Genomic DNA, 144,179 nt, shown 5'->3' with positions numbered 1-144,179 from the left:
TCTTTGTGCGACGCAGAAAAAGTGAACGGATGGACTCTACATGCCTGGTTCCCACCGGGAAGCATGGAGGAGGAGGAGTGATGGTGTGGGGCTGCTTTGCTGGTGACACGTTAGGGGAATTATTCAAAATTGAAGGCATACTGGACCAGCATGGCTACCACAGCATCTTGCAGCGGCATGCTATTCCATCCGGTTTGCGTTTAGTTGGACCATCATTTATTTTTCAACAGGACAATGACCCCAAACACACCTATAGGCTGTGTAAGGGTTATTTGACCAAGAAGGAGAGTGATGGGGTGCTATGCCAGAAGATCTGGCCTCCACAGTCACCAGACCTGAACCCAATCGAGATGGTTTGGGGTGAGCTGGACCGCAGAGTGAAGGCAAAAGGGCCAACAAGTGCTAAGCATCTCTGGGAACTCCTTCAAGATTGTTGGAAGACCATTCCCAGTGACTACCTCTTGAAGCTCATCAAGAGAATGCCAAGAGTGTGCAAAGCAGTCATCAAAGCAAAAGGTGGCTACTTTGAAGAACCTAGAATATAAGACATATTTTCAGTTGTTTCACACTTTTTTGTTAAGTATATAATTCCAATGTGTTAATTCATAGTTTTGATGCCTTCAGTGTGAATATACAATTTTCATAGTCATGAAAACACAGAAAAATCTTTAAATGAATGAGATGGTGTGTCCAAAATTTTGGTCTGTACTATATATAGTGGGTAAAATGAGTATTTGATACACTGCCGATTTTGCAAGTTTTCCAACCTACAAAGAATGGAGAGGTCTGTAATTTTTATCGTATTTACACTTCAACTGTGAGAGAGAGAATCTAAAAATATAAACCAGAAAATCACATTGCATGATATTTAAATAATTAAATTGCATTTTATTGCATGAAATAAGTACTTGATCACCAACCAACCAGCAAGAATTACTGATATGTGAGTATATATTTACGTTTGTGTCTGTGGGTGTGTGTGTGTGCATGTGTCTGTTCACTTGGTGTTGATGCCATTGTTGCTGTAGTGCACTATACAGTGGGGAAAAAAAGTATTTAGTCAGCAACCAATTGTGCATGTTCTCCCGCTTAAAAAGATGAGAGAGGCCTGTAATTGACATCATAGGTTGACCACAACTATGAGAGTCAAAATTGAGAAAATAATTCCAGAAAATCACCTTGTCTGATTTGGCAAGATTTATTTTTCAAATTATGGTAGAAAATAAGTATTTGGTCATTAACAAAAGTTAATCTCAATATTTTGTTACATATCATTTGTTGGCAATGACAGAGGTCAAACTTTTTCTGTAAGTCTTCACAAGGTTGGCACTATGTTGGCTCATTCCTCCATGCAGATCTCCTCTAGAGCAGTGATGTTTTGGGCCTGTCGCTGGGCAACCCGGACTTTCAAGCTCCCTCCAAAGGTTTTCTATGGGGTTGAGATCTGGAGAATGGCTAGGCCACTCCAGGACCTTCATGTGCTTCTTACAAAGTCACTCCTTCATTGCCCTGGCGGTGTGCTTGGGATCATTATCATGCTGAAAGACCCATCCGCATTTCATCTTCAATGCCCTTGCTGATGGAAAGAGGTTTGCACTCAAAATCTCACGATACATGGCCCCATTTATTCTTTCATGTACACGTATCGGATCTCCTGGTTCCTTTGCAGAGAAACAGCCCCAAAGCATGATGTTGCCACCCCCATGCTTCACAGTAGGTATGGTGTTCTTTGGATGCAACTCAGCATTCTGTCTCCTCCAAACACGACAAATTTTGTTTCTACCAAACAGTTCTACTTTGGTTTCATCAGATCATATGACATTCTCACAATACTCTTCTAGATAATCCAAATACTCTCTAGCAAACTTCAGACAGGCCCGGACATGTACTGGCTTAAGCAGTGGGACACATCTGGCACTGCTGGATCTGAGTCCCTGGCGGCGTAGTGTGTTACTGATGGTAGCCTTTGTTATGATGCTCTCAGCTCTATGCAGGTCATTCACTAGGTTCCCCCGTGTGGTTCTGGGATTTTTGCTCGTCGTTCTTGTGATCATTTTGACCCCGCGGGATGAGATCTTGCATGGAGCCCCAGATCAAGGGAGATTATCAGTGGTCTTGTATGTCTTCTATTTTCTTATTACTGCTCACTCAGTTGATTTCATCACACCAAGCTGCTTGCCTATTACAGATTCAGTCTTCCCAGCTTGGTGCAGGGCTACAATTTTGTTTCTGGTGTCCTTCGACAGCTCTTTGGTCTTCACCATAGTGGAGTTTGGAGTGTGACTGTTTGAGGTTGTGGACAGGTGTCTTTTATACTGATAACAAGTTCAAACAGGCGCCATTACTACAGGTAATGAGTGGAGGACAGAGGAGCCTCTTAAAGAAGAAGTTACAGGTCTGTGAGAGCCAGAAATCTTGCATATTTTTAGGTGACCAAATACTTACATTCCAGCATAATTTGCAGAATAAATCTTGCCAAATCAGACAAGGTGATTTTCTGGATTTATTTTCTCAATTTTGACTCCTAGTTGTGGTCTACCTATGATGTCAATTACAGGCCTCTCTCATCTTTTTAAGTGGGAGAGCTTGCACAATTGGTGGCTGACTAAGTACTTTTTTTCCCCACTGTATCTCTCAACCAGGCCAACCAAGTCATCTGCATTCCGGGGGTCGCCCTGGGCAAGCCAGGTCTGTATTGGCCTGAGGAGGGAGTGGACAAACCTGTCCATCACCAAACGCTCAACCATTTTGGCAGGAGTGTAAGTCTCTGGATGCAGCCACTTTTGAACCAGGTGCAACAGATCAAACATCTGGGAGCGTGGGGTTTGGTCGCCAGCATACGCCCAGCGGTGGACTCGCTGAATCCTTACAGACATTGTCACTCCCAGGCATGCCAGAATTTCAGTTTTTAATTTCTCACACTCTTTGGCATCTTGGAGGGCTAAGTCGTAATATGCTTTTTGGGGTTCACCAGTCAAATAGGGGGCCATCACCACTGCCCACTGATCTGGTGGTAACCTCTCATGCTCCACTACCCGCTCAAACACAGTCAAAAAGGCTTCAACATCATCCCCTGGGGTCATTTTCTTTATGGCTCGCCTTACTGTTTTCTGGACATATGCATCACCTGGAGACGAGGAGGAGACCGCCTGCCTTACACGAAAGGAGCTCCATTTGTTGTGTTAGCGCCTCCTGGTGCTGTCACTGCTGCTGCAATTGGTGTTGAAGCCGCTGTGCTAACAACTTATTCATCTCCTGCCACGCCACTCGCTGCTGTTCACTTGTGAGCTGTAGTTGCTGCAGTATCTGGACAAGATGCTTCACAAGATCCTCCATGCTGCCGCACGTCTAACTTTGAATGGCGGATTTCACCCTGGACATGCAGTTGTCCTCAGTCTCTATGCATGTTCCTGGAACGCTGCCCGCATCTGAAACACCATGTGTAAGGGGTTGACATGCTTAGCTGCTTTTTCAGGTAGACACAGGAACACTTTGATAGTGAAACACCTGCTGGTTTATTAAAGTCAGCATAGACCATGCAGAGTTCAGAAAAACAAAAGCAGAGCCTTTCTGGCTTAATGGAAAACAAATCAAACAAAGTGTAACAGAGTCCTTTCTCTGCAGGTTCCACCTGCAGACACCTGGCAATGTTCCTGGAGCCGCTGCTCCTGGAGCTACGTGGGAGTGTGTGCTCTCCCAACACACCACCCAGACTGTCTCTCATGTCCAGTTATTTAACCGGGACATGTGATGATCACATGATCGTGACATCACTGCTGGTCCTGCTAGTACACATGCCGATGTCGACTGTGCAAGAGGGGATATGGTGAGCACCCTCCCTCCCACTCTACAGGTGCTCACATAAAACAAGCTCACTGTAACTTTAACATTAACCCTCTCAGCACTTAGCGTGCTGGAGGCAAAAACAATCTGCTTCTATATCACTGACCGCAGTATACGCAGTGACACGTATCTCCCTTCACACACCCTGCCAGTGACTCTGTCACAGTCTGTATAACAGCCACAAATCATGCAACAACGGGGCCTCAGAAATAATATACCAACACTTCAGAGATACTCTGATAACACCCAAGCAAGATAACACGTTATCCGAGCACATTCACTCATCACTAGCAGTCATGTCTTTTTCTACAGTTGTGTGTGTCTGCCTGTCATACCTGTCCATCAGCCATCTCCAAATGAAAATCAGCTTTACTTTATGTGCATTGCTTTTCATCTGGAAGTGGTTGGTAGACAGATATATTACATGATCCTCCATCAGCAGCTATTTTATGGACAGCAGAGTTGTGTAGTCTGTGAAAAAGACTGTACTTACATGTGCAGAAGGAGAACCTGTATTAATTATATATTAGTAAGGGTCACAAAATCATGTCCCCAACACACTTGTTAAAATCAAGATAAAGAAGATCATTCATTTAAACATTTTCTGTTGACAGATTTTGTCAAATTGTTGAACATAGCCTAACTTTTTTTACATTTTTGCATGTATCCCCTGCATGCGGATCATGTGCGGTTGGTACCCAGGGTGGAGGAGACGAGACTCTCCTCCAGGCCCTGGGAACCATATAATTGTTAAAAAAAATAATAAAAATAATAAATCGTGATATTTTCACCTTCCGGCATCCCCGGCAGTCTTCCCGCTCCTTGCGATACTCCTGTTCCCAATAATGCCTTGCGTCAATGACCTGTGATGACGTAGCGGTCTCGCGAGATGCTACATCATCTGGGGTCATTGCCGCGAGGCATTACTGGGAACGGGAGCATCGCGGGAAGCCTGCGGGGGACGCCGGAAGGTGAAAATATCATTTTTTATTTTTTTTATTATTTTTAACATTATATCTTTTTACTATTGATGCTGCATAGGCAGCATCAATAGTAAAAAGTTGGTCACACTTGTCAAACACTATGTTTGACAAGTGTGACCAACCTGTCAATCAGTTTTCCAAGTGATGCTACAGATCGCTTGGAAAACGCTAGCATTCTGCAAGCTAATTACACTTGCAAAACACTAGTGTTTAGCGGGAATACGCATGCCAATTCCGCATGCGTTATACCCATGGCAGGGAGTTGCGGAATTGCAGCAGAAATTTCCACTGCAATTCTGCAAAGTGTGCACTTAGCCTTATTTGTATGATAAAATTATGTTCATTTGTTACAGATTTTGTTATTTTTCTAGTAGAATGATGGATATTGATGGACTCTCGCTAGATGATATTACAGGCAGTAAATGAGGAACATTGACAGCTGTTTTTGTCCATCATGTGAAAGATCCGCCCACTGCATTAAGTCTATTTTCTTCTCCTATAAAATATCACTGAAATGATGTAAGCAGGTCTGTTGTTTCGGGGATAAAATTCAGTGGAAATGAAGATTTTGTTATTAAGTTAATTCTCATCATAAGGAATGACTGTAATTTTTTGTAATTCATCTGATCATTATTCATAACAATCAAGAGTTAATGCAAATTGCCACTATAAAATCTGAAGCAGCAAACTGTGCCGAGTCCAAAACTGTTTTCAGTCTCAAACTTTTGTCCAGGACTGTAAACATCACACCACCCCCCTAGTGGAAGCCACAGGCAGTAAACGTTTTATTATTTATATCAATGTCTAAAGATCAAAAAAAAAATCTAGTGCGGATATCTATAAAGATATGACTCTTATCAAAACAGAAATATCTAAACTTATACATAGATGTGTAATAAAACGGTAATGTGTCAGATCTACACTATATTACAGCATGAAATCTGTCATATTCTCTCTGTGATAGAAGCGTCTGGTATAAAGTTCAATTGTGAAATTTTCTTCTAAAGATTCTACATTTTCTTTTTGTGTTCTCTAATGTTTATGTACCAATTATAACCACATTGATTCTGATTTTCTTGCAAAAATGCTGCATTTAATTTTTTTCGACAGTCTAATTTCTCGCATTATCTCTGATCCCAAAAAAAGAAACATGGCAAAAGAAATCCAAGGGTTGTATTAAGTAGAGGGTATAACAAAACACTCTTTTCTCTTTAGTTCTTTGGTAATTAGGTTTTCTTGAAAAGGACTGGAGCGAAGAAAGACAGACAGAATCTAATAAAGGGGCTTTACAGTCCCGGCTGAATAGAGCCTCTGTGCCCAATTCTTCTATTGATTCTCAAATATATAGAAAACACATATTGTCAAGGAAAAAAAGAGTATAATTCTGTCTGCTCCAATATCCTGAGGCTGCTGGACCACTGCAGTTACATATATGGTGCAATCACTGCATTGTGTGCGCACAGTGGACGCCAATATAGGCTCTTCTGGGATTGAGCAAGAGTCCATAGGCATCACGGTTGGCATACCCACGTATTAGAGATGTCCCCAGTTTAACCTAAACTTGTAAATGATCCATTTTATTAGTTTTTCATCTCATGTTAAGTTCTTCATTAAACAAGTTTAAAGATAAACTCATGGAAAGAAACAATATGACATCTGTCCCAACCAACAACTTTCTGAGAAGCAGCGACTGTAAGCCTCATCCACCTCCAACCCTTGTCTTCTATGAGAATGAGGATAGCCACACACTTACAGGGGTTTTCCATCCCAAAAAATTGTGGTTAAAAATTAGTAAACTATGCATCTTAATGTGTTCCTGTTAGAAAGGTGCCCCAATTTTCAGCTACAAGCTCCAGTCCCAGGTACAACAAAGGAAAGTAATTCATGTGCTGACACAAGATCAAAGCATTATGTGATTGGGGCTGCCGGCTACTCAATTCAATAGCTAAACAGTCCCCTTTTCTAAGCTAGTAGTCAGCCAGCGCACTTCTGCTCTTGTCTTGTTCCTCCAGATCTGTCCACTGGTACTTATGTTCCCTCTCTTTGTTTTGACCTGTTTGGCTGATTTTTTGACTTTTGCATTGCCTTACTTCTGAGGCTTGTTCCATCCTGAATGCTCTCCTGGTGATGAAATTTGCTCCATCCTGTCCATACTTCTTGAGCAGCTTGTCCAATGCCAATCTCTCATTATGTGGATTGGGCTCTATAGATCTGACTTGGAAAGTCTGTAGGATTATAAGGGTTATAAAATAAAAATTTGCCCAGGAAATTAGATATGTAAAATATAACAAATTCAGTAACACTCACCTCCTACAGATACCACTTTTCTACATATACAGTGGGTGAGGTTATATTATGGCCAGACATCCTATTTGAGATTTTGAGGTTGTGTGCACAATACTTTTTTTTCTTTTTACAGTGTCTTCTGCTCCAAAAACCGCCTGATAAAGCTCTTACTAATTGCTGAAAAGAATGAACTTTCACATTTCTTGGTGTTCATTCATTTAGTCTTTTGAGTGTCATGTAAGTGCTTCAAGTTTCCAAACTAGTATGGAGGATAAAAGAAGAAAACTGACCATTCTTCGGGCATTTTCTGCTCTGAAGACACTCTATACTTTATAATAGAAGTCAATGGGAAGGCTCAAAAGATGGCCAGAACTCCAGCACTCAAAAACAGTGAAAAAGCGCTCATGAAATGAGCAAGAGAAAAGTGTCTCAGTTGCCTTGCTGGTCTAAGCTGTCCCCTCTCCTGGGCTGATAGAAGGCCAACTTGCCAATCCAGTATCGGAGAAGAACAGGGGGGCTTAGGCTGGTCAGATCCAGTGATGCGACCAACTTTCGACCAATCTGTAAAGCATAGCGCCTGCTCGAGTCACACGCTTCTTACCTAGGTATCCGGTCACTCTGAGCAGCCGGTAAGTAAGGCAATGAGCTGTACACAACAAAATTACAAATCTCTCCGTTCATGAGAATTGAGAGGATTTTTAATAAGGGGTGAATTGGAAAGTTGCTTCTTTTTGCAAGCACTTTTCAGTTTTACCCATTTATGAACTTGAGACAACACCGTTAATGTACATGTATATGTACTATAAGCCCGAAGTGGGTAGTACTTTTCTGTTAATATGCTGTGGAAAAAAACCCACTAATAAATCTATATTCTCACTCACATCTATTACTTCTTTACATGCCCTAAAATGAATTATATGCAAAGACTGTATGAAAAGCCGGCGGTTATCTACCATTCAGCTGTAAACTGCTATTAGAACATCAATTAGCGCACGCACCAGGAGAGCCGAGACTGACAGACGGCTGCAGATTAACCCACTAGTTTCATGTGACAGATACCAGAGCAAACCTGACAAATCATTTGGTTTTATTTTCTAGGAAATAGAACAGATGAGAAGCCGGTTAGAACTGAGCTGATCCAGGGACAGGAATAAAAGTTGCATAAAAGAGCAGACCATGAGTTTATATCATGCGGTGATCGTCAAGCTTTCCACATCTACCCATTGCACTCGTATCTGTACATTTGGTGTGTGTCCATTGCATGTGATTGTGTTTTTACTTGATATTATGACACATAGTAATGAAAACTTAAGGAAGTTGCCCACTACTTTTCCACTGATGACTTATCTTTAGGATAGGTCATCAATGTCTGATCGGTCGGAGTTCGACATCCGGCACCCCCACCGATCAGTTGTTATCGGTGGCTGCCAGCCGTAAATGCTCATTTGGGGAGCTGGCCATCTTCTGATAGTGGCTGCGGCCGGGTACTACATATCTGCCTCTTATTCAAATCAATATAAGGCAGATGTGCAGTGCCCTACTGCGGTCACTACAAGATGGCTAGCTCCGCAAGTGAGCATTTTCATCCAACGGCTGCCAGTGGCACCAGAAACAGCTGGACTGTGGGGGTGCCGGGTGTCAGACCCTTACCGATCAGACATTGATAACCTATCCTAAGATTAGGTCATCAATGAAAAAGTAGTGGACAACCTCTTTAATCACTCAAGGATGTACATTAGTTCTGTAATGTACTATACAATTTTTTTTTATATAAAGTGGGCAACGAAAACCAGTCCTCCATGTCCCTTGTGTGGTTTGTGATGTCCAAAATGTGGTATCATGATAGCGGAGGCCTTTGTACAATCAGACTCATTCATATCAACACAGGACTGTTTTTTTCTAGATCTCCCCATTCCAGCGAAAAGCAGTATATACAGTTTACTGAAGAGGAGGCCGAAGCTAAGGAAATACAACCATCATGAGTATAGACACCTGCCATTGTTGCAGACATCCAGGAGTGGAATATGAGAAGCCCCAGGAAGATTACACAAAAACTATCCAAGAGGGTGCACATTAGAAAGAACAAAGTTCTGAGTTTCAGCTGTGCAATAGTTAAAGGGACAGAACAAACCAAAGTGTTTGGTCTATTCCAATTGGCCACTGTATATGATCGTAGATGGTCATGTGAAGTTCCAGCATCTCCATGATTCTGAATCAAGCAAACAAAGAAGACAAGGTTCTCTTTTCATGGCCCTTCTGATATATTGTACCAGAGCCACGAAGTTTAGGGTCACAGCCTTTTGGCAATCTCAACAGTTCCCTTCTGCTTCTTAGAAGCTATAGAAACATAGTGACAAGTGCCCCAGCAAATATTGCACAAACCTAGCCGAGCCTAGCCTATTGTCCTAGCGACACCCCCAAACTACCCTGGTTGTTATCTCAATACATTTTTTTGAGGGCAGAAGGTGGCATTTAACCATCTCTTCCTGTCATTACCACCAAAGGTTCAATTGGTGCAACAGTAATCTGTGATTGATTCTTTCTATGAGGACAGATGTGTGGTTTCATAGAATACAACCCGGTCCCTAGGGGAAATCAAGACATTTTTGTGATGGAGTCAATATAAAAAAAGGGTGCAGGAGATATCTAAGTACCTGTAGATTGTAAAAGATCTTTAAATAGGCATCAATAGGACCTAACTAAGATGCTGGATCATGAAATATTTCTGGATTATTGTACAGTGATAGAACAGTATAGGAAGGTAATTAAAAGGGTATTCTCAAGTTTTGAAGTTATCCCCTATCTAAAGGATAGAGGATTATCATTATTATTATTTATTATTATTTATTATTATAGCGCCATTTATTCCATGGCACTTTACATGTGAGGAGGGGTATATATAATAAAAACAAGTCCAATAATCTTGAACAATACAAGTCACAACTGGTACAGGAGGAGAGAGGACCCTGCCTGCGAGGGCTTACAATCTACTAGGGATGGGTGAGGATACAGTAGGTGAGGACAGAGCTGGTCGTGCAGTGGTTTGGTCGATCGGTGGTTACTGCAGGTTGTAGGCTTATCGGAAGAGATGGGTCTTCAGGTTCTTTTTGAAGGTTTCGATGGTAGGTGAGAGTCTGATATGTTGTGGTAGAGAGTTCCAGAGTAGGGGGGATGCGCGAGGGAAATCTTGCATGCGATTGTTGGAAGAGGAGATAAGAGGGGAGTAGAGAAGGAGATCTTGTGAGGATCGGAGGTTGCGTGCAGGAAAGTATCGGGAGACGAGGTCACAGATATATGGAGGAGACAGGTTGTGGATGGCTTTGTATGTCATTGTTAGGCTTTTGTACTGGAGACTCTGGGTAATGGGGAGCCAGTGAAGGGATTGACAGAGGGGAGAGGCCGGGGAATAGCGGGGGGACAGGTGGATTAGTCGGGCAGCTGAGTTTAGAAAAGATTGGAGGGGTGCGAGAGTGTTAGAGGGAAGGCCACAGAGCAGGAGGTTACAGTAGTCGAGGCGGGAGATGATGAGGGCATGGACTAGGGTTTTTGCAGACTCTTGGTTTAGGAATGAACGGATCCGTGAAACATTTTTGAGTTGAAGGCGGCAGGAAGTGGAAAGGGCTTGAGTATGTGGTTTGAAGGAGAGATCAGTGTCAAGGATTACCCCGAGACAGCGAGCTTGTGGGACTGGGGAGAGTGGGCAGCCGTTTACTGTAATTGATAGGTTCATTGGGGGGGGGTCGCGTGAGATGGGGGAAAGACGATGAATTCTGTTTTGTCCATGTTAAGTTCTAGTGGAGAAGAAGGATGAAATAGCTGACAGACATTGAGGGATTCTGGTTAGTAGGGTGGTGATATCTGGTCCAGAGATGTAGATCTGTGTGTCGTCAGCATAGAGTTGATACTGAAAACCGTGAGATTCTATGAGCTGTTCCAGGCCAAAAGTGTAAGTGGAGAAGAGCAGGGGCCCTAGAACTGAACCTTGTGGGACTCGGACAGATAGGGGGTGAGGTGAGGAGGTGGTGTGTGAGTGGGAGACGCTGAATGTCCGGTCTCTTAGGTATGACGAGATCCAGGATAGGGCCAAGTCTGTGATGCCAAGGGATGAGAGGGTCCGCAGCAACAGGGAATGGTCCACTGTGTCAAAGGCAGAGGACAGGCCCAGGAGGAGGAAGATAGAGTAGTGTCGCTTGCTCTTGGCGGTTAATAGGTCATCGGTGACCTTAGTTAGGGCAGTTTCAGTGGAGTGGTGTGACCAGAAGCCTGATTGTAAGCGGTCGAAGAGGGAGCAGAAAGAGAGATGGGAGGACAGTTCAAGATGAACGTGTTGTTCCAGTAGTTTTGAAGCATAGGGGAGAAGTGATATAGGGCGATAGCTAGATACAGAGGATGGGTCAAGAGAGGGCTTTTTCAGGATAGGTGTGATTGAGGCATGTTTAAAGCTTGAGGGGAAAACACCAGTTGTTAGTGATAGGTTGAAGAGATGGGTTAGGGTTGGGATGAAGACTGTGGCGTGGTTTGGGATGAAGTGGGAAGGGATCGGGTCAAGTGCACAGGTGGTGAGATGCAATCTTGAGAGTAGAGTGGAGAGTCGATCTGTAATGGTGGAGAAGTTGGTTTTGGAGGTGGAGGGCTGGGTAGGTTGAAGGAAGGGTTCTGGGGTTGTCGACTAAAACTGTCTCTGATTTTCTCAATCTTCTGCTTGAAAAATGAGGCAAAGTCTTCAGCTGAGATGAGTGGGGAGGGAGGGGGTGCTGGGTAACGGAGGAGAGAATTGAAGGTGTTGAATAACTCTTTAGGGTTTTGAGACAGGGAGGATATGAGAGATGAGAAGTAGGTTTGTTTTGCTGTGGCGAGTGTGATCTTGAAAGTAGTGAGGGACTGTTTGAATGCAATGAAGTGCTCGTTGGAGTGAGATCTTCTCCATCTCCGCTCAGCAGCCCTGGAAGCTCGCCTCAGTTCTTTGGTCAGGCTGGTGTGCAAGGGCTGTCTGTTGATTTTGCGAGCTTTGGTATGTGGGAGAGGGGCAAGAGATTCCAAAGCTACAGCTATCGTGGTGTTATATAGAGCAGCAGCGTCATCCGCATTGTGTAGGGAACTTATGTCTGTGAGAGGGAGGAGGGATTCAGAAAGTGAGTGTAGGTGTTTAAGATTTCTGCGAGGGTGTGCAAGTTTGTGGGGTGGGGATTGCAGAAAAAGAGTGGAGAGGGAGGAGAATGTGAGTAGATTGTGGTCAGAAAGAGGAAGAGGCAAGTTAGAGAGGTTAGATAGGGAGCAGAGGAGGGTGAAGATGAGGTCCAGTGTGTGACCATCTTTGTGAGTGGCTGCAGAAGACCATTGAGTGAGGCCAAAGGAGGAAGTGAGAGATAGAAGTTTAGTGGCAGCTGAGAGGGAAGTGTCAATATGTATGTTGAAGTCGCCCATGATGATAGTGGGGATGTCCCCAGAAAATAAATGAAGTAGCCAGGTGGTGAAGTGGTCAAAGAAGGTCGTGGCTTGGCCCAGGGGGGCGGTAAGTGACAGCCAGCTCGAGGTTGGAGGGGGAGTAGATGCGCACAGAGTGTACCTCAAAGGAAGGGAGGGTTACAGAGGGTCGCAGTGGGATGTGGGTGAAGGAGCAGTTATCTGACAGGAGAAAACCAACTCCTCTGCCATGCTTGCTGCTGGGGTGGGGTGTGTGAGAAAGGTGGAAGCCACCATACGAAAGTGCAGCAGGAGAGGCTGTGTCAGAAGGGGTGAGCCAGGTTTCGGTGATGGCGAGGATGGAAAGATTGTTAGTAATAAAAAGATCATGGATGTAGGAAGCTTGTTGCAGACAGAGCGAGCGTTCCATAGAGCTCCTGTTAGTGGGACTGGGGAAGTGGGGGTCGGGCGAATGGGTTTAAGGTTAGAGAGGTTACGGAAATTTGTGATAGAGCATGGATGGGAGGTAGAACTGACTGTGGGGATGTGGTGAGGAGGACCAGGATTTGGAGAGATATCACCAGCAGTGAGAAGGAGCAGAGAAAGTGTTAGCAGGTGGGAGCAGGAGAGGGCATGAGGTGGCTGTCTGTGCTTGGAGACAGAGGATTGTATGTTGAGGAACAGTTCAGATGAGGAGGTGAGATGGATGGGGAGGATTGAAGAAGAGATGAACAGTTCCTTACTTGCTGTAGGGATTAGGGGAGTTAGCAGAAAGTGAAGGATTATAGGGGTGAGAGTGAAAATAAACAGAAACTCTGTTTACAGTGACTGGCCAGTTACCTTCAGTTCCCTTCTAGTTCAATTCTGGTTTTAATTCTACATTAATCTTCACACTTCTAGGACACACTTATAGGAATCACACTGCACACTAAAGTCATTGCAGACTTGTGCTATGCAATATATCTGCTACAAAGTGCATTCAGGTGTGAAGCAGAGAGGAGTGGTCTCTGTTTATCTTGGTCAGAGAATTAAGAGTGGACCAGATGCATACAATTTAATTCAATTCAAATGAGCTTTATTGGAAGGACTAAGTACACGTTAGCATTGCTAAAGCATATGGTAAAAATACGGGGGTGGGGAGGGAGGCATATAGAGGTCCAGGATATATCAGACTCCTTTTAGAGGATCGGTGATGTTTCCAGGGTGGGGTATAGGAGTCCATGAAATATCAGGCTCTTTAGTCGGGGGATAGGGATATGTCCAGTGTTGGGGTACAGGAGTCCATGACATATCAGGCTCCTCTTAGTCTGTGGCAGGCACTTACATATTCCGCTTCTACGGCCACTGCACTTTCCTCTTCCCTCAGTATTATCGGCAGTTTCTCTTCCTCTTCCATGGAGGTGAAGTCTGGGAGGAGATCAGACAGTCTCTTGAAGTGAGTGTCTGTTGTGAACTCTATTTTTGGGCTCCCTCTAGTGGTCACAAGCGGTACTGTGTAGTGTTGTCTTTCTGCAGGTTGGCTTCATCACCTGGTTCGTTATCCTTGGTTGGTTTCCTATTTAGCTCACCTGGATACTCAGTTCCTTGCCTGCTATCAATGTATTCAGTGCTCTTCAGATTCCTGGTGACTACCTTGCTCCCAGTCTCTCCAAGACAAGCTAAGTTTTTGTTTGTTCAGTTTCTGATTATCAGCGTTCATCATGTTTTTTGTCCAGCTTGTTAAAATGTGATTTCTTACTTGCTGGTTGCTCTAGGGGACTGAGTTTCTCCCCTCACACCGTTAGTTGGTGTGGGGGTTCTTGAAATCTCAGTGTGGATATTTTGTAAGGTTTTTTTACTGACCGCATAGACCCCTTTTCTATTTTCTGCTATCTAGAATTAGTGGGCCTCTTTTGCTGAATCTGCTTTCACCCCTGTGTATGTGCCTTCCTCTTACCTCACCGTTATCTGTTGGGGGCTTCTATATCTTTTGGGAATTATTTCTCTGGAGGCAAGAGAGGTCTTTCTTTCTCTCTAGGGGTAGTTAGTTCCTCAGGCTGGCTCGAGACGTCTAGGATTTTAAACACGTTCACCGGCTGCCTCTAGTGTGGTTGGATAGGTTCAGTTTTGCGGTCAGTCCAGTTTTCCACCTCCCTAGAGCTTGTCCTATGTTTAGTCACCTTGCTGGAGTAATTTGTGATCCTCAACCACTAAGGATCATAACAGTATAGCAGGCCAAAAAGTGTTTTATGCATCGCAGAAGTGGGATTAAAAGAAGACCTGAGTACATTTTTTTTTTTTTTTGTGCTGCAGTCTGTCTAGCTTCTTTCATCCCCTTGAACTCTGAGTGGTTTTGAGCTCAGCTGCAGACATGGATGTTCAGACTCTGACTTCTAGTGTGGATCGTCTTGCTGCACGGGTGCAAAATATTCAGGATTTTGTTATTCATAGCCCTATGTCAGAACCAAAGATACCCATTCCTGAGTTGTTTTCTGGAGATAGATCTAGGTTTCAGAATTTTAAGAATAATTGTAAGTTATTTCTATCTCTGAGACCTCGTTCCTCTGGTGATTCCGCTCAGCAAGTAAAAATTGTTATCTCCTTGTTGCGTGGCGACCCGCAGGATTGGGCTTTCTCTCTGGCGCCAGGAGATCCTGCATTGCTTAATGTGGATGCGTTTTTTCTGGCTCTTGGATTGCTTTATGAGGAGCCTAATCTTGAGAATCAGGCAGAAAAAGCGTTGCTGGCCCTCTCTCAAGGGCAGGATGAAGCAGAGGTGTATTGTCAAAAATTTCGGAAATGGTCAGTGCTTACTCAATGGAATGAGTGTGCCCTGGCTGCAAATTTCAGAGAAGGTCTTTCTGAAGCCATTAAGGATGTTATGGTGGGGTTCCCCACCCCTACAAGTCTGAGTGATTCTATGGCTTTAGCCATTCAGGTTGATCGGCGTTTGCGGGAGCGCAAATCTGCTCATCCTTTGGCGGTGTTTTCTGAACAGGGACCTGAGTCTATGCAATGTGATCGAACTCTGACCAGAATTGAGCGACAAAGTCATAGACGTCAAAATGGGTTGTGCTTTTACTGTGGTGATTCTGCTCATGTTATCTCAGCATGCTCTAAACGCTTAAAAAAGGTTGCTAAACCTGTCACCATTGGTACTATACAGCCTAAATTTATTTTGTCTGTTACTTTGATTTGTTCTTTGTCGTCCTACTCGGTTATGGCCTTTGTGGATTCGGGTGATGCCCTGAATCTGATGGATTTGTCATTTGCCAGGCGCTGTGGTTTTGTCCTGGAGCCTTTGGAATTTCCTATTCCTCTGAGGGGAATTGATGCTACGCCATTGGCTGAGAATAAACCTCAGTATTGGACGCAAATGACCATGTGCATGACTCCCGTTCATCAGGAGGTGATTCGCTTTCTTGTTCTGCATAATTTACATGATGTTGTCGTTTTGGGTCTGCCATGGCTGCAGGCTCATAATCCAGTTTTAGATTGGAAAGCTATGTCTGTGTCTAGTTGGGGTTGTCAGGGAATTCATGGCGATACTCCATTGGTGTCTATTGCTTCTTCCACTCCTTCTGTGGTCCCTGAATTTTTGTCTGACTACCAGGATGTATTTGATGAGCCCAGGTCCAGTGTCCTGCCCCCTCATAGGGATTGTGACTGTGCTATAAATTTAATTCCTGGTAGTAAATTCCCTAAGGGACGACTTTTTAATTTGTCTATACCAGAGCATGCCGCGATGCGGAGTTATATAAAGGAGTCTTTGGAGAAGGGACATATTCGCCCATCCTCTTCCCCTCTTGGTGCAGGATTCTTTTTTGTGGCCAAGAAGGACGGTTCTTTGAGACCGTTGTTGTGAATTTGCTTTTTGGCTCCCTCTAGTGGTTACTAGTGATTTGACTCTGGGTTTGTCAGTCATCCCTTGTATGCTCACCTGGGCCGTTAGTTCAGGGGTGTTGCTATATAAGCTCCCTGGACCTTCAGTTCAATGCCTGGCAACGTTGTAATCAGAGCTAATCTGTTGTGCTCTTGTCTACTGATCCTGGTTCCTGCTAGATTAAGCTAAGTCTGCTTTCTTGCTTTTTGCTATTTGTTTTTGTTTGCATTTTTGTCCAGCTTGTACATAATCTGTATCCTAACCTTGCTGGAAGCTCTAGGGAGGCTGGAGTTCTCCCCCCGGGCCGTTAGACGGTTCGGGGGTTCTTGAATTTCCAGTGTGGAATTTTGATAGGGTTTTTGTTGACCATATAAGTTATCTTACTACATTCTGCTATTAGTAAGTGGGCCTCTCTTTGCTAAATCTAGTTCATCTCTGTGTTTGTCATTTCCTCTTACCTCACCGTTATTATTTGTGGGGGGCTTGTATCCAACTTTTGGGGTCTATTATCTGGAGGCAAGAGAGGTCTTTGTTTTCCTCTTCTAGGGGTAGTTAGTCCTCCGGCTGGCGCGAGACATCTAGCGACCAACGTAGGCATGTTCCCCGGCTACTTCTAGTGTTGGCGTTAGGAGTAGATATATGGTCAACCCAGTTACCACTGCCCTATGAGCTGGATTTTTGTACTTAGCAGACTTACTTGTTCCTCTGAGACCCTCGCCATTGGGGTCATAATAGTTTGCCAGGCCAGTATTAAATGTTAAATGCATTGCAGAAGCGGGATTATAAGAAAGAAAATTCTGAGTTTTTTTTTCTTTTTCTCATTTTTTTTTTTCTTTTCCCCTTTACCTCTGAGTGGCTTGTGTTTGCTGCAGACATGAATGTCCAGACCTTGATTACAGGTGTGGACCAGCTTACTGCTCGTGTGCAGGGCATACAAGATTATGTTATCAGAAATCCTATGTCAGAACCTAAGATACCGATTCCTGAACTGTTTTCCGGAGACCGATTTAAATTTAGAAATTTCAGGAATAATTGTAAATTGTTTTTGTCCCTGAGACCCTGTTCATCTGGAGACTCCGCTCAGCAAGTGAAAATTGTTATTTCTTTTTTACGGGGCGACCCTCAGGATTGGGCCTTCTCGCTGGCGCCAGGAGATCCGGCATTGGCTGATATTGATGCGTTTTTTCTGGCGCTCGGTTTGCTTTATGAGGAACCCAATCTTGAGATTCAGGCAGAAAAAGCCTTGCTGGCTATGTCTCAGGGCCAGGACGAGGCTGAAGTGTATTGCCAAAAATTTCGGAAATGGTCCGTGCTGATCCAGTGGAACGAGTGTGCATTGGCTGCAAATTTCAGAAATGGCCTTTCTGAAGCCATTAAGAATGTGATGGTGGGTTTTCCCATTCCCACAGGTCTGAATGATTCCATGGCCCTGGCAATTCAAATCGACCGGCGGTTGCGGGAGCGCAAAACCGCAAATTCCCTCATGGTGTTGTCTGAACAGGCACCTGATTTAATGCAATGTGATAGAATCCTGACTAGAAATGAGCGGAAAATTCATAGACGCCAGAATGGCTTGTGTTACTACTGTGGTGATTCTACACATGTTATCTCAGCATGCTCTAAACGTCTTACTAGGGTTGTTAGTCCTGTCGCCATTGGTAATTTGCAACCTAAATTTATTCTATCTGTAACTTTGATTTGCTCACTGTCATCGTATCCTGTCATGGCGTTTGTAGACTCAGGTGCTGCCCTGAGTCTGATGGATCTGTCATTTGCCAAGCGCTGCGGTTTTGTTCTGGAGCCATTAGAAAATCCTATCCCTCTTAGGGGTATTGATGCTACGCCTTTGGCAAAAAATAAACCGCAGTTTTGGACACAGGTTACCATGTGCATGACTCCCGAACATCGGGAGGTGATACGTTTTCTTGTTCTGCATAAGATGCATGATTTGGTTGTTTTGGGTTTGCCATGGTTACAGACCCATAATCCAGTCTTGGACTGGAAGGCAATGTCGGTGTCAAGTTGGGGCTGCCATGGAATTCATGGAGATTCCCTGCCCTTGTCTATTGCTTCTTCTACGCCTTCGGAAGTTCCGGCGTATTTGTCTGATTATCAGGATGTCTTCAGCGAGTCTAAGTCCAGTGCACTGCCTCCTCATAGGGAATGTGACTGTGCAATAGATTTGATTCCTGGCAGTAAGTTTCCTAAGGGGAGACTGTTTAATTTGTCGGTACCTGAACATACCGCGATGCGTTCATATATCAAGGAGTCTCTTGAGAAGGGGCATATCCGTCCTTCTTCTTCCCCTCTTGGTGCGGGATTCTTTTTTGTGGCCAAAAAGGACGGATCTTTGAGGCCTTGTATTGACTATCGGCTTTTAAACAAGATCACTGTCAAATTTCAGTATCCTTTGCCGCTGTTGTCAGACTTGTTTGCCCGGATTAAAGGTGCCAAGTGGTTCACCAAGATAGACCTTCGTGGTGCGTACAACCTTGTGCGCATTAAGCAAGGCAATGAATGGAAAACCGCATTCAATACGCCCGAAGGTCATTTTGAGTACTTGGTGATGCCATTTGGGCTCTCTAATGCACCTTCAGTTTTTCAGTCCTTCATGCATGACATTTTCCGGAAGTATCTGGATAAATTTTTGATTGTTTATCTGGATGATATTCTGGTTTTTTCTGATGATTGGGACTCGCATGTGGAGCAGGTCAGGATGGTTTTTAAGATTTTGCGTGAAAATTCTTTGTTTGTTAAAGGCTCAAAGTGTCTCTTTGGTGTACAGAGGGTTCCCTTTTTGGGGTTCATTTTTTCCCCTTCTGCTGTGGAGATGGACCCAGTCAAGGTCCGAGCTATTCATGATTGGACTCAACCCTCGTCAGTTAAGAGTCTTCAGAAGTTCTTGGGTTTTGCTAACTTCTACCGTCGTTTTATCGCAAATTTTTCTAGCGTTGTTAAACCATTGACGGATATGACCAAGAAAGGCTCTGATGTAGCTAACTGGGCTCCTGCTGCCGTGGAGGCTTTCCAGGAGTTGAAACGCCGGTTTACTTCGGCGCCTGTTTTGTGCCAACCTGACACCTCACTTCCCTTTCAGGTGGAGGTGGATGCTTCGGAGATTGGGGCAGGGGCCGTTTTGTCGCAGAGAGGCCCTGGTTGCTCTACTATGAGACCTTGTGCCTTTTTCTCCAGGAAGTTTTCGCCGGCAGAGTGAAATTATGATGTGGGCAATCGGGAGTTGTTGGCCATGAAGTGGGCATTTGAGGAGTGGCGTCATTGGCTCGAGGGTGCTAAGCATCGTGTGGTGGTCTTGACTGATCACAAAAATCTGATGTATCTCGAGTCTGCTAAACGCCTGAATCCTAGACAGGCCCGCTGGTCATTGTTTTTCTCCCGTTTTGACTTTGTGGTCTCGTATTTACCAGGTTCTAAGAATGTGAAGGCTGATGCTCTGTCTAGGAGCTTTGTGCCTGATGCTCCTGGAGTCGCTGAACCTGTGGGTATTCTTAAGGAAGGAGTTATCTTGTCAGCTATTTCTCCTGATCTGCGGCGTGTGTTGCAGAGATTTCAGGCTGGTAGGCCTGACTCTTGTCCATCTGACAGATTGTTTGTGCCTGCTAAATGGACCAGCAGAGTCATTTCCGAGGTTCATTCCTCAGTGTTGGCAGGGCACCCGGGAATTTTTGGCACCAGAGATCTGGTGGCCAGGTCCTTTTGGTGGCCTTCCTTGTCAAGGGATGTGCGGTCATTTGTGCAGTCCTGTGGAACTTGTGCTCGAGCTAAGCCTTGCTGTTCTCGTGCCAGCGGGTTGCTCTTGCCCTTGCCTGTCCCGAAGAGACCTTGGACACACATCTCTATGGATTTCATTTCTGATCTTCCGGTGTCTCAGGGCATGTCTGTCATCTGGGTGATATGTGATCGTTTCTCCAAGATGGTCCATTTGGTTCCTTTGCCTAAGCTGCCCTCCTCTTCTGATCTGGTTCCTGTGTTCTTCCAGAACGTGGTTCGTTTGCACGGCATTCCTGAGAATATTGTGTCGGACAGAGGATCTCAGTTTGTTTCCAGGTTCTGGCGATCCTTTTGTGGTAGGATGGGCATTGATTTGTCGTTTTCGTCAGCTTTTCATCCCCAGACTAACGGACAAACGGAGCGAACTAATCAGACTCTGGAGGCTTATTTGAGGTGTTTTGTCTCTTCTGATCAGGATGATTGGGTGACCTTCTTGCCGTTGGCTGAATTTGCCCTTAATAATCGGGCTAGTTCCGCCACCTTGGTTTCGCCATTTTTCTGCAACTCTGGTTTCCATCCTCGTTTTTCCTCGGGACATGTGGAGCCTTCTGACTGTCCTGGGGTGGATTCTGTGGTGGATAGGTTGCAGCGGATCTGGAGTCATGTGGTGGACAACTTGAAGTTGTCACAGGAGAAGGCTCAGCGTTTTGCCAACCGCCGCCGCGGTGTGGGTCCCCGACTTCGCGTTGGGGATTTGGTATGGCTGTCTTCTCGATTTGTTCCTATGAAGGTCTCCTCTCCCAAATTTAAGCCTCGCTTCATTGGTCCTTACAAGATATTGGAAATCCTTAATCCTGTATCCTTTCGCCTGGATCTTCCGGTGTCGTTTGCCATTCACAACGTATTTCATAGGTCCTTGTTGCGGCGGTACGTTGTGCCTGTGGTCCCTTCTGCGGAGCCTCCTGCTCCGGTGTTGGTTGAGGGCGAGTTGGAGTACGTGGTGGAGAAGATCTTAGATTCTCGTCTCTCCAGGCGGAGGCTTCAGTACCTGGTCAAGTGGAAGGGCTATGGTCAGGAGGATAATTCCTGGGTGGTCACCTCTGATGTGCATGCGGCCGATTTGGTTCGTGCCTTTCACGCCGCTCATCCTGATCGCCCTGGTGGTCTTGGTGAGGGTTCGGTGACCCCTCACTAAGGGGGGGGTACTGTTGTGAATTTGCTTTTTGGCTCCCTCTAGTGGTTACTAGTGATTTGACTCTGGGTATGTCAGTCATCCCTTGTATGCTCACCTGGGCCGTTAGTTCAGGGGTGTTGCTATATAAGCTCCCTGGACCTTCAGTTCAATGCCTGGCAACGTTGTAATCAGAGCTAATCTGTTGTGCTCTTGTCTACTGATCCTGGTTCCTGCTAGATTAAGCTAAGTCTGCTTTCTTGCTTTTTGCTATTTGTTTTTGTTTGCATTTTTGTCCAGCTTGTACATAATCTGTATCCTAACCTTGCTGGAAGCTCTAGGGAGGCTGGAGTTCTCCCCCCGGGCCGTTAGACGGTTCGGGGGTTCTTGAATTTCCAGTGTGGAATTTTGATAGGGTTTTTGTTGACCATATAAGTTATCTTACTACATTCTGCTATTAGTAAGTGGGCCTCTCTTTGCTAAACCTAGTTCATCTCTGTGTTTGTCATTTCCTCTTACCTCACCGTTATTATTTGTGGGGGGCTTGTATCCAACTTTTGGGGTCTATTATCTGGAGGCAAGAGAGGTCTTTGTTTTCCTCTTCTAGGGGTAGTTAGTCCTCCGGCTGGCGCGAGACATCTAGCGACCAACGTAGGCATGTTCCCCGGCTACTTCTAGTGTTGGCGTTAGGAGTAGATATATTGTCAACCCAGTTACCACTGCCCTATGAGCTGGATTTTTGTACTTCGCAGACTTACTTGTTCCTCTGAGACCCTCGCCATTGGGGTCATAACAGACCGTGTATAGATTATCGCCTTCTGAATAAAATCACAGTCAAATTTCAGTATCCTTTGCCACTATTGTCTGATTTGTTTGCTCGGATTAAGGGTGCCAGTTGGTTCACCAAGATAGATCTCCGTGGTGCGTATAATCTTGTGCGCATTAAGCAGGGAGATGAATGGAAAACAGCATTTAATACACCCGAAGGCCATTTTGAGTACTTGGTGATGCCTTTTGGACTCTCTAATGCTCCTTCTCTGTTTCAGTCCTTCATGCATGACATTTTCCGAGAATATCTGGATAAATTTATGATTGTTTATCTGGATGACATTTTGTTTTTTTCTGATGATTGGGAGTCCCATGTGAAGCAGGTCAGGATGGTGTTTCAGGTCCTGCGTGCTAATGCTTTATTTGTGAAGGGCTCAAAATGCCTCTTCGGAGTACAGAAGGTCTCCTTTTTGAGTTTTATTTTTTCTCCTTCTACTGTGGAGATGGGACCCAGTCAAGGTCCAGGCTATTCATGACTGGACTCAGCCCACGTCTGTTAAGAGTCTTCAGAAGTTCTTGGGTTTTGCTAATTTTTACCGTCGTTTCATCACTAATTTTTCTAGTGTGGTTAAACCTTTGACAGATTTGACCAAGAAGGGCTCTGATGTGACTAATTGGTCTCCTGCGGCCGTGGAGGCCTTTCGGGAGTTTAAGCACCGGTTTTCTTCAGCTCCAGTCTTATGTCAGCCAGATGTCTCTCTCCCCTTCCAAGTCGAGGTTGATGCTTCCGAGATTGGAGCAGGGGCTGTTTTGTCGCAGAGAAGCTCTGAGGGCTCTGTGATGAAGCCGTGTGCTTTCTTTTCAAGAACGTTTTCGCCTGCCGAGCGAAATTATGATGTTGGTAATCGGGAGTTGTTGGCTATGAAGTGGGCATTTGAGGAGTGGTGACATTGGCTCGAAGGAGCTAAACATCGTGTGGTGGTCCTGACTGATCACAAAAATCTGATTTACCTCGAGTCTGCCAAGCGCCTGAATCCTAGACAGGCTCGTTGGTCGTTGTTTTTCTCCCGTTTCAACTTCGTGGTCTCGTACCTGCCTGGTTCGAAGAACGTGAAAGCTGATGCACTTTCTAGGAGATTTGTGCCTGACTCTCCGGGAGTTTCTGAGCCGGCTGGTATTCTCAGAGAGGGAGTGATTTTGTCTGCCATTTCTCCAGATTTGCGACGAGTGCTGCAGAAATTTCAGGCGGATAGACCTGACCGTTGTCCACCAGAGAGACTGTTTGTCCCGGATAGATGGACCAGCAGAGTTATTTCCGAGGTTCATTCTTCGGTGTTGGCGGGTCATCCTGGGATTTTTGGTACCAGAGATTTGGTGGCTAGGTCCTTCTGGTGGCCTTCCTTGTCGCGGGATGTGCGTTACTTTGTGCAGTCTTGTGGGATTTGTGCTCGGGCTAAGCCTTGCTGTTCTCGTGCCAGCGGTTTGCTTTTGCCTTTGCCTGTCCCGAAAAGGCCTTGGACGCACATTTCCATGGATTTTATTTCGGATCTGCCAGTATCTCAGAAAATGTCTGTCATCTGGGTGGTGTGTGATCGTTTTTCCAAGATGGTCCATTTGGTGCCCTTGCCTAAGCTGCCTTCCTCCTCCGATTTGGTTCCTCTATTTTTTCAGAATGTGGTTCGTTTGCACGGCATTCCTGAAAATATTGTGTCTGATAGAGGATCCCAGTTTGTGTCCAGGTTTTGGCGAACTTTTTGTGCTAAGATGGGCATTGATTTGTCTTTTTCGTCGGCCTTCCATCCTCAGACTAATGGCCAAACCGAGCGAACTAATCAGACGTTGGAGACTTATTTGAGATGTTTTGTTTCTGCTGATCAGGATGATTGGGTGACTTTTTTGCCATTGGCCGAGTTTGCCCTTAATAATCGGGCTAGTTCTGCTACCTTGGTTTCGCCTTTTTTCTGCAATTCTGGTTTCCATCCTCATTTTTCCTCGGGTCAGGTTGAGTCTTCTGACTGTCCTGGGGTGGATTCTGTGGTGGATAGGTTGCAGCAGATTTGGAGCCATGTGGTGGACAATCTGAAATTGTCACAGGAGAGAGCTCAGCGCTTTGCCAACCGCCGCCGCGGTGTGGGTCCCCGACTTCGTGTTGGGGATTTGGTGTGGCTGTCTTCTCGGTATGTTCCTATGAAGGTTTCATCTCCTAAGTTTAAGCCTCACTTCATCGGTCCTTATAAGATCTTGGAAATCCTTAACCCGGTGTCTTTTCGTTTGGATCTCCCGGCATCGTTTGCCATCCATAATGTGTTCCATAGGTCTTTGTTGCGGAGGTATGTGGTACCTGTGGTTCCTTCTGTTGAGCCTCCTGCTCCGGTGCTGGTCGAGGGCGAATTGGAGTACGTGGTGGAGAAGATTTTGGATTCTCGTATCTCTAGACGGAGACTTCAGTATCTGGTTAAGTGGAAGGGCTATGGTCAGGAGGATAATTCCTGGGTTGTCGCCTCTGATGTTCATGCGGCCGATTTGGTTCGTGCCTTCCACGCAGCTCGTCCTGATCGCCCTGGGGGTCTTGATGAGGGTTCGGTGACCCCTCCTCAAGGGGGGGGTACTGTTGTGAACTCTATTTTTGGGCTCCCTCTAGTGGTCACAAGCGGTACTGTGTAGTGTTGTCTTTCTGCAGGTTGGCTTCATCACCTTGTTCGTTATCCTTGGTTGGTTTCCTATTTAGCTCACCTGGATACTCAGTTTCTTGCCTGTTATCAATGTATTCAGTGCTCTTCAGATTCCTGGTGACTACCTTGCTCCCAGTCTCTCCAAGACAAGCTAAGTTTTTGTTTGTTCAGTTTCTGATTATCAGCGTTCATCATGTTTTTTGTCCAGCTTGTTAAAATGTGATTTCTTACTTGCTGGTTGCTCTAGGGGACTGAGTTTCTCCCCTCACACCGTTAGTTGGTGTGGGGGTTCTTGAAATCTCAGTGTGGATATTTTGTAAGGGTTTTTTACTGACCACATAGACCCCTTTTCTATTTTCTGCTATCTAGATTTAGTGGGCCTCTTTTGCTGAATCTGCTTTCACCCCTGTGTATGTGCCTTCCTCTTACCTCACCGTTATTATCTGTTGGGGGCTTCTATATCTTTTGGGAATTATTTTTCTGGAGGCAAGAGAGGTCTTTCTTTCTCTCTAGGGGTAGTTAGTTCCTCAGGCTGGCTCGAGACATCTAGGATTTTAGACACGTTCACCGGCTGCCTCTAGTGTGGTTGGATAGGTTCAGTTTTACGGTCAGTCCAGTTTTCCACCTCCCTAGAGCTTGTCCTATGTTTAGTCACCTTGCTGGAGTAATTTGTGATCCTCAACCACTAAGGATCATAACAAGTGTCCCTCACTGCGGAGTATTTGGGGCACCTCAGCAGGAAGTGGGCCTCATCCTCCACGGCCTCCTGGGGGCACTGCTGGCAGAGTCTGCTCTCTCGGGGGTTGTAGTTCTGTCGGTGCCACCCGGATTCGATGAGTAGGCTGTGGGCGCTCAGTCTGTACCGGCTCAGGATCTGTCGATCTTTGGGGTTTTCTAGTTTCTCTAGATATGGGGCCAGTTTGTATATTGTACATACAATCAAGCCAGAGTAAACAAGGTCATAAATAACACGGGTGAGGGGGTAAAGATGGGGTTAGTTGAAAGACATGCCAAGTGGAAGCTAGGAGCAGAGGTAAGTCTGTGTGTGGAAAGTTGGATGATATATACTATATGCACTTCATAGACAGACAAGGCAGGAGAGCAGGCTGGAGAGCTGGGTGCATGAACATACCAAGTGGAAGCTAGGAGCAGAGGTAAGTCTGTGTGGAAAGTTGGGTGATGTACTATATGCACTTCATAGACAGACAAGGCAGGAGAGCAGGCTAGAGAGCTGGGTGCATGAACATACCTGTAGGAAGAATAGACATGCTGGTTAGAGTGCGATGGTAGCAGATAGCAAGGCACAGTCTGTATACATCCTTCTGGTTTTAATTCTACATTAATCTTCACACTTCTAGGACATACTTATAGGAATCACACTGCAGACTTCTTACCTCTTCTTATTTCTGGGATCCAACCATTGGGATCTCCATGGATCCTTAGAACTTAGGCTCCGATGAACCCTGTATGAATGGAGCGGTGGTCGATCATGTGCACTGCTGCTACACTCATCCCTAATGGAACTGGCAGAGATAACCGAGTGCTGCAATCAACTGGTCTGCTGCACTCCCATAAGAATGAATGCAGCAGCAGTTCTCATGATCGATCTTCAGTCCAGACTATTCATATGGGGCTAGTTCTCATAATCGGTGGGGGTCCCAACTGTCAGACCGCCAACGATCAGTAAATAATCTCCTATCCCTTTGATAGGGAACAAGTTCCAATTTGAGAATACACCTGTAAAGGTATAGCAGAGCACTGCAATCAACTGGTCTTCGGCACTCCCATAAGAATGAATGGAGTGGCACTGCTCATGATCAACCACCGCTCCACATGGGAGTGGTTCTCATAATTGGTGGGTTTCCCAGCAGTTGAACCCCCAGCGATTGGTAAGTAACCCCTATCCTGTCGATAGGGAATAACTTCCAAACTTGGAAGGTATAAAATCTTTAGAACAAATGGTGACATTGATGACTTATGTTAAGAATAGGTCTTCAATATTTTGTAGGGGTCCATTTCCAGACATCCACAGCCACTACGTCACTATTTATAAGTCAGTACTCCAAAAATGTTTGCAGGTATTACAGCTCACATGCGATCACTTAATTGGGAATGAACAGGAGTAGCACGCCACTGCAAAATGTTGGCGTTGGCCACAGATCTTGCCCAAAAGCTGCTGCTCCATCAATCAACTTATCGGTGAGGGTAAAAGGAATCTGAATTCCACCAATATGATATTCTAGATCGATCCTAAGCATACTCTAGGACATCAATATGGACATTCTTAAAAATCCCCTGCAATAAAATATTAACAAAGTCTGCTTTTTTAATTATATATTTTTTTAAATTGGTGAATTTACTAATTGTTTTAATTTGCTCGGTCTTCTACAACTGGATCAGTGAAACGCTGCGATAATGTCAATTCTGAGCTGGAAGAAACGTTAAATCATTGAAGAACTTAATGCATGGAATACCCAATTTTGCCATTTTAAGCTAAAATATAGAGTATATGGGCCTACTGGAGAAAGGATATAAAGGGAATAAAACTTTGAAGTTATTTGATACTTAAAAGCCAGATGCTGATAAAATAAAACGTTTTATGATTGGAGATTGTTTTATTCTACTCTCCTGCACATGATACAGACAAACATCTAGCCAAAAATACAAATACAGGTGAAAATCTTTCAATTACAGCTTTTATCCCTGTGGTTTCAACTTCTGATTCTGGCTTACACATATTGTTACAAAATGCTGACCAAATACCAATATGTGATTAAAGCCTCATGGCTGCCTCATGGATCATAAATGGCAATTGTCAGGTTGCGACTCATGGATGTTCATAGTAGAGTGCTGTGGGCATGCTCTGTGTTCTGTGCAGAGGTCACTACGCAGAGAGCTATAGAAGGAGAGCTGTAATTTTTAAATAATGTGAATAGTGGATCATGTGCAATCTATATATGGGTGATACGTGTTTATCCTATGTCTCCTATGATGTACAATGATATCCTATTTCCTGTGATGATAAGGAGACTGCTGAAAACACTTCCGTCGGGAGCAGGAAGTTGGAAATTAGCATTAGGATTAATGGCAAGTGTGAAAATTACAAGATTTCAAGATATTTATCAATATTTAAAATGGTAAATATTTTTCACGTAATAAAATAATACTGGAGATTCTCACATACTGGTCCAGATTTAATATATCTTACATCAATATGTGATCAGTTTTAAAAATGACTAAATGGCAATGAACAGACAATGGAAGCCATTATTTATCCCTTGACCATTTTATAGAGATACTATAAATGCTTAAAAAAACCTAAACTAATGAAGTTCAGTGGTCCATAACTGCAATGTGTGCCCTGTACTGTGAGATTGAACCTTTGGATGATCAGTCATGTGATGACAATTTGAATGGACAATGGCGATATTGCCAAGTCACTCAACTTGTACTTAGATGCAAATGTGGGTCATGATAGTACTAAAATAATGGTGTCCTTGAGTGAATGAATAAACACAGGGGCATGTGGTGCTTGGAGGGAATTAAACCTAGTAATAAAGTTTCAGTGACGTACACATAAGCAATGTGATAAAAGTTATATAATACCGCTCAAAGTGTGGACAGATAGTGTACGGTCTAACATTAGGGTCACATTTTAGCACCTCGTGTTTGCAGAAGAGATTTAGAGGTGAGTGGAACTTTTGAAGTTTGAATTTGCAGACTTTGACAGTGAGAATGAGAGAGAAAGAACAACACTGATCTTAAGAGCTTACACTCTACAGAAGAGAGAGGACCCTGCTGACCATAAGAACTTACACTCTACAGGAGAGAGGACCCCACTGACCATAAGAGCTTACACTCTACAGGAGAGAGAGGACCTCACTGTCCATAAGAGCTTAAAGGGCCACTGTCACCCCCTCCAGCCGTTATAAACTAAAAGAGCCACCTTGTGCAGCAGTAATGCTGCATTCTAACAAGGTGGCTCTTTTAGTTTTAGGTTCAAGTATACCCCAAAAAACGTGATTTGATACTTAGCCATAATTGGTGTCTCTAGCCACGTAGGCTGGTCCTCCCTCCCCAGCTCGAAACGCTCCTCTGCCGTCACTCACATCTTCTTGGTCTTTCTGCGCCGCCCCCTCAGCGCTGTTTACATTTTCAAACCGGCGCCTGCGCTGTGTAGTACTGTTCTGCGCAGACGCAGTAAGCTCTGGCCGTCTGCCGTCCAAGCCAGGCTTTCACACTGCGCCTGCGTGGGCAGTGCGGCCCCCACCTTTGGAATCCCCGCACTGTGTTATGCATTATGCACAGTGTTGGGCTGGTATTCCTGGGCATGCGCACAGCGTGTTGCATCCTGTCAGTCCGGTCCCCCGCCTTACTACGTCTGGATACAATATACAGATCGTGCCTCCTCCTCCTCTAGCAATCGCCGGGCAAGAAGCAACTTTGGAAACTCCGGCAAAAAGTGTGGATCCAGCAGCCGGACAAAATGGACAGATGAACGTTTTTTTCCTATAATGGAAGCCTATAGTGCCGGAATCTGTCAATGACGGATTCTGGCAACGGATACCGTTTTTTTCGACTGCACATGCCCAGAAATGGTATTTTTCCATTCTGGGGTCTCTCTCTCTCTTGCTACCCCTCTCTCTCTCTGGAACAGGAAGCCTAAACTCTATCCCCGGGTTTAAAATAAAAAAATGGATCCAGCAAAAAAAAAAAACAGATCAGTCACATCAGTTTTTCACAATTTGCAACAGATCCGTTTTTTCAAAAATTCGCCGGATCCTGCCTGACGGCAAAAAATTGATATGTGAAAGTAGCCTTACCCAGTGACTCTGGAAATGGAAAATGACTCAGCCGTACAGGCGGCGCTCCGCTGGTAATCGCTGATCTGTGATGGCTCATGTACTGACCACCACTGTACAAGGTCAGAAATGCAAATACAATAGTGGTAAGACAAAAGACATAAGCAGTTGATGTTCAAGTATGTCTGCACTGGGCCGTAGAGGGCATGGGCTGAAAACTGGTTCCTAGGTCCTTCACAGCCCATTACTCAACATAACCCCACCTTTTGAAGTGGACTGCATGCATAACAGAGAGAGACAACATTGCCTTACCCTAGCCTTTATCCCCTTTTAGTCACTCCCCTCCTGCCCTCTGGGCTGAACCCATATCCACACCCCAGGTAACCGGTTGTTACAGTGGCATTGCTTTCCTCACAGGGAGAGTGATGTCACGCTTGTAAGAGAGAAAGGATCCCTCTGACAGGTATTCAGCACATACAACACTGTTCTGACTCCAGGCCAGAAGGGGGAGCTCTACACCCGACTTCAGGGGAGCTGCTTTCTCTGGTCGGGAGGAGGAGTCAGTTGCTAGGCAGTTGCTAGGCAGTTGGAGTTAGACAGTTGGCAAGAGGAGAGTGAAGAGAGAGGAAGGAAACCCGGGACCGTGGAGACTGGTGATTCTGCGGATCCTGGGAAGGAAAAAGAAAGCAGAGCAGTCTGTAGGAGACTGAGAGGGAAAAGAAGCGAAGGAGAGTAAAGAGCTGGAGAGAGTAGCTGCGACTGGGCTTTCTCCATGCTGAGTGCAGATACCGGTAGCCAGAAGACCGAGGTTGTGGGGGTAACTTCATGCCAGACAGCAGAAACTGGCGGACAGCTGATTGCAAGTTACCTGTCCACCATTAACACCCGAGGACACAATAGCAGATAGAGCCTGGGTTGTGATAGAGATCCTGTAAAAAGGCTCGAGTTGACCAATCTCACTCCTTACGGTGGATATAAAGATTTTGGCGAAGGCCTTGGCCAATAGACTAACCCACGTGATTGATAAAGTAATCCACCCAGATCAATCTGGATTTATGCCCAATAAATCTACAGCAATCAATTTAAGGAGACTATATTTAAATATGCAAATCCCAGCTGAAAATGCTGGCAGTAGTAGTGCAGCACCCCAGAGTCCTGGTCGTTGCAGTACTGATGCTCCGCCACTAAGGGGAGTGATGGTACATCTGATGGCACTTAAGTAGTTCACCTGACCAGGTATCACAGTCACACATTACACGTCACACTCTGGCCACCAGGGGGAGCAAAGGGTTCTATGTATTAGGCCACTCCTCACAATCTGGTAAAACTGGGGGCCGGATAGGAAGTTAGTCAGAAGCTGACTGGGTTGGATCCAGGCAACATCCTGTGGCAGAGGGTGTTGCGGGAGAAGATTCAGGGGGGTCTCTGTCAGAGGTGGGATCCTGACAGTGGCCTAGCGAACAGAACAGAACGTTACGGAGCCGCGCCTGCACCCGTTGCGGTGGCATCCTAAGAAAGGAAACAAAGCGAGGTTTATTGTGGAGAAGTGAGAAACGAGATCGCAGCAAAAAGGAGATAAAGCCAGTAGGAGTCGTGCCTTAAGAACGTGGCAACATCCTACTGAGGCGCGTAGCCGGTGGCCGGAACGCCGAGGGAGTATTGGGCTCCAAGCATTACTTCAAACAGCGGCAGGACAGTTAATTATAGGTTGGCTGTCTCACCTATATCACCTAAGCAGACATAGGGGGCAATTGTGGGAGAGGGGCGACGCTAGGGTCCCGGAAGAACTCCAGGCCTACCCGTCATACGGGTGCGTCCTATCCATATCATCTGGGGGATGGAGAAGAACATCAGAACAGATACGAGTTGTGAGAAAGAACATGAGAAACAGACACAACAGTTGTGAGGACTATCCCGTGGTGCTCAGCAGGGAGGTACTACAACACACAGGCGCTAGAAGGTAGGCACTGATTTCCACCTGCAAAGGAAACTCTGGATGTGCCTTCGGACCGGCCGGTCTCAGCCAGCCCTGTTAGCAGTACTCTGGATTGCGGATCCTGAAGCCTTCAGTAAAGAGGTAAAGAGACTGCAACCCTGTGTCCTCGTTATTCATCGCGCCTTGCACCACGCACCACCATCACACCTTTCATTGGACGCCCCTTAGCAGGGTCACGGACTGGGTCTAGCCACCGTGACAACCCCAGGACCGAGACTGAGAGGCCCGGTACCGAGTACCCCGCGGCCCTGCGTCTGGGGGCGCTCAAACTTGGCGTCACGAACAGGATCTACTTAAGCCTGAAGAATCAGGTCATGTGTGCCTTGGAACTGTGTCTGAATTGTGCTTGAACTGTGATTTATTGCAAAGACTGTGTGTTGCTATTTGCCGCAAAAAAAAAAAATGCCCGCCAAAACCGCCGCCATTACAGCGCTACGAGGAGCGCAGGAGAAGAAGAGGGGCATGAAGTGGGCGTACATGAGCTGGAGAGTGCGAAAGACAGTGGTCGCCCAGTCTGAATATTTCTGTATCCTGAGGACGTGTCCGTCAGCAGCTGAGACCCGCCTCCTGATCTTCTATGGCGGGCGGAGACCGAAGAAACAAAACTATGACTCAGATGAGGTGGGACTGGAGACCAGAGAAGGCCTACGGAAGAGAATGGCCCCGCACCGACCCCCGTCAACGGAGGATTACTCCGACATGCCCTCGTTAGAGGATTTCGACCCGCGGGAGCTGTCGATGGGGCATCCCATGCCTGAATGATCCCCAGCCCGTACGCCTCCCTCAGGAGAGTGGAGTGGCGCTGAAGGAGTTACCTCAACCGAGGGTACACAGTGCTGCGACTCCCGGGGAGGGCGCCTCACCTCCGCACCTGACCCAGTCACCACCGCGACCACTGGCGCCCCGGTGGCCCCGCCGCCGGTCCCCAAATTACCGGGGGGCACGACCTCGGGCCCTTCCCTTGGGGAGAGTATCGGAACCACCTAATCGCGGAGTTCCAGCGAGAAGTGGAGCGGGAAGCGCGAGGTGAGCTGCTGGATGGCTCCTTGCCGAAATGGGGCGTTGTGATAGTCTACCAGCCTCAGGAAGGGAAGGGCTTCGTCCAAGAAATTGGAGCGGCCCTGAGAGTTCGCATCACCCGGGACGAGGTGGAGCCCTGCCTGTGTGGAGACGGCGCCCAGTCCCTCCTGAATCCGGGAGATGTGGTGAGTGACGTACCGCCGACATCTCAAGGGCAGAAGTTGGTGGGCCCGGGACATGCAGCGCTGTACAGCCGTCCTGGCGGTATCCAGAACCGAGGGGGAGGAGCTTGCCGCCGAAGCCGCTGCAGCAGCCTCTGCCGCCGCCAGCATCATCCACCGGCCCACGCAGACACTCATCGCGGCGCACGACCTGGTCGTGCAGAAGACCCAAACCCATGGAGTGTACCTGGCACCGGGAGTAGACTTGGAGTCAAGCCTGCCTGGGCCACAGAGGGCCACCTGTCAGGTAAAGCCCCGGTGGAGGCCGCCAGAATCAGAGTAAGCTCCGATACTCTGCAATTGTAAATAGTTACTTGTTTGTCTTCCTGATGTTTTGCTGCTTTAAACCCGTTTAGGGTTATTCTTAAAGGGATCCCTTTGTTTACCCGAGATCCCTATTGCTTTTTATTTTTGCTCTTGTTTTTATTTTTGCTTTTGTTCATCCATGTTACAAAGACTGCCGAATCATGGACGGTGAATGGTTCACAAACTGTATTGTAAATAGTTCACACCTTCTTAAAGGTGCCCCTTACTGGTTTTACAAAAGAGAGAGCTTTTCGAAGAAACTGTTCCTGAGTACAGCATGGAAGCTCTTGCCTTAACTGGACTTGCAGATAGAGAGAGTCTGCATTACCTCCAAGAGACTTGGTTCCCTCTTAAAGGGAACGTTCACCAGTTGCACTTAAAGTATAATGTTGCCTTAGAGACAGTAGATGGTAATAATGTTTTGCATAGAAGTAATATGTAGTTAGCTAGATAGATATAGAGAATATTTAATAATGTTACTAGAGAATGAGGACAGGAAAGTAAACCTGTAGGGGTTAGATAGTGAGTCCTCCAGAGAGCCATAGAGAGATGGTTAATTGATCCTGTACTAAGAAGAGAGGCAGTAGGCCTGGGCAGATAGACAGGCAGTCCTGCATATGAAAAATCACAGAGTAAAAAGAAGAGTGTTGCACTTAGAAGAGAGAAATAAAGAAAAAGTTAATTTATATTTTAGAGTTTTATAGTAAGCCTTTAGTGGGTTCAGCCTATACGCCCTTAAAGGAAAAGTTAAATTATTGTTCAGAATTTGCACCTAATAGAATACCCGGCTGGGTAATAGAAGTTATTTATAGTATGTTATTTAAAATATTTAACCATGTTTTGTTTGTAATGTTCAAGAGTCCTCTGTTATGACCCCAATGGCAGAGGGTCTCAGGAATAATGCTAAGTCTGTAAATACAGAAAACCAGCTCATAGGGCAGTGGTAACTGGGCTGACCATATAACTAATCCTAGCACCACAAATACCAGCAGCCGGGGAACGTTCCTACGTTGATCCTAGACGTCTCGCGCCAGCCGGAGAGCTAACTACCCCTAGAAGGGAAAAGAAAGACCTTTCTTGCCTCCAGAGGAAATACCCCGAAAGTTGGATAGAAGCCCCCCACAAATAATAACGGTGAGGTAAGAGGAAAAGACAAACATAAGAATGAGCTAGGTATTTAGCAAAGAGAGGCCCACTAGCTAATAGCAGAATATAGAAAGATAACTTATATGGTCAGCAAAAAATCCTATCAAAAATATCCACACTGGAAATTCAAGAACCCCCGAACCATCTAACGGCCCGGGGGGAGAACACCAGCCCCCTAGAGCTTCCAGCAAGGTCAGGAATCACATTTAGTACAAGCTGGACAAAAATGACAGCAAACAAATAACCCAAAAAACAAAGAAGCAAGACTTAGCTTAATTTTGCACGAACCAGGACCAGCAAACAGGAGCAAACAGAATGTGTCTGATAACACCGATGCCAGGCACTGGACTAAGGTTCCAGGAGGTTTATATAGCAACACCCCTGAAGTAACGACCCAGCTGGGTGCAAACTGAGGGACGGAAATCCCAGAGTAATATCACTAGTAACCACAAGAGGGAGCCAAAAAAGTCTAATTCACAACAGTACCCCCCTCTTAAGGAGGGGTCACCGAACCCTCACCAAGACCACCAGGGCGATCAGGATGAGCAGCGTGAAAGGCACGAACTAAATCGGCCGCATGCACATCAGAGGCAACCACCCAGGAATTATCCTCCTGACCATAACCCTTCCACTTGACCAAATACTGAAGCCTCCACCTGGAGAGACGAGAATCCAAGATCTTCTCCACCACGTACTCCAACTAGCCCTCAACCAACACCGGAGCAGGAGGCTCAGCAGAAGGAACCACAGGCACAACGTAGCGTCTTAACAAAGACCTATGGAACACGTTGTGAATGGCAAACGAAGCCGTCAGATCCAAGCGAAAGGACACTGGATTAAGGATTTCCAATATCTTGTAAGGACCGATGAAGCGAGGCTTAAATTTAGGAGAGGAGACCTTCATAGGAACAAATCGAGAAGACAGCCACACCAAATCCCCAACACGAAGTCGGGGACCCTCACCGCGGCGGCGGTTGGCAAAACGCTGAGCCTTCTCCTGTGACAATTTTAAATTGTCCACCACATGATTCCAGATCTGCTGCAACCTATCCACCACAGAATCTACCCCAGGACAGTCAGAAGGCTCCACATGTCCCGAGGAAAAACGAGGATGGAAACCAGAGTTGCAGAAAAATGGCGAAACCAAAGTAGCGGAACTAGCCCGATTATTAAGGGCAAACTCAGCCAACGGCAAGAAGGTCACCCAATCATCCTGATCTGCCGAAACAAAACACCTCAAGTAAGCCTCCAGAGTCTGATTAGTTCGCTCCATTTGTCCATTAGTCTGGGGATGAAAGGCAGACGAGAACGACAAATCAATGCCCATCCTAGCACAAAAGGATCGCCAGAACCTGGAAACAAACTGGGATCCTCTGTCAGACACAATATTCTCAGGAATGCCGTGTAAACGAACCACATTCTGAAGGAACACAGGAACCAGATCGGAAGAGGAAGGCAGCTTAGGCAAAGGCACCAAATGGACCATTTTTGAAAAGCGATCACATACCACCCAGATGACAGACATACCCCGAGACACCGGGAGATCAGAAATGAAATCCATGGAAATATGTGTCCAAGGCCTCTTCGGGACAGGCAAGGGCAAGAGCAACCCGCTGGCACGGGAACAGCAAGGCTTAGCTCGAGCACAAGTCCCACAGGACTGCACAAATGACCGTACATCCCGTGACAAGGAAGGCCACCAAAATGACCTAGCCACCAGATCTCTGGTGCCAAAAATTCCCGGATGACCTGCCAACACCGAGGAATGAACCTCGGAAATGACTCTGCTGGTCCACTTATCAGGAACAAACAGTCTGTCAGGTGGACAAGAGTCAGGTCTACCAGCTTGAAATCTCTGCAACACACGTCGCAAATCAGGAGAAATGGCTGACAAAATAACTCCTTCTTTAAGAATACCAACAGGTTCTGTGACTCCAGGAGAGTCAGGCACAAAGCTCCTTGAAAGAGCATCAGCTTTCACATTCTTTGAACCTGGTAAATACGAGACCACAAAGTCAAAACGGGAGAAAAACAATGACCAGCGGGCCTGTCTAGGATTCAAGCGTTTAGCAGACTCGAGATACATCAAATTTTTGTGATCAGTCAAGACCACCACACGATGCTTAGCACCCTCGAGCCAATGACGCCACTCCTCAAATGCCCACTTCATGGCCAGTAATTCCCGATTGCCAACATCATAATTCCGCTCAGCAGGCGAAAACTTCCTAGAGAAGAAAGCACATGGTCTCATTACCGAGCAACCAGGGCCTCTCTGTGACAAAACGGCCCCTGCCCCAATCTCAGAAGCATCCACCTCGACCTGAAAGGGAAGTGAGACATCAGGCTGGCACAAAACAGGCGCCGAAGTAAACCGGCGCTTCAACTCCTGGAACGCCTCCACGGCTGCAGGAGCCCAGTTAGCAACATCAGAACCTTTCTTGGTCATATCCGTCAAAGGTTTAACAAGGCTAGAAAAATTAGCGATAAAACGACGGTAGAAGTTAGCAAAACCCAAGAACTTCTGAAGACTCTTAACTGACGTGGGTTGAGTCCACTCATGAATAGCTCGGACCTTGACTGGGTCCATCTCCACAGCAGAAGGGGAAAAAATAAACCCCAAAAAGGGAACTTTCTGAACTCCAAAGAGACACTTTGAGCCTTTAACAAACAAGGCATTCTCACGCAAAACCTGAAACACCATCCTGACCTGCTCCACATGTGAGTCCCAATCTTCAGAGAAAACCAGAATATCGTCCAGATAAACAATCATAAATTTATCCAGATACTTCCGGAAAATATCATGCATAAAGGACTGAAATACTGAGGGAGCATTAGAAAGCCCAAAAGGCATCACCAAGTACTCAAAATGACCTTCGGGCGTATTAAATGCAGTCTTCCATTCATCACCTTGCTTAATGCGCACAAGGTTGTATGCACCACGAAGATCTATCTTGGTGAACCACTTGGCACCCTTAATCCGGGCAAACAAGTCCGACAAGAGAGGCAAAGGATACTGAAATTTTACAGTGATTTTATTCAGAAGCCGATAGTCAATACAAGGTCTCAAAGATCCGTCCTTCTTGGCCACAAAAAAGAATCCCGCACCAAGAGGGGAAGAGGATGGACGGATATGCCCCTTCTCCAGAGACTCCTTGATATATGAACGCATTGCCGCATGCTCAGGTACTGACAGATTAAATAATCTTCCCTTAGGAAATTTACTACCTGGAATCAAATCTATGGCGCAGTCACAGTCCCTATGAGGAGGCAGAGCACTGGATCTGGACTCACTGAATACATCCTGATAATCAGACAAATACTCAGGAACTTCTGAAGGAGTAGAGGAAGCAATAGACACCGGCGGGGAATCAGCATGAATTCCCTGACAGCCCCAACTTGACACAGACATTGCCTTCCAATCCAAGACTGGATTGTGGGTCTGTAACCATGGCAGACCCAAAACGACCAAATCATGCATTTTATGCAGAACAAGAAAACGAATCACCTCCCGATGTTCAGGAGTCATGCACATGGTCACCTGTGTCCAAAACTGCGGTTTATTTTCCGCCAATGGCGTAGCATCAATACCTCTAAGAGGAATAGGATTTACTAACGGTTCAAGAACAAAACCACAGCGCTTGGCAAATGACAGATCCATAAGACTCAGGGCAGCACCTGAATCCACAAACGCCATAACAGGGTAAGAAGACAAAGAGCAAATTAAAGTCACAGACAAAATAAATTTAGGTTGCAAATTACCAATGGCGACAGGACTAACAACCCTTGTTAGGCGTTTAGAGCATGCTGATATAACAAGTGTAGAATCACCACAGTAAAAACACAACCCATTCTGGCGTCTGTGATTTTTCTGTTCATTTCTAGACTGAATTCTATCACATTGCATTAAATCAGGTGTTTGTTCAGACAACACCACCAGAGGATTAGCGGTTTTGCGCTCCCGCAAACGCCGGTCAATTTGAATAGCAAGCGCCATAGAATCATTCAGACTTGTAGGAATGGGGAAACCCACCATCACATTCTTAATGGCTTCAGAAAGGCCATTTCTGAAATTTGCGGCCAGAGCACACTCATTCCACTGAGTAAGCACGGACCATTTCCGAAATTTTTGGCAATACACTTCAGCTTCATCCTGACCCTGAGAAATAGCCAGCAAGGCTTTTTCTGCCTGAATTTCAAGATTGGGTTCCTCGTAAAGCAATCCGAGCGCCAGAAAAAACGCATCAATATTCGCCAATGCCGGATCTCCTGGCGCTAGCGAGAAAGCCCAATCCTGAGGGTCGCCCCGCAAAAAAGAAATAACAATTTTAACTTGCTGAGCTGAATCTCCAGACGAACGGGGTCTCAGAGAAAGAAACAATTTACAATTATTCTTAAAATTCCTAAACCTAAATCGGTCTCCAGAAAACAATTCCGGAATAGGTATTTTAGGTTCAGACATAGGACTACTGGTAACAAAATCTTGTATACCCTGCAAACGAGCTGCCAGCTGGTCTACACTTGTAATCAAGGTCTGGACATTCATGTCTGCAGCAAGCACAAGCCACTCAAAGGTAAAGGGGAGGAAGAGAAGGAAAAAAAAAAAACTCAGAATTTCCTTTCTTATTATCCCACTTCTGCAATGCTTTAAACATTCAATGTCGGCCTGGCATACTGTTATGACCCCCAATGGCAGAGGGTCTCAGGAATAATGCTAAGTCTGTAAATACAGAAAACCAGCTCATAGGGCAGTGGTAACTGGGCTGACCATATAACTAATCCTAGCACCACAAATACCAGCAGCCGGGGAACGTTCCTACGTTGATCCTAGACGTCTCGCGCCAGCCGGAGAGCTAACTACCCCTAGAAGGGAAAAGAAAGACCTTTCTTGCCTCCAGAGGAAATACCCCGAAAGTTGGATAGAAGCCCCCCACAAATAATAACGGTGAGGTAAGAGGAAAAGACAAACATAAGAATGAGCTAGGTATTTAGCAAAGAAAGGCCCACTAGCTAATAGCAGAATATAGAAAGATAACTTATATGGTCAGCAAAAAATCCTATCAAAAATATCCACACTGGAAATTCAAGAACCCCCGAACCGTCTAACGGCCCGGGGGGGTGAACACCAGCCCCCTAGAGCTTCCAGCAAGGTCAGGAATCACATTTAGTACAAGCTGGACAAAAATGACAGCAAACAAATAACCCAAAAAACAAAGAAGCAAGACTTAGCTTAATTTTGCACGAACCAGGACCAGCAAACAGGAGCAAACAGAATGTGTCTGATAACACCGATGCCAGGCACTGGACTAAGGTTCCAGGAGGTTTATATAGCAACACCCCTGAAGTAACGACCCAGCTGGGTGCAAACTGAGGGAAGGAAATCCCAGAGTAATATCACTAGTAACCACAAGAGGGAGCCAAAAAAGTCTATTTCACAACAGTCCTCACCTCCCATAAAGGGAAGCACTGTTATATTTACTTGTTCATTGCATTTAAAAATTTTGTATGTCTTTTACTGACGTGTATTGTTGTTTTCTTCCCAGTCTGGGAGTACTGGATTTAGCCAGGGGGGAGTGCAGCACCCCAGAGTCCTGGTCGTTGCAGTACTGACGCTCCGCCACTAAGGGGAGTGATGGTACATCTGATGGCACTTAAGTAGTTCACCTGACCAGGTATCACAGTCACACATTACACGTCACACTCTGGCCACCAGGGGGAGCAAAGGGTTCTATGTATTAGGCCACTCCTCACAATCTGGTAAAACTGGGGGCTGGATAGGAAGTTAGTCAGAAGCTGACTGGGTTGGATCCAGGCAACATCCTGTGGCAGAGGGTGTTGCGGGGGAAGATTCAGGGGGGTCTCTGTCAGGGGTGGGATCCTGACAGTGGCCTAGCGAACAGAACAGAACGTTATGGAGCCGCGCCTGCACCCGTTGCGGTGGCATCCTAAGAAAGGAAACGAAGCGAGGTTTATTGTGGAGAAGTGAGAAACTAGATCGCAGCAAAAAGGAGATAAAGCCAGTAGGAGTCGTGCCTTAAGAACATGGCAACATCCTACTGAGGCGCGTAGCCGGTGGCCAGAACGCCGAGGAAGTATTGGGCGCCAAGCATTACTTCAAACAGCAGCAGGACAGTTAATTATAGGTTGGCTGTCTCACCTAAATCACCTAAGCAGACATAGGGGGCAATTGTGGGAGAGGGGCGACGCTAGGGTCCCGGAAGAACTCCAGGCCTACCCATCATACGGGTGCATCCTATCCATATCATCTGGGGGACGGAGAAGAACATCAGAACAGATACGAGTTGTGAGAAAGAACATCAGAAACAGACACAACAGTTGTGAGGACTATCCCGTGGTGCTCAGCAGGGAGGTACTACAACACACAGGCGCTAGAAGGTAGGCACTGATTTCCACCTGCAAAGGAAACTCTGGATGTGCCTTCGGACCGGCCGGTCTCAGCCAGCCCTGTTAGCAGTACTCTGGATTGTGGATCCTGAAGCCTTCATTAAAGAGGTAAAGAGACTGCAACCCTGTGTCCTCGTTATTCATCGCGCCTTGCACCACGCACCACCATCACACCTTTCATTGGACGCCCCTTAGCAGGGTCACGGACTGGGTCTAGCCACCGTGACAACCCCAGGACCGAGACTGAGAGGCCCGGTACCGAGTACCCCGCCGCCCTGCGTCTGGGGGCGCTCAAACTTGGCGTCACGAACAGGATCTACTTAAGCCTGAAGAATCAGGTCATGTGTGCCTTGGAACTGTGTCTGAATTATGCTTGAACTGTGATTTATTGCAAAGACTGTGTGTTGCTATTTGCCGCAAAAAAAAAAAAATGCCCGCCAAAACCGCCGCCATTACAGCGCTACGAGGAGCGCAGGAGAAGAAGAGGGGCGTGAAGTGGGCGTACACGAGCTGGAGAGCGCGAAAGACAATGGTCGCCCAGTCTGAATATTTCTGTATCCTGAGGACGTGTCCGTCAGCAGCTGAGACCCGCCTCCTGATCTTCTATGGCGAGCGGAGACCGAAGAAACAAAACTATGACTCAGATGAGGTGGGACTGGAGACCAGAGAAGGCCTACGGAAGAGAATGGCCCCGCACCGACCCCCGTCACCGGAGGATTACTCCGACATGCCCTCGTTAGAGGATTTCGACTCTGTCGATGGGGCATCCCATGCCTGAATGATCCCCAGCCCGTACGCCTCCCTCAGGAGAGTGGAGTGGCGCCGAAGGAGTTACCTCAACCGAGGGTACACAGTGCTGCGACTCCCGGGGAGGGCACCTCACCTCCGCACCTGACCCAGTCAGCACCGCGACCACTGGCGCCCCGGTGGCCCCGCCGCCGGTCCCCAAATTACCGGGGGGGGCACGACCTCGGGCCCTTCCCTTGGGGAGAGTATCGGAACCACCTAATCGCGGAGTTCCAGCGAGAAGTGGAGCGGGAAGCACGAGGTGAGCTGCTGGATGGCTCCTTGCCGAAATGGGGCGTTGTGATACTCTACCAGCCTCAGGAAGGGAAGGGCTTCGTCCAAGAAATTGGAGCAGCCCTGAGAGTTCGCATCACCCAGGACGAGGTGGAGCCCTGCCTGTGTGGAGACGGCGCCCAGTCCCTCCTGAATCCGGGAGATGTGGTGACGTACCGCCGACATCTCAAGGGCAGAAGTTGGTGGGCCCGGAACATGCAGCGCTGTACAGCCGTCCTGGCGGTATCCAGAACCGAGGGGGAGGAGCTTGCCGCCGAAGCCGCTGCAGCAGCCTCTGCCGCCGCCAGCATCATCCACCGGCCCACGCAGACACTCATCGCGGCGCACGACCTGGTCGTGCAGAAGACCCAAACTCATGGAGTGTACCTGGCACCGGGAGTAGACTTGGAGCCAAGCCTGCCTGGGCCACAGAGGGCCACCTGTCAGTTAAAGCCCCGGTGGAGGCCGCCAGAATCAGAGTAAGCTCCGATACTCTGCAACTGTAAATAGTTACTTGTTTGTCTTCCTGATGTTTTGCTGCTTTAAACCCGTTTAGGGTTATTCTTAAAGGGATCCCTTTGTTTAACCGGGATCCCTATTGCTTTTTATTTTTGCTCTTGTTTTTATTTTTGCTTTTGTTCATCAATGTTACAAAGACTGCCGAATCATGGACGGTGAATGGTTCACAAACTGTATTGTAAATCGTTCGCACCTTCTTAAAGGTGCCCCCTACTGGTTTTACAAAAGAGAGAGCTTTTCAAAGAAACTGTTCCTGAGTACAGCATGGAAGCTCTTGCCTTAACTGGACTTGCAGATAGAGAGATTCTGCATTACCTCCAAGAGACTTGGTTCCCTCTTAAAGGGAACGTTCACCAGTTGCACTTAAAGTATAATGTTGCCTTAGAGACAGTAGATGGTAGTAATGTTTTGCATAGAAGTAATATGTAGTTAGCTAGATAGTTATAGAGAATGTTTAATAATGTTACTAGAGAATGAGGACAGGAAAGTAAACCCGTAGGGGTTAGATAGTGAGTCCTCCTGAGAGCCATAGAGAAATGGTTAATTGATCCTGTACTAAGAAGAGAGGCAGTAGGCCTGGGCAGATAGACAGGCAGTCCTGCATATGAAAAATCAGAGAGTAAAAAGAAGAGTGTTGCACTTAGAAGAGAGAAATAAAGAAAAAGTTAATTTATATTTTATAGTTTTATAGTAAGCCTTTAGTGGGTTCAGCCTATACGCCCTTAAAGGAAAAGTTAAATTATTGTTCAGAATTTGCACCTAGTAGAATACCCGGCTGGGTAATAGAAGTTATTTATAGTATGTTATTTAAAATATTTAACCATGTTTTGTTTGTAATGTTCAAGAGTCCTCACCTCCCATAAAGGGAAGCACTGTTATATTTACTTGTTCATTGCATTTCAAAATTTTGTATGTCTTTTGCTGACGTGTATTGTTGTTTTCTTCCCAGTCTGGGAGTACTGGATTTAGCCAGGGGGGAGTGCAGCGCCCCAGAGTCCTGGTCGTTGCAGTACTGATGCTCCGCCACTAAGGGGAGTGATGGTACATCTGATGGCACTTAAGGAGTTCACCTGACCAGGTATCACAGTCACACATTACACGTCACACTCTGGCCACCAGGGGGAGCAAAGGGTTCTATGTATTAGGCCACTCCTCACAATCTGGTAAAACTGGGGGCCGGATAGGAAGTTAGTCAGAAGCTGACTGGGTTGGATCCAGGCAACATCCTGTGGCAGAGGGTGTTGCGGGGGAAGATTCAGGGGGGTCTCTGTCAGGGGTGGGATCCTGACAGTGGCCTAGCGAACAGAACAGAACGTTATGGAGCCGCGCCTGCACCCGTTGCAGTGGCATCCTAAGAAAGGAAACAAAGCGAGGTTTATTGTGGAGAAGTGAGAAACAAGATCGCAGCAAAAAGGAGATAAAGCCAGTAGGAGTCGTGCCTTAAGAACGTGGCAACATCCTACTGAGGCGCGTAGCCGGTGGCCAGAACGCCGAGGAAGTATTGGGCTCCAAGCATTACTTCAAACAGCAGCAGGACAGTTAATTATAGGTTGGCTGTCTCACCTAAATCACCTAAGCAGACATAGGGGGCAATTGTGGGAGAGGGGCGACTCTAGGGTACCGGAAGAACTCCAGGCCTACCCGTCATACGGGTGCGTCCTATCCATATCATCTGGGGGACGGAGAAGAACATCAGAACAGATACGAGTTGTGAGAAAGAACATCAGAAACAGACACAACAGTTGTGAGGACTATCCCGTGGTGCTCAGCAGGGAGGTACTACAACACACAGGCGCTAGAAGGTAGGCACTGATTTCCACCTGCAAAGGAAACTCTGGATGTGCCTTCGGACCGGCCGGTCTCAGCCAGCCCTGTTAGCAGTACTCTGGATTGCGGATCCTGAAGCCTTCAGTAAAGAGGTAAAGAGACTGCAAACCTATGTCCTCGTTATTCATCGCGCCTTGCACCACGCACCACCATCACACCTTTCATTGGACGCCCCTTAGCAGGGTCACGGACTGGGTCTAGCCACCGTGACAACCCCAGGACCGAGACTGAGAGGCCCGGTACCGAGTACCCGGCGGCCCTGCGTCTGGGGGCACTAAAACTTGGCGTCACGAACAGGATCTACTTAAGCCTGAAGAATCAGGTCATGTGTGCCTTGGAACTGTGTCTGAATTGTGCTTGAACTGTGATTTATTGCAAAGACTGTGTGTTGCTATTTGCCGCAAAAAAAAAAAATGCCCGCCAAAACCGCCGCCATTACAGCGCTACGAGGAGCGCAGGAGAAGAAGAGGGGCGTGAAGTGGGCGTACACGAGCTGGAGAGCGCGAAAGACAATGGTCGCCCAGTCTGAATATTTCTGTATCCTGAGGACGTGTCCGTCAGCAGCTGAGACCCGCCTCCTGATCTTCTATGGCGGGCGGAGACCGAAGAAACAAAACTATGACTCAGATGAGGTGGGACTGGAGACCAGAGAAGGCCTACGGAAGAGAATGGCCTCGCACCGACCCCCATCACCGGAGGATTACTCCGACATGCCCTCGTTAGAGGATTTCGACCCGCGGGAGCTGTTGATGGGGCATCCCATGCCTGAATGATCCCCAGCCCGTACGCCTCCCTCAGGAGAGTGGAGTGGCGCCGAAGGAGTTACCTCAAGCGAGGGTACACAGTGCTGCGACTCCCGGGGAGGGCGCCTCACCTCCGCACCTGACCTAGTCACCACCGCGACCACTGGCGCCCTGGTGGCCCCGCCGCCGGTCCCCAAATTACCGGGGGGGCACGACCTCGGGCCCTTCCCTTGGGGAGAGTATCGGAACCACCTAATCGCGGAGTTCCAGCGAGAAGTGGAGCGGGAAGCGCGAGGTGAGCTGCTGGATGGCTCCTTGCCGAAATGGGGCGTTGTGATAGTCTACCAGCCTCAGGAAGGGAAGGGCTTCATCCAAGAAATTGGAGCGGCCCTGAGAGTTCGCATCACCCGGGACGAGGTGGAGCCCTGCCTGTGTGGAGACGGCGCCCAGTCCCTCCTGAATCCGGGAGATGTGGTGACGTACCGCCGACATCTCAAGGGCAGATGTTGGTGGGCCCGGGACATGCAGCGCTGTACAGCCGTCCTGGCGGTATCCAGAACCGGGTGGGAGGAGCTTGCCACCGAAGCCGCTGCAGCAGCCTCTGCCGCCGCCAGCATCATCCACCGGCCCACGCAGACACTCATCGCGGCGCACGACCTGGTCATGCAGAAGACCCAAACCCATGGAGTGTACCTGGCACCGGGAGTAGACTTGGAGTCAAGCCTGCCTGGGCCACAGAGGGCCACCTGTCAGGTAAAGCCCCGGTGGAGGCCGCCAGAATCAGAGTAAGCTCCGATACTCTGCAACTGTAAATAGTTACTTGTTTGTCTTCCTGATGTTTTGCTGCTTTAAACCCGTTTAGGGTTATTCTTAAAGGGATCCCTTTGTTTACCCGGGATCCCTATTGCTTTTTATTTTTGCTCTTGTTTTTATTTTTGCTTTTGTTCATCAATGTTACAAAGACTGCCGAATCATGGATGGTGAATGGTTCACAAACTGTATTGTAAATAGTTCACACCTTCTTAAAGGTGCCCCTTACTGGTTTTACAAAAGAGAGAGCTTTTCGAAGAAACTGTTCCTGAGTACAGCATGGAAGCTCTTGCCTTAACTGGACTTGCAGATAGAGAGAGTCTGCATTACCTCCAAGAGACTTGGTTCCCTCTTAAAGGGAACGTTCACCAGTTGCACTTAAAGTATAATGTTGCCTTAGAGACAGTAGATGGTAGTAATGTTTTGCATAGAAGTAATATGTAGTTAGCTAGATAGTTATAGAGAATGTTTAATTATGTTACTAGAGAATGAGGACAGGAAAGTAAACCTGTAGGGGTTAGATAGTGAGTCCTCCTGAGAGCCATAGAGAGATGGTTAATTGATCCTGTACTAAGAAGAGAGGCAGTAGGCCTGGGCAGATAGACAGGCAGTCCTGCATATGAAAAATCAGAGAGTAAAAAGAAGAGTGTTGCACTTAGAAGAGAGAAATAAAGAAAAAGTTAATTTATATTTTAGAGTTTTATAGTAAGCCTTTAGTGGGTTCAGCCTATACGCCCTTAAAGGAAAAGTTAAATTATTGTTCAGAATTTGCACCTAGTAGAATACCCGGCTGGGTAATAGAAGTTATTTATAGTATGTTATTTAAAATATTTAACCATGTTTTGTTTGTAATGTTCAAGAGTCCTCACCTCCCATAAAGGGAAGCACTGTTATATTTACTTGTTCATTGCATTTCAAAATTTTGTATGTCTTTTGCTGACGTGTATTGTTGTTTTCTTCCCAGTCTGGGAGTACTGGATTTAGCCAGGGGGGAGTGCAGCGCCCCAGAGTCCTGGTCGTTGCAGTACTGACGCTCCGCCACTAAGGGGAGTGATGGTACATCTGATGGCACTTAAGGAGTTCACCTGACCAGGTATCACAGTCACACATTACACGTCACACTCTGGCCACCAGGGGGAGCAAAGGGTTCTATGTATTAGGCCACTCCTCACAATCTGGTAAAACTGGGGGCCGGATAGGAAGTTAGTCAGAAGCTGACTGGGTTGGATCCAGGCAACATCCTGTGGCAGAGGGTGTTGCGGGGGAAGATTCAGGGGGGTCTCTGTCAGGGGTGGGATCCTGACAGTGGCCTAGCGAACAGAACAGAACGTTATGGAGCCGCGCCTGCACCCGTTGCAGTGGCATCCTAAGAAAGGAAACAAAGCGAGGTTTATTGTGGAGAAGTGAGAAACGAGATCGCAGCAAAAAGGAGATAAAGCCAGTAGGAGTCGTGCCTTAAGAACGTGGCAACATCCTACTGAGGCGCGTAGCCGGTGGCCAGAACGCCGAGGAAGTATTGGGCTCCAAGCATTACTTCAAACAGCAGCAGGACAGTTAATTATAGGTTGGCTGTCTCACCTAAATCACCTAAGCAGACATAGGGGGCAATTGTGGGAGAGGGGCGACTCTAGGGTACCGGAAGAACTCCAGGCCTACCCGTCATACGGGTGCGTCCTATCCATATCATCTGGGGGACGGAGAAGAACATCAGAACAGATACGAGTTGTGAGAAAGAACATCAGAAACAGACACAACAGTTGTGAGGACTATCCCGTGGTGCTCAGCAGGGAGGTACTACAACACACAGGCGCTAGAAGGTAGGCACTGATTTCCACCTGCAAAGGAAACTCTGGATGTGCCTTCGGACCGGCCGGTCTCAGCCAGCCCTGTTAGCAGTACTCTGGATTGCGGATCCTGAAGCCTTCAGTAAAGAGGTAAAGAGACTGCAAACCTATGTCCTCGTTATTCATCGCGCCTTGCACCACGCACCACCATCACACCTTTCATTGGACGCCCCTTAGCAGGGTCACGGACTGGGTCTAGCCACCGTGACAACCCCAGGACCGAGACTGAGAGGCCCGGTACCGAGTACCCGGCGGCCCTGCGTCTGGGGGCACTAAAACTTGGCGTCACGAACAGGATCTACTTAAGCCTGAAGAATCAGGTCATGTGTGCCTTGGAACTGTGTCTGAATTGTGCTTGAACTGTGATTTATTGCAAAGACTGTGTGTTGCTATTTGCCGCAAAAAAAAAAAATGCCCGCCAAAACCGCCGCCATTACAGCGCTACGAGGAGCGCAGGAGAAGAAGAGGGGCGTGAAGTGGGCGTACACGAGCTGGAGAGCGCGAAAGACAATGGTCGCCCAGTCTGAATATTTCTGTATCCTGAGGACGTGTCCGTCAGCAGCTGAGACCCGCCTCCTGATCTTCTATGGCGGGCGGAGACCGAAGAAACAAAACTATGACTCAGATGAGGTGGGACTGGAGACCAGAGAAGGCCTACGGAAGAGAATGGCCTCGCACCGACCCCCATCACCGGAGGATTACTCCGACATGCCCTCGTTAGAGGATTTCGACCCGCGGGAGCTGTCGATGGGGCATCCCATGCCTGAATGATCCCCAGCCCATACGCCTCCCTCAGGAGAGTGGAGTGGCGCCGAAGGAGTTACCTCAAGCGAGGGTACACAGTGCTGCGACTCCCGGGGAGGGCGCCTCACCTCCGCACCTGACCTAGTCACCACCGCGACCACTGGCGCCCTGGTGGCCCCGCCGCCGGTCCCCAAATTACCGGGGGGGCACGACCTCGGGCCCTTCCCTTGGGGAGAGTATCGGAACCACCTAATCGCGGAGTTCCAGCGAGAAGTGGAGCGGGAAGCGCGAGGTGAGCTGCTGGATGGCTCCTTGCCGAAATGGGGCGTTGTGATAGTCTACCAGCCTCAGGAAGGGAAGGGCTTCATCCAAGAAATTGGAGCGGCCCTGAGAGTTCGCATCACCCGGGACGAGGTGGAGCCCTGCCTGTGTGGAGACGGCGCCCAGTCCCTCCTGAATCCGGGAGATGTGGTGACGTACCGCCGACATCTCAAGGGCAGATGTTGGTGGGCCCGGGACATGCAGCGCTGTACAGCCGTCCTGGCGGTATCCAGAACCGGGTGGGAGGAGCTTGCCACCGAAGCCGCTGCAGCAGCCTCTGCCGCCGCCAGCATCATCCACCGGCCCACGCAGACACTCATCGCGGCGCACGACCTGGTCATGCAGAAGACCCAAACCCATGGAGTGTACCTGGCACCGGGAGTAGACTTGGAGTCAAGCCTGCCTGGGCCACAGAGGGCCACCTGTCAGTTAAAGCCCCGGTGGAGGCCGCCAGAATCAGAGTAAGCTCCGATACTCTGCAACTGTAAATAGTTACTTGTTTGTCTTCCTGATGTTTTGCTGCTTTAAACCCGTTTAGGGTTATTCTTAAAGGGATCTCTTTGTTTACCCGGGATCCCTATTGGTTTTTATTTTTGCTCTTGTTTTTATTTTTGCTTTTGTTCATCAATGTTACAAAGACTGCCGAATCATGGATGGTGAATGGTTCACAAACTGTATTGTAAATAGTTCACACCTTCTTAAAGGTGCCCCTTACTGGTTTTACAAAAGAGAGAGCTTTTCGAAGAAACTGTTCCTGAGTACAGCATGGAAGCTCTTGCCTTAACTGGACTTGCAGATAGAGAGAGTCTGCATTACCTCCAAGAGACTTGGTTCCCTCTTAAAGGGAACGTTCACCAGTTGCACTTAAAGTATAATGTTGCCTTAGAGACAGTAGATGGTAGTAATGTTTTGCATAGAAGTAATATGTAGTTAGCTAGATAGTTATAGAGAATGTTTAATTATGTTACTAGAGAATGAGGACAGGAAAGTAAACCTGTAGGGGTTAGATAGTGAGTCCTCCTGAGAGCCATAGAGAGATGGTTAATTGATCCTGTACTAAGAAGAGAGGCAGTAGGCCTGGGCAGATAGACAGGCAGTCCTGCATATGAAAAGTCAGAGAGTAAAAAGAAGAGTGTTGCACTTAGAAGAGAGAAATAAAGAAAAAGTTAATTTATATTTTAGAGTTTTATAGTAAGCCTTTAGTGGGTTCAGCCTATACGCCCTTAAAGGAAAAGTTAAATTATTGTTCAGAATTTGCACCTAGTAGAATACCCGGCTGGGTAATAGAAGTTATTTATAGTATGTTATTTAAAATATTTAACCATGTTTTGTTTGTAATGTTCAAGAGTCCTCACCTCCCATAAAGGGAAGCACTGTTATATTTACTTGTTCATTGCATTTCAAAATTTTGTATGTCTTTTGCTGACGTGTATTGTTGTTTTCTTCCCAGTCTGGGAGTACTGGATTTAGCCAGGGGGGAGTGCAGCGCCCCAGAGTCCTGGTCGTTGCAGTACTGACGCTCCGCCACTAAGGGGAGTGATGGTACATTTGATGGCACTTAAGGAGTTCACCTGACCAGGTATCACAGTCACACATTACACGTCACACTCTGGCCACCAGGGGGAGCAAAGGGTTCTATGTATTAGGCCACTCCTCACAATCTGGTAAAACTGGGGGCCGGATAGGAAGTTAGTCAGAAGCTGACTGGGTTGGATCCAGGCAACATCCTGTGGCAGAGGGTGTTGCGGGGGAAGATTCAGGGGGGTCTCTGTCAGGGGTGGGATCCTGACAGTGGCCTAGCAAACAGAACAGAACGTTATGGGGCCGCGCCTGCACCCGTTGCGGTGGCATCCTAAGAATGGAAACGAAGCGAGGTTTATTGTGGAGAAGTGAAAAACGAGATCGCAGCAAAAAGGAGATAAAGCCAGTAGGAGTCGTGCCTTAAGAACGTGGCAACATCCTACTGAGGCGCGTAGCCGGTGGCCAGAACGCCGAGGAAGTATTGGGCTCCAAGCATTACTTCAAATAGCAGGACAGTTAATTATAGGTTGGCTGTCTCACCTAAATCACCTAAGCAGACATAGGGGGCAATTGTGGGAGAGGGGCGACGCTAGGGTCCCGGAAGAACTCCAGGCCTACCCGTCATACGGGTGCATCCTATCCCTATCATCTGGGGGACGGAGAAGAACATCAGAACAGATACGAGTTGTGAGAAAGAACATCAGAAACAGACACAACAGTTGTGAGTAGGGTTGAGCGACTTTCATTTTTTTAAGATCGAGTAGGGTTTTGGGAAACCCGATTTTGTCCAGAGTCGAGTCGAGTGCAGTCGGCCGATTATCGCTAAAAGTCGGGGATCGACCGAAACACGAAACCCAATGCAAGTCAATGGGGAAGCATAGTCGGCAGTGAGTGGAGGCCAGGAAAACACCTACAGTGCCCATTTTAATGCCAAAAACATCCATTCTTGTTTCTGAAGCTTGCCAATCTTAATTAACTGTATAATAATAGTTGGGCATAGGGAATTGGGGGAAAGTTGTGGGGGGAGTAGGGCTGGCTCAAGTTTTTCGTGGGCCCAGGAAATGCGGACTACGTCACGGCGGTGTTGCAGGGAAAGGTAAGTATTTAAAAGTTGCAAGTGCTGTGATCCTGAGCAAGCAGGGGGGGGCCCACTCGTTCGCATTGCCACTGGCACAGGGCCCCTCAAAGTACGGCGGTGTGTTTGCATGGCGGGGGCGCCTCCCACCAGCAGCGACACTTTTGCGTACTCTGAGGGGCCCTGTGCCAGTGACGTCGCCAACGAGTATGCCCCCCCACCTGATGAAGGAACCTGCACTTTCATCTGCACCTTCCTCTTTGTCCCTGTGTAAGGTGGTATAACATGCGGGAAGGGGAACCTTACTTTCAGCAGGGACAGATTCTGGCTGTGTAGAGTACAAGGGGAATGTAGTGGTCTAGGTCAATGTACCAGCAGATTCATTTAGCAGTGGCTGGGCAATGGGCAGGATGAGGAGGAAACAGATATAGGGCCAAAGAATAAAGTAGGCTACATGCAGTTCAAAATTGGTAACAGGACTAAACAGGCGGCATTGCTTTGTTCAGTGGAGTAGCAAACCCAAGAGCAGCAGACACTGTTTCAAGGGCCTAACCACACTAGTAGGCCAAATGCAGTTTAATATCTGATAGTATAGGGCGAAAGCCAGAATGTGGAAGCTCAGCTTTGTTCAGTTGAGGACAACACCAGGGAGGGGCAGACACCTTTAGTAGGCCGGAAAAGCCTATTGCATTTTTTAAAATGGTAATTTGGAGCAGAAGGTTGAAGCTCAGCTTTATTTAGTTGAGGGCAACACCAGGGAGGGGCAGAAGCCGTTAGTAGGCCCTAACCACCATTTTTTTTTTTAAAACCACTTAATGAGAGCCGGAAGGTTGAAGCTCAGCTTTATTTAGTTGAGGACAACACCAGGCAGGGGCACACAGACAGACACCTTTAGTAGGCCGGAAAAGCCTATTGCATTTTTAAAAATGGTAATTTGGAGCAGAAGGTTGAAGCTCAGCTTTATTTAGTTGAGGGCAACACCAGGCAGGGGCACACAGACAGACACCTTTAGTAGGCCGGAAAAGCCTATTGCATTTTTTAAAATGGTAATTTGGAGCAGAAGGTTGAAGCTCAGCTTTATTTAGTTGAGGACAACACCAGGCAGGGGCACACAGACAGACACCTTTAGTAGGCCGGAAAAGCCTATTGCATTTTTCAAAATGGTAATTTGGAGCAGAAGGTTGAAGCTCAGCTTTATTTAGTTGAGGGCAACACCAGGCAGGGGCACACAGACAGACACCTTTAGTAGGCCGGAAAAGCCTATTGCATTTTTCAAAATGGTAATTTGGAGCAGAAGGTTGAAGCTCAGCTTTATTTAGTTGAGGGCAACACCAGGGAGGGGCAGAAGCCGTTAGTAGGCCCTAACCACCATTTTTTTTTTTTAAAACCACTTAATGAGAGCCGGAAGGTTGAAGCTCAGCTTTATTTAGTTGAGGACAACACCAGGGAGGGGCAGAAGCCGTTAGTAGGCCCTAACCACCATTTTTTTTTTTTAAACCACTTAATGAGAGCCGGAAGGTTGAAGCTCAGCTTTATTTAGTTGAGGACAACACCAGGCAGGGGCACACAGACAGACACCTTTAGTAGGCCGGAAAAGCCTATTGCATTTTTCAAAATGGTAATTTGGAGCAGAAGGTTGAAGCTCAGCTTTATTTAGTTGAGGGCAACACCAGGCAGGGGCACACAGACAGACACCTTTAGTAGGCCGGAAAAGCCTATTGCATTTTTCAAAATGGCAATTTGGAGCAGAAGGTTGAAGCTCAGCTTTATTTAGTTGAGGGCAACACCAGGGAGGGGCAGAAGCCGTTAGTAGGCCCTAACCAAAGTTGAAGGCCAAATGCAGTTTAATTTCTGATACTATAGGCCGAAAGCCAGAAGGTGGAAGCTCCGATTTAGACAGTGGAGGACAATTTGAATTAGGGACTGCAGACAGACTTAGTAGGCTGTCCCCTGTGGACCATGCATCCACCACATTAACCCATTGCGCCGTAATGGACACGTAATCTTCCGTGGCCATGCCTACAGGTCCATGCGTCTGTTGTCAGGTGCACCTTTGTACTCACAGATTGCCAGAGTGCATGGACAATGCGGTCTTCTACATGCTGGTGGAGGGTTGGGATGGCTTTTCTCGCAAAAGAAGTGTCGACTGGTTAGCTTGTAGCGTGGTACAGCGTAGTCCATCATGGCCTTATTAATAGTAAATAAAATATATAACTAGGCTCTATGAACTTTTAAATAGGTTCCAGGGGTACACGGGCAGCATTGGTGTGGTCAGTGGAGGAGTATTGCAAGTAGGGGCTGCAGACAGGCTATCAAAGGCCTAAAATAACAAACAGTAGGCAGTCATGGCAGTTTTACATCGGTTACATGGATACACAGGCAGGCACTCCAGGCAGCATTGTGGTCAGTGGAGGAGTATTGCAAGTAGGGGCCGCAGACAGGCTATCAAAGGCCTAAAATAACAAACAATAGGCTCATTGCAGTTTTACAGCGGTTACATGGATAGACGGGCAGGCAGCTTGGTGGTGAGTGGAGGAGTATTTAAAGTAGGGACCGCAGACAGGCTATCAAAGGCCTAACATAACAAACAATAGGCTCATGGCAGTTTTACAGCGGTTACATGGATACACGGGCAGGCAGCTTGGTGGTCAGTGGAGGAGTATTTAAAGTAGGGACCGCAGACAGGCTTCAAAGGCCTAACATAAGAAAATGGGCTGGCTGTAGGCACTTAATAATTGGTTCCAGGGGTACACGGGCAGCAGTGGTCTGGTCAGTGGAGGACTAGTGGAAGGAGGGACCGCAGACAGGCTTCAAAGGCCTAAAATAACAAACAATAGGCTCATGGCAGTTTTACAGCGGTTACATGGATACACGGGCAGGCAGCTTGGTGGTGGTGAGTGGAGGAGTATTTAAAGTAGGGACCGCAGACAGGCTATCAAAGGCCTAAAATAACAAACAATAGGCTTATGGCAGTTTTACAGCGGTTACATGGATACACGGGCAGGCAGCTTGGTGGTCAGTGGAGGAGTATTTAAAGTAGGGACCGCAGACAGGCTATCAAAGGCCTAAAATAACAAACAAAAGGCTTATGGCAGTTTTACAGCGGTTACATGGATACACGGGCAGGCAGCTTGGTGGTCAGTGGAGGAGTATTTAAAGTAGGGACCGCAGACAGGCTATCAAAGGCCTAACATAACAAACAATAGGCTCATGGCAGTTTTACAGCGGTTACATGGATAGACGGGCAGGCAGCTTGGTGGTGGTGAGTGGAGGAGTATTTAAAGTAGGGACCGCAGACAGGCTATCAAAGGCCTAACATAACAAACAATAGGCTCATGGCAGTTTTACAGCGGTTACATGGATACATGGGCAGGCAGCTTGGTGGTCAGTGGAGGAGTATTTAAAGTAGGGACCGCAGACAGGCTTCAAAGGCCTAACATAAGAAAATGGGCTGGCTGTAGGCACTTAATAATTGGTTCCAGGGGTACACGGGCAGCAGTGGTCTGGTCAGTGGAGGACTAGTGGAAGGAGGGACCGCAGACAGGCTTCAAAGGCCTAAAATAACAAACAATAGGCTCATGGCAGTTTTACAGCGGTTACATGGATACACGGGCAGGCAGCTTGGTGGTGGTGAGTGGAGGAGTATTTAAAGTAGGGACCGCAGACAGGCTATCAAAGGCCTAAAATAACAAACAATAGGCTTATGGCAGTTTTACAGCGGTTACATGGATACACGGGCAGGCAGCTTGGTGGTGAGTGGAGGAGTATTTAAAGTAGGGACCGCAGACAGGCTATCAAAGGCCTAACATAACAAACAATAGGCTCATGGCAGCTTTACAGCGGTTACATGGATACACAGGCAGCTTGGTGGTGAGTGGAGGAGTAGTGCAAGGAGTGTCTGTCCCAGTACTCCCAAAATATAAATAGATGTTAATGTCTCGCAAAACAACCACAACAAAAAAAAAGGTGGCATACTTAGGTACAGGGGTGGGCTCATCTACTGAGTTTCTGACATGGTAATTTGGCAGTAACTATTTAATGGTGCCAATATAGGACACAGACACAGACTACTTTAAGTTGCATCATAGATGTCTACAAATTTGTATTGTCAGTGCCAGACATTGAATGATGTCAGCGAATAGACTAAAGATTGGTGGAGCTGTGCGACATAATTTTGGACGTGGTAGAGCACATTTTGAGCTGGGGTAGGGGGGAACTCTCTTGAGGCCGGCGGGACCGCCCCAGGGCCCCTCATGTTACATCGGTGTGTCTGACGTTGGGTGCGCACCACCACCGCCAGAGACACTACATTGTACTATGAGGGACCCAGTAGCAATGCCGTCAACCAAAAGCGAGCACACCCACCTCTTCAGACAAACAGCAGTCTCACGGGTGCTTGCGCCAAGTCGCGATACCACGGCCCCGTGTGGGGAGTTTTGCCATTTAGGGAGGTGTAAACATGTCGTATGCTGTACAATCAGCTGCAGCAAATTAGACATTAGAAAAGTAATTCACAGGCAAGAGCTTTTCATAGGAAAGCTAGGTGTCGGCCGGGCAAGGTGGGGCAAAAGATTTCGAAATCCAGTTGTGGTTCATTTTAATGAATGTTAGATCGTCAACATTTTGGGTAGCCAGACGAGTCCTTTTTTCGGTTAATATTGAACCTGCAGCACTGAATACTCTTTCTGATAGGACACTTGCTGCCGGGCAAGCAAGCTCCTGCAATGCATATTCTGCCAATTCTGGCCAGGTGTCTAATTTGGAGGCCCAGTAATCAAATGGGAATGACGGTTGAGGGAGAACATCGATAAGGGATGAAAAATAGTTAGTAACCATACTGGACAAATGTTGTCTCCTGTCACTTTCAATTGATGCAGCAGTACCTGTCCTGTCTGCGGTCATAGCAAAATCACTCCACAACCTGGTCAGAAAACCCCTCTGTCCAACGCCACTTCTGATGTGTGCACCCCTAACACTCCTAGTCTGCTGCCCCCTGGAGCTCGTGTGAGAACGATCACGTGCGCTGTGTGCTGGGAATGCCTGAAGCAAACGGTCAACAAGAGTTGATTGTTTGGTTGCTAATATTAGTTCCAAGTTCTCATGTGGCATAATATTTTGCAATTTGCCTTTATAGCGTGGATCAAGGAGGCAGGCCAACCAGTAATCGTCATCGTTCATCATTTTCGTAATGCGTGTGTCCCTTTTTAGGATACGTAAGGCATAATCCGCCATGTGGGCCAAAGTTCCAGTTGTCAAATCTCCGGTTGTGATTGGTTGAGGGGCAGTTGCAGGCAAATCTACGTCACTTGTGTCCCTCAAAAAAGCAGAACCCGGCCGTGACACGCAACCAATTTCCTGTGCCCCCGGGAAAGGTTCGGCATTAAAAATATACTCATCCCCATCATCCTCCTCGTCCTCCACCTCCTCTTCGCCCGCTACCTCGTCCTGTACACTGCCCTGACCAGACAATGGCTGACTGTCATCAAGGCTTTCCTCTTCCTCTGGTGCAGACGCCTGCTCCTTTATGTGCGTCAAACTTTGCATCAGCAGACGCATTAGGGGGATGCTCATGCTTATTACGGCGTTGTCTGCACTAACCAGCCGTGTGCCTTCCTCAAAACACTGAAGGACTTGACACATGTCTTGTATCTTAGACCACTGCACACCTGACAACTCCATGTCTGCCATCCTACTGCCTGCCCGTGTATCCTCCCACAAATAAATAACAGCACGCCTCTGTTCGCACAGTCTCTGAAGCATGTGCAGTGTTGAGTTCCACCTTGTTGCAACGTCTATGATTAGGCGATGCTGGGGAAGGTTCAAAGACCGCTGATAGGTCTGCATACGGCTGGCGTGTACAGGCGAACGTCGGATATGTGAGCAAAGTGCACGCACTTTGAGGAGCAGGTCGGAGAACCCAGGATAAGTTTTCAATAAGCACTGCACCACCAGGTTTAAGGTGTGAGCCAGGCAAGGAATGTGTTTCAGTTGGGAAAGGGAGATGGCAGCCATGAAATTCCTTCCGTTATCACTCACTACCTTGCCTGCCTCAAGATCTACTGTGCCCAGCCACGACTGTGTTTCTTGTTGCAAGAACTCGGACAGAACTTCCGCGGTGTGTCTGTTGTCGCCCAAGCACTTCATAGCCAATACAGCCTGCTGACGCTTGGCAGTAGCTGGCCCATAATGGGACAACTGGTGTGCAACAGTGTCATCTGCCGATGGAGTGGTTGGCAGACTGCGTTCTGTGGAAGAGCTGTAGCTTCTGCAGGAGGACGAGGAGGAGGAGGAGGAGGGGGTGCGAACGCCTACAGCCAACTGTTTCCTAGACCGTGGGCTAGGCACAACTGTCCCTAAATTGATGTCGCCTGTGGACCCTGCATCCACCACATTCACCCAGTGTGCCGTGATGGACACATAACGTCCCTGGCCATGCCTACTGGTCCATGCATCTGTAGTCAGGTGCACCTTTGTACTCACAGATTGCCTGAGTGCATGGACGATGCGCTGTTTAACATGCTGGTGCAGGGCTGGGATGGCTTTTCTGGAAAAAAAGTGTCGACTGGGTAGCTCGTATCGTGGTTCAGCGTACTCCATCAGGGCTTTGAAAGCTTCGCTTTCAACTAACCGGTAGGGCATCATCTCTAACGAGATTAGTCTAGCTATGTGGGCGTTAAAACCCTGTGTACGCGGATGCGAGGATAAGTACTTCCTTTTTCTAACCAGAGTCTCATGTAGGGTGAGCTGGACTGGAGAGCTGGAGATCGTGGAACTTTCGGGTGTGCCGGTGTACATGGCAGACTGAGAGACGGTTGGAGACGGTATTGTTTCCGCCGGTGCCCTAGATGCAATATTTTCTCCTACAAAACTGGTGATTCCCTGACCCTGACTGCTTTTGGCTGGCAAAGAAACCTGCACAGATACTGCCGGTGGTGCGGAAAATGGTGGCCTTACAGTGACGGAAGGGATGTTGCGTTGCTGACTAGCTTCATTGGCCGAGGGTGCTACAACCTTGAGGGACGTTTGGTAGTTAGTCCAGGCTTGAAAATGCATGGTGGTTAAATGTCTATGCATGCAACTAGTATTTAGACTTTTCAGATTCTGACCTCTGCTTAAGCTAGTTGAACATTTTTGACAGATGACTTTGCGCTGATCAGTTGGATGTTGTTTAAAAAAATGCCAGACTGCACTCTTCCTAGACTCGGATCCCTTTTCAGGGATTGCAGACTGAGCTTTAACCGGATGGCAACGCTGTGCTCCAACAGGTTTTGGCTTTGACACGCGTTTTGGGCCAGATACGGGCCCGGCAGATGGAACCTGTTGCGATGTTGATGCCTGCTGCGGCCCCTCCTCCACCTCCGCTTCTGAACTACTGCCGCCTGCACCCTGTTCCCCCAATGGCTGCCAATCGGGGTCAATAACTGGGTCATCTATTACCTCCTCTTCGAGCTCGTGTGCAACTTCGTCTGTGTCACTGTGTCGGTCGGTGGTATAGCGTTCGTGGCGGGGCAACATAGTCTCATCAGGGTCTGATTGTGGATCTGTACCCTGAGAGGGCAATGTGGTGGTCTGAGTCAAAGGAGCAGCATAGTACTCTGGCTGTGGCTGTGCATCAGTGCACTCCATGTCAGAATATACTTGTAATGGGCATGGCCTGTTAAATGTTTCACTTTCTAAGCCAGGGACGGTATGTGTAAAGAGCTCCATGGAGTGACCCGTTGTGTCGCCTGCTGCATCCTTCTCTCTTGTTGTAGTTTTTGCTGAGGAGGACAAGGAAGCGACTTGTCCCTGACCGTGAACATCCACAAGCGACGCGCTGCTTTTACATTTACCAGTTTCGGAAGAGGAGGCAAAAGAGCTAGAGGCTGAGTCTGCAATGTAAGCCAAAACTTGCTGTTGCTGCTCCGCCTTTAAAAGCGGTTTTCCTACTCCCAGAAAAGAGAGCGTTCGAGGCCTTGTGTAGCCTGACGACGAAACTGGCTCCACAGCTCCAGACTTAGGTGGAATATTTTTATCCCCACGACCACCTGATGCTCCACTACCACTACCATCATTACCAGCTGACAATGAACGCCCACGACGACCTCTTGCACCAGACTTCCTCATTGTTTTAAAATCTTAACCAAAGTAACTTTATTTGTTGCTGTCAAACAACTTACACGGTGAGCTATAACTTCAGTATGATTTCAATATCCCTTAACAGGTTGGTGAGACCACAAGGAAAATCAGGCACAATGTTACACACTCTGTTTTCTGTGGCACAAAATCACAGAGATGACACACACGCAGGACTGTCACTCAAGCACTAATGTCAATATTAATCTCCCACCTAATTTATGTTTTTTTTTTTTTCAGGGAGACTTTAGAAACCAAATAATGTTAAAAAAAAAAAAAAAAAAAAGGCTTTCTATGGCCCACAATTAGAGAGAGAGAGGTGGCACACCCAGGAGTCAAGACTGGCACACAAGCTGAAAGGGCAATATTACTCTCCCACTGTTTTTTTATGTTTTTTTTTTTTTTCAGGGAGACTTTAGAAACCAAATAATATTTAAAAAAATAAATAAATAGGCTTTCTATGGCCCACTGAATGAGAGAGGTGGCACACCCAGGAGTCAAGACTGGCACACAAGCTGAAAGGGCAATATTACTCTCCCACTGTTTTTTTATGTATTTTTTGTTTTTTAAGGGAGACTTTAGAAACCCAATAATATTTAAAAAAAAAAATAAATAGGCTTTCTATGGCCCACTGAATGAGAGGGAGAGAGGTGGCACACCCAGGAGTCAAGACTGGCACACAAGCTGAAAGGGCAATATTACTCTCCCACTGTTTTTTTATGTTTTTTTTTTTTTCAGGGAGACTTTAGAAACCAAATAATATTTTTAAAAAAAAATAAATAGGCTTTCTATGGCCCACTGAATGAGAGAGGTGGCACACCCAGGAGTCAAGACTGGCACACAAGCTGAAAGGGCAATATTACTCTCCCACTGTTTTTTTAGGTTTTTTTTTTTTTTTTTAGGGAGACTTTAGAAACCAAATAATATTAAAAAAAAAAAAAAAAAAATAGGCTTGCTATAGCCCACTGAATGAGAGAGAGAGGTGGCACACCCAGGAGTCAAGACTGGCACACAAGCTGAAAGGGCAATATTACTCTCCCACTGTTTTTTTAGGTTTTTTTTTTTTTTTTAGGGAGACTTTAGAAACCAAATAATATTAAAAAAAAAAAAAAAAAAAAAATAGGCTTGCTATAGCCCACTGAATGAGAGATAGCACACACAGCAGTGGCACACAAGCCCTGACTGAGGCCAATATTTTTCTCCCACTGATTGATGTAGTGTTTTTGTGTTGAGGTAGAATTTAGAACACAAATCACGGAAAAAATAAATAGGCTTTCTATGGCCCACTGAATGAAAGGGAGAGAGGTGGCACACCCAGGAGTCAAGACTGGCACACAAGCTGAAAGGGCAATATTACTCTCCCACTGTTTTTTTATGTATTTTTTGTTTTTTAAGGGAGACTTTAGAAACCCAATAATATTTAAAAAAAAAAATAAATAGGCTTTCTATGGCCCACTGAATGAGAGGGAGAGAGGTGGCACACCCAGGAGTCAAGACTGGCACACAAGCTGAAAGGGCAATATTACTCTCCCACTGTTTTTTTAGGTTTTTTTTTTTTTTTTCAGGGAGACTTTAGAAACCAAATAATATTAAAAAAAAAAAAAAAATAAATAGGCTTGCTATAGCCCACTGAATGAGAGATAGCACACACAGCAGTGGCACACAAGCCCTGACTGAGGCCAATATTTTTCTCCCACTGATTGATGTAGTGTTTTTGTGTTGAGGTAGATTTTAGAACACAAATCACGGAAAAAATAAATAGGCTTTCTATGGCCCACTCAGTGAGAGATGGCACACACAGGGATGGCACTGTAGCAGAAATGCCAATCTTAATCTCCCACAAAAAAAAAAAAAAAAAAAAAAAAAACTGTCCTACAATTACTATCTCCCTGCAGTAATGTAAGCCAGGTATGGCAGGCAGCAATAGGAGTGGACTGATGCACAAATTAAATAAAAAGTGTGGACAAACAAAAAAGATAGCTGTGCAGAAAGGAAGGAACAAGAGGATATGTGCTTTGAAAAAAGCAGTTGGTTTCCACAGTGGCGTACACACAGCAATACAGCTATCACGGAGCCTTCTAGGGCAGCCCAATGAGCTACAGCGCTGAGGGGAAAAAAAAAAAAAAATAGCTTCCACAGTCCCTGCACACCGAAGGTGGTGTTGGACAGTGGAAATCGCTGCAGCACAAGCGGTTTGGTGGTTAGTGGACCCTGCCTAACGCTCTCCCTGCTTCTGACGAAGCGGCAGCAACCTGACCATCAGCAGCAGTAAGATGGCGGTCGGCGGGAACGCCCCTTTATAGCCCCTGTGACGCCGCAGACAGCAAGCCAATCACTGCAATGCCCTTCTCTAAGATGGTGGGGACCAGGATCTATGTCATCACGCTGCCCACACTCTGCGTTCACCTTCATTGGCTGAGAAATGGCGCTTTTCGCGTCATTGAAACGCGACTTTGGCGCGAAAGTCGCGTACCGCATGGCCGACAAGCACAGGGGTCGGATCGGGTTTCATGAGACGCCGACTTAGCCAAAAGTCGGCGACTTTTGAAAATGATCGACCCGTTTCGCTCAACCCTAGTTGTGAGGACTATCCCGTGGTGCTCAGCAGGGAGGTACTACAACACACAGGTGCTAGAAGGTAGGCACTGATTTCCGCCTGCAAAGGAAACTCTGGAGGTGCCTTCGGACCGGCCGGTCTCAGCCAGACCTGTTAGCAGTACTCTGGATTGCGGATCCTGAAGCCTTCATTAAAGAGGTAAAGAGACTGCAACCCTGTGTCCTCGTTATTCATCGTGCCTTGCACCACGCACCACCATCACACCTTTCATTGGACGCCCCTTAGCAGGGTCACGGACCGGGCCTAGCCACCGTGACAACCCCAGGACCGAGACTGAGAGGCCCGGTACCGAGTACCCCACGGCCCTGCATCTGGGGGCGCTCCAGTAGTGTCTTTGGATGCCCATAAGGCCTTTGATTGTGTGGGAATGGAATTACTTGTGGTCAGTTTTGTTGTGCCTTGGGTTCGGGCCTAAGTTTATATCTTGGGTGGGGTTGCTATACTCCACTCCAATGGCAAGAATTAGAGTTAATAATAAATTATCTGATAGTTTCTCATTGCATAGGGGTGCAAGGCAGGGGTGCCCATTGTCTCCGTTGCTGTTTGCCCTAGCCGTGGAACCCCTGGCCGCTAAAATAAAGGTACCGTCACACATAACGATTTCGTTAACGATATCATTGCTTTTTGTGACGTAGCAACGATATCGTTAACGAAATCGTTATGCGTGACAACGACCAACGATCAGGCCCCTGCTGGGAGATTGTTGGTCGCTGCGAATGATCAGGACCTTTTTTTGGTCACTGATCACCCGCTGTCATCGCTGGATCGGCGTGTGTGACACCAATCCAGCGATGTCTTCACTGGTAACCAGGGTAAATATCGGGTTACTAAGCGCAGGGCCGCGCTTAGTAACCCGATGTTTACCCTGGTTACCATTGTAAATGTAAAAAAAAAAAACACTACATACTTACATTCCGGTGTCTGTCTCGTCCCTCGCCGTCAGCTTCCCGCACTGACTGTGAGCGCCGGCCGTAAAGCACAGCGGTGACATCACCGCTGTGCTGTGCTTTACGGCCGGCACTGACACAGTCAGTGCGGGAAGCTGACGGCGAGGGACGTGACAGACATCGGAATGTAAGTATGTAGTGTTTTTTTTTTTACATTTACAATTGTAACCAGGGTAAACATCAGGTTACTAAGCGCGGCCCTGCGCTTAGTAACCCGATGTTTACACTGGTTACCCGGGGACTTCGGCATCGTTGGTCGCTGGATAGCTGTCTGTGTGACAGCTCTCCAGCGACCACACAACGACTTACCAACGATCACGGCCAGGTCGTATCGCTGGTCGTGATCGTTGGTAAATCGTTAAGTGTAACGGTACCTTAAGGGATGCACGAGAGATAAAAGGATTTGTCTATGGAATGAAGGAGGATAAGGTGTCTTTGTATGCCGACGATATTTTGTTATTTTTGGGAGACTCAGGGGAGAATCTGGATAACGCGGTGGCATTAATCGAGGAATTCGGGGAATTTTCTGGACTCAAAATAAATTGGGATAAATCGTGCATTATGCCCATTGATGAAGTAGAAAGGGGTACTGGGGAGGTGGAAATGTCAGCAAAATTGAAGGTAGTTTCGAAATTTAAATATTTGGGGATACAAATCGCCCTCCCTCTGACGAGGTTTGAAGAACTTAATATAAGCAGTCTGTTACAAAAAATACATACCAAAATTTTGTCGTGGAATAAATTACATCTTTCTGTAAATGGAAGAGTGAACCTTTTGACGATGATTGTGATGCCGCAGCTGTTATACGTACTGCATAATTCTCCAATTTGGATTCCGCAGAGTAGGTTCCGCAAAATTAAATCGCTGTTTGGCGAACTAATATGGGGGGGGGGGGAAGCCCAAGGTTTAAACAAGAAACTTTGCAGAGGTCAAAGGTAGAAGGAGGCTTGGCACACCCTAACCCTTGGGTATATTTTTTTATCAGCACAATGCCAGCATATTGGAGGATGGGGGGAGGAGACAGGAAAGGGGCAATCGCCCAGTAGTTTGAGATATCTGATGGGAAAATGGCCTCTGGGTGAGAGTTTGGAAGGGGGGCAATTTTTAAAACTGGGTTCACGGTTTCCTACTGTTCTCCTAATTCATAAGGTATGGGTAAAAATCAAACAGATTAGGGGTGTCACAGGCTTTACCAAATACTCACCTATATGGGATAATATAAATTTACCAGAATTTAAGCAAATGGAAGGGTTTGGGCCCTGGAGAGAGGGAGGTATTAGAAGGACGGGTCAGCTAATGGGTCAAGGGAGACTTAAGTCATTCGTGGAGTTACAAACAGAATTCCAGTTATCATATTTAAATTTATATAATTATAAAAGAATTCATCATGCGTATCAGTCGCAATGTCGGAGAAAACTTATTGAGATCCAGATTGATATCATGCTGGCTTCCATTTTGGAGAACAGCGGGACAAGGGGGGCAATGTCAGAAGTGTATAGAGATTTATTATTCACCTTTCTAGTCAAACATCCCATCAAGTCTAGAGTGAAATGGGAAGCTGAATTGGGAGAGTTAAATGATGATAGATGGGAATCTATTTTAGAATATGTGACTAAGATCTCTATGAGCGAACCTGGGAGGATGTCTCAACTTTATGTGATCCATAGAGCTTACAGAACTCCTGATAGACTGTTCAAGATGGGATTGAGGTCTGATTCCGAGTGTCCACGATGTTCGCAGGAACGGGCAGACATGTTACACATGCTGTGGCATTGCCCTAGATTGTCTGCCTTCTGGACAGTTGTCTTGAATCGGATTGAATTGGTATATAGGTGTGTCATTCCCAGAGACCCTTTGGTCTGTATATTAGGTTATGTGGAAGAAATAGCAGCGGTATCTATGGTTAAACTGGCGATTGCTAGATTGTTATTCATAGCAAGGAAATTGATAGCTCGGTTCTGGATCAGGGAGGAGCCTCCGACTAGAAGAGACTTTCTTACGCAGGCAGATCATATAATTTTATTGGAAAAAAGTATATATTCTAAGAGAAATAAACTAGGTGTATTTCAAAAGATATGGCAGCCATGGATAGAATGGAACTAGATTTGTGGGGAGGATGCATAATTTATAGATGATGTTCATACTATACAATTGTATATGGATTGGGGAAAGAATATCGGATGGGAAATGAGGAATGCACCAAAGGGGTCTCGAAGGGGGGGGGGGAGTTTTGTTCATAAAATGTATAATTATATGTGAACAATAGCCTGATGTCAAATTTGTTATAATTGTTTTCCTTAATAAAAATTTATCTGATTAAAAAAAAAAGGCTCGAGTTACCTGTTGCACGGGTAGGGTCCTACCAACAAAGGGACAGAGAGAAAACATGAGGACCTTGTGTAAGGCCTAAGGCAGCAAGGGACTCCAACACCACAGCGCTAGAAGGAAGGTTTCCAACCACTCCTGGTTAGAGGGATTCCCAATTCGCTTCCAAGCCGGCCGGACCACACCAGCATCCGTCATCCAGTACCCTGGACTGTGGCTGCCTTAAGCCAAGTAAAGAGGTAAAGATACTGTAACACTGTGTCCTCTGTTTTCTTACTACATCACCTACCTCCATCTTCATCTATTACACCGGGAGCCCTGGGGACCCAGCTTCACCTGTGGGAAGCCATGCCATCCCTGCTGCCATAACATCACCCCAGTGGACCCCTTTAAGCAGCGTCGGTCACCCCTGACCGAATACCACAGGTGGCGTCATGAACTTTTATTATTCAACTAACCCCTTTAAAGACCGTCCCTTTATCATGGGTGCCCAGGGCCACGGACCGGGTCACCGTCGCCATGACACATCCCTTTAAAAACCGAACCCGGTACCCAGTACCCCACGGCCCTGGTGGGCATTCCACATGCATAACAGAGAGAGACCACATTGCCTTACCCTTGCCTTTATCCCCTTTGGGTCACTCCCCTCCTGCCCTCTGGGCTGAACCCAAATCCCCACCCCTTGCCTCTAGCAGCTAAAAACTCCAAACCTCAGATGAGTCAAAACTCTGTAATGAATGGACCTAGGGAGCTGATTTTGGTGCCATCGTATCCGGCCGGGCCCCTGCTACGCGTTGAGACACATCATTGCTATCTGGTTCCTAAAGGCCAGTCTACATATTTACACTGCCTGGAGTGATAGAATGGATCAAGACCCTTGGAGGTATTAGGTCATTGCCAGAGATCTCGAAAATGTACATGATGTACATCTAGGCTATATATATTACTAGCTATTGAACCCGTTCTACGCCCGGGTGGCGAGCATTTATATTGGTATATGGTCTCCATCCTGGTATGTGCTGCTCCCATCTTGCTCTCCCATCCTGTCATGTGCTGCTCCATCCTGCGCCCCCATCCTGTCATGTGCTGCTCCACCGTGTCATGTGCTGCTCCATCCTGCATCCCCATCCTGTCATGTGCTGCTCCACCGTGTCATGTGCTGCTCCATCCTGCATCCCCATCCTGTCATGTGCTCCCATCCTGCGCCCCCATCCTATCACGTGCTGCTCCATCCTGCGCCCCCATCATTGCGGGCGGCTGTGCTGAGTGCGGGCGGCTGTGCTGAGTGCGGGCGGCTGTGCTGAGTGCGGGCGGCTGTGCTGAGTGCGGGCGGCTGTGCATGGCGCTGCTGGGTGCGGGCGGCTGTGGGTGGCTGTGCTGGGTGCGGTGGCTGTGCTGGGTGCAGCGGCTGTGCTGGGTGCGGCGGCTGTGCGTGGCTGTGCTGGGTGTGGCGGCTGTGGGTGGCTGTGCTGGGTGCAGCGGCTGTGCGTGGCTCTAGGCGGCTGTGCGCGGCTGTGCGCGGCTGTGCTGGGTGCGGCGGCTGTGGACGGCTGTGCTGGGTGCGGTGGCTGTGCTGGGTGCGGCGGCTGTGCGTGGCTGTGCTGGGTGCAGCGGCTGTGCTGGGTGCGGCGGCTGTGCTGGGTGCGGCGGCTGTGCTGGGTGCGGCGGCTGTGCGTGGCTGTAGGCGGCTGTGCGTGGCTGTGCTGGGTGCGGTGGCTGTGCTGAGTGCGGCGGCTGTGCTGAGTGCGGGCGGCTGTATGTGGCGCGGCTGTGCTGGGTGCGGGCGGCTGTGGGTGGCTGTGCTGGGTGCGGCGGCTGTGGACGGCTGTGCTGGGTGCGGTGGCTGTGCTAGGTGCAGCGGCTGTGCGTGGCTGTGGGTGGCTGTGCGTGGCTGTGGGCGGCTGTGCTGGGTGCGGCGGCTGTGCTGGGTGCGGCGGCTGTGCGTCGCTGTGCTGGGTGCGGTGGCTGTGGTGGGTGCGGCGGCTGTGCTGGGTGCGGGCGGCTGTGCTGGGTGCGGTGGCTGTGGACGGCTGTGCTGGGTGCGGTGGCTGTGCTAGGTGCAGCGGCTGTGCGTGGCTGTGGGCGGCTGTGCTGGGTGCGGCGGCTGTGCGTCGCTGTGCTGGGTGCGGTGGCTGTGGTGGGTGCGGCGGCTGTGCGTGGCTGTGCTGGGTGCAGCGGCTGTGGACGGCTGTGCTGGGTGCGGTGGCTGTGCTGGGTGCAGCGGCTGTGCGTGGCTGTAGGCGGCTGTGCGTGGCTGTGCTGGGTGCAGCGGCTGTGCGTGGCTGTAGGCGGCTGTGTGTGGCTGTAGGCGGCTGTGCGTGGCTGTGCTGGGTGCGGCGGCTGTGGACGGCTGTGCTGGGTGCAGTGGCTGTGCTGGGTGCAGCGGCTGTGCGTGGCTGTGGGCGGCTGTGCGTGGCTGTGCTGGGTGCGGCGGCTGTGCGTGGCTGTGCTGGGTGCGGCGGCTGTGCTGGGTGCGGTGGCTGTGCATGGCTGTAGGCGCCTGTGCGTGGCTGTGGGCGGCTGTGCTGGGTGCAGCGGCTGTGCGTGGCTGTAGGCGGCTGTGCTGGGTGCGGCGGCTGTGTGTGGCTGTGCTGGGTGCGGTGGCTGTGGTGGGTGCGGCGGCTGTGGGTGGCTGTGCGTGGCTGTGCTGGGTGCGGCGGCTGTACTGGGTGCGGCGGCTGTGGGCGGCTGTGTGTGGCTGTGGGCGGCTGTGCGCGGCTGTGCGTGGCTGTGCTGGGTGCGGCGGCTGTGGATGGCTGTGCTGAGTGCGGCGGCTGTGGGCGGCTGTGCGTGGCTGTGCTGGGTGCGGCGGCTGTGCTGGGTGCGGCGTCTGTGCTGGGTGCGGCGGCTGTGCGTGGCTGTGGGCGGCTGTGCGTGGCTGTGGGCGGCTGTGCGTGGCTGTGGGCGGCTGTGCTGGGTGCGGCGGCTGTGCTGGGTGCGGCGGCTGTGCGTGGCTGTGCTGGATGCGGCGGCTGTGTTGGGTGCGGTGGCTGTAGGCGCCTGTGCGTGGCTGTGGGCGGCTGTGCTGGGTGCAGCGGCTGTGCGTGGCTGTAGGCGGCTGTGCTGGGTGCGGCGGCTGTGCGTGGCTGTGCTGGGTGCGGTGGCTGTGGTGGGTGCGGCGGCTGTGGGTGGCTGTGCTGGGTGCGGCGGCTGTACTGGGTGCGGCGGCTGTGGGCGGCTGTGCGTGGCTGTGGGCGGCTGTGCGTGGCTGTGCTGGGTGCAGCGGCTGTGCTCGGTGCGGCGGCTGTGCTGGGTGCGGCGGCTGTGCTGGGTGCGGTGGCTGTGGACGTAAGTGGCGTAAGTAACAAATAGCTGTGGCATGAAGTGCCACAGCCTCATGGCACAGCAATTTGTTACTTGCGGAGGGTGAGTATACTTACCTGTCCCGTTCCACCGACGCCATTCCGGGCCATGAATATCCCCCTGCTCCCGGAATCGGCGCCTGCGCAGTCCGCGCTTTCCGGCGCCATTTTCTTGAAGACACATTGCAGTGTGTCTTCAAGAAAATGGCGCCGGAAAGCGCGGACTGCGCAGGCGCCTTTTCCGGCACCAGGAGGACAGATTTTCTGTGTCCTCCTGGTGTCGGAAAAGGCGCCTGCGCAGTCCGCGCTTTCCGGCGCCATTTTCTTGAAGACACACTGCAATGTGTCTTCAAGAAAATGGCGCCGGAAAGCGCGGACTGCGCAGGCGCCGATTCCGGGAGCAGGGGGATATTCATGGCCCGGAATGGCGTCGGTGGAACGGGACAGGTAAGTATACTTACCCTCCGCCTCCTGGCTCGTCCCTGCTTCTCTGTTGGAGATCGCGGTGTGCGTTCAGCGCTTACGCATACCGCGATCTCCTGGGAGCGTCGCTCTGTGGGGTCCAGACTGCGCCGGCGCTTGCGCAGTCTATAAAGGCTTCGGACAGAGTGACGCTCCCAGCGTTATATTATAGATCTCCACAACTCCTCATGGAATTATGTTTCTAAGATGTTCTTTGGCAGCTTCAGCATGACTCTATATTTCAAGCAAGCCTTTCTCCTGCTCTGAGCTGGCACCCTCAAGGTGTGAGATCTGTCGCTCACAGCCTTTGGAGGCTTGAACCCCCAATTGAGCTAGGTGCCAGCTTTCTCCTTGAGGCTATGAGAATATTGGACTTCCTGATGAGTCCCTGCTGGACAAAGGAAAGAGGGTTCTATAATTCCAGGCCAAAAAGGATACAAATGATTGGCATGAAATTATATCTCCAACATTCTTCACAGATGTTATTCTAAAACTTTTCTTAATGGAAAAAAGATTAAGGCTGAGTTGATCTCCGTTAGTTAACTTTAGTTATAATAATAATTTATTTATATAATAATAATTTTTATTTATATAGCGCCAACATATTCCGCAGCTCTAGTTGTGCTCTGTCGGAGTAGCAACAGAACAAAATTAACAGCAGTGCCACATTTGTCCCATGACAAACACCAGGGGAGCCTGTCAGACCCCATTGACTGCTTTAGGTCATGGTCTTTGTCATTATTGGACACAATAGGACTTTTTTTTACAATATCTTTGTAAAAAATACCTAATGGAGCCTCTGACACCTTTGAATGAAGCCGGGGGGTGCACATTTGTATTACTTTTTTATTCCCTGTAACTATATTGTCATTATCTGAGGTTAGCTGCCAAGTAGGGACCGCAATGTACTCACTGGTCTCCTGACTCACACGCAATGACCTCATATTTTCCTAAAAGGTTGTTGAGTTCGGGTCAGGAGATGCACGGCCGGACCTCATATTGTAGTATGTTTTCAGGCCATGAAACCAGATTTATAGTGTACTTCTCAGCCACAGATATTCTCAACTTGCTTAACCTTTTCTCTTCAGTGCCTGCCGTGAATGCTACCTCTAGTGCCCAGCCACAGGTGTCCATGTCCCATGTAAAACGGCTTCTGCTTTCTGCTAACCTAAACTGTCACAGAGGCGCCAAGGACACCAGCCTTAATGAGTAACCCATTGAAGCCATGACGGTTTTATAAGGAATCTGTTGCCAGGCATTTGCTATGTAATCTGTTATGGCCCTGGTGGTTAGGAGCACCCGGAATGACCTGATGAGTAAACTCAAAATCGGGACTAGCTCTGGGGAAGTGGGAACTCTGCTGACCGCAAACCCTACTCCTATCACACACACTAGAAATAGCCGTGGAGCGTACCTAACTCTCCCTAGACGCCTCTTCACAGCCTAAGAGCTAACTACACCTAAAGATAGAAATAGAAGCCTTACCTTGCCTCAGAGAAATTCCCCAAAGGTAAAGGCAGATCCCCACATATATTGACTGTGAGTTAAGAGGAAAGTCACAAACACAGGAATGAAACAGGTTTTAGCAAAGGAGGCCAGATTTCACTAAATAGTCAGAGGATAGAAAAGGGAACTATGCGGTCAGCACAAAAGACTACAAAAAACCACGCAGAGTAAGCAAAAAGACTCCCCACACCGACTCACGGTGTGGAGGTGCCACTCTGCACCCCCGGAGCTTCCAGCTAGCAAGGGAATATCATGATAGCAAGCTGGACAAGAAATTAGCAGTACTAAGAAATATATTCAGGAAGCAGTAACAAAAAATGAACTAGCAAAGACTTAGCTTCTGCTGGAGTAGACAAGTCCTCAGAGAAGTCCAAGAGAGATCTGAACCAATACTGAAACAACGACAGCTGGCATGAAGTAACGATCTGAGTGGAGTTAAATAGGGAAGCCAGCATAGCAATAAACGAGAGCAGCTGATAAAGCCAACCTCAGTGACCAGCAGTTCCGCTCGAAGCCACCAGAGGGAGTCCAAGAGCAGAACTAACCAAAGTACCATTCATGACCACAGGAGGGAGTCTGAGAACAGAATTCACAACAGTAATCTGAGAGCAGCATTATGTAGGAGCAGATATTCTGATTAGAAGAATATGTCACTTACTAGTCTGTATGTTGATGTGTCAATACAATCAGTGTTTTATCAGCAGGAGATTATCACTGCAGGACAACTGGTCTTGTGCCTCCTAGTCCAACCACATGCCCAGCACTGATTAGCAACTTGATGACATTATATACTGTACACAGAAAGTTGTGGTAGGGGCATGGTTATACACTGCTCAATATCTGAGCTCCGCTAGATCTGCAGCAGAGAAAACTGTGATTCTATCACAACTGCTGCACCCAGTAAACTAAGCGACACATTGCTGGAATCAGGGTCTTTTCTTTGTCCCTACCACATGCTGTTGTCAGATTACATAGCAAAAAGCATGGGACTGGACAGCTTCTCTAAATTATACAGTTCTAATAAAATCCTTAACGGATGTGGTGTTTTTTTTACTTAAATGCTTGTATTTTGGGTTAAAGACTATGTTTATTTCTTTTGTGTGTATTGGAACGACACCAAAAAAAAAACAGAGGAAAAAATGCAAATTGGACATAATTTTACACAACCCCTCCCCCCCCCCAAAAAAAAAAGGACCAGACAAAATTGTGAGTAAACAGTGCACCTTTGTTTCAAGCATGTGATGCTTCTTCAAACTTACCTGTGGCAAGTAACAGGTGTGGAGAATATAAAAATCACACCAGAAACCAGATAAAAAGGGAAGAAGTTGACTCAATCTTTGCATTGTGTGTTTATGTGAGCCACACTAAGCATGGAGAACAGAAAGAGGAGAAGAGAACGGTCTGAGAACTTGAGAAACAAAATTGTTGAACAATATCAACAATCTCCATTTGACATCTTGAATTTGACATCCCTGCCGCAGTACCTCTTTGTAGAAGAGGTAAAAGACTGTTGAGTTGTGACCCTTGTCATTGATATCCATTGATATGAAATGTCTGTTGGAAGCAGCTGAACTACATATTGAAGGATATTAGAGAACTAAACATCACTCTTAGGGTATGTGCACACGTTCAGGATTTCTTGCAGAAATTTCCTGACAAAAAACGGACATTTCTGCCAGAAATCCGCATACGTTTTTTGCGCGTTTTTTGTGCGTTTTATGTGGGTTTTTCGCGTTTTTTCCCAATGCATTAAATAGCGGGAAAAATGCGAAAAATCCGCAAAATTAATGAACATACTGCTTTTTTTACCGTGATGCGTTTTTTTCGCAGAAAAAAGAGCATCATGTGCACAAAAATTGCAGAATTCATTCTAAATGATAGGATGCATATGTATGCTTTTTTATGCGTTTTTATCGCGAAAATCCTGAACGTGTGCACATACCCTTAATGTGAATGAGAAACAACAAATCTAACATATTCGGAACCCCAAGAAAAGAAATGACAGTAGTACATGGTAGTCACTCCACCGTCCAGATTCTTCCCATACATATGATGTACTATTTCCATTAATGGTGCCTGAAGGAAACTGATTCTATGTAGGGAGTATTTACCAGGACCGTCTGAACAACTAGATAATCTTATTACTGTAAATACGTCATTTGTCTTAGCAGATTCTTAGAAAATAAGATAAATGATCTATGTGCGCATGGGGCTCAGGAGGGTGCCCAATATTTAAGCATCTGTTTCTATAGGAAGCAGTACCAAGACACCCTGCTAATATGAGCCTGCAAAATATCAAAAAAGCAGCAGCGTTACTTTTCATTATGAATCTTTTAATTCAATATATCAACATAATAAGCATATACTGTATGCAAAGATGGATTAGATTAGTCCTCCGACTAATAAATCAACTTGAGTGGACAATCACAGAATGGTCTGTTAATTGCCTGTAAAGCGAGCAGCTGCAAAAATAAAGAGGTGTGGCAAACCAGAAGTGGGCGTGTCTTGTTACCTTCTATCCGATTGGACGTAACATGTCAGAAGGGAAAGTAGTGGTAATTCCTGGGGAATTTAGAATTTATAGGATGAATTCCCACATGAGGAATTTGCTGAGAATTTTACATGGGGATTTGAAAAGGGGATACGTTTTTTCAAATTTTTCTATCACTAGTGAAATCTGATTTAAAAGTCTCAACAGAGGAGCACCATCAAAGGGGTGTTCCAATGAAAAAAGTTAGTGGGAAAATGAGGACCTAATAACAGAAAACTGCATCATAAACTGCTCCAGAAATGCCAATTTAGCACCCCAGGAAGTCCAGACTGGTTTGCCAGGCAATAATAGTCATTGCCACAAATTGTGAGCACCTCAAGTGTGGCCTCTGACTCCATTAAAGAACCTCACATCACATCTAGACAGATTAAGAGTTAAGGTTTATTATTATTCTTTGCTTATACAGCGCTATCATATTCCGCAGCGCTTTACAGACATTATCATCACAGTCCCCAATGGGGCTCACAATCTAGATCTCATATCAATATGTCTTCGGAGTGTGGCAGGAAATCGGAGAACCCGGAGGAAACCCATGCAAACTCCTCGCAGATGTTGTCCTTGGTGGGATTTGAATCCTGGACTATGGCGCTGCAAAGTTTGCATTTTTATGACTTTTTAAACAGTTGAGGCTCCCTTGGGCTAGGTTCACATGTAACAGGGTATGGGATGATATCTGCGGGTGAGGTACTCGTCTTACGCACCCCGGCCCACTACAGAAAAACAGGATCCTGCTTTGGTGTGTGTCCATGTTACTGTGATGGACACTTCTCAGCCCTGGTCTGCCATGTGTTGCATGTCTCCGGTCCCCATCTATCCCACGACCAAGAGACCACACCAGTCCATAAAAACAGAAAACAGATTAAATAGCAGGAGATGCAGATCGAAGCTGTCCTGGTAACAGCGATACGCGTTGGGAGTCCACTCCCCCACCATCCGCTCTTGTGTTCAGCCACCAGCATGGCAGTCCTTTCCAGGTTATTTGCTCCCGTTTAACAGTGTCTGTATTACTTGACAGATTGGACCCTGTGTTCATGTCTCAGCACTTTTTTTTTTTCCCCTTATGGATCTAGACTATATTTTTAGGTCTATGTGATATTTATGTCATTTATACCTTTATTGACTTGGTGCTGTGTAGTATTTACCTGCTGGTGGGTGTTCTAGTATTATATGCCTATATTTCATTTTAGGTTTATCTTTCTCTGTTTTGTTATTCATTTGATTGTTTAGGTGTGTATTTTGTTTATTGCTATACTTTACACAGAGTGGGGGCTCATGTGGTGGAGTGTTGTATTGTATTGTTTTTAATTGTTTTTAAACTTTGTTACCAATAAAGTTTCCTGTTTTATATATTTATATATATATCTTCGGCTGGTGTGCATACATTATGGTGACTCTCTTTGTTTCTTTGTTGGCATGCTCCTTTACATGTTCACTTGGAATGCACCCCCACTGACCTTATAGAGTTATTTGAATTTGCTGTGCGCCAGATTGTTTTACTATTCATTGAAACTGGGAGATCGGATCAGGTAAAACAAGGATACAATATTAATAGGATAGTGAATTTACATGTGCTTCTCACAAAATCAGAGTATCATCAAAAAGTTAATTTATTTCAGTTCTTCAATATAAAAAGTGAAACTCATATATTATATAGAGTCATTACAGACAGTGATCTATTTCAAGTGTTTATTTCTGTTAATGTTGATGATTATGGCTTACAGCCATTGAAAACCCAAAAGTCATTATCTCAGTAAATTAGAATACTTTTTAATACCAGATGGAAAAATGATTTTAAAATCCGAAATGTTGGCCTACTTAAATGTATGTTCAGTAAATGCACTCAATCCTTGGTCGGGGCTCCTTTTGCATCAATTACTGTATCAATGTGGCGTGGCATGGAGGCGATCAGCCTGTGGCACTGCTGAGGGGTTATGGAAGCCCAGGTTGCTTTGATAGCAGCCTTCAGCTCATCTGCATTGTTGGGTCTGGTGTCTCTCGTCTTCCTCTTGACAATACTCCATAGATTCTCTATGGAGTTAAGGTCAGGCGAGTTTGCTGACAATCAAGCACAGTGATACTGTTGCTTATAAACCAGGTATTGGTACTTTTGGCAGTGTGGACAGGAGCCAAGTCCTGCTGGGGAATGAAATTTCCATCTCCAGAAAGCTTGTCAGTAGAGGGAAGCATGAAGTGCCCTAAAATTTCCTCGTAGACGGCTGCGCTGACTTTGGTCTTCTTGATAAAACACAGTGGACCTACACCAGCAGATGACATGGCTCCCCTAACCATCACTGATTGTGGAAACTTCACACTAGACCTCAAGCAGCTTGGATTGTGGCCTCTCCACTCTTCCTCTAGACTCTGGGACCTCGATTTCCAAATGAAAAGCAAAATTTACTTTCATCTGAAAACAACACCTTGGACCACTGACAACAGTCCAGTTCTTTTTCTCCTTGGCCCAGATAAGACGCTTCTGGCATTCTCTATTAGTCATGAGTGGCTTGACACAAGGAATGCGACACTTGTAGCCCATGTCCTGGATACGTCTGTGTGTGGCGGCTCTTGAAGCAATGACTCCAGCAGCAGTCCACTCCTTGTGAATCTCCCCAAAATTTTTGAATGGCCTTTTCTTAACAATCCTTTCAAGGCTGTGGCTATACTGGATGCTTGTGCTTCTTTTTCTACCACACTTTTTCCTTCCACTCAACTTTCCATTAATATGCTTGGACACAGCACTCTGTGAACAGCTGGCTTCTTTAGCAATGACCTTTTGTGGCTTACCCTCCTTGTGGAGTGTGTCAGTGACTGCCTTCTGGACATCTGTCAAGTCAGCAGTCTTCCCCATGATTGTGGAGCTACTGAAACAGACTATGGGACCTTTTTAAATGCTTAGGAAGCCTTTGCAGGTGTTTTTTGTTAATTATTCTAATTTACTGAGATAATGACTTTGGGGTTTTCATTGGCTGTAAGCCATAATCATCAACATTAACAGAAATAAATCCTTGAAATAGATCACTCTCTAATAACGCTAAATAATATATGTGATTCACTTTTTGTATTGAAGAACTGAAATAAAGTAACTTTTGATGATATTCTAATTTTGTGAGAAGCACCTGTATGCACCTTAAAACACTTTGGACTAAGGAACTAAAAACATTTTGCAAAACAGTTTTGTTTATTATCGCAGTGGAGGCAGTTGCATGATCTGAATTTGTCTCCCCTTAACTGCAGGGGTAACACCTACATTTTTTTGTCTCAGTTTGGCCCCAATGCACCAGATCTCCTTTATTATAAGGGAAGGATTGGACTTATTTCCCCATTGGACTTGGACAGATCCCACTACAAGGTAGTGGCGTCCTTTGTTCTCCTTGGCATCAGTTGTGCAAAGGATCCAGCAATGCATCATGGCTTCTGCCATTTGCCAAGGGTACTTGGAGCTGAACTGTACTATGTTCCATTCTTAAAGCTGACCTGTTGTCGGAGTTTACACTACAAATTGCCAACTTTAGTAAATAAATATCCTAGACCTGATGAGGCTGGTGTACATACCGTATTATGAAAAATCCATGTCTGAATGTTTGTGAAATCCTTTTTAAAGGATGAAATTCAGTCTCTGCTGACCTAGTCTGATTGAAAGTTCCTCAATGTCCCTCCTCCCTGCTGAGATCTCACCTTTCTCACAACAAGCTGCAAATGTCAGTCAGGCTGGGCAAGCGAAAACTGAATGCTCTTGGTCTTATAAACTTTCTCACTCTTTAGCTGGACTCATAAAATGCTCATTTTAATATCAGGACTATTCAGCCATTTGTACGTCTTTTCAAAGCAAGTACACCAGTCACATAAGATCTAAGACATCTATCAAATAATGTGTTCATTTTGCACTGCAAAATCTAGTAACAGATTTGTTTGTAAATCGAGCGACTTTTGTCTATAATGGTTGCTGGTTCTCCACTCAGGAGCTCGGTTATTTCTTTTTCTATGTTAATTGGAACTTTTCATAAAATTTCAAGAGGATTCTTCAATATGTTGGAAAATCTGATAGTGTGACATTCAAATTTTTTTTATTGTCCCCAGAACTGGTAATATACAATTAATTAATGATCACTTAGTTTCTCTGCTACTTTGCAGGAGGCAATGCAGGCAACATTAACTTCTGTATAAGTCAACTAGGGTCATTCTGGAGAAAAACATCACAAGGTCCAGAGCACAAAAATCTCACAAGCCTGGACAATGCTACATTTCTTATGCAGGGACTCAGTGTATCACTATAATTAATAACATACTGGGGCCACACAGGTATCATTATTAGTGGTGAGCGAACGTACTCGGATAAGGTGTTATCTGAGCATGCTCGGGTGCTGAGTGTTTTCTGCCTGTTCGAAAAATATGTTTGAGTCCCTGCGGCTACATTTCTCACGGCTTTTCGACAGCTGCAACACATGCAGGGATTGTCTAACAAACAGGCAATCCGTGCATGTGTTGCGCCTGTGGAAAAGCCGTGAGACATGCAGCCGCAGGGACTCAAACATATTTTTCGAGCACGCAGAAGACACTTGGTTAGCACTCGAGCATGCTAAGATAACACCTTATCCGAGTAGGTTCGCTCATCATTAATCCTTATGAGTTGTTTTTCAAAAATTAGATGGGATGAATCCCTATAGAAACATGAAACACTGAGCCCATGACTCACCCCCGCATATAGTTCTCACTGCACTGAGCACTTAATTTCCCTTGTGACAGGCAATTTTTTTTTTTTTTTTTTTAAGACCCCGGTGGTTATCATAGTATTGGGACTGTCCTGCCCCCCTAGTTATATCTCATTGGCTGCAGTCACACACATCAGACAAAGCCTGGAGATCAGTATATAGTCACTGGTCATGGTCACGGCATCCTATAAAGCAGCACTCATCACACAGCCACTGATGAAGAGGATTTGTAACTTTGTGGATCTGTTTTTCTAACTTTTGGCTTATCTATGCAAGGCAAAGATACACGAGGCCTGAGGACACTACTGGGCTGTCAGGTATTTTATCATTTTTTTATGCTAACTTTTTATTTTCATATTTTTATTTAAAAAAATAAAATAAAAAAAAAATAAAGCATGGAAAATGAGAAAATAATATTGAATACTGTTTATGCAGATTTACAGAAAACCGAGTTTCCATTTAAACTTTTACATTGCAATACAAAAAAAAAAAAGAAATTTACAATAAGTTGCGGCACATGTGCAAATCTGTCAGGGTAATGTTCACATGTTCAGTAATCATCCGTTAGAATGGATCCAGCAGCAATCCACAGTTGGTCACACACAACTTTTTTATACGGCTAAAAAAAAAATTATTTTAACTGGATTTTTTTTTACATAGAAGTCTATGGAAAACAGATCCATTAAATAGCCATCTGTTTTGCTTTCATTTGAAAAGGATCCGTTTTTAGATTACCAGATCAGTTTCAAATGGAAGAAAATGGATGGCTATTTAACGGATCCATTTTCCATAGACTTCAATGTTAAAAAATCGGATCCAGTCGAAATCAGTTTTTGTTTAGAGGGACAAAAAAGTTGTGTCTGCTCCGCTTTTTTCATCAACGGATTGCTGCTGGCCGATTTTTTCATGGACCCATAGACTAGTATTGACGATTTTGGATCAATATTGGACATCTCCTCGATTTTGTATTGGCCACTCAGTCCACAAAAAATCATCCCATAGACTATCATAGGTACCAGCACTATACCTGAAAAATAACATGTTCTGTTTTTTGACTCCATATTGTATTTTATTGTGTCTGTTTTTCAAACATGATTTTTCTCATATTATTAGTTTTTGTGATATAGGAAAAATACAGACGGTAAAACAAAAATACAGAAAAAAATCGTCATGCACATGTGAACTATGCAAAAGCAGAACATGTATATTTCAATTCAACCCATTGACTTCTATGGGGTAAAAACGGTATTCATAAGGATCTGCTGGAATATGCTGCATATTGGGAGAAAACAGCAGGAGCATAAAAAGAAGCATGTAAAAAAAACAATTATATTTATTAACGCTTTAATGAAAAATAAATGAATAAAGATCCATGATACATAAATGGGATTCAGATATGACTAGAATTTACCCGAGGTAGCTGGAGAGACCGCACTCTGGTTTGTGCAGACTCGCATTTCCACATGCACATAAATGTGTGCTGTGTATGGGGAATTAAGTTTCTCTTCACACTGAGTCTTTTTGCTGAGTCTTTGGAGTGGAACTGATCGGAAACTCCAAGTTTTTAAGGAGTTCTGAGTTTGTGAGGAGGATTTTGGAGCGTTTCTGCTGTTTCTACTACAAGAACTCACCAAAAAGACTCAGTGTGAACACACCCTAGGAAGCCACCTGCTCTCTGTAGTTCACAGCATAGACTAAAAGATTTTCCAAAACTTCTTCAGTCCAAAATGGCTAAACAAAAACCCCACAAATATAAAACAGCGGATTTCCCACAGATATGAATTGGATGCGTTTTCCAAGGGTTTTTGCAGACGATTTTTAAACTGGATTTTGGAAAAGAACTTCTCCCAAAACTCCTCAAAAAAACTCATGGTGAACATACCCTACAAGTCATTCAGAGTAAGGCTGGAGTCACACAACAGACTTTCACGGCCCGTGTACGGACCACGATATACGGATTGGCCTCGCGTCTCACCACCCGAACTCAACAGTATCATGGATATATAGGAACCTGTTGATTTTGGGTAAGGAGACCCGTGGCTGGTCTGGACATGGAGGTTCATATGCGGACCATGAAAGTCAGATGTATGAAATTGGCCTTACAGCCACTCTCTGCATCAATGCTCCACTTTAATAGGGTACCAGAGTGAGGTGTCCATATGTCCTAAATACAGAATAGAGATGGGGGTTATCAAATATTGCCTCGTTACTAATAGTAATTAATCAGAGCCTCGCATTTCTTCAATATTGATTATGAAATAAAAGCTATGGATCGATTAGGTGCCAATACAAATTCACATATTCTGTTTTGTTTCCATAAATGTGGCAAAATAGGGGTGCGTAACTAAGGCTACCACATTAAAAATGGGGCGTTTTGTCCATAAAAAGGGGTGTTGACATCCAGTTATAGCCAACCTGTCTACCTGTCATTGTTCAGTAGCATGCGCCATTTTTTCTTTGTACTTTGCTTATGTCAAGTATTGGTAAATTTGTCCCAAGGGCCCCAGCGAGAAAGTGGTTTTGTGACCTGAGGCGTAAATTGAAGCTTCTGAGCAACAACCCACAATGTGTAACTTGGCTCTCTACATACCATACACCATTGAATCCCCCAGGCTCTGATACCTCAGATACCTTCACCTCTATTGTAACCATAGTTCAGTTAATTGTTGCTGTGGGAGTGGTCTCCGGTTACTATTGGCAATAACACTCATTTTTTGGGACAGTTTTACTACACAAAGTCCATTGTGGATCATTTATGAAGACCTGAGGGGACAAGCCGTAGCCTCCATTTTGTTTCTTGCTTTATGATATAATGGTTGCTATGGGCAACACCACTTCTTTTATTCAAATCTTTAAGATATCTCATTTCGGAAGACTAGAAGACAAAATATATTATATTAATATTATTATTATTATTATTACTGAAAAGGAACAAAGTATTTGTAATGTTTCATTGATAAGATTGAGCTCATGCACAAGACCCTATTCCAGTTATAGAAAGCTACAAAATGGCACCCATAAAGTCTATAGGTCAATGTTGTGCCTCCGTGTCCTTCTGATTTTCCATGAATTCTTTGTGAAGACATGTCTGGCTGTTTGTGTGTACCTTGAGGTGAAGAGGAGCTATAGAAACTGTCCTCCTTGTCCTAAACCCTCTGACCTTCGTTGATCTCTGTCCTGAATCAGAAAATTACCATGAATCCTCCTAGAAATTGAATCCATGTACCATGACCTACTGCAGCTTGTGGGATCAATACTGAAAATCCCAATTTTCATAAAAATGTCCTCGAAAGTGTAGAGCACTGATAAACAGCAAGCCATTTTGGCACAAAACACAGAACATTTATGCTATTTTTCCTCTTAATAAATCCTTGCTGTTTATACCAGTCATTAACGACCTAAAGGTTGTTGACAATGACAGCTAAATGACATCTGTTTATCATCGGCCTCCTAATGGCGATCACTCCCTGTATTCGAGGATGATGGAAGATAGAGGGATTTAGTATGGGAAGCAGAGGTCTTATGGCTCGCTCACACAAGGGTAGACATCGGACGAGTGCTATTCAATGTTTTATCGGCTAGCACTCGGACCAGTATAATCCTACGGGGCTGTGCTGTTTAGCATTTTTTGCAGCACAAATCGGATCACACTCATCCATTCAAGTCTATGGGTGCTTGGAAAACATTGGACTGCACTCAGATGACATCTGAGTGCAGTCCAATTTCAGCTGACTCATAGAATGGAGAAGATGGAGACATTTCATTCTCCATCTTCTCCTGACAATGTGCTATGGTTCTCTCATCTGACAGAATCGGATTACACTAAGTTGACGCTCTGATCAAACTCGGACCAGAGTTTGATCAGAGTATCATTAACATGTTCAATCCGATTCTCTCTCACTCGTGTGACCCTGCCCTAACGCACCTATCCCACCAGAATGGAGAGATAGGGTCGGCGATATAGGTACTGAGCTACAATCGTATTTCTCCATCCCAGATACCAGCGGTGATCATCTGAACATTATAGCGTTTTTCCAGGTTTTGGAAGACCCCTGTACTCCAGCTGCTATTTGATTTAAAAAAAAATACTAGGCCTTTCTCACTTTCCCTGGGTCCAATGCTGATTATCCACCACTGCTCTGGGTGTCTGTTATTGTCTGCAGCGTTGACGTCACATCGACAGTGCTGCAACCAATCAGGGTATTGATTTGCGCACAAAATAACATAGCGGTTGTCCGGTTAAAACAAGTATCTGCATGTTGGGTGATCACTTACTAATCTATGGGTCTGAGCGCTGGGAACGTGCACCAACCACCAAAACAGGGAATTTTCATCCTTGACAGAACAATTTTATCCCAATAACAAAATGGAGCAGCAATTTGCCAGACCGCCTCTTCATTTATTCTTTATGGGGCTGTTGGAAAAAGCCGAGTGCAGCGCCATAGGTATGAGATGTAGCGCAAGTCAAGCATACTCTTGGCAGGAAAGAAGCTGCAGAAGAAAAGCATGTTTTCCTTGTTTTTTCTTGCGTTTTTCGATGCGATTTTTATGTGTTGTTTTTTTACTGCGGTTTTGGCATGCTAGATTTCTCTCTTGTGCGTGCTGATAAAGTTTAGCATTGGAAAAAAAAGTTCTATTCTAAAGAATCATGTTTTGGCACAAAAAACGCTGCAAAACCTGATACCTACGTTTTTGGTGCTTTTTTTCAGTGTGAAAAAACACCATCCATTCAAGTCAATGGGTGAAAAATGCTGAAAGAAATGGCATGCTCTATGCTCAAAAAAACATGGAAATCACACATAAGTAAAATAGTATCACTGCATAATAAAACTACAAATACACAGAAGATACCTAATTAGTAAGACTCTTTTAAGAAAATGCAGTAGTTAGTAATGTGCAAATAGTTAACACTTTGTAGGAACATTGATCACGTTATAATACCGGAATAAAGAGGTAGTTGGTGTTTCTGCAATTACTCAGAAAATGCTTGATGGAAAGTCTATTTTGAGAGAATACACAAAATGTATGTGGTTTTCTGGAGTGAAACCGCAATGCTCAGCACTGCAATAAAAATCCAAATGTGTGATAAATAACATTTTTAATATGGTGATTTTTCTCCAAAATTTAAAAATTATATTATGGAAGTGGTTCCTGTCCTAAATAATTACTTCTGATTCAGCAACCAACTATATCAGCAGACAATGGGAGTGTCCATGGGAGCCAAATACTCACCATCTCTCACAAATCTTGTGATGAGCTGGTGGGAAGAATTATATATTTACAACATTTACAAAGTATTAGATTGTACATCAGATATATTGTCGATATTATCATTATTAGGAATTCTGATGAGTCTGGCATACAGTCTTTTGCAGAATTGTAAAACATTCAATTTAAAATTCACATTTAATTACCAGATTGCCGACATTGAGTTTCTTGATTTAAAGCGAACAGGGATAACTCAGAGCCCCTTTCAGATTAGTATGTTCTGGAAATTCACTGCTACATGTTAGCAGTCATCATCCTGCCTATATAGTTAGGGTTATCCCAGTTGAGGAATTTAATAGAACTAAACAGAATTGTAGCACTTGCCAAAGCTTTTAGAGTGGTTATTGTGCCAGGGTTGCCTACTGATTTGTCGCACTCTGCCATGCTCAAGAGAGTTGACTAAGTCAACAGCTGATGCCAGTGTGGTGTTGTAGAAAACGGCGACATTGTATGTGTTGTGAAGTGGAGATATGGATGACAGGAATGAAATAGGGTCGACAGCATGTGGATGTCTAGGTGTGGGAGGTTTCTGCGGGGGTGTGCTATTTTCTGAACATGGCAGGCAGGTGAGTAGGACAGGAATGAGAAAGTGAGTAGATGGTCAACAGAATGAAGGAGAGATGAGGTTGTGAGGTTAGATAGGGAGCAGAGGCAGATGAAGATAAGGTCTACTGTATGTCAGTCTGTGTGAGAGGATGTGGAGGACCACTGAGTAAGACCAAAGGGTGAAGCAAGGTATAGGAGCTTTGAGGCTGCAGGCTGGCTGGTGTCAGTGGGAATATCGAAGTCACCCATGATGATTGTGGGAATGTCAGCAGAGAGAAAGTATAGAAGCCAGGTGGAGAAGTGGTCAATAAAGGCAGTGGCCGGGCCCTGGGGTCAGTATATGACGGCCGCTTGGAGGTGAGAGGGAGAGTAGATACAGACAGAGTGCACTACAAAAGAAGAGAGGATGAGGGAGGGTAAAGGTGGGATAGGGTTGAAGGCACAGAAGTAAGAAAAAAGAAGACTCACTCCTCCACCATGTCTATTGCTAGGGCGAGAAATGTGGGTGAAATGAAAGCCACCATAACACAGCACACGGGGTGAGGCTGTGTCGGATGGCATTAACCATGTTTCAGTAGTGTCCAGGAAGGATAGGTTACAAGAGGTAAAGAGGTTGTGAACGACATAGAGCTTATTGCAGATGGAACAGGCGTTCCAGAGTGCTCCAGAGAAGGGGTGGATAGTGGGAGCTTGGTGTTGCAGAGATTGGAGCGATTTATAGTAGGTGGGGAGTGATATGAGGGAGAATTAATGGGGGGTATCAGCTGTGAAGGTCCAGGATTGGGAGATTTGTCACCAGCAGTGAGAAGTCAAAAGAGGGAGAGGAGAGAACGAGAGTGGATTGCTTGTTTTAGTAGAACCAATCTGAGGTTAAGGTCTTCCTGTTGAGGTTAAGGTACCGTCACACTAAGCGACGCTGCAGCGATAGCGACAGCAATGCCGATCGCTGCAGCGTCGCTGTGTGGTCGCTGGAGAGCTGTCACACAGACCGCTCTCCAGCGACCAGCGATGCCGAGGTCCCCGGGTAACCAGGGTAAACATCGGGTTGCTAAGCGCAGGGCCGCGCTTAGTAACCCGATGTTTACCCTGGTTACCAGCGTAAAAGTTAAAAAAACAAACAGCACATGCTCACCTGCGCGTCCCCCAGCCTCTGCATCCTGACGCTGACTGAGCTCCGGCCCTAACAGCACAGCGGTGACGTCACCGCTGTTGCTTTCACTTTCAGTTTAGGGCCGGCGCTTTAGTGTCAGGAAGCAGAGGCTGGGGGACGCGCAGGTGAGTATGTACTGTTTGTTTTTTTAACTTTTACGCTGGTAACCAGGGTAAACATCGGGTTACTAAGCGCGGCCCTGCGCTTAGTAACCCGATGTTTACCCTGGTTACCAGTGTAAAATATCGCTGGTATCCTTGCTTTTGCTGTCAAACACGGCGATACACGGCGACCTAGCGACCAAATAATGTGCAGACCTTCTAGCAGCGACCAGCAATTTCACAGCGGGATCCAGATCGCTGCTGCGTGTCAAATACAGCGATATCGCCATCCAGGTCGCTGCAACGTCACGGATTGCTGGCGATATCGCCTAGTGTGACGGTACCTTTAGGTGAGAAGGTAAGAAAGAGGGTAAGATAAAAATTTGTTTAGAGAGTGCTGGGGTTTGGAGATAAGGATTAGTGGAGCAAAAACTGTCAGGGTGTAAGTTAGCATGGAAAGAGTGTAGGAGATAAAGAGGAAAGCAAAGTTTATATGCAGTTCTAGCTCTTTCCTTCTGGTCACTTCTGGTATATTTCTGATGTGCATTTAAAGATGCTGCACACATAGACCAAGGTCAGCATAGACCTATTGCTTTAAATTTATACGCCTGTAAATGCACATGAAGCATACCAGGTGTGAGCAAAAGGAAGGAGTCACAGGGAGACAGGTAAGACAAGTAAAACAATGACATAAATTAATAGACAGGCGTTAATAAGAAAAGTTTGCTGCTAACACAGCAGTGAATGGAATAGGAAATAAATGTATTAGAAAAGACAGATACATAAGTGTGAATGGCGTTCAGTGAATATGCAGGCTAATGCAGACAGGACACATACTAGCCAAGACAGACAGATACACAAGTATAGTATAGTATCAAATATAGTATAGATGTGACAAGTATAGTATGATTAATATAGTTTGTCTTTATTTATGTATGTTATGTATATCCGTGCTTATTCCACTCCTCCTGGACTCACAATTCTTACTTCACTTTCCTTTATTGGAAAATTTGAAATAAAAAATGTCCTGAAAAACTGAAAAATAACGTAATGCTAATTCAACTTCTAAAAAATAAAAATATTGGATTTAAATACATTTAAAAAAAATCATTTTAGCGTGCTAGTATTAGTCCTTGTGAAGGCTCCTTTTCTTTTTTTTAAATTTAATTAGAGTAAAATTTACTACCAAACTTTAATAACCAAAAGTCTGGGGAAGCCAAAGAATATAAGTGACACAATTGCTGCTTTGTACTGTGGGAGAGAAGGCTATTATTCATGGACAAAGTGGAACGATCCCTTGTGTGATGTAGACACAGCGAGATGCCACCGCCTGCAGCCATGAAGGGTTATGTGCCCCGCCGCAGTCACATAAAATATAGACAATCTAATTTACAAAGCTATAAATGATTCCAGCAAACAATTCCGCCTTCAGTCGAGAAAAGCCAAAATAAACCCGCGTCCTTCCTTTTTTATTCCACTCATGAGCTGATGTTGGATTAGATATTTCTAATTGTAGATCTGCTATTTATAACTCCTCTGAAAAGTCATAAAGTGGTAAAAATTTTCGGACAAAAAAGTCTTTTTACTGTATTTTACTACAGAGCGGCTCTCCCCTCAGTGCTGGGCGGATTGTAGTGTACTGAAAGGAAGACATTTAAAGCCTAAAATTGATTAAGGCAAGCAGCAGCTATAGGGGTTTTGCGGTTTTGGAAAAGCTCTTTCCCTCTGCCGCTGCTCTTGATGTCTCTCATTTTCTGCAGCGTTGCTCAGAGCCGCTGAGATCAGTGATTGACTGCAGCGTTGTCACTATGACATCAGGGTTACAGCAATAACAGACACTGGAAGCAGCAGATGACTCAGCGATGGACCTGGGGAGGGTAAGGGTATGTGTCCACGGTCAGTAAACGCTGCTTGTTTGACGCTGCGCAGAGCTGCAGCGTCAAACACGCAGCGTCCAGATGTTCCAGCATAGTGGAGGGGATTTTTTGAAATCCCGTGACCACTATGCGTGGAAACCCGCACGCGGTGGGCCTGCGACTCCGGACATGCTGCGCGTCTTTTCAGATCGCAGCATGTCCGTACACCTTGCGGGGACGCAGCGTCCCCGCAAGGCATATCACAGGGCGCTATGGGAGAGAGCGATCATCCCGGATGTGTACAGTTAACACATCCGGCATCATCGCGTCCCAGAAGGGGGCGGGGCTTAGCACCGAGCGGCTTCGCCGCTCCGGCGATACCGCCGGCCATCCTGAACGTGGACACGCAGCCTAAGGGTATGTGTCCACGTTCAGGATTGCATCAGGATTTGGTCAGGATTTTTCATCAGTTTTTGTAAGCCAAAACCAGGAGTGGGTGATAAATGCAGAAGTGGTGCATATGTTTCTGTTATACTTTTCCTCTAATTGTTCCACTCCTGGTTTTGGTTTACAAATACTGATGTAAAATACTGACCAAATCCTGATGCAATCCTGAACGTGGACACATACCCTAAAGCAAACTGCAGCTGAGCAGAAGGGGTTTTTCAAAACCAAAACTATTTTAACTCATTTGCTCAGTTATTTTTTTTTTGCGCTGTTATTCCTTGTCATAATAATGTTGCAGTCTGTCAATTGGATGAATTACAAATTAGTAAAAGAAAATCATAGATACACTCAATGACAGCATGACAATATGGGGTTACAAATGGGAAGGTTACGTCCGACCGCCATTGCCTTTGTTTGCTCTGCTCCTTCCTCTCTGCTCCTTCATTCTGTGTGCTCTGCTCTCCATTCCTTGCATGCTCTGCTTCTTCATTCTGTGTACTCTGCTCTCGAATCCTTGTTTGCTCTCTTCCTTCCTCTTTGCTTCTTCCTTCTGTGCGCTCTGCTCTCCATTCCTTGTTTGGTTTTCTCCTTCCTTCTGTGCGCTCTGCTCTCCATTCCTTGTTTGGTTTTCTCCTTCCTTCTGTGTGCTCTGCTCTACATTCCATGCATGCTCTGCTTCTTCATTCTGTGTACTCTGCTCTCGAATCCTTCTTTGCTCTCTTCCTTCCTCTTTGCTTCTTCCTTCTGTTTGCCCTGCTCTCCATTCCTTGTTTGGTTTTCTCCTTCCTTCTGTGTGCTCTCCTAATCCATTCCATGCATGCTCTGCTCCTTCCTTCTGTGTGCTCTGCTCTCCATTCCATGCATGCTCTGCTCCTTCCTTCTGTGTGCGCTGCTCTCCATTCCTTGTTTGGTTTGCTCCTTCCTCTCTGCTTCTTCCTTCTGTGTGCTCTGCTCTCTATTCCTTGTTTGCTCTTTTCCTTCCTCTCTGCTTATCCTTCTGTGTGCTCTGTTCTCCATTCCTTGTTTGCTTTGCTCCTTCCTCTCTGCTTCTTCCTTCTGTGTGCTCTGCTCTCCAATCCTTGGTTGCTCTTTTCCTTCCTCTCTGCTTCTTCCTTCTGTGTGCTCTGCTCTCCATTCCTTGTTTGGTTTTCTCCTTCCTTCTGTGTGCTCTGCTAATCCATTCCATGCATGCTCTGCTCATTCCTTCTGTGTGCTCTGCTCTCCATTCCATGCATGCTCTGCTCCTTCCTTCTGTGTGCACTGCTCTCCATTCTGTTTGGTTTGCTCCTTCCTCTCTGCTTCTTCCTTCTGTGTGCTCTGCTCTCTATTCCTTGTTTGCTCTTTTCCTTCCTCTCTGCTTCTTCCTTCTGTGTGCTATGCTCTCCATTCCTTGTTTGCTTTGCTCCTTCCTCTCTGCTTCTTCCTTCTGTGTGCTCTGCTCTCCATTCCTTGTTTGCTCTTTTCCTTCCTCTCTACTTCTTCCTTCTGTGTGCTCTGCTCTCCATTCCTTGTTTGCTCTTTTCCTTCCTCTCTACTTCTTCCTTCTGTGTGCTCTGCTCTCAGTTCCTTGCTTGCTCTTTTCCTTCCTCTCCGCTTCTTCCTTCTGTGTACTCTGCTCTCCATTCCTTGCATGCTCTGCTCCTTCCTTCTGTGTGCTTTGCTCTCCATTCCTTGTTTGTTTTGCTCCTTCCGCTCTGCTTCTTCCTCCTGTGTGCTCTGCTCTCCATTCCTTGATTGCTCTTTTCCTTCCTCTCTGCTTCTTCCTTCTGTGTGCTCTGCTCTCCATTCCTTGATTGCTCTTTTCCTTCCTCTCTGCTTCTTCCTTCTGTGTGCTCTGCTCTCCATTCCTTGTTTGCTCTTTTACTTCCTCTACTTCTTCCTTCTGTGTGCTCTGCTCTCCATTCCTTGTTTGCTCTTTTCCTTCCTCTCTACTTCTTCCTTCTGTGTGCTCTGCTCTCATTTCCTTGTTCGCTCTTTTCCTTCCTCTCTGCTTCTTCCTTCTGTGTGCTCTGCTCTCAGTTCCTTGTTTGCTTTGCTCCTTCCTCTCTGCTTCTTCCTTCTGTGTGCTCTGCTCTCAGTTCCTTGTTTGCTCTTTTCCTTCCTCTCTGCTTCTTCCTTTTGTGTGCTCTGCTCTCTATTCCTTGTTTGCTTTGCTCCTTTCTCTCTGCTTCTTCCTTCTGTGTGCTCTGCTCTCCATTCCTTGTTTGGCTTTCTCCTTCCTTCTGTGTGCTCTGCTTATCCATTCCATGCATGCTCTGCTCCTTCCTTCTGTGTGCTCTGCTCTCCATTCCATGCATGCTCTGCTCCTTCCGTGTGCACTGCTCTCCATTCTTTGTTTGGTTTGCGCCTTCCTCTCTGCTTCTTCCTTCTGTGTGCTCTGCTCTCTATTCCTTGTTTGCTCTTTTCCTTCCTCTCTGCTTCTCCTTCTGTGTGCTCTGCTCTCCATTCCTTGTTTGCTTTGCTCCTTCCTCTCTTCTTCTTCCTTCTGTGTGCTCTGCTCTCAGTTCCTTGCTTGCTCTTTTCCTTCCTCTCTGCTTCTTCCTTCTGTGTGCTCTGCTCTCCATTCCTTGTTTGGTTTTCTCCTTCCTTCTGTGTGCTCTGCTAATCCATTCCATGCATGCTCTGCTCCTTCCTTCTGTGTGCTCTGCTCTCCATTCCATGCATGCTCTGCTCCTTCCTTCTGTGTGCACTGCTCTCCATTCTTTGTTTGGTTTGATCCTTCCTCTCTGCTCCTTCCTTCTGTGTGCACTGCTCTCCATTCCTTGTTTGCTTTGCTCCTTCCTCTCTACTTCTTCCTTCTGTGTGCTCTGCTCTCCATTCCTTGTTTGCTCTTTTCCTTCCTCTCTACTTCTTCCTTCTGTGTGCTCTGCTCTCAGTTCCTTGCTTGCTCTTTTCCTTCCTCTCTGCTTCTTCCTTCTGTGTGCTATGCTCTCAGTTCCTTGTTTCCTTTGCTCCTTCCTCTCTGCTTCTTCCTTCTGTGTGCTCTGCTCTCTATTCCTTGTTTGCTCTTTTCCTTCCTCTCAGCTTCTTCCTTCTGTGTGCTATGCTCTCCATTCCTTGTTTGCTTTGCTCCTTCCTCTCTACTTCTTCCTTCTGTGTGCTCTGCTCTCCATTCCTTGTTTGCTCTTTTCCTTCCTCTCTACTTCTTCCTTCTGTGTGCTCTGCTCTCCATTCCTTGTTTGCTCTTTTCCTTCCTCTCTACTTCTTCCTTCTGTGTGCTCTGCTCTCAGTTCCTTGCTTGCTCTTTTCCTTCCTCTCCGCTTCTTCCTTCTGTGTGCTCTGCTCTTAGTTCCTTGTTACCTTTGCTCCTTCCTCTCTACTTCTTCCTTCTGTGTGCTCTGCTCTCATTTCCTTGTTCGCTCTTTTCCTTCCTCTCTGCTTCTTCCTTCTGTGTGCTCTGCTCTCAGTTCCTTGTTTGCTTTGCTCCTTCCTCTCTGCTTCTTCCTTCTGTGTGCTCTGCTCTCAGTTCCTTGTTTGCTCTTTTCCTTCCTCTCTGCTTCTTCCTTTTGTGTGCTCTGCTCTCTATTCCTTGTTTGCTTTGCTCCTTTCTCTCTGCTTCTTCCTTCTGTGTGCTCTGCTCTCCATTCCTTGTTTGGCTTTCTCCTTCCTTCTGTGTGCTCTGCTTATCCATTCCATGCATGCTCTGCTCCTTCCTTCTGTGTGCTCTGCTCTCCATTCCATGCATGCTCTGCTCCTTCCGTGTGCACTGCTCTCCATTCTTTGTTTGGTTTGCGCCTTCCTCTCTGCTTCTTCCTTCTGTGTGCTCTGCTCTCTATTCCTTGTTTGCTCTTTTCCTTCCTCTCTGCTTCTCCTTCTGTGTGCTCTGCTCTCCATTCCTTGTTTGCTTTGCTCCTTCCTCTCTTCTTCTTCCTTCTGTGTGCTCTGCTCTCAGTTCCTTGCTTGCTCTTTTCCTTCCTCTCTGCTTCTTCCTTCTGTGTGCTCTGCTCTCCATTCCTTGTTTGGTTTTCTCCTTCCTTCTGTGTGCTCTGCTAATCCATTCCATGCATGCTCTGCTCCTTCCTTCTGTGTGCTCTGCTCTCCATTCCATGCATGCTCTGCTCCTTCCTTCTGTGTGCACTGCTCTCCATTCTTTGTTTGGTTTGATCCTTCCTCTCTGCTCCTTCCTTCTGTGTGCACTGCTCTCCATTCCTTGTTTGCTTTGCTCCTTCCTCTCTACTTCTTCCTTCTGTGTGCTCTGCTCTCCATTCCTTGTTTGCTCTTTTCCTTCCTCTCTACTTCTTCCTTCTGTGTGCTCTGCTCTCAGTTCCTTGCTTGCTCTTTTCCTTCCTCTCTGCTTCTTCCTTCTGTGTGCTATGCTCTCAGTTCCTTGTTTCCTTTGCTCCTTCCTCTCTGCTTCTTCCTTCTGTGTGCTCTGCTCTCTATTCCTTGTTTGCTCTTTTCCTTCCTCTCAGCTTCTTCCTTCTGTGTGCTATGCTCTCCATTCCTTGTTTGCTTTGCTCCTTCCTCTCTACTTCTTCCTTCTGTGTGCTCTGCTCTCCATTCCTTGTTTGCTCTTTTCCTTCCTCTCTACTTCTTCCTTCTGTGTGCTCTGCTCTCCATTCCTTGTTTGCTCTTTTCCTTCCTCTCTACTTCTTCCTTCTGTGTGCTCTGCTCTCAGTTCCTTGCTTGCTCTTTTCCTTCCTCTCCGCTTCTTCCTTCTGTGTGCTCTGCTCTTAGTTCCTTGTTACCTTTGCTCCTTCCTCTCTACTTCTTCCTTCTGTGTGCTCTGCTCTCCATTCCTTGCATGCTCTGCTCCTTCCTTCTGTGTGCTTTGCTCTCCATTCCTTGTTTTGCTCTTTCCGCTCTGCTTCTTCCTCCTGTGAGCTCTGCTCTCCATTCCTTGATTGCTCTTTTCCTTCCTCTCTGCTTCTTCCTTCTGTGTGCTCTGCTCTCCATTCCTTGCATGCTCTGCTCCTTCCTCCTGTGTGCTCTGCTCTCCAATCCTTGTTTGCTCTTTTCCTTCCGCTCTGCTTCTTCCTTCTGTGTGCTCTGCTCTCTATTCCTTGATTGCTCTTTTCCTTCCTCTCTGCTTCTTCCTTCTGTGTGCTCTGCTCTCCATTCCTTGTTTGCTCTTTTCCTTCCTCTCTGCTTCTTCCTTCTGTGTGCTCTGCTCTCCATTCCTTGTTTGCTCTTTTCCTTCCTCTAATTCTACCTTGTGTGTGCTCTGCTCTCCATTCCTTGTTTGCTCTTTTCCTTCCTCTCTACTTCTTCCTTCTGTGTGCTCTGCTCTCCATTCCTTGATTGCTCTTTTCCTTCCTCTCTGCTTCTTCCTTCTGTGTGCTCTGCTCTCCATTCCTTGTTTGCTCTTTTCCTTCCTCTCTGCTTCTTCCTTCTGTGTGCTCTGCTCTCCATTCCTTGTTTGCTCTTTTCCTTCCTCTACTTCTACCTTGTGTGTGCTCTGCTCTCCATTCCTTGTTTGCTCTTTTCCTTCCTCTCTACTTCTTCCTTCTGTGTGCTCTGCTCTCATTTCCTTGTTTGCTCTTTTCCTTCCTCTCTGCTTCTTCCTTCTGTGTGCTCTGCTCTCAGTTCCTTGTTTGCTCTTTTCCTTCCTCTCTGCTTCTTCCTTCTGTGTGCTCTGCTCTCTATTCCTTGTTTGCTTTGCTCCTTCCTCTCTGCTTCATCCTTCTGTGTGCTCTGCTCTCCATTCCTTGTTTGGCTTTCTCCTTCCTTCTGTGTGCTCTGCTAATCCATTCCATGCATGCTCTGCTCCTTCCTTCTGTGTGCTCTGCTCTCCATTCCATGCATGCTCTGCTCCTTCCGTGTGCACTGCTCTCCATTCTTTGTTTGGTTTGCTCCTTCCTCTCTGCTTCTTCCTTCTGTGTGCTCTGCTCTCTATTCCTTGTTTGCTCTTTTCCTTGCTCTCTGCTTCTTCCTTCTGTGTGCTCTGCTCTCCAATCCTTGGTTGCTCTTTTCCTTCCTCTCTGCTTCTTCCTTCTGTGTGCTCTGCTCTCTATTCCTTGTTTGCTTTGCTCCTTCCTCTCTGCTTCTTCCTTCTGTGTGCTCTCCTCTCCATTCCTTGTTTGGTTTTCTCCTTCCTTCTGTGTGCTCTGCTAATCCATTCCATGCATGCTCTGCTCCTTCCTTCTGTGTGCTCTGCTCTCCATTCCATGCATGCTCTGCTCCTTCCTTCTGTGTGCACTGTTCTCCATTCTTTTTTTGGTTTGCTCCTTCCTCTCTGCTTCTTCCTTCTGTGTGCTCTGCTCTCTATTGCTTGTTTGCTCTTTTCCTTCCTCTCTGCTTCTTCCTTCTGTGTGCTATGCTCTCCATTCCTTGTTTGCTTTGCTCCTTCCTCTCTACTTCTTCCTTCTGTGTGCTCTGCTCTCCATTCCTTGTTTGCTCTTTTCCTTCCTCTCTACTTCTTCCTTCTGTGTGCTCTGCTCTCAGTTCCTTGCTTGCTCTTTTCCTTCCTCTCTGCTTCTTCCTTGTGTGTGCTCTGCTCTCAGTTCCTTGTTTCCTTTGCTCCTTCCTCTCTACTTCTTCCTTCTGTGTGCTCTGCTCTCCATTCCTTGCATGCTCTGCTCCTTCCTTCTGTGTGCGCTGCTCTCCATTCCTTGTTTGGTTTGCTCCTTCCGCTCTGCTTCTTCCTTCTGTGTGCTTTGCTCTCCATTCCTTGTTTGCTCTTTTCCTTCCTCTCTGCTTCTTCCTTTTGTGTGCTCTGCTCTCCATTCCTTGTTTGCTCTTTTCCTTCCTCTCTACTTCTTCCTTCTGTGTGCTCTGCTCTCAGTTCCTTGCTTGCTCTTTTCCTTCCTCTCTGCTTCTTTCTTCTGTGTGCTCTGCTCTCAGTTCCTTGTTTCCTTTGCTCCTTCCTCTCTACTTCTTCCTTCTGTGTGCTCTGCTCTCCATTCCTTGCATGCTCTGCTCCTTCCTTCTGTGTGCTTTGCTCTCCATTCCTTGTTTGTTTTGCTCCTTCCGCTCTGCTTCTTCCTCCTGTGTGCTCTGCTCTCCATTCCTTGATTGCTCTTTTCCTTCCTCTCTGCTCCTTCCTCCTGTGTGCTCTGCTCTCCAATCCTTGTTTGCTCTTTTCCTTCCGCTCTGCTTCTTCCTTCTGTGTGCTCTGCTCTCCATTCCTTGATTGCTCTTTTCCTTCCTCTCTGCTTCTTCCTTCTGTGTGCTCAGCTCTCCATTCCTTGTTTGCTCTTTTCCTTCCTCTCTGCTTCTTCCTTCTGTGTGCTCAGCTCTCCATTCCTTGTTTGCTCTTTTCCTTCCTCTCTACTTCTTCCTTCTGTGTGCTCTGCTCTCAGTTCCTTGTTTGCTCTTTTCCTTCCTCTCTGCTTCTTCCTTCTGTGTGCTCTGCTCTCAGTTCCTTGTTTGCTTTGCTCCTTCCTCTCTACTTCTTCCTTCTGTGTGCTCTGCTCTCAGTTCCTTGTTTGCTCTTTTCCTTCCTCTCTGCTCCTTCCTTCTGTGTGCTCTGCTCTCCATTCCTTGCATGCTCTGCTCCTTCTGTTGTGAACTCTATTTTTGGGCTCCCTCTAGTGGTCACAAGCGGTACTGTGTAGTGTTGTCTTTCTGCAGGTTGCAGCATCAGCTGGTTCGTTATCCTGTGGTTTCCTATTTAGCTCACCTGGATACTCAGTTCCTTGCCTGCTATCAATGTATTCAGTGCTCTTCAGATTCCTTGTGTCTACCTTGCTCCCAGTCTCTCCAAGACAAGCTAAGTTTTTGTTTGATCATTTTTTGATTATCAGCGTTCATTATGTTTTTAGTCCAGCTCGCTAAAATGTGATTTCCTTGCTTGCTGGTTGCTCTAGGGGACTGAGTTTCTCCCCCCACACCGTTAGTTGGTGTGGGGGTTCTTGAAATCTCAGAGTGGATATTTTGTAAGGGTTTTTTACTGACCGCATAGATTCCCTTTTCTATTTTCTGCTATCTAGTATTAGTGGGCCTCATTTGCTGAATCTGCTTTCACCCCTGTGTATGTGCCTTCCTCTTACTTCACCGTTATTATTTGTTGGGGGCTTCTATATCTTTGGGGATTATTTCTCTGGAGGCAAGAGAGGTCTTTCTTTCTCACTGGGGGTAGTTAGTTCCTCAGGCTGGCTCGAGACGTCTAGGATTTTTAGGCACGTTCACCGTCTACTTCTAGTGTGTTTGGATAGATTCAGATTTGCGGTCAGTCCAGTTTGCCACCTCCCTAGAGCTTGTCCTATGTTTGTTACTTAGCTGGAGTAATTTGTGATCCTCAACCACTAAGGATCATAACATCCTTCCTTCTGTGTGCTCTGCTCCATTCCTTGTTTGCTCTTTTCCTTCCTCTCTGCTTCTTCCTTCTGTGTGCTCTGCTTTACATTAATTGTTTGCTCTTTTCCTTCCTCTCTGCTTCTTCCTTCCATGTGCTCTGCTCTACATTCATTGTTTGCTCTTTTCCTTCCTCTCTGCTTCTTCCTTCTGTGTGCTCTGCTCTCCATTCCTTGCTTGCTTTGCTCCTTCCTCTCTGCTTCTTCCTTCTGTGGGCTCTGCTTTCCTTTCCTTGCTTGCTTTGCTCCTTCCTCTCTGCTTCTTCCTTCTGTGGGCTCTGCTTTCCATTCCTTGTTTGCTTTGCTCCTTCCTCTCTGCTTCTTCCTCCTGTGGGCTCTGCTCTCCATTCCTTGGTAGCGCTGCTCCTTCCTCTCTGCTTCTTCACCTGCTTCCTGCACTGTATTCTGTGTGCTCTGCTCTCCATTCCTTGTTTGCTCTTTTCCTTCCTCTCTGCTTCTTCCTGTGTGCTCTGCTCTCCATTCCTTGTTTGCTCTTTTCCTTCCTCTCTACTTCTTCCTTCTGTGTGCTCTGCTCTCAGTTCCTTGTTTGCGCTTTTCCTTCCTCTCTGCTTCTTCCTTGTGTGCTCTGCTCTCAGTTCCTTGTTTGCTTTGCTCCTTCCTCTCTACTTCTTCCTTCTGTGTGCTCTGCTCTCAGTTCCTTGTTTGCTCTTTTCCTTCCTCTCTGCTTCTTCCTTCTGTGTGCTCTGCTCTCCATTCCTTGCATGCTCTGCTCCTTCCTTCTGTGTGCTCTGCTCCATTCCTTGTTTGCTCTTTTCCTTCCTCTCTGCTTCTTCCTTCTGTGTGCTCTGCTCTACATTGTTTGCTCTTTTCCTTCCTCTCTGCTTCTTCCTTCTGTGTGCTCTGCTCTCCATTCCTTGCTTGCTTTGCTCCTTCCTCTCTGCTTCTTCCTTCTGTGGGCTCTGCTTTCCATTCCTTGTTTGCTTTGCTCCTTCCTTTCTGCTTCTTCCTCCTGTGGGCTCTGCTCTCCATTCCTTGGTAGCGCTGCTCCTTCCTCTCTGCTTCTTCACCTGCTTCCTGCACTGTATTCTTTTTTCTCATGATTTCTTTCTCCTGCTGCTGCACTGAACAGGCTCGGCTGTCTCTCCAGTTTGGCTGTTCTCCTACTGACATCAATCACAGGATCGACCAATTCCAAGATAGACCAGTACGAGCCTGCCTACCACCGTACACTAGAGCGAACACAGAAGGGGGCCCCACTGTGCCCGGAGGCCCTGGGCAACTGCCCAGGCTTATCCCCTAACACCAGCCCAGCCTCCACCCCCCCTTGACATTATCATGAGGTGCCAAGTGAAGGCTCTTGTGTCTGCCATGTTACTATTCCTCCGGAGCCCACCCTGTGGCTAAGCATCGTAGGAAAGTAATATACAATAGACTACAGTATATTACAGTGTATTGTATAGGTGATCAAGCGATCGCAATGTAATGTAAATGTAATGTAAATTTTTCTTTTGTATGCACTATATTTTCTTTTGAAAAATAAAAATAAAAGGAAAATCCAGTCCTGTTGAGCAGGATTCCAATTTTTTCTATTTTCCTTGATACAATAAATGCCTCGACGACTGAAAGCTGGGGGCTCCCAGGAGGAAATAAGTTGATTGTTTCCCAGTAGATGCACTTTCTGTAGAATTGTAACACTACTTGCCTGCAGATTGACCCTATATCTGCAAATAAATAGCATTTTACGAGGTGACTGCTTCCCTTTAAAGGGAACTTGTCACTCGATTTGCTCATGGGCTGGTCAGCATGGATCAGAGTCTGGCTGCCCAAACTCCGATGTTTCATAGAAAACACAGTTGAAGAGCAGTCGAAAACCATAGGAAGAGATGAGGCTAGTGTGACGTGTTCCCTCCCCGAATCACTCCAGATGATTGACACCTCTCTTCCTATGTGCGCACATGATGGAGACATGTCAGTCACCTCTAGTGGAGCCGTCCGGGGCTCATAGTCCCTGTCACGTCGAAGCGTTTCAGAGAAAGACCATGCCTGGCTACGATCATGGTTCATGCTGCCTGGGATTTGGGCAGCAAGAAACAAGTGACAAATTCCTTTTAAGGTTCCAAAGTATTGGTATTTTAGGGTGATATATATATTTTTTTATTTTCATCGACATCTATCCACTTGTTAAAGAGTTTGAGTACTCAGCAATGCCTTGCACCTCTTCATTATAGAAGCTGGTAGGCGTCCAGTCCCCACATCTCACCACCACCAATAACACCGGATTTCTCCTTTAAATAAGTGGCCATAATACAAGAGCTAAATACCAAGAGCGAAAATGAAGCTCCAGCTAGTGACTAATAATGTTTATGTAACGGCAACGACATCATTGTTTATACATGTAGATAAGGATAGTAATGTAATTAGAACTAAACATGGCGTCAGAAGGATTAGGACACCTTAATCAGCACCCAGCTATTTTTTTTTTATATAAACGCACATGTCCACAATGTCCGCAAGGTTCTGGAGTTAATTAAATAGCGAGCCTAATTATATCCGTTACGTAATTGGAAAAAAGTCTCTGTGCTCCAAAACTAGTTGAGATAAGCTAGCTGGAAACACAGAATAATTGTCAATAGAAAGATGTCACCGTTAAAGGGGACTTTTATTATTTTTGTGCATGGGGCTAAAAGCTGACAGGCAGTTAGGTGTTAACTACTTGCTTGTTCTGCACAGGGACGATCTTTGCTGGTGATTTCCTGCTTCATTACACCTCTCGTAAACAAAGCAGTTCTTCCTCTTCTGAGTTTCTCTGTCATCGGGGCGTCACTGTTGATGTCATGCTGATTGACTGCCAGCTCCCAGCACTTAGGCAGTGGGGAGCCGGCTGTCAATCAGCATGACATCAGTAGAGACGGCCCTAAAACAGAGCAAAAGAGAAAATGCTGCTCTGTCAAGTTGATGCCAGTGGAAGCAGTCATCCGTGACCTCTTTGAGCTGGTGCAGATTGGAACTGGCAGGCATTTGGCAACTACCTTACGGTAAGTTCAAATAACAGCAGAATAATAGCAAAAAATTATAAATGTCCCAGATATCTCCTTTAACATGCAAGCATGGAATAGGAATGACAGGAGATAAACCAGATTAAATTAGGGAAGATGGTCATAGTGCACCCATGTTTTGGGACCCACGGTGCAATAATTTTTCAGTCGAACTTCAGGACAATGGGTGGGCAAAGTAGGCAACTGTGCAAGGTGCAAGTTTGGAAATAGGCAGGGGAGGCACAATTCAAGGATTTGGTTCCTGAATTTTGATTTGTTCTTTAGTGATATCTTTGACTTAGAGTATTAATAAGAGATAGGTCCAATGATGCAGAACCCTTGAGGGGGCGGCTTGTGTTGGCTGATTATCATGTGTTTATAGCTCCAGCAAAAGCCGGTAAAAAGATAATGATCGATGGTCACTGCTTTCAACCACAAATCATGTCAAATGATTCCTTTTCAGCTGGCATAACACATGTTGTATCGTCTAGGTCTGGGGATCTTTTCAGTTTTGTTTACTATAAGAAAAACACTTTTGTCTGTGCCGGACTTTGGTTAGATGGTGCCCAGTGCAGAATCCTCTACTGATACCCCCTTACCAGACATCACATAGTATACAAAAACCTCTAATGAAGCAATGTATTAATTGATGCACTTAAATATATAGATATGTTACAGAGGAATGGAAACAAGGAGCCATCACTTGTCACCCATGGTAAAAAGATGGATGATGCTATAAAAAAGTTGAGCACAGTGTAAAGTTTCAAACTTTGGACTCCATTTTTCTTGATAAAGTCAATGGCTCAGTCTGGGGAACATTGTATACTAGATTTGAGAAAAAAGACTCATGCCTCACCGGACCATCATCCAGGTACTTCATGGCAGCCGGATCAGGTCTACTCTCACTTCTGGCGGCAGATGGCCCCTTGGACACTTTCTTTTACTAGTCCCTTCAATTTCATGATGTTGAACCCAAGCGAGGACTAGTCAGTAGTTACCTGCTGTGAAGTAGTAAGTGCAAGAGGTGGCCAGGATGGCCGGCTGATGTTGTCGGCTACAGAAGTGAAGATTGTCATACAGGACCAGACCACACACACCGGACCCCGGTACTTTATGCCATGTTTCAGGTTGTTATGCGGCAGCCCTATATTGAGTCCTGTAGTTCCCCGGTTCTCTATCTTTTTTTTTAGAAGTCTTATACTGCTCCTTTTATCCCTCACATCCTTTAATTTTTTCGACATATTTGATTAATGGATTTCAGTAATGACAAAGTGTAAAAACTCAAAATCAAAGGAAGCTGCAGATTAGGGGTCAAGCAAAGCCAAAGGGGGTCAACAAGTCATTTTATCTTGATCAGGGCACAGGTCCCAGACTTGCATCCAGTGTAAGTTTAAGTGAGTCTTAATAACGTGCAAGAAGATAAAACTGGAGGTCCACATTTAGGAGATAAAGGTTTTTACAATCATTTTACTTTTAAAAAGTTTTCTGTCTGTCATCACGGTGATGCATTTTCTTCATAGGAGCCATAAAGATGAAACAATGTGCGGATTTTGAGTACTTCTGAGCTGCTCTCCTTCACCATTGATACTAAAAGGATTTGTTCACACGTTGAGTATTTGCAGCATTTTTTTCCATTTGAAAAAAAAATGCCAAGTTTTACAGTCCCGGCATAAAGAATATAATTTCCAAAGTGTCATCTACATGCTGCATTTTTTTCTTGCAATATTAAACCATCAAAGTGTCTTTTACATCTGCAGTATGTTAATTCTTTCAGTGTTTTTGCAGCGTTTTCCACCCATTCAAATGAATACCTAAGAAACACAACAAAAAACACATAAAAAAACATGAAGAATGTGCGTAACATACCCAGCTTTTTTCCTGCCAACACTGGCATTTTTCATGTGGAAATAAAATGCCACAAAAATACCCTGTGTGAACATACCCTAAAGTTCTGTGCAGTATAAAAAAAAAAACAGTCTCTTAGGCTACTTTCACATTTCCGTCTGTAGTTGCCCGTCACAAAGTGTCGGCGCGACGTACCGACGGAAGTGTGTCCTTTCACATTTCCGTCTGCAGTCCTGGGGACGAAAGAGACAGAGAGAGACATTTCCTGCCGGGCATGCGCTGACGGAAAAACAGGATACAACGCACAGAAAAATGTTCCCTTGAACGTTTTTTTCCGGACAACGGGCCACCAAAATCTGACGCAACCAGTGCACGACGGACGAAACGTGTGGCCATACGTCGCGATCAGTCGGTAATACAAGTCTATGGGAAAAAAAACGTATCCTGCGGGCAAATTTGCAGGATGCATTTTTTTCCCAAAACGACGCATTGTGACGGTTTCTAAACAACGTAAGTGTGAAAGTAGCCTAAGTCTTAGCAGACCATAAAGTGAGTGTTCAGCTTTCAGCACATTTTTAAGGACAATATTCAGATTTTTTTTTTATAAATTTCTGAGAATATTTTTCTAGGCATTGGCGCTCATATTTTCTGATCCAAAGCTTCTACTCCCATTCTTGTTGCTTGCATCTTCCAATCAGGGGAGTATACAGTATGTGCTTACTGCATATTGTCAATTAATGGGGTCATCCAGGCTCGGGACATAATTCTGCAGTCATCCCATATGACTACCAGGCGTCACTACCGTATATTAAGTGGTAATTAGTAGAGATGAGCAGATCAGGGAAAATTCGAATTTGCCAAATTGGGTGGATTTTCCCATGAGATTGGATTTGGAAAGAACTTATTCTCCAAGAATAGGATACTTCTTTTTAAGATGTAAAAAAACGGCGCGTGATGAGACTTTATGGCATGCAATGACCTCCGAGACCTGGTCATGGCCGGAAGTCCCATTTTAGAGTGAAGACACTTGAGATGCAACAGAAAGAAGAGTCTCTGAGGACCAGATGGAGGGTGGTGAGCAGTGGGTCGACCAGAGAGGTGAGGGGTAAATTTTATTTTATTTTCATCTTTTGCTGGCCTTCTATGGCTCCTCGAAATGGTGTCCAGCTGGCTGAATTGACAAAGAGCAAATTATACAAAGTTCGTATTCTGGAGTACACGGCTTTTTGTAAAATTTTAATTCAATTCGCCAATTTCTAGTAACTAGGCATCATAATGCCCACGAGCTTTAACAATGTAACATCTGTTTGTTTCCTAGCTCTTTTTTTGCTATGATATTGGAAGAGACAAAGCATTGAGAATATGTATCAAAGAGTAAAATTAAAATGGCTGTCCAGGACTATTCCTTTTTTTTATTCTGGGCCTAAGAACTAACAGGCAGGTAGTTGCTAACTACCTGCCTATTGTATACAAATATCAAAAGACTGACCGTCACTTCCAAACGGAAATCAGGTTTGAACAGGTGCTTACCAAGAGTAGCCATCTCCATATACAACTAACAAATAAAGTTGATCTCTGTAGCGCTATTATTATTATTATTTATTGTTATAGCGCCATTTATTTCATGGCGCTTTACATGTGAGGAGGGGTATACATAATAAAAACAAGTACAATAATCACTATAGCATGTAAACGTGAAATACATGAAATATGAATTGCATTATTGCTCTAGAGAATATGAAAAATTGAGAATACTTAGCACATAAATTGGTCAATTCATTTGGACCCGGCAGCCACGAAAAGGCGATTCTCGTTGCTGGGAACCTATCTAATGTGAATCCTCTCTTAGATTAAAGTTTACATTTTGGGTACACATAAATTGGCCAATTTGTGCACTATATATTCTCAATTTTTCATATTCACTAGTGCAGTAAGGCAATTCAAACTTCATATTTTTTGTTTGTATGCTATAGCGCTACACAGTGCTACTTTATTTGTTGGTTACCTACCTGCTGTGTCCAGTGTCGATCTCTGTTGACACAGAATGGTGCCTGCTGGTAATTCAGCGGCTTCCACTGCCATCACGTCGACAGAGCAGTGGCTTTTCTTTTGCTCCGCTTCCACATTGTGGGAAGTCGACTGTCAATCAACATGACATTCTATCGACAGGGTGGCCTGAAAGAGGAAGAGCTGCTTGTCATGGGGTTACTGTGACAGTGTGGAGCCAGAAGACCTCAGAGATGCACTTCTCCTTCATTTTAAATCTGTTTATTTCTTCTGGCAGAACAGAAGTTAATTGGCCATGTTGGAAATCCCTGTGCCCACAGCTGAGCATGGATAGCTACTCCCTTCCCATTTATAATCTGGGCTTTGCTACAAATCCTTGTCAGAGCTAGCGTTTGCTGCATGGCTAACGGAGGGAGAGGAGTACATATGAGGAGAGTTGGAGGAGTTATTAGTGATTGTTGCTTGATTTGTACGTGTGGTAATTCCTTATCCTTCCCTGTTTTGCTTTCTTCCCCTTCCTGCACACCCTGATGGAGTCCTCTGTTATATGTGAGTGAATATTTTGTGTGTGAAGTTTTCGGTTTCCCCTTGTCTTTGTTGCCCTGGTTGTAAGGTGGGTGTACTATGGTGCACAGTAGCGCCCCCTCTTTCCTGGGTGGGGGAAGAGATCAGACGGAGGGGTAACTCAGGAGATAAGGCAAGGGTGGAGGTCCCGGCATCTTCGTCATCTGAAGTATCCCGGAAGCAGGGCAAGCTAGGGCGTTCCCTAGTGTTAGGGCCAGGAAAGTAGCCCCTGGTCCCAGGTCACCCAACAGCTGTGCCGTGACACTGCTCTGTTGATGTGGAGAAGCTGAATTGCTGGCAGGAGTGGTTGGTGACTGCTTGGAGCCGGAGCCAGGTAGAACAGGCAGGTAGTTTTCTGCTAGCAATTAATCTATTAGTTTGTAGGCCCATAATTAAAAAAATAAGACAGTCCTGGAGAACCCCTTTAAAAACTTCTTTGGTATAAATGCCAGCCACCAGATAGAGATCTTCTGAAAAATAGCGCTACAGATTAAAAACAAATGGCATCTATTTGCATGTCAACAGCTGTGAACATCTGCGGGAACTCAGGTCTTTGGGTTTTTCCACCCTCATAATAAGCATCATGCATCATTATAAGACCTACACCCATGTTTTGCCTTTTCATTACTTCCCAGAAACAATAAGTGGTCTACTAAATGCAATTCATTCTCCTGCTCAAATCTGATTTACACTTGGTAATAAAGTGCCGCCACCTTAGGGCATGTTTTGCTGATGTCTGAAAACTTAATGGCACTGAATGTTCTTCTTGTGCCGTTGTTCAGAGAGGCCTATTCATATCATGGTGAGCTGGCCCCTTACCGTAGGTCATCAAAGCTTGGATTCACTAGTCACTACATGAGAAAAGCCTCAGGAGAAGCGGGACACTCATGACCTTGGACAATAAAACAATGCGCATTCAAGGACAAAAGTTTTCTTGTATGCGGATTGTGCATGACCAGTAAATGATGGAGCTGTGTGCTCCATGTGATCATGGCTGGTTTATCTCTGGAAATTAAACTTTTGAGGACTGCAAAAATATGGCAGCTGTGTAAAGTTTCCATGTCCCGTAATATACGGGTCCGTTTTGCATAGGCTTCAGTGTTAAAGAAGAAACTGATTCAGTTGAAATCATGTTTTTGTTTTTTTTCATCAGACAAAAAAGTTGTGTCCCTGCAACTTTTTATCAACTGCTTTCTGCTTGATCTGTTTCTAATGGATGATTACTGGACAAGAAAACGAAACCTAAGAGACTGGGAGGATGACAAAATGCAGGTGATGGTGATCTAAAGGTGGCTTCACCTTTACCCGTCACAGCCAATTTTCATTTTTGTACATTCGTCTTTTCCTCTCCTTTCTCCAAGAGTCATAACTTTTTTTATGCATTTTTTTTGTCCACACTGATGGTTTGTTTTAACGCGGTATGAGTCATAGTTGGGGTCAATTTTCACTTTACTTATATTTCATCTGGATAGATAATCTGCACGATGCTTAAATATGTACAGAACCTTTAATCTATTCTTATGAGCGACAGAGCGTTCAATTTTGTTTTATTCAGTTATTATCATTTTATCATTGCCTGAATCTATAACCTGTATCACCCTAAAATATTTTGCGTCTTTATTATTTTTCAATATTTACGGTATCTTTATTTTCATCCTTTTTGCCACTAGCACCTTGCACTATTATTGGGTCTTATTTACATTTATGAATTGTTGGTGCATATATGCTGTTTTCTTACTTATCATATGACATGTTATGTATAATTATTGTATTTTTTTGTAAGTGCCCTCTGTGCCACCATACGCCCTATGTTTTGCAATAAAGGTATTTTTATTAAATTAATGGTCCCTCTATAAAAAAAAATAAATTTTGACCTCATCTCGGCATATTTTCATTGGTTTGTTCAGTATGAGTCGAGTGGTTTCCACTTTTGTCCTCTGGCACATTCGGATATATAAAATATACAAAGAATTGATTTAGCATATAACTACACTGCTCAAAAAATAAAGGGAACACTTACACAACAGAATATAACTCCAAGTAAATCAAACTTCTGTGAAATAAAACTGCCCACTAAGGAAGCAACACTGATTGCCAATTTCACATGCTGTTGTGCAAATGGAATAGACAACAGATGGAAATTATTGGCAATTATCAAGACACCCTCAATAAAGGAGTGGTTCTGCACTGCAAGTGGGGACCACAGACCACATCTCAGTACCAGTGCTTTCTGGCTGATGTTTTGGTCACTTTTGAATGTTGGATGTGCTTTCACACTCGTGGTAGAATGAGACGGACTATACAACCCACACAAGTGTCTCAGGTAGTGAAGCTCATCCAGGATGGCACATCAATGCGAGCTGTGGCAAGAAGGTTTGCTGTGTCTGTCAGCGTAGTGTCCAGAGGCTGGAGGCGCTACCAAGAGACAGGCCAGTACACCAGGAGACATGGAGGGGGCCGTAGGAGGGCAACAACCCAGCAGCAGGACCGCTACCTCAGCCTTTGTGCAAGGAGGAACAGGAGGAGCATTGCCAGAGCCCTGCAAAATGACCTCCAGCAGGCCACAAATGTGCATGTGTCTGCACAAACGGTTAAAAATCGACTCCATGAGGATGGTCTGAGTGCCCGACGTCCACAGATGGGGGTTGTGCTCCCAGCCCAACACCGTGCAGGATGCTTGGCATTTGCCACAGAACACCAGGATTGGCAAATACGCCACTGGCGTCCTGTGCTCTTCACAGATGAAAGCAGGTTCACACTGAGCACATGAGACAGGCATGACAGAGTCTGGAGACGCCGTGGAGAATGATCTGCTGCCTGTCACATCCTTTAACATGACCAGTTTGGCAGTGGGTCAGTAATAGTGTGCAGTGGCATTTCTTTGGAGGACCGCACAGCCCTCCATGTGCTCACCAGAGGTAGCCTGACTGCCATTAGGTACCAAGATGAGATCCTCAGACCCCTTGTGAGACCATATGCTGGTGCGGTTGGTCCTGGGTTCCTCCTAATGCAGGACAATGCCAGACCTCATGTGGCTGGAGTGTGTCTGCACTTCCTGCAAGATGAAGGCATTGAAGCTATGGACTGGCCCGCCCGTTCCCCAGACCTGAATCCGATTGAACACATCTGGGACATCATGTCTCACTCCATCCACCTTCGCGTTGCACCACAGACTGTCCAGGAGTTGGTGGATGCTTTAGTCCAGGTCTGGAAGGAGATCCCTCAGGAGACCATCCACCGCCTCATCAGGAGCATGCCCAGGCATTGTAGGGAGGTCATACAGGCATATGGAGGCCACACACACTACTGAGCATCATTTCCTTGTCTTGAGGCATTTCCACTGAAGTTGGATCAGCCTGTAACTTCATTTTCCACTTTGATTTTGAGCATCATTCCAACTCCAGACCTCCGTGGGATATTAGTTGTGATTTACGTTGATCATTTTTAAGTTTTATTGTTCTCAATACATTCCACTATGCAATGAATAAATATTTACAACTAGAAAATTTCATTCAGTGATATCTGGGATGTGGGATTTTAGTGCTCCCTTTATTTTTTTGAGCAGTGTATTTGTATATAATTATTTATATCTGCACTTGTTCTTTTTTACATATTTGTTCTATTAGCAAAGGGCAGGTATGGAGGACTTAGCATGTTGCATGGACTTGACTTGATCAAAATACAAACTGTAATATTTAGTTTCTCCTGTGGTGGCGCTATAGGAAAATTAAACACTTGCTGATGGTCCTCCGTAGATTACCGCCGGGGCCCTAAGCAACCCTATAAAGGGCCTATTGGCAGGGGATACTTTTAACTCTTTCAAAGTAGACGAACCCTCCAAGTTTGACCACATTCACTGAAAAATCATGTAATCTGATGTCTATATAAATTTGTGACATTTTATTCATGCCAATGTCTTTTTGTACTCTACAGATTATTAGACATCATTCAGAATCTCAGGACCCCTGTAATCTCAGGTCTGCCGGTATACGCTATGCCACCTGGTACATTTCCCGTTTGGATCCTATGCCTACTCGTAGGAGTTTCCAGTCAATATTCTCCAACGCCGCCGTCTCTTGAAGAGACTTCAGAACTCTTGCAGACATCATATCAGGAGCCAGCGGCCAACTTAGTGCCCATGGATATAAGGCTACAGAATGATACGGACAACGTCTCGAATGAAAACCAAGGAAGAATGCCGCCTCGCCCACCTCCGCCTTGTCTGTCCCGCTTCAAAATCAAGCACGCTTTCAAATACGTCACAACAATACTGTCCTGTGTGATTTTCCTGGTGGGGATTGTAGGAAATTCCACACTTTTAAGAATTATCTACAAGAATAAGTGCATGAGGAATGGACCCAACGTCCTTATCGCCAGCCTGGCACTTGGTGACTTGTTCTACATCCTCATCGCTATTCCAATCAATATTTATAAGGTTTGTTAATAGGGCTCTAAAATATTTATTTGTATTAAGGACCACAATGCTTGGACTGACTGTGGGTCTCCTGACCCAAAACTACTGGATCATATATGCCAACGAGGCTTTAAGTTTGGGTCAAAAGACCAGCGGAACTTACCTGGACCTTGAAATAAGTCTATCTGCACCCAGAGTTACTCGAGAAAGGCTTGCATCAATCCATTTTCTCCTACTTAGAATCATAGAATGGTAGAGTTGGAAGGGACCTCCAGGGTCATCGTGTCCAACCTCCTGCTCAATGCAGGATCCACTAAACCATCTCTGACCGATGTCTGTCCAGCCTCTATTTGAAGACCTCAATTGATGGAGAACTCACCATCTCTCATGGCAGCCTGTTCCACTCATTGATCACCCTCAATGTCAAAGTTTTTTTCTAATATCTAATCTGTATCTATACTTTCTAACTTTATTATGTATAGACAGCTGTGTTATGTGATCTCCAATCTGACAACCAGTACAGTACATGTTCTCCTGTGTAGACAGCAAGTTAGTATCTGACTTTCCATAAACAGCTCCATTCTAAAGGGCATTTCAAATCCAACGTTCTCAGAATTGGTGGGGATCATAGCAGCTATACCTTACCAATCAGAAAGTTAGATCACCTTTTCTGTGAATAGGTGATAACTTTCAATGTTTGGGAATAACCATTGTGCCTAAATATAAGAGAAAAGTGATATAGTAGGTGAATGCCTACAATGTTTAGCTGCAAAGTTATAAAACTCCCTTGACTCACACTGACTATATCTATCATCTGTGTGTGCTGTGTGCTGAATCTCCCGTGTATTCTATGAGAAGCAGTTTCAGTCTGATTCCCCTGACTCCTGCTTGTAAACACAGTCAAGGAGAAACCTATCACAAGCAGGAGATGGAGAGTAGATATGTTAATTCTGCAATACAAAGAGTACACTAAGGCTGAGATAGGGGACAGCAACACTGTGTCTTACTGATTTATCATTGCTGCCTTGATATAGAACTCCGAGCTAGTTACATACAATGTGATTAGACTTTGCATCACCTGTAAAACTTTTAAGCATCTTCATAATAATTCTTTATAGCATTTATATATTTAAATCATCTTCAGGACTTAATTGTTTAGGATCCCATCTCATGTAACTCCAACGAGAGACCGTACGGCTTCCAAAGAGCATTTGGAAAGGAGGCCCAACCCTGGTTGTCCCCATAGTATATGCTACTTGAACTCTATTGTTAGGGAATAGGGGGTTGGGAATTGGTCCAAGGGTCAAGGAAAAAGCACGGATGAAGAAACAAACCCAAGGTCAATGTTGGGTGACAAAACAAAGTACAATATTAGTGGTCCCAAGAGAGTATCCCATTAGTATGAGCTTATCTGATTCACTTTGTATTGAGTTAGTTAATAGGGGTCCGAGAGTCCTATCACAGTATGGGTTATTATTTTATTATGTCATTATTAAAAAAAAAAAATATGATCCCTGTGTACTTGCAGCTGCTGGCGGAGAACTGGCCTTTCGGAGTTTATGTGTGCAAGCTGTTCCCCTTTATCCAGAAGGCATCTGTTGGGGTTACCGTGCTCAGCCTTTGTGCTCTCAGCATAGACAGGTAAGACTCAAGACCTTCTAACGCCCACAACAGTCAGGTTTTAGATTTTCATGTCAGTGTAGTAATTCCTGACAACCTCTACACGGTCGCTATCTACAGCTCTATGATGACACCATCTGACTATTCTACCCATTATAGAATTCAAAATACAGAATGGCATGATCTTTTAAAGGCTTAATTAATTCATTGGCATGTTTTCGTTTAATGGGGTGGTCCAAGCTTGGCATGAAAGTCTGCTGTGACTGTATGTGACTGCAGGCTTGTGAATCCTCACATTGCGCAGATTGCATGCTGTCAGGATTCTCTGGTGTCAATGCCGGGAGCGGGCGGTCTCGTGACCTCAGGTATGTGGTATGTATACTTCACACTAGACATGTTTGGCCTCTCTCAATTTCAATGAGGCTGCGCACGTGTACTCTGCTGCAGGTATATCAGTTCTCTGAATGCTGAGATGTGTTTAACCCCACCCACACCACTGATTGGCAGCTTTCTGTGTGCACTGTGCAGAGGCAGAAAGCAGACAATCAGTGGTGAGGTCAAGGTTATGCTGAAATCATGAATATGGAGAACTACATGGCAGCAAGTTTACTAGTCCTCTAGTGATAATCTCCTAATACACTGCGATTTTATCAAAACTACAGCAAACAGTCTGCTCTCCTACCGATATCAATTTGAAATTAAAAGGTCACCTAGAAGAGTATTTTTCTTTAAATCTTCAATCAACTTCTTCCCCTATTTCTTTGTGGGAAGCGCATAAGGCAGTATTGAGAGGCCTCTGTATTCAAGTGGCCTCCCGCAGGAAAAAAGAGAGATGTGCGAAGATGGTTGAATTGGAGGACAGGGTATTAGTGCTTGAGACTCAATTAAAGAATTCGCCATCCCCTGACATATATATAGAAATCTCACCCATTCCCGAACTGAACTTGACCTCTGTCTATCTGAAAACGCCGACCGAGCCTTACGCTGGTCCCAACAACGGTTTTATGCCCTCAATAATAAAAACAACTCTAATTTAGCACGTCGGTTAAAATGCCTACCCCAACCCCGTCCCCCAGTAAGATTATGTACCCCCTCAGGAATCACGTCCAACCCGCTGAAGATCACGCAATTGTTTCAGCAGAAATTAAAACAATTATATAGCGCCACCTCAACTGACGATTCAGGGGAGCTGGAAGCTTTCTTGGACTCCGTCCCACTCCCGGCTCTTGGTCCCAGTTTGATTGATTCGCTGAACCAACCTATTTCCTCTAACGACATAGAGTTAGCTATCCAACAATTGAAAGTTAATAAAAAGCCCGGCCCGGCCGGTTTTACAGCCCTATATTATAAAAAATATGCCCCACTTCTGATACCCCATCTTACCAATTACTTTAACTCCTTGAGAGAAGGTAATAAACCTGGAGAGGCATCATTAATAGCAGCTGTGTCTATGATACCAAAGCCTAATTCCAGGGGTGGGATTCAGCCGGTACGACCCGGTACGGGGTAGCCGTTTACTAAAATTTCTATCTGCCAGAGTTCCGGTAATTGAAAATGGTTACCACGCCCCCGGTCATCGGGCCCCCCCTGGACATTTTGTTCTGTGTTTGCTTCTGCCGAACGCCCGATGCATAACAACACTGTGGTGATTTAAAGATACACCTACAGTGTTGTTAATGCATCGGGTGGACGAAAATGGGCGCTGTACCTTTAAGTTGAGTCCGGCCGGGTGCATCATGGTCCGACTTCTGACGTCACGCTGCTTGTGCTCGCATTTCCTCATTCATTCTGAGCAGAGCAGAGCAGCGTGCAGTGTGCCAGGTCACGTGTCGGCGGGTAAAGTAGGCTGAGGAGGAGGGGGAGGCAGCGGGCTGTCAGGCAGGCAGAGTTACTGAAAGTTACGAGAGTGCACTGCGGCCAGTCTCTCTGAGTCTCTGCAAGTCTCATGAGCAGATGAGGCTTCAGGTGGCTGCGCCTGGCAGTGTGTGGCTGATGAGGGAAGGCGAGTGGGGGCTGCATCCAACAGGGTTCAGTGGGAGGATAGTGGGGAGTGGGACTGCCAGCCCCCACTAGCCTCCCCCCTGGACCCTGCAGCCCCCCAGTCCCCACTAGCCTCCCCTGGACCATGCAACCTCCAGTCCCCACTAGCCTCCCCTCTGGGCCCTGCAGCCCCCAGCCCCCACCAGTCTCCCCTCGGGGCCCCCAGCCCCCACCAGTCTCCCCTCGGGGCCCTGCAGCCCCCACTAGCCTCCCCCCTGGGCCCTGCAGCCCCCACTAGCCGCTGCCTCCCCCTGGACCCTGGAGCCCCCCAATACCCCCCGAGCCTCCACCTGGACCATGCAACCTCCAGTCCCCACTAGACTCCACTCTGGGCCCTGCAGCCCCCAGTCCCACGAGTCTCCCCCTGGACCTTGCAGCCCCCAGTCCCCACCAGCCTCCCCTCTGGGCCCTGCAGCCCCCAGTCCCACTAGCCTCCCGCTGGACTCTGCAGCCCCCAGTAGCCTCCCCCCTGGGCCCTGCAGCTCCAAGTCCCCACTAGCCTCCCCCTGGGCCCTGCAGCCCTGTAGCCTCCCCCTGGGCTCTGCAGCCCCAAGTCCCCACCAGCCTCCCCCTGGGCCCTGCAGCCCTCTAGCCTCCCCCTGGGCCCTGCAGCCCCAAGTCCCCACTAGCCTCCCCCTGGGCCCTGCAGCCCTGTAGCCTCCCCCTGGGCCCTGCAGCCCCAAGTCCCCACCAGCCTCCCCCTGGGCCCTGCAGCCCTCTAGCCTCCCCCTGGGCCCTGCAGCCCCAAGTCCCCACTAGCCTCCCCCTGGGCCCTGCAGCCCCCAGTCCCACTAGCCTCCCGCTGGACTCTGTAGCCTCCCCCCTGGGCCCTGCAGCCCCCAGTCCCACTAGCCTCCCGCTGGACTCTGTAGCCTCCCTCCTGGGCCATCGGGTCCAACCCCCTGCGAATGCAGGTTTACCTAAGGGCAGGCGCACACGGACGATTTTGCTGCGATTATACGGTGCGTATAATCGCAGCAAAGCGGCTGTCCAAAAATATGAATCGTGCCACTGGGCGTGGCTTATTAGTATGGGCGGGGTTATTGAAAATGGGCGTGGCCAAAATTCCGGCCGCCGCGACTTGGAGGACCTGTTGTTAAAAATTTGAATCCCACCCCTGCCTAATTCTGATCAGTTAGTATGGTCTAACTACAGACCAATATCCCTAATTAACATAGACCTTAAAATATTAGCCAAGATTCTATCCCAACGTCTAAACTTGGGTCTGGGAGCCATAATACATAGAGACCAGGTAGGTTTCGTTCCCAAAAGACAAGCATCAGATAATTTAAGAAGAGTCTCTCACCTGTTGAATCATTGCAAACAGCGCAATTTACCAAGCATGTTATTGTCGCTTGACATTAAAAAAGCCTTTGACTCTATTTCTTGGTCTTATCTGTTTGCGGTCTTGGGGTTTTCCTCCTTACTTTCTTACAATGATTCAGGCCCTTTATAGCTCCCCTTCTGCATATGTACGATACAACGGCTTCTCCTCCCCGCGCTTCCCTATTCATAGAGGCACTCGCCAAGGCTGTCCCTTATCACCTATATTATTTCTTTTAGCATTTGAACCCTTGGCGATACATCTTCGACTCAATTCATCCATCCAGAGAGTCACCATAGCATCAGTCCCCCATAAACTTTTCTTGTTTGCTGACGACATGCTGCTCCTCCTAACATCTCCTCGGTCATCCCTCCCTGCCCTACTTCAAACTCTTAATAACTTTGAACACATTTCAGGTCTACAAATTAATCCCTCTAAATCCTATGCTATGAACATCACTCTCCCTTCCTCCACTATCACATTGCGAAAACAGGATTTCCCGTTTCAGTGGACCTCTAACCATTTGGACTATTTAGGAGTGACACTTACTTCAGAGTACGGCTCATTATACGCGGCTAATTATCCTCATATGCTCCGTAAAATTCGATCAATACTCCAGTCATGGGGCAAACTTAACCTCTCCTGGCTCGGCAGAGTACGCGCACTAAAGATGACTATACTCCCTAAATTACTTTATCTATTTCGGGTCCTCCCAGTCTTGGTCCCCACACAATACCTTAAAATAGCTCAGCGAGCGATTAATACCTTTGTTTGGAGGGGGGGTCTCCCTAGGGTTAATAGAGCCACCCTTTATCGCCATCGTCTAAAAGGGGGATTGGGGGTACCAAACCTCTCGAAATATTATCAAGCAGCCCAACTTGGTCAACTGACGTTGTACCACGCCTAATCTGAACCCCCCCTATGGCTAGCTCTAGAGGCCTCAGAACTCCACTTGAGTACCCTAGATACGTTGCTCTGGACTCTCCCAACACACCGGAGAGAAATCACTAACCCCATCATGGTTCACTCTCTCAGAATCTGGGACTCATTAAAATACTCCTCACATTTAATATCTTCATTCTTACCCTTGGCCCCCTTGTGGGGTAATGCCCAGTTCCCCCCGGGAGTGGATTCCCTTAGGGACTTCCGACTATGGGTCGCGGCGGGAATAACGAGAGTTCACCATCTCATCAACGTGGATGGGCTCATCCCATTTTCTGCTTTGAGTGAAAAATACCATCTCCCACCGAGAGAAATATTTCAATACTTGCAACTTAAAAATTTTGTTCAATCTCTACTAAGAAACTCTGCCCCCCCCTATTCCTTCACCCCCTTTGAACAGAGATGCGGCCAAAACCCACATGCTCCAGGTATCATATCCCTTCTTTACTCACACATCAACTCTCCAACCCACAGGCAGTGCCTGGGCTACACCTCTCGCTGGGAGTCTGATATTGGTTCAACCCTGACGGACTCGGAATGGATCCAGATTTGGTCTTCCTCCACTGGAGGCTTGCTTAACACCCTCATGTTAGAGACCAATTACAAAGTACTTACACGATGGTACTTGACCCCAGCTAGAGTGGCGAAGGCAGTCGCTAATTACTCTCCAAACTGTTTTCGGGGATGTAACTCTATAGGAGATATGCTTCATATTTGGTGGCTATGCCCAACGGCTCGAAGGTTTTGGACCAGGGTATACTACTTGATTCTCTCAACAACAAATATCAACCTTAGGAAAAACCCCTGGGAAGCCCTACTAAACAAGCGTATCCCCAATATTTCTAAATATTCCCGAGCCCTTATCACGTTTATTTTCTTAGCAGCCAAACAAACTATAGCCTCGGCTTGGAAAAAACCTGGCTTGGATTTGTCGGGAGTTAAATCTCGTCTATCATGGTACATGGTAAACGAAAAATTATCAGCTATACTCACTGACAAAGTAGAGAGATTCGAACTTACTTGGCTCCCCTGGGCAGAATACGCCAGCCACACCCCTTTCGCTATTCCGGTATCTCGACTATCTAACCGTAGTCCTCAGGCTTCTGATTAAAATTACCCAAATGGGTATGGATTTATTATAACCTCTTCTCGGGTCCCCCTTCCCTTCACCCTCCCCTAACTCTTGTCCCCCCTTTTGTGTATGTTTTTGTCGTTGTTACACTCGTCCTTTGATATGACTCGTCTTAAGTTTATTGCCAGTTACCAGAACATAAATGAAGGACTGTTACCCCCTTGTTATGACGCAATGTACTATATGATAATACTAAAGTTTCTTCTTTTCCTGTATGATATATGCAAACTTCAATAAAAATGTATTGTTTAAAAAAAAAAAAACTGCAGCAAACAGCCCAGTAAGTGACACAACACTGGAATCAGGGTCTCTACCCCTACATTGTGCTCCTCTCAGATTGAGCAGCAAAAACCTGCTGACAGATTCCTTTTAAGCCGCGCTCCTATAATGCAGGAGGAGAATCTGCTTCCACCCCATATGAATATTGTACAAAGTTTCCCGTAAAGTCAATTTTTCTAAATGGAAAGCACAAATGCAGCTCTGTGCAGAAGAGAATGCTGGGAGATTTCAGCTCTAAATTGCAGAATTAAGATTCACACAGTATAAAATTTGCTCTTTGCTCATTTCTTATCTTTTTTTTCTGCAGATATCGAGCAGTGGCCTCCTGGAATCGAATTCAGGGTATTGGGATTCCCGTGTGGAAGGCCATAGAGCTGACGCTGATCTGGGTGGTCGCCATCATTTTGGCAGTTCCAGAAGCTATTGCCTTCAACTTGGTCAATCTGGACCTCAATGGGCAAACCATTCGGGTGTGCATGCTGCCACTGGAACAGTCGCCAGGGTTTATGAAGGTGAATAGCCCAAATTCTATATTTCATGGTCAGGCCTTCCCACTAAACAAGAGCCGAAACGGAGGGATGCTCTGAAGGAACAGCTTCCATTCTCGCAGATTCCAGCCATCTTGGTCATTCTTTTAAATGGCCGCCATGTAATACTGCGGGAGTAATATGGAACCAATCTGGAGACACCAGCTCTGTGCCAGGGGTGCCATATTCTGGATGGGGTTATCTCTGATATGACATCCCCTTCAAATGTACCACCTTGACAGAGTACGTAGGAGGCCACGTCCACCTTTGGGAACATTTTTTCTCTTGCTTGTATTTTTGACTAGAAAGCATTTTTGTAATTGGTTTTCAATACAAACTTTGCCCCATTTACCCTCTATAGCCTCTGTGTTACACTATATATCGCTGGCTGCGATGAGTTAACCGAGAACCCATCAGTGAGCTCGATTTCATGGTCCGTTGGGAGAGTTTCTAACTCTTGTCTTTTTTTTTTCTTTTTTTTAGCTGCTCTCAAATGATTTATGACTACAGATCACATCAAAGGTTAATGTTCTGGGAAACAAAGTGCATATAAAAGCCAAACGGGGCAACATTGTTCATTAAACCAAATTGTAAACATGATTTTTAGCTCCAAATACAAGCATTTAGGTAATAAACTATCCTTAGAGGAAGTCAGTCCATTTAATGCAACTGTATACTGTATTTATAGCATTTACAGCTCCTGTACTGTCCCCAATACTGTCCCCAAACGTTTGGACATCTACAAACTAGAATAACTTAAAGGGCACCTGTCACCCCGTTTTTTCCGTATGAGATAAAAATACTGTTAAATAGGGCCTGAGCTGTGCATTACAACAGTGTATTTTGTGGATTCCCCACCTATGCTGCCGAAATACGTTACAAAAGTAGCCGTTTTCGCCTGTCAATCAGGCTGGTCTGGTCAAAAGGGCATGGTGTCTTCCCCCAGATCTTGCTTAGTTTTCCGTTGGTGGCGTAGTGGTTTGCGCATGCCCAAGGTCCCGAATCCACTGCACAGGGGAGTGCAAAGAGCGCGATGTGCACTATTTCATTGGTGATCGGTGGGGGCGGCCATCTTCCTTTGGTAAGGAAGATCTGGGGGAAGACACCACGCCCATCTGACCAGACCAGCCTGATTGACAGGCGAAAACGGCTACTTTGGTAACGTATTTTGGCAGCATAGGTGGGGAATCGGGGTCCACAAAATACACTGTTGTAATGCACAGCTCAGGCCCTATTTAACAGTATTATTATCTCATACGGAAAAAACGGGGTGACAGGTGCCCTTTAATGTCACGGGTTGCACCTCTAAGCTTTCTTGTATAGGATAAAAGTGAACATTTTTGAATCTTACATATTAGTGTAATGCTTGTGTTCATTTTCTATACTCCTAATAAATAATAACAAAGGACACATTCATGGGTGTTTTTTTATTACTTAAATGCATGAATTTGGGGCTAAAATTAATTTTTACAATTGGGTTTCATTAACCCCTTAACGACCGCCGATACGCCTTTTAACGGCGGCCGCTAAGGGTACTTAATCCACAGCGCCGTTAATTAACGGCGCTGTGGAAAAAGTGTATAGCGCCCCCAGAGTCGGATTTTCTCTGGGGTCTCGGTTGCCGAGGGTAGCCGAGACCCCAGAGAACATGATTCGGGGGGTTTTTACCGACCCCCGAGTTGCGATCGCCGGTAATTAACCGTTTACCGGCGGTCGCAACAAAAAAAAAAAAAACGCGATTTGCCGTTTAATTTCTCTGTCCTCCGATATGATCGCACATCGGAGGACAGAGAAATGTGGTCCCCGATGGCCCCCAATAGCCCCCCAATACTCACCTACCTCCCCCGGTGCTCCTCGTGTCTCCCCATGGGCGCTGCCATCTTTTTTCCGGCACCCGGAAGATCTTTGGGGTCTCGGCTGCCGGGGTTTGCACCGACCCCTGCTTTGCGATCGCCGGTAATTAACAGTTTACCGGCGACCGCAAAAAAAAAAAAAAAAAAAAGCGATCAGTTACTTCTCTGTCCTCTGATGTGATCGCACATCAGAGGACAGAGAAATAGGGGGATTCGGGGACCCTATCATACTCACCCGGGGTCCCTGGGTCCTCTTCTGTCTTCTCCTGCCAGCCGGCTTTTTCATCATGGCGGGCGCATGCGCAGTGCGCCCGCCATCTGCTGCCATCTGCCGGCCGGCAGGAGAAGACAAGTTGGGGCTAAAATTAGGGTTAGGGTTAGGGTTAGAGTTAGGGTTAGAGTTAGGGTTAGTTAGGGTTAGGGTTAGAGTTAGGGTTAGAGTTAGGGTTAGGGTTAGGGTTAGAGTTAGGGTTAGGGTTAGAGTTAGGGTTAGAGTTAGGGTTAGGGTTAGGGTTAGAGTTAGGGTTAGGGTTAGGGTTAGAGTTAGGGTTAGAGTTAGGGTTAGGGTTAGGGTTAGAGTTAGGGTTAGGGTTAGAGTTAGGGTTAGGGTTAGGGCTAAATTTAGGGTTAGAGTTAGGGCTAGGGTTAGGCTACTTTCACACTAGCGTTTTTTGGCTTCCGTCGCAATGCGTCGTTGGAGAAAAAACGCATCCTGCAAAAGTGCTTGCAGGATGCGTTTTTTCTCCATTGGCTTGCATTAGCGACGCATTGCGACGGATTGCCACATGTCGCATCCGTCGTGCGACGGATGCGTCGTGCTTTGGCGGACCGTCGACACAAAAAAAACTACATGTAACTTTTTTGTGCGACGTGTCCGCCATTTCCGACCGCGCATGCGTGGCCGGAACTCCGCCCCCGCCTCCCCGCACCTCACAATGGGGCAGCGGATGCGTTGAAAAAACAGCATCCGCTGCACCCGTTGTGCGGCGCTTACAACGCTAGCGTCGGTATGTCGGCCCGACACACTGCGATGGGCCGAGTACGACGCTAGTGTGAAAGTAGCCTTAGGCTTCTTTCACACTTGCGTCGGTACGGGGCGGTCGCAATGCGTCGGCCCGATGTACTGACGCACGTTGTGAAAATTGTGCACAACGTGGGCAGCGGATGCAGTTTTTCAACGCATCCGCTGCCCAGTCTATGTCCTGGGGAGGAGGGGGCAGAGTTACGGCCACGCATTCGCGGAAATGGCGGACGCGACGTACAAAAAAAAGGTTACATTGAACTTTTTTTGTGACGACGGGGGCTAAAGTTAAGGTTAGGGTTGGGGCTAAAGTTAGGGTTAGAGTTGGGATTAGGATTAGGGTTTGGATTAGGGTTGGGATTAGTGTTACGTTTGGGATTAGGGTTAGGATTAGGGTTAGGGTTGGGATTAGGGTTAGGGGTGTGTTGGATTTAGGGTTTTGATTAGGGTTATGGTTAGGGTTGAGATTAGGGCTGTTTTGGGGTTAGGGTTGTGATTATCGTTAGGGTTGTGATTAGGATTATGGATCGGGTTGAGATTAGGGTTAGGGGTGTGTTGGGGTTAGGGTTGGAGTTAGAATTGGGGGGTTTCCACTGTTTAGGTACATCAGGGGGTCTCCAAACACGACAGCCAATTTTGCGCTAAAAAAGTCAAATGGTACTCCCTCCCTTCTGAGCTCTGCCGTGCGCCCAAACAGTGGTTTACCCCCACATATGGGGTACCAGCATACTCAGGACAAATTGGACAACTTTTGGGGTCCAATTTCTCTTGTTACCCTTGTGAAAATAAAAATTTGGGGGCTAAAAAAATCTTTTTTGTGGGAAAAAAAATATTTTTTATTTTCACTACTCTGCATTATAAACTTCTGTGAAGCACTTGGGCATTCAAAGTTCTCACCACATATCTAGATAAGTTCCTTGGGGGGTCTATTTTCCAAAATGGGGTCACTTGTTGGGGGTTTCTACTGTTTAGGTACATTAGGGGTCTGCAAACGCAACATAACGCCCGCAGACAATTCTATCAAAGTCTGCATTCCAAAATGGCGCTCCTTCCCTTCCGAGCTCTGCCGTGCGCCCAAACAGTGGTTTACCCCCACATATGGGGTACCAGCATACTCAGGACAAATTGGACAACAACTTTTGGGGTCCAATTTCTCTTGTTACCCTTGTGAAAATAAAAATTTGGGGGCTAAAAAAATCTTTTTTGTGGGAAAAAAAATATTTTTTATTTTCACTACTCTGCATTATAAACTTCTGTGAAGCACTTGGGCATTCAAAGTTCTCACCACATATCTAGATAAGTTCCTTGGGGGGTCTATTTTCCAAAATGGGGTCACTCGTTGGGGGTTTCTACTGTTTAGGTACATTAGGGGTCTGCAAACGCAACATAACGCCCGCAGACAATTCTATCAAAGTCTGCATTCCAAAATGGCGCTCCTTCCCTTCCGAGCTCTGCCGTGCGCCCAAACAGTGGTTTACCCCCACATATGGGGTACCAGCATACTCAGGACAAATTGGACAACATCTTTTGGGGTCCAATTTCTCTTGTTACCCTTGTGAAAATAAAAACTTGGGGGCTAAAAAATCTTTATTGTTAAAAAATATATATTTTTTATTTTCACGACTCTGCATTATAAACTTCTGTGATGCACTTGGGCATTCAAAGTTCTCACTACACATCTAGATAAGTTCCATGGGGGGTCTAGTTTCCAAAATGGGGTCACTTTTGGGGGGTTTCTACTGTTTAGGCACATCAGGGGCTCTCCAAACGCGACATGGCGTCCGATCTCAATTCCAGTCAATTTTGCATTGAAAAGTCAAATGGCGCTCCTTTGCTTCCGAGCTCAGCCATGCGCCCAAACAGTGGTTTACCCCCACATATGGGGTGTCGGCGTACTCAAGACAAATTGTACAACAGCTTCTGGGGTCCATTTTCTCCTGTTACCCTTGGTAAAATAAAAATTTGGAGGCAAAAAGATCATTTTTGTAGAAAAAATGCGATTTTTTTTATTTTCACGGCTCTACGTTATAAACTTCTGTGAAGCACCTGGGGGTTTAAAGTGCTCACCACACATCTAGATAAGTTCCTTAAGGGGTCTAGTTTCCAAAATGGTGTCATATGTGGGGGGTCTCTACTGTTTAGGCACATCAGCGGCTCTCCAAACGTGACATGGCGTCCGATCTCAATTCCAGCCAATTCTACATTGAAAAAGTAAAACGACACTCCTTCTCTTCCAAGCTCTGCGGTGCGCCCAAACAGTGGTTTACCCCCATATATGGGGTATCGACGTACTCAGGAGAAATTGCACAACAACTTTTGTGGTCTAATTTCTCCTGTTACCCTTGTGAAAATAAAAATTTGGGGGAAAAAAGATCATTTTTGTAGAAAAAATGAGATTTTTTGTTTTCACGGCTCTACGTTATAAACTTCTGTGAAGCACTTGGGGGTTCAAAGTGCTCACCACACATCTAGATAAGTTCCTTAAGGGGTCTAGTTTCCAAAATGGTATCACTTGTGGGGGGTTTCCACTGTTTAGGCACATCAGGGACTCTCCAAACGCGACATGGCATCCGATCTCAATTCCAGCCAATTCTGCATTGAAAAAGTCAAACGGCACTCCTTCACTTCCAAGCTCTGCGGTGCGCCCAAACAGTGGTTTACGTCCACATATTGGGGTATCGACGTACTCAGGAGAAATTGCACAACAACTTTTGTGGTCTAATTTCTCCTGTTAGCCTTGTGAAAATAAGAATTTGTGGGCGAAAAAACCATTTTTGTGAAAACAAATGCGATTTTTTATTTTCACGGCTCTACGTTATAAACTTCTGTGAAGCACTTGGGGGTTCAAAGTGCTCACCACACATCTAGATAAGTTCCTTGGGGGGTCTAGTTTCCAAAATGGTGTCACTTGTGGGGGGTTTCCACTGTTTAGGCACATTAGGGGCTCTCCAAACGCGACATGGCGTCCGATCTCAATTCCAGCCAATTCTGCATTGAAACAGTCAAACGGTGCTCCTTCACTTCCAAGCTCTGCGGTGCGCCCAAACAGTGGTTTACCTCCACATATGGGGTACCGGCGTACTCAGGAAAAATTGCACAACAAAATTTGTGGTTAAATTTCTGTTTTTACACTTGTGAAAATTAAAAAAAATGGTTCTGAAGTAAAATGTTTGCAAAAAAAAGTTAAATGTTCATTTTTTTCTTCCACATTGTTTTAGTTCCTGTGAAGTACGTAAAGGGTTAATAAACTTCTTGAATGTGGTTTTGAGCAGCTTGAGGGGTGCAGTTTTTAGAATGGTGTCACACTTGGTTATTTTCTATCATATAGACCCCTCAAAATCACTTCAAAGGTGATGTGGTCCCTAAAAAAAACATGGTGTTGTAAAAATGAGAAATTGCTGGTCAACTTTTAACCCTTATAACTCCCTAACAAAAAAAAAAATTGTTTCCAAAATTGTGCTGATGTAAAGTAGACATGTGAGAAATGTTATTTATTAACTATTTTTTGTGACATATCTCTCTGATTTAAGGGCATAAAAATACAAAGTTTGAAAATTGCAAAATTTTAAAAATTTTCGCCATATTTCCATTTTTTTCATAAATAATCGCAAGTAATATCGAAGAAATGTTACCACTAACTTGAAGTACAACATGTCACGAAAAAACAATCTCAGAATCAGCGGGATCCGATAAAGCGTTCCAGAGTTATAACCTCATAAATTGACACTGGTCAGAATTGTAAAAATTGGCTCGGTCATTAAGTACCAAATTGGCTCTGTCACTAAGGGGTTAATGAAAGTTAACAGAAACAATTGCTGTTAGCCCAGAACACATGCATTTAAGCAAAAATGAAAAGTCCATGAAGGCGTCCGTATCCATTAAGTGCATTGTAGGCATCACTGTGCGTCTGGGTCCACGATGTATGAACCTACTAACACTGTAATATCTGTCTGTGCTCCAGTTCTATCAGGAGGTCAAGGTCTGGTGGCTTTTTGGCTTCTATTTTTGCTTGCCCCTGGCCTGCACCGGAGTCTTCTACACCTTGATGTCCAGCGAGATGCTGAGCCTGAAGAATGGGATGAGGATTGCGCTCAATGATCACATGAAGCAGGTAAAGAATGATTTATTGTCATGCTTTGCCTATATAGCACCATTATATTCCACAACACTATAGAGACATTTTCATCACTGTCCCCGTTGGGGCTCACAAGCTACATTCCCTATCAGTAAGTCTTTGGGATGTGGGAGGAAACCGGAGAACCTGGAGGAAAACCCCCCAAACACGAGGAGAACACACAAACTCCTTGCAGATGTTGTCCTTAGTGAGACTTGAACCCAGGACCCCAGTGCTGTAAGGCTGCAGTGCTAACCACTGAGCCACCGTGCTACCCCCTTAGTGGTGATAGATAATTTTCCAAAATGTGCACGGGATGGAGCTTAATTAAAGGCTAAAGGGCTATTTCGATTTTGGAAAAAAACCATGGCTGCAGTTGGTTGTAAAAAAAAAAAAAAAAAGAGCCTTTCTCACCACCCCCAGGTCTCTAATGCAGCTCCTATTGTCTGATATATGCGCTGACGTGACAAGGGCAAGCCTGTAACTAGAGATGAGCAAATATCATTGACTCACTCCTTAGCTATAGTGCTTGCCGAAAAAACTTCAGCGGGAATGTGTAATGGATACCTAAGGTCCTGCACATGAGGAAAGAGACATAGCAAATCAGTAGAACTATACTACATTTCTAATTGGAGGTATTTGCTAATATTATTATTATTACACCTACTACAATTTGGGACAGGACCTTGGAGATGGGAATACCTCTTTAAGCCTAGTTATAAATAATTTTCTCCTACCATTAATACGGAATAAGAAAAAAAATTGGAACACTTTTAATGTTAGAGATAGAAGGACCAACAAAATTATTAAAATTAGGGGTTGGGGTGTTCCACTTGTAATATCCCTAAATATGTTTTATCAACTCACTAAAAGAAGAGTGAAATTGGCTTTAAAGGGTTGTTCATTTATTTGAATATATTTGGGAAATGATTTAGTGGCAATTACTAATGTATAAGTATTACAGGTTCTCCTCCTCCCTCGCAGACTGCACTGCTCTCCATGGAGGATCATGTGACCGGTCCTGTCCATCAGCCTCCTCCAATGGGAAAACATTTCAAATGAGAAAGCTGCTTTCCAATTGGAGGAGGCGGACGTACAGGACGGGTCACATGATCCTCCCTGGAGAGCAGTGCAGTCTGCGAGGGAGGAGGAGAACCTGTGAAGCCTGTAAGACTTGGTTGACTGTAATATGTTTTTTTTAGAGGAGAGAAGTGGCCAAGACGGTGTTCTGCCTGGTGGTGATCTTCGCTCTGTGTTGGTTGCCTCTTCATGTGAGCAGCATATTGAAGAAAACCGTGTATGATGGAACTGATCCACACAGATGTGAGCTGCTCAGGTACGATTCCAACTCTACGGACACACACTGGCTTCACATCCGAACAAAAACATACAACACATCTTCCAAATCTGCAGACTGGGAGTTCTCAATATAAAGTCATGACAAAATCTAAGTACACCCTTTCTGAATTCTATGATTTTAAGTATCTGGTCATAATTTTTTTAAAAATCTGGTTCTTAAAAAGATTTTTTGTTTGTTTATTTTTTAACATAAATGCAAGTATTTAGTTAAAAAAATTATTTTTGCAATTGAAATTCATTCAACAATTACCACCATTTGGCTTTTACAGGCTCATTGTTTCCCAGCACATTGATGTGGTCTGTGGTCATAGATCAGCTGAGAGGAGATCAGAAAAAGACGGATATAAGAGTTAGAAACTCTCCAATCAGACTGTGAGAATGAGCTCACTGACAGATTCTCAGTTTATTCATTCTACAGTCATCAATATACAGTACAGCACAAAGGCTATAGGAGGCAAACTGTGACGATTTTAATGAAACCCAATTGCAAAAATAATTTTTTAGCCCCAAATACAAAAAAAAAAGAAATTTGTCCTCAAAGATGGACATAACTCTACCTAAACAAATGGCCACAAAAATTATACAATGTAGGGCCAAAATTCATCCAGAATGATGTGAGGTACTGATAATGTCATACAGAAAGATTACTTCACGTTTTTGCTCCAAAAGGTGGTTCTGCAAGCTCTAGATTCATGGGGTGTACTTAATTTGTTACACACCCCCTTTGCATTTTGGCCTAGATTTTGGTAAACAAGTAACGACGACACGGTGTGATTTGTCATGTGTTGTTCATCTGAGGCTGCGGTTACCTCATTTCTAATGAAGGTCCTAGAAGCGACAGACGATGAGTCAAGTCTTGGTCACATTTAGGTTTTTTTTATACAAAATTCAGCATTTTGTTTACTTCTCTAATTTTCTTCTCTAATTTTCTTCATTCAGCTTTTTCTTGGTGGTGAATTACATCGGGATCAATATGGCCTCGCTGAATTCCTGCATAAACCCAGTGGCACTCTACTTTGTCAGCAGAAAATTCAAAAACTGTTTCCGGGTAAGATGATAATGCCATTATCAAGATATATATCATTGGATGGTGTGTGGGGAGCAATCCGGGCACTTGCCCAGGGCCAGAATCTATAAATGGGGTGCCCTGCTTCTGCTGTCCCACAAGTCTATGAAATCAGCAGGTGGGCAGTTGCCTCTCTGATTCTTAAGTCTGAAGACACAGCGCCCCCAGAGAGAGTGGTCAATGCACCTCTGATACGGTATGGCAGTCGTCGGGAGTGGACCTCTGATGCGGAGTGCCAGAGGTTGTGAGTGCACCTCCGATGTGGAGTGGCAGTGGTCGGGAGTGGACCTCTGATGCGGAGTGCCAGAGGTTGTGAGTGCACCTCCAATTTGGAGTGGCAGTGGTCAGGAGTGCACCTCCGATGCGGAGTGGCAGAGGTCGGGAGTGCACCTCTATCAACTCTCCTCATGTCTTGCTGTGCCACTGTGGTACTGTTTGGCACTAGGACGTAGTGCACATAGCAGCGCCCATCAGGACCCAGTACAGCGCCTACATTGTCTTTACACCTGTTGTGAATGACGAAAGTGAATGCAATGTAGATGTATTGAGGGGGCCCTACTTTGAGTTTTGCCATCACCAAAGTTTGTGTAAAACTAATGCTGGTATTACTGAGCAGTTTTACAATAGTTATATTTCTTAAAGGGGACAAATTCACTGGATTTTTCTAACTGAAACTGAGCTTATCTGCCAATCAGTGATGCTCCACTGATTATTGAAAAGTTTTTCTTTTTTTTCTGTGCCCTTCTGTTCCAAAGTTATGACCCCAACTGGTGAAAACTTTCTCTTCAAACAACTGGGCGTATACCACAAAACTTCTGTGTGGGCGATTGCTTTTTCTCCTCCAATCAAATCATGGCCGCGCCCACAGAGTAGTTCTGTGGTATACGCCCAGTAGGTAGAAGGGAAAAGGTGCTTCTCGATTACAGAGGGGCATAACTTTGGAACGGAGAGGCTCAAAAGAAAAAGAAAAACTGTTCAAGATTCTGTGGAGAAACACCAATGAGAGGAGGACCTTAAGTATCCATGGTTACGACCACTGATATAGTGACAGTTAGCTAGTTGCTAGTGCTCATAACCATAGATACCTAAGGTCCTGCAATGCCTGCACATAAGGAGATATAGTGAATCAGAAAAACTAGACATTTCTAATTGGAGATATTTGCTAATATTATTACTACACCTACTACATATTGGGATAGGATCTTGTAGATGGGAATAACTCTATAATTATATATTAACCATTTGTTTGTTTCCCTAGTCTTGCCTTTGCTGTTGGTGCCACAGGCCCAGCCTCGCGATCACACCCATGGATGAGAAAGGTTCTGGAGGAAAGTGGAAAGCCAATGGCCACGACCTGGTCCTGGATCGAAGCAGTTCTCGTCTTACAAACAAATACAGCTCTTCCTGAAGACGAGATGAAATACCCTTATATGACGGACCCAGAGGCCCATTTTCTACCCTACTGCTCACTGAAATCCAAAATGTCCCGCAGTGAGCGCTCTCTCTGTGTAAGGTGGTTCCCATTTCTTCTGGACCATTACATGGAACTGTACCCAACCAGTTACCAAGCTCGTTAAAATCTGGCATAAATCTGAAGGCTTGGTGTAAAGTTGGAACTGATAAAATCTAATATTTGGTGTATAGCAGGCTGACAGGAGTCCTTACAAGATGGAAATTGAACATTTTTGTACAGAAGTACATTCAGAAGTTCTCCTTTAGGAGCAAAAGTTCTTCCAAGCTTCTTACTTACCCAAGATTGCTCAGGGTAAGGAGGCAACTTTTGCTCTTACTGTCCCAGGAGGTCACTGGGGAGGACACTCCAAACACTGCCATTAACATTTATCATGTAATATAGTCTTATTTTTCTCATAGGCTTGTGACTGGGTCACGTATTGTTTGTATATTTTCGATGCCACTAATGTTATGCTCCCGTATCCTCATATATAGCTGGAATATATCATCATTTGGTGATGGGTGGGAGGATTCAACCTGCAAAACCCGGTGGACAAATGTGCCGTCATGCTGGGAAACATTTACTCTATGGATGTGTTGCTGTACCGGATCCCTACTCATTATAAAGCAAATTCTAACAATATCCCAACATGACATAGGAAAATCCCTTTAAATGCAACTTTGATGGTGGGGGTGCCCGCTGTGTTATACAGCTGTGACCATTCTCCAAGAGTAGCGATCAGAGTGAGCTCTAATTGCTGCTGCTCTGGTAAACGAGTATCTAATTTGCTGACCCCAAAATAAAGAAGACCTTACTCAGCCATTCTATCAACCAGAGGCAATAAGTAGTCGAATTTCACCAGCTTGACGTAGTTAATGTACCTTTTACTTTTTTTTTTTTTTACTAGTATGATGTAAAGACCTGCAAGTAATAGTTCATATATTATAGTATCATAATACTGTCTGGCCCGTGATGGGTGTGTGTATGTCTTAATATTATTATATTAAAAGATTTTTTTTTTGTAAAAAAAAAAAAAAAAAAAAATACTAAGACTTTGGACTATGTAAGAGATTTTTGTTCATAGTTTATTTTACTTATTTTATTTATATAGCGCCATTAATTCCACAGCGTTCGGACCTATCCTTATATGCTTACAATCTACATTCCCTATCAGTATGTCTTTGGAGTGTGGGAGGAAACCGGAGAACCCGGGGGAAACCACGCAAACACGGGGAGAACATACAAACTCCTCGCAGATGTTGTCCTTGGTGAGATATGAACCCAGGATCCACAAACAACGATAGCTACCGAGCAAGGAGTCTTCAATAACTGTCTAGTACAGTGACAGGGAAGGCTGTCCTGGGGCGCTGGAGGACGTTGGTTCCATTAGAGTTGAGCAAAAAAAAAATTAGTGCAGCCCTAGTCCACCGTCCAGCCCTTCGCAGTAGTTGGATCTGATTAGTTTTCACTTCTGTGCCCGTCATTCTCGTCAGTACATCGCCTAGTAAGTGCAAGAAAAACCTGGGATGCCGGACTGAGGAACAGTGAAGACTTTCTGTTTGCTGCTGCCACAGAGAACCGGCCAGTGCAATTATCTTTCTCAACTCTACCTTCCATACATCCTTATCACTGAAATTCCGCTATGCCAAGAGATTGCACACACATAACGCTACATCATAGCTCTAGGACGAGCAAATATGTTAAACATATGCATCAGGCTCAATTCACACCATAATACAGGGTTCAGGACTCCAGGTGTTATAAAACTACAACTCCCAGCATTCCCTGAAAGTCTCAAGCTGTGGGTGGTGCACGGATCTATTTATCCTACAGAGATCTGCTGTGCCAGTGAAGAGAAATCTAAATGTAAAGGTAACATGCAAATCAGGCTGGAAGTGCACTGGGGGCGTGTCACTGCACTTGGAAGAAGTCAATCAAGTGCATTGACACGCCTTCCGAGTATTTGCATATGGCTTTCATTTATCATGACTAGCACATCAGATCTCTGCAACAATTTTATTTTTATTTTTAACCGGGGGCCCATGGAGCCATTACTTCCATATTTAAACACTTGCTGACAGTTTCCCTTTAAATGGATTGTCCACTTATCCCTATTTTTTTTTGTTAGAAGTGTCAGCCAGGTATCCAGCAACAACATAAATATTCCTAGAGCGCCCCCACAGGATAAAGGCAGTATTACAATTCCCAATAAAACCATGGTATATTTGTCATGCATAGATATGACTGATCTCTAATAGCCAGAAATGTTTTCAATATCTCTAGTTATATAGAAGGTCTGAGCAGTATTAAGGGTTTTCTAACTGATCAGATGCTTATTTTTACTCCACCATGTACAGGGAATAGCCACCTGTTTACCCAGGGTCGCAGTTCACAGCCCTCTTCTATCGGATTGCTTTCCATCTGATCAGACACGAGCTGCTGACTCACCACCGCCATGTGCGCACTCTTTAATCTATTACCTGGGAGGAAATGCTCCACGGAATGAAAGCATAAGCATCTTCACAGCCGTCTGGAAAACTTTTCAAAAGCATCTTTGTGGCTCGGACACAAGTTAGAATCCAAGGTTATTGGATCTCAAAGCTTCAGACTGCGTCCTAACTGAAGAAAGAGCTTTACTGTGTGGAGAACACGGTGCGAAGACAGAAGCCCACGTCTAAATCAGAATTAGAAACCAATGCGGCGGCAGCTGCTTACAGGGAAGCCTCATCAAAAAATTACAGGGAAGCCTCATCAAAAAATTACCTATTGGTTAAATCAGAGGGATTTTATAATAATAATAAAAAAAAAAAATGTTGGTATTTGTTTTTCCAAATCTATATTAAAAAAAAAAAAAAACTTGCAATTTTCACACTGACCACTGAGGCTTTTTTAGACTCATACTTCCTTTTAGTTTCAGGAAACAACACATGTACATAGGCTCAGGGACCATTATAGCCATCTTTGACACTGAAACGTTTAATGAGCGTGTGCAAAAGTCACTGTAAAGGAAGGAGATGTGAAAACCTTGCCAGTCTTCATCCCAACCCTAACCCATCTCTTCAACCTATCACTAACATCTGGTGTTTTCCCCTCAAGCTTTAACCCCTTAATGACCGCCAATACGCCTTTTAACTGACCTGCGATATAAGAGAATAGCATCCACACACAGGTGACAATCCAGCAGCTGCTGGCTGTACACTATAGATGACAACTTGCTGCATTAGCCACGATCACTGTTTGCACCATCCAAATCTGTTTAACCCCTTAGATGCTGCTGTCAATGACTACATCATATAAATGGTTAACAGAGTGTGGGGGCTTCCTCTTTATCCCCATTGGCACTCTGAGACCATGATTGTGAGGTCCTAATGTTTGTCATGGCAATTCACGGCAAAATAGCGGCCTTAGTGTCTGATGGCTGTTGTAACCTGTTCAGAAGTCAACAACATTTAGGTGGTAAAAATACACATTTTCATTTCTGTCATGCCACTTTGCATTAATTCCTGAAAATCACCTGAAGGGTTAATAAACTATTTGATAGAAGTTTTCAATATGTATATAAATATAAAGTCACTTCAAACATGGATAGGTCCCTAAAAAAAGAAATTTTGAAAATTTCCTTGAAAAAATGAAAAATTACTGATACATTTTTTAAATATCCTAAAATGATAACAAAATAAAAGAACATTTTACAAATGATGCTGATGTAAAGCAGACATGATAGAAATGTTATTTATTCATGTTTTGCTGTGGTATGACTATCTGAATTAAAGGGATAATCATTCAAAGTTTGAAAATTGCAAATTTTTTAACATTTTCTCAAGTTTCTAATATTTTTTATAAATAAACACAAAACATATTGACCTAAATTTACCATCATCATAAAGTATAATGTGTCATGAAAAAAACAATCTCAAAATCACTGGGATTTGTTGAAGCCTTCCAGAGTTATTACTACATAAAGGGACACAGGTCGGATTTCAAAAATTTGGCTCCGTCACTAAGGGGTTAAACATGCCTCAATCACACCTATCCTCAAAAAAGTCTTCTCTTGACCCATCCTCTGTATCTAGCTATCGCCTTATATCACTTCTCCCATTTGCCTCAAAACTACTGGAACAACACGTCCATCTTGAACTGTCCTCCCATCTCTCTTCCTGCTCCCTCTTCGACTGCTTACAATCTGGCTTCCGGCCGCATCACTCCACTGAAACTGCCCTAACTAAGGTCACCAATGACCTAGTAACCGCCAAGAGCAAGCAACACTACTCTGTCCTCCTCCTCCTGGACCTGTCCTCTGCCTTTGACACAGTGGACCACTCCCTGTTATTACAGATTCTCTCATCTCTTGGCATCACAGACTTGGCCCTATCCTGGATCTCGTCATACCTAACAGACCGGACATTCAGCGTCCTCACCTCGCCTCCTATCTGTTCCGAGTCCCACAAGGTTCAGTCCTAGGGCCCCTGCTCTTCTCCATTTACACCGTCGGACTGGGACAGCTCATAGAATCTCACGGCTTTCAGTATCACCTCTATGCCAACAACACACAGCTCTACAGGTCCTTCTCAAAAAATTAGCATATAGTGTTAAATTTCATTATTTACCATAATGTAATGATTACAATTAAACTTTCATATATTATAGATTCATTATCCACCAACTGAAATTTGTCAGGTCTTTTATTGTTTTAATACTGATGATTTTGGCATACAACTCCTGATAACCCAAAAAACCTGTCTCAATAAATTAGCATATCAAGAAAAGGTTCTCTAAACGACCTATTACCCTAATCTTCTGAATCAACTAATTAACTCTAAACACATGCAAAAGATACCTGAGGCTTTTAAAAACTCCCTGCCTGGTTCATTACTCAAAACCCCCATCATGGGTAAGACTAGTGACCTGACAGATGTCAAGAAGGCCATCATTGACACCCTCAAGCAAGAGGGTAAGACCCAGAAAGAAATTTCTCAACAAATAGGCTGTTCCCAGAGTGCTGTATCAAGGCACCTCAATGGTAAGTCTGTTGGAAGGAAACAATGTGGCAGAAAACGCTGTACAACGAGAAGAGGTGACCGGACCCTGAGGAAGATTGTGGAGAAGGACCGATTCCAGACCTTGGGGAACCTGAGGAAACAGTGGACTGAGTCTGGTGTGGAAACATCCAGAGCCACCGTGCACAGGCGTGTGCAGGAAATGGGCTACAGGTGCCGCATTCCCCAGGTAAAGCCACTTTTGAACCATAAACAGCGGCAGAAGCGCCTGACCTGGGCTACAGAGAAGCAGCACTGGACTGTTGCTAAGTGGTCCCAAGTACTTTTTTCTGATGAAAGCAAATTTTGCATGTCATTCGGAAATCAAGGTGCCAGAGTCTGGAGGAAGACTGGGGAGAAGGAAATGCCAAAATGCCTGAAGTCCAGTGTCAAGTACCCAGTCAGTGATGGTGTGGGGTGCCATGTCAGCTGCTGGTGTTGGTCCACTGTGTTTCATCAAGGGCAGGGTCAATGCAGCTAGCTATCAGGAGATTTTGGAGCACTTCATGCTTCCTGGCACCTGCTCACAGTGCCAAAACCACTGGTAAATGGTTTACTGACCATGGTATTACTGTGCTCAATTGGCCTGCCAACTCTCCTGACCTGAACCCCATAGAGAATCTGTGGGATATTGTGAAGAGAAAGTTGAGAGACGCAAGACCCAACACTCTGGATGAGCTTAAGGCCGCTATTGAAGCATCCTGGGCCTCCATAACATCTCAGCAGTGTCACAGGCTGATTGCCTCCATGCCACGCCGCATTGAAGCAGTCATTTCTGCCAAAGGATTCCCGACCAAGTATTGAGTGCATAACTGAACATTATTATTTGATGGTTTTTTTGTTTGTTATTAAAAAACACTTTTATTTGATTGGACGGTTGAAATATGCTAATTTATTGAGACAGGTTTTTTGGGTTATCAGGAGTTGTAGGCCAAAATCATCAGTATTAAAACAATAAAAGACCTGACAAATTTCAGTTGGTGGATAATGAATCTATAATATATGAAAGTTTAATTGTAATCATTACATTATGGTAAATAATGAAATTTAACACTATATGCTAATTTTTTGAGAAGGACCTGTACATCTCTGGACCAGATATCACCACACTACTTACCAGAATCCCTCAATGTATGCCCGCTATTTCATCATCATCATCATCATCATCATCTTTATTTTTTATAGCGTTAACATATTCCGCAGCGCTTTACAGGTTGCACACCTTATCATCGCTGTCCCCGTTGGGGCTCACAAACTAAATTCCCTATCAGTATGTCTTTGGAATGTGGGAGGAAACCGGAGAACCTGGACGAAACCCACGCAAACACGGAGAGAACATACAAACTCTTCGCTATTTCATCCTTCTTCTCTGATAGATTTCTGAAACTTAACATGGACAAAACAGAATTCATCATCTTTCCCCCATCTCACGCAACCCCCCCCAACGAACCTATCTATTACAGTAAACGCCTGCCCACTCTCCCCAGTCCCACAAGCTCGCTGCCTCGGGGTAATCCTTGACATTGATCTCTCCTTCAAACCACATACCCAAGCCCTTTCCACTTCCTACCAACTTCAGCTCAAAAATATTTCACGGATCCGTACATTCCTAAACCAAGAATCTGCAAAAACCCTAGTCCATGCCCTCATCATCTCCCACCTTGACTACTGCAACTTCCTGCTCTGTGGCCTCCCCTCGAACACTCTCGCACCCCTCCAATCTATTCTAAACTCTGCTGCCCGACTAATCCACCTGTCCCCCCGCTATTCCCCGGCCTCTCCCCTGTCAATCCCTCCACTGGCTCCTCATTACCCAGAGACTCCAGTACAAAACCCTAACCATGGCATACAAAGCCATCCACAACCTGTGTCCTCCATACATCTGTGACCTCGTCTCCCGGTACTTACCTACACGCAACCTCCGACCCTCACAAGATCTCCTTCTCTACTCCTCTCTTATATCCTCTTCTCACAATCGCATACAAGATTTCTCTCGTGCATCACCCCTACTCTGGAACCCTCTACGACAACATATCAGACTCTCACCTACCATCGAAACCTTCAAAAAGAGCCTGAAGACCCACGTCTTCTGGCAAGCCTACAACCTGCAGTAACCACCGACTGACCAAACCACTGCACGACCAGCTCTATCCTCACCTACTGTATCCTCACCCATCCCTTGTAGATTGTGAGCCTTCGCGGGCAGGGTCCTCTCTCCTCCTGTACCAGTTGTGACTTGTATTGTTCAAGATTAATGTACCTGTTTTTATTATGTATACCCCTCCTCACAAGTAAAGCGCCATGGAATAAATGGCGCTATAATAATAAATAATAAGCACTTATTATGATTGGTGGATCCCGTGTTATCAGCTGTGTATCGAGGTGTTACCGTCATTATAATCCTGCCTCCGATGATAAGGAGCCTCTGGAAAGCTCTTCCTGAAAGTACAGGGTAGGTCATGTATATGGATAAACCTTAATAAAATGGGAATGGTTGGTGATATCAACTTCCTGTTTGTGGCACATTAGTTTATGGGAGGGGGAAAACTTCAAGATGGGTGGTGACCATGGTGGCCATTTTGAAGTCGGCCATTTTGGATTGCATCTTTATTAATGACCCACCCAGGTGTATCCATATAAATGGCCCACCCTGTACATGGTGTAAGAGTCTAAAAAAAAACAAGTGGCCAATGTGAAAATAACAGTTACTAATTTTATTTTTGTTTAATAAAGATCATAATATGCAAAAAAACAAACAAACATAAAAGTAACACAAATCTGATTATAACAATAGGTAATTTTCTGATGATGGCTGTCCCATTCTTCTGTATATCAGGACATACGGACATCATTATGGAGACATTTCCCTGCTTCTCCAGAATGGGATTCAACTTTATGGGAATTGTTGTTCAAAAAGAAAGTTTCCTTTGAAGTGGTGAATCTTTAATATAGATGTTACCAGAACCATACACTAGATGGAAAAAAGCATTTGGTTCCACCTCGTAATTATTGGATTCATCAGGTTTATCATTCTGCCCCACTAACTCCCGGTATGTAACATCTTTCTCTCCCCAACTTATAACATCTGGCCTCATTCCTCCCCAGTGTATTACTTGCACCCCCGGTGTATAACCTCCAGCCCCCCATCATGCACTCTGCTACTACTAACATGTGACATAATGGCTGGTGGTGCGGAGCTCACTGATACCAGCGCGGTCCTGTAATAGGAGCCACCGGGGTAACAAGTCCGTTCACGATATTTCTTCCCTCTTAAATCTTCCTTCATTACCTGTGATATTATCTAGACGAGGAAGGAACCGCAGCAACTCAGCCATGGAGTGGAGACCCAGAAACATTATACAGCGGGGTCACCAAGTGCAGAGGAGAAGAGGGGATAAAGTCTCTACCAATCTGCTGACTGAAGAGTACAGACTTCCTCCGGTATTATCAGCACAAACACCGCGCCCCTGCCGGGAGCTTCATGGCCGAGCAACTGCATGCAGCCTTACATCACCAAGCACAATGCCGAGTGTCGGATGGAGTGGTGTAAATCCACCACCGGACTCTGGAAGAAACGTGTTCTGTGCAGCGACAGATCACACTTGTCTATCTGGCATTCGATGGATGAGTTTGGTGAATGTCAGGAGAATGTTACCTGCCTGACTGCACTGTGCTACTTTCACACTAGTGTCATGCACTGCACGTCGCTATGCGTCGTTTTGTAGAAAAAACGCATCCTGCAAAAGTGCTTGCAGGATGCGTTTTTTCTCCATTGACTTGCATTAGCGACGCAGTGCGATGCATTGCCACACGTCGCAACCGTCGTGCGACGGTTGCGTCGTGTTGCGTCGGACCGTCGCCATCAAAAAAACGTTGCATGTAACGTTTTTTGGTGCGTCGTGACCGTCTTTTCCGACCGCGCATGCGCGGACGAAACTCCGCCCCCGCCTCCCCGCACCTCACAATGGGGCAGTGGATGCGTTGAAAAACAGCATCCGCTGCCCCCGTTGTGCGGCGCTTTCACGGCTTGCATCGGTACGTCGCAATTCGTCGTGCGTCGTACGACGCTAGTGTGAAAGTAGCCCAATACTATGGGCTTGTCATCAGGCCTTGGCCACAACACTTTAGTTCCAGTGAAGGGAAATGTTAATCCTTCAGCACAAGACATTGTGGACAACTGTAGAATCCAGCTTTGTGAAACAGTTTGGGGAAGACCCTTTTCTGTTCCCCATGACTGTGCCCAGTGCACAAGGTCCATACAGACATGGTTGGGGGAGTTTGATGGAAGAACATAATCGGCCGTACTGAGCCCGCATCTCAGCCCATCCAACAGGTAAGGGATGAACTAAAACGGAGATTGTGATCCCAGCGTCTCCCCAATATCAGTGTCTGACCTCACAAATGCTCTTCTGAACGAAGGGGCAAAAATTCCACAGACGCTTCCAAAATCTTGTAGAAAACCTTCACAGAAGAGCGGGAGCCATTATATCTGAAAAGGGGCAAACTCCATATTAATGTCTGTGGATGTAGAATGGGAGGTGAGAAGACCTCCTGTAGGTACAGAGTCTATCGTAGCACTACTGTGAAGGTGCACAAGTAGGTTCCCAGGCCCAAAGTGTAGTAATAGAAAACTTGGCACTCAACTCAGTTTTTTTAAATCCAGTGATATTTTAATGCAGTCCTGTCAAAGTAACATGAGACGTTTCGGTCCCGTATGGACCTTCACGTTACTGTGACAGGACTGCATTAAAATATCACTGGATTTCAAAAAACTAAGTTGAGTGCCAAATTTTATATTAGAAAACCTGTAGGTGTGACGTGGAGGGGGCACAGCAATTTTGTCCCCACATGCCCGACAATGAAGGTCTTCTAATTACTGTGCACAGCAGTGTGGGGGCTTTTAGAGGCCGGCTTAGGTTCTGCTCACATCTGCATTAGGAATTCTGTTTTTTTGTTCTATTGTAGGAAGCGAAAAGCATTTCACGCTGAGGATGAATCCATGACACGATAGATGGACACTACTAATTGCAATGGGCACATGAGGATCCCTTTATGGGGTAATGCTTATTACCGGAAAATAATACTGCATCATACTGTGCCACTTATTCTGATAAAATTGCGGGAAACTGCGACGGAGCCTCCACTGCGCATCAGGCTAGGTTCAGAAAAGACCATCAGATTTTTCCAAAAATACACGGCAAAGCCAACGTTCCCCGCATGAGCTCAGCCACAGCGAACATGGAGAGATCAAGTCATCTGCTGCAGATTGTGTCATTCTTACAGCTCAATTACATGAGCACAAGCCGAGCCCCTCATACCCACGACACGCAGCACAAGCCGAGCCCCTCATACCCACGACACGCAGCACAAGCTGAGCCCCTCATACCCACGGCACGCAGCACAAGCCGAGCCCCTCATACCCACGGCACGCAGCACAAGCCGAGCCCCTCATACCCACGGCACGGAGAACAAGCCGAGCCCCTCATACCCACGACACGGAGAACAAGCCGAGCCCCTCATACCCACGACACGGAGAACAAGCCGAGCCCCTCATACACACGACACGCAGCACAAGCCGAGCCCCTCATACACACGACACGGAGCACAAGCCGAGCCCCTCATACACACGACACGCAGCACAAGCCGAGCCCCTCATACACACGACACGCAGCACAAGCCGAGCCCCTCATACCCACGACACGCAGCACAAGCCGAGCCCCTCATACACACGACACGCAGCACAAGCCGAGCCCCTCATACACACGACACGCAGCACAAGCCGAGCCCCTCATACACACGACACGCAGCACAAGCCGAGCCCCTCATACCCACGACACGCAGCACAAGCCGAGCCCTTCATACACACGACACGCAGCACAAGCCGAGCCCCTCATACACACGACACGCAGCACAAGCCGAGCCCCTCATACACACGACACGCAGCACAAGCCGAGCCCCTCATACACACGACACGCAGCACAAGCCGAGCCCCTCATACCCACGACACGCAGCACAAGCCGAGCCCCTCATACACACGACACGCAGCACAAGCCGAGCCCCTCATACACACGACACGGAGCACAAGCCGAGCCCCTCATACACACGACACGGAGCACAAGCCGAGCCCCTCATACACACGACACGGAGCACAAGCCGAGCCCCTCATACCCACGACACGCAGCACAAGCCGAGCCCTTCATACACACGACACGCAGCACAAGCCGAGCCCCTCATACACACGACACGCAGCACAAGCCGAGCCCCTCATACACACGACACGCAGCACAAGCCGAGCCCCTCATACACACGACACGCAGCACAAGCCGAGCCCCTCATACCCACGACACGCAGCACAAGCCGAGCCCCTCATACACACGACACGCAGCACAAGCCGAGCCCCTCATACACACGACACGGAGCACAAGCCGAGCCCCTCATACACACGACACGGAGCACAAGCCGAGCCCCTCATACACACGACACGGAGCACAAGCCGAGCCCCTCATACACACGACACGGAGCACAAGCCGAGCCCCTCATACACACGACACGCAGCACAAGCCGAGCCCCTCATACCCACGACACGCAGCACAAGCCGAGCCCCTCATACACACGACACGGAGCACAAGCCGAGCCCCTCATACACACAACACGGGGCACAAGCGGAGCCCCTCATACACACGACACGGAGCACAAGCCGAGCCCCTCATACACACGACACGCAGCACAAGCCGAGCCCCTCATACCCACGACACGCAGCACAAGCCGAGCCCCTCATACACACGACACGGAGCACAAGCGGAGCCCCTCATACACACGACACGCAGCACAAGCCGAGCCCCTCATACCCACGACACGCAGCACAAGCCGAGCCCCTCATACCCACGACACGCAGCACAAGCCGAGCCCCTCATACCCACGACACGCAGCACAAGCCGAGCCCCTCATACCCACGACACGCAGCACAAGCCGAGCCCCTCATACCCACGACACGCAGCACAAGCCGAGCCCCTCATACCCACGACACGCAGCACAAGCCGAGCCCCTCATACACACGACACGCAGCACAAGCCGAGCCCCTCATACACACGACACTGAGCCCATGGATGGGGATGGTGCAGGTATATTTAGACTTACAAAACAAAAATAACAAAGAAACGTATATTACAGGACGCTGTACACACTACTCCAGGATGGTCACTCCATTCCACTCTCCTTTTGGTCGTTGTATCGTTTCATACTGGTCTGTGAAAACAAAAATGGGTGTTGTGACGTTAGAAAAAAAAGGAAACCATTATCTGTGGATGTGATCTACAGGTGTGGATGCCGGGTAAGAATCTGCTGAACTAAAAAAAGTAAACCCCCGTCCAAACCTCCTGTGCCTGGTGCCCCGCCGGTCTCTGCATCATGCCGACATACTTGCCCTAGTTCCCCGCCAGTCTCTGTTTTCTGGCCTCCACAGTGGCAAGAGACTTGGAAGAGGGGAGTTTACTTTATTTCTTGTCAAGACTTGTATATAGAATTTATTTTAGCCCATTCTAAGTAACAAAGCTGTAGGAATTGATGCCAATATCTACATTTCTCTCTGCAGATTTTGTTAGATTTGCAGTTGAAAATTTCCGCAGCAAAGCCAAAATGTGCAAGGCTACGTTCCCGCATTGAGTTTTTGATTTTCTGCCCCTTTAAGTAAAACAAATCACTTGAATTTTTTTTCCGAAAAGATGCAGCATAAAAAAAACTCACCAAAAACTCATTGTGGGAACGTAGCCTAAATGTGCCCTGGAAACACATGGATTTCTTCCTGAAATGGCGTCATGGACTTTAGTGTCGTCGTAACAAAGATGCAAGACTAAACATGGCCCTTGGTTGCGAGAGGCGCCATTATTAACCCCGTAACAACCAATGACTGATTTATCCATCATTGGACGCCTCCCCGTTTGGTTCAGGCTCTAGTGGTGAGCCCGCACCTTTTCCGGCACGTCAGCTGTTTTGAACAGCTGACATGTGCCCGGAACAGCCACAGGTGGAATCGCGATCCACCCGCGGCTATTAACCTGTTAAATGCTGCTCTCAAATGCTGACAGCGGCATTTAACATGCATTTCCAGCAATTGCACCGGAAATCCGCCCACCAGTGAACCCTGTCACGTGATCGTGGGTCAACGGTGGGTTGGTATGACAACCAGAGGTCTCCTTGAGACCTCTGTTGTTGTCACTGCCAGCTTGCTGTGAGCACCGCCCAGTGGTTGGCGCTCCTAGCAAGTGGGTAATTCAGCTACATACAGACGAACTGATCATTGCCTGTATGTAGCTGAGCCGATCGGGTTATGACAGCTTCTAGTCTCCCATGGAGGACTATTGAAGCATGCCAAAAGTGAAAAAAAAAAAAAAAAAAAAAAAGGGTTTTAAAAACGAAACAAAAAAATATAAAAGTTCAAATCACCCCCCCTTTCACCGCATTCAAAATAAAACCATTAAAAAAAAATTAAATCAAACCTACATATATTTGGTATCGCCACGTTCAGAATTGCTCGATCTATCAATAATTATAAAGTATTAACCTGATCGCTAAACGGCGTAGCAATAAAAAAAGTCAAAATGTCATAATTACGTTTTTTTGGTCACCGCGACATTGCATTAAAATGCAATAACGGGCGATCAAAAAAACATATCTGCACCAAAATGGTATCATTAAAACCGTTAGCTTGGAGAGCAAAAAAAATAGGCCCTCACCTAACCAGAGATCACAAAAAATGGAGATGCGATGGGTATCGGAAAATGGCGCAATTTTTTTAAACTTTTTTTTTGGGAATTTTTTTTCACCACTTATGTAAAAAAACAACCTAGACATGTTTGGTGTCTATGAACTCGTAATGACCTGGAGAATCATAATGGCAGGTCAGTTTTAGCATTCAGTGAACCTAGTATAGGAAGATACACCAGCGCTGCCTGACAAAAATCACTAAGCTGCAGGAACCAGGACAGAAAGGGGCTAATACTGTCAATAAAACAATGTAAGAGTAAAAACGTATGGATCCGCGCTAAAGTGATACTAGGTCAGCAAAGATACACCGATAAGTGTACCGAAATGTCTGATAGGTGCTCCGCTAGCTAAATGCACAGTGTGTCAATCATAGATGTTGCAGGGGTAAAGGGAGTATGTGTCGCAGCACAGTGCACCAGACGCTGTGGACCCACCTATACAGAATCAAAATACAACTGGGACCAGAGGTACGTGGGTACCCAGAGGGACAAAACAGTGAAGTAATGGCGGACTCACCGTGTTTGATGAAGACTCAATGTATGGTGAAGGGTGACATCCGGATGAGATAGCAGGGTCCGTCGGGTGAGTGTGCAAGCTGGCACACGAGCGAGCAGGGAAGGGTAACTGCAGAGTAGCGTGTGATGCGGAAGCTGCGTAGAGCCAGGGACAGCTCCGGCCGGTAGCGTCCCTGGATACGAGCGGGAAAGGAGTAAAGGAGGGAGCTCGCTGGCAAGGGCTCAGCGCGTGACGTCACTGAGCTCGTGGGAAGTACGGGGTAACGCAGAGACCAAACTACCGACGCGTTTCGAAGGAACAGCGTCCTTCTTCATCAGGGATGCCGGTCCCTGCAGATGCCCCGATTTATAGCCTCCTGAACTGTCAATCCAAATGCGCATACCGCCCATTTAACCTGCTGCTTGGGAAATGGAATGTGGGAATGTCTGGCATATTAAAACTGCAAGATGCAGTCAGAAATGATTAAAACTGATTATGGCCCATGAAACGGAAAAGTATATATCATAAAAAATGCACATGACGTGCAAACTATGTGGGAGGAACCCGACAATGGTGGGTAAATAACTAAAATTATCAGAAAATGGGCCAAATTGCCATAGTAAGGTGAATATGAAATCTAAAACTAATCTTTAATACATATTGGTTAAATGACAATAAATACACAGGGCCGAATCCCAGTGGATCTTCTCTTTGAACAGCCTGGCTCCAAAAGGCCTTAACCATGGGCTTGAAATATTTGCCTTTTAATTATATTTTTTCCCCTACGCCTACCCCCTCTCCGTTCCCTTGTCCTTGGTACATTGGGGGCGTTCACTATTTCCCCGGTTCACCCTTTATCTGTCTTTTATCCATTTTCCTATTTTTATCTAGAAGTGGCAGGTACATCAGCTGCCCTTCTTTCATTTATTCATGTATTTATTTATATGTATTTTATCTATATGTCCTTTATGTGTATTTATTGTCATTTAACCAATATGTATTAAAGATTAGTTTTAGATTTCATATTCACCTTACTATGGCAATTTGGCCCATTTTCTGATAATTTTAGTTATTTACCCACCATTGTCGGGTTCCTCCCACATAGTTTGCACGTCATGTGCATTTTTTATGATATATACTTTTCCGTTTCATGGGCCATAATCAGTTTTAATCATTTCTGACTGCATCTTGCAGTTTTAATATGCCAGACATTCCCACATTCCATTTCCCCAGCAGCAGGTTAAATGGGCGGTATGCGCATTTGGATTGACAGTTCAGGAGGCTATAAATCGGGGCATCTGCAGGGACCGGCATCCCTGATGAAGAAGGACGCTGTTCCTTCGAAACGCGTCGGTAGTTTGGTCTCTGCGTTACCCCGTACTTCCCACGAGCTCAGTGACGTCACGCGCTGAGCCCTTGCCAGCGAGCTCCCTCCTTTACTCCTTTCCCGCTCGTATCCAGGGACGCTACCGGCCGGAGCTGTCCCTGGCTCTACGCAGCTTCCGCATCACACGCTACTCTGCAGTTACCCTTCCCTGCTCGCTCGTGTGCCAGCTTGCACACTCACCCGACGGACCCTGCTATCTCATCCGGATGTCACCCTTCACCATACATTGAGTCTTCATCAAACACGGTGAGTCCGCCATTACTTCACTGTTTTGTCCCTCTGGGTACCCACGTACCTCTGGTCCCAGTTGTATTTTGATTCTGTATAGGTGGGTCCACAGCGTCTGGTGCACTGTGCTGCGACACATACTCCCTTTACCCCTGCAACATCTATGATTGACACACTGTGCATTTAGCTAGCGGAGCACCTATCAGACATTTCGGTACACTTATCGGTGTATCTTTGCTGACCTAGTATCACTTTAGCGCAGATCCATACGTTTTTACTCATTCAGTGAACCTATTAAAAAAGCCAGACAAAAAAAAAACTGTGGGATTGCACTTTTGTTTTGCAGTTTCACAGCAATTGGGATTTTTTTCCCATTTTCCAGGACACGATATGTTAAAACCAATGGTGTTGTTCAAAAGTACAACTCGTCCCGCAAAAAACAAGCCCTCACAAGGCCATATTGACGGAAAAGTGAGAAAATATTATGACTCTGGGGAGAAAGGGAGCGAAAATTGAAAAGAGGGATTTTTGGTTCTTACCGTAAAATCTCTTTCTTGAAGCCTTCATTGGGGGACACAGATAACCATAGGTGTATGCTGCTGTCACTAGGAGGCTGACACTATGCAAATAAAGAAGAAGTAACTCCTCCCCGGCAGTATACACCCTCCGACAAGCACCAGGCAACTGGTGCAAAAGCAGTAGTAGGAACAGGTAATATAGAACTCAACCTATGTACCAACCCACAAGAAAGGCCCGTTGGCCAACACGGTACAACTTCAAGGGAGGGTGCTGTGTCCCCCAATGAAGGCCCCAAGAAAGAGATTTTACGGTAAGAACCAAAAATCCCTCTTTCTTTCTCGCCTCATTGGGGGACACAGGTAACCATGGGACGTCCAAAAGCAGTCCCTAGGGCGGGATTTTCTGCAGAAAAAGAAGAGTTAGGTCGGCCGGTGAGAAACCGCCGCCTGCAGCATCCTCCTACCCAGGCTCGCGTCCGCAGAAGCCGGAGTATGCACCTTGCAGAATTTGACAAAGGTATGAATGGATGACCACGTTGCGGCCTTGCAAACCTGCGAGGCTGAAGCTTCGTGACGAACTGCCCAGGAAGCTCCCACAGCCCGGGTAGTGTGAGCCTTCACCCCCGAAGGAGGCTGTTTGTCTTGGACACGGTATGCCTCCAGAACCGCCGAACGGATCCAACGAGCAATTGTGGACTTGGAAGCGGGGGCCCCTTTCGGCGCCCTTCCGAGACGATGAACAGAGGATCGGCCTGACGAAAAGAGGCAGTTCTAGAGAGATAAATCCGGATAGCCCTGACCACATCCAACTTCTGAAGGGATTTCTCCAAGGGATGAACCGGGGAAGGGCACAAGGAAGGGAGGACAATGTCCTCATTGATGTGAAAGGCCGAGACTACCTTCGGTAAGAAGGAAGGAACCGGTCGAAGAACCACCTTGTCCTGGTGTAGGACTAGAAAGGGAGAACGACAGGATAATGATGCCAGCTCCGACACTCTTCTAATGGAGGAGATGGCGACCAAGAAAGCTACCTTCCAAGATAGAAGCGAGAATGAAATGTCCTGAATCGGTTCAAAAGGCGCACGCTGGAGGGCGTCTAACACGAGGTTGAGATCCCAAGGCTCGACAGGAGGATGATAAGGGGGAGCTATATGAGCGACCCCCTGGAAGAAGGTCCTCACCTGAGGCAGGGAGGCCAGGTCTCTTTGAAAAAGAATGGATAGAGCGGAAATCTGAGCCTTCAAGGTGCTAAGGGAAAGACCCGAATCAAGACCCGCTTGAAGGAAACTGAGAAGAGATGGAAGGGAAAAGGTCATAGGAAACAAATTATTGTCCTGACACCACCGGAAAAAGGCCTTCCAACATCTGTGGTAAATACGTGAGAAAGCCGGTTTTCTCGCTCTTATCATCGTCTGGATGATGCGTCTTTCAGGACTGCGGCCTCAACGGCCATACCGTTAAATTCAGAGACCGAGAATTCGGGTGGAAGAGGGGCCCCTGCGAAAGAAGGTCCGGACGATCCGGAAGCCTCCACGGAACGTCCGATAGAAAGTTCACCAGTTCCGCATACCAGGCCCTGCGAGGCCAATCTGGAGCTACCAAGAGTACGGGGACCCCCCCCCCTGTCTTGATCTTTTTTACGACCCTTGGAATCAAGGGGAGGGGTGGGAACAGGTAGGGCATCTAGAACTGGGACCACGAGATGACGAGAGCGTCGCATCCGACGGCCATCGGATCCCGAGATCTGGAGACGTACTGGGGAACCTTGTGGTTTGCCCAGGAGGCCATCAAGTCGACGTCTGGGACGCCCCACCGCTGGCAAATCTGGCTGAAGATTGCAGGAAGAAGAGACCACTCGCACGCCACGATGCCCTGGCAACTTAGAAAGTCGGCTTCCCAATTGTCCACTCCTGGGATGTGGACGGCTGACAAAGAGGGAACGTGACCCTCCGCCCAATGGAGAATTTTTGCCACTTCCGTCATGACTTGT

The 144,179-nt window shown here is 46.1% G+C and overlaps 2 protein-coding genes across 2 annotated transcripts in view; one reads left to right on the top strand and one right to left on the bottom strand.

The window, feature by feature from the left end:
* Positions 1-77,782: 77,782 nt before the first annotated feature.
* On the top strand, positions 77,783-126,827 carry LOC143805779 (endothelin receptor type B-like). The gene is made up of 8 exons (XM_077285437.1): positions 77,783-77,921; positions 106,552-107,053; positions 108,561-108,673; positions 114,677-114,881; positions 121,732-121,881; positions 123,087-123,220; positions 124,183-124,291; positions 125,568-126,827. The coding sequence occupies exons 2-8, from the start codon at positions 106,613-106,615 to the stop codon at positions 125,715-125,717; spliced, it is 1,302 nt and encodes a 433-aa protein (XP_077141552.1). The 5' UTR covers positions 77,783-77,921; positions 106,552-106,612; the 3' UTR covers positions 125,718-126,827.
* An 11,078-nt stretch (positions 126,828-137,905) lies between these two features.
* LOC143809394 (DNA-directed RNA polymerases I and III subunit RPAC2-like) overlaps positions 137,906-144,179 on the bottom strand; it is a 24,936-nt gene continuing 18,662 nt past the window's right edge. The window contains exon 5 of the mRNA XM_077292463.1: positions 137,906-138,043. Within this exon, the coding sequence (XP_077148578.1) occupies positions 137,996-138,043 (48 nt within the window). The 3' untranslated portion in view covers positions 137,906-137,995. The remainder of the gene's footprint in view (positions 138,044-144,179) is intronic.

The sequence above is a fragment of the Ranitomeya variabilis genome, chromosome 2 (assembly GCF_051348905.1).
Source record: "Ranitomeya variabilis isolate aRanVar5 chromosome 2, aRanVar5.hap1, whole genome shotgun sequence".
Taxonomy (NCBI): Eukaryota; Metazoa; Chordata; class Amphibia; order Anura; family Dendrobatidae; genus Ranitomeya; species Ranitomeya variabilis.
This window is presented reverse-complemented; position numbering and strand designations above follow the sequence as displayed.

Excerpts from the sequence above, each read along its gene's own strand:
- LOC143805779 (XM_077285437.1), top strand. The coding sequence starts at position 106,613 with ATGCCACCTGGTACATTTCCCGTTTGGATCCTATGCCTACTCGTAGGA. Across the intron at positions 107,054-108,560 it reads TTCCAATCAATATTTATAAG|CTGCTGGCGGAGAACTGGCC; the intron begins GTTTGTTAATAG and ends GTGTACTTGCAG. Across the intron at positions 121,882-123,086 it reads TCAATGATCACATGAAGCAG|AGGAGAGAAGTGGCCAAGAC; the intron begins GTAAAGAATGAT and ends TGTTTTTTTTAG.